Genomic DNA, 144,179 nt, shown 5'->3' with positions numbered 1-144,179 from the left:
TGGTGCTTGCAAAACATGTACAATTTTTAAAGAATCAATATAGGAAAAAAAGCAAGGAGTATGCAAAAATTAGGGAAAGAATATGCATGCATCTGGAAATAGAGGTCTACATCATCTTCCATGGTGATGCTAATCTTCAGAAATCTGCCTCCAAATAGTCGTTAATGCTTCTTCTTCCTAGCAACTTGTTGTGATGTATTCACACATCGCCCCATTGCAAATGGGGGCCCCTACTTTTTTTCTTTCTGGGGTTTGTTTCTAGGTCTTTTAGGGTTTTGTCTTTTAGCCTTTGCATGTTGAGTGTTACCAGGATGATAGGCTTTGCTCGAGCTAGGGTGAGTCAGTGGGTGCTCAGGGTTAGGGTGATCTTTGAAAGTCTTCCTTAGAGTGAAGTTTTGCTTTGGTTGCTAATTGTATCTTGTTTTTGAAGAGGTCAATGAATCTTGGTGAGTGAATATCATTTTTGAAGGTCTGAGTTAGGTAAAACTGGTAAGTGATGAAGTCTTGAGCATTGATTGATGAGTAGTTGACCTATCTGTCCTTTGGAGACACCTTGGACAAATCTAGACATGATGATTTGATGAAATGGTCAAGAAGCCTGAGCTAGACTTGAATTTTGCCCCTGACCCTTCCAAAGGGTCCAGAGAGAAATTTCACCAAGGACACAAGATTTCAGCTAAGTCAAAGAGTGATTGAGCGAATTGGCAAGGATATGGAAGGATATGTACCAAGGGTTGAGTCTAGGGAAAAGTCAAGTTAATTCCAAAGTGAATCAAGCCTAGAATCAGGAATTTCGCTCCTGACCCTTCCAAAAGGTCCAAAGTGAATTTCTTAATAAGACATTTTACCTTGCCCAAACCTATGAACTAATCCTTGTCCCATGCATTTTTGAGATTCAAGCACTTATTTGGATAAGGAAATATGAAAATTAAGTCAAGATTTGAGCCTAAATATGAATTTCGCTCCTGACCCTTCCGAAGGGTCCAAAGCAAAATTCTTGAATGACCTTATTTTCTCACTAAGACCTTGAAATAAATGCCACTTTGAGAGCAATTTGACTGGAGGATGATCAGGAGAGGCCTAATGGGTTATATCCAATCCAAAGAAGGGAGGAAAAAAGTGAAAATGAGCCTAAAATGAGAATTTCGCTCCTGACCCTTCCAAAGGGTCTAGAGCAAAATTCACTTTTCCTCTATTTTTCTCTTTGATATGGCCAAGTTTTGGATTTTTTTTGAGGCATGGTTGAGGAGGCTTTGATGCATATTTTCCTTTGAGAAGAGGTTTGAGGCAATGACATGGTAGAAATCAACCTAAAAGGAGAATTTCGCTCTTGACCCTTCCAAAGGGTCTAGAGCGAAATCCTACATTTGACCTTCCTTTTTGCCTTAAGACCTAGGTTAGCCTTGTTTGTGTTTAGTTTGATGGTGGATTGCCTTGATTAGGGTGGAAGGAAGTTGAATTGATCATGTTTGAGGAAGAATTGGACGAATGAAGTAGAAAATCAAGCCAAGAAGGAGAATTTCGCTCTTAACCCTTCCAAAGGGTCCAGAGCGAAAATCCCCATAACTCTCATTTCCTTCCTAGTTTTGGCCAAGTGTTGGTTTCTAAGGAATGTTGGGAGATGAGAGCCAAGACAAGCCTAGCCAAGCCTAGACCAAGGTGAGAGAAGTTGGGAGATGCCCCTAGGATTGCCCTTGGATGGATTTTGGCCACCAAAAATGAATATTTTAGGCTAGGACAAGAATTTGACTCCTAACCCTTCCAAAGGGTCCAGAGCAAAATCCTAGATAGGTCCTGTCCCTGGCCATATTTTTTAGCGAATTTCTCTTAGCAAGCCATTTTGAGGTCAAAAAAAGTGTTGCATACACGGGAGAAGGATCCAAAGGGAGATTCAAGGTAGACAAAAGTGAGAAGAGTGGAGCCAATTAAGAGAAATCAACCTAAAAGAAGAATTTCACTCCTGAACCTTCCAAAGGGTCCTGAGCAAAATTCCTCAAAGCACCTATTTTCTTCTTGTGTGAAGCCAAAACATTGATTCCTATGGCATACTTGAAGGAAGAGTGAGGAATTCTTGTCTTTTGAAGTAAATTGGAATGAAGAAAATGAGGGATCAAGTCAAAATGAAGAATTTCGCTCGTGACCCTTCCAAAGGGTCCAGAGCGAAATTCTCAATTTCACCTAATTTGCTCATGATTAAGGTCAAGTTGTGGATTCCTAGGCTTTGGTGAAGAGAAGGATAGCATATGCCTGCCTTGGAAGGCATTTTGGAGTAGAGAGATGATGGAATTTATCCTAAAATGCAAATTTCGCTCCTGACCCTTCCAAAGGGTCCAAAGCGAAATCCTTAAAAACTCCATTTTTCTCCAATTTTGCACCAAGCTTGGTGTTAGTTGAGATTGAGGGCATACTTGGACATGTATCTGAGCAAGTATGGTCATAAAGTGAGAAGAATTTTAGCCAAGAATGCAAATCTCTCTCTTGACCATTCCAAAGGGTCCAGAGCGAAATTCCTAAGTGGTCTACTATTTTGCCTAGGTCCTTGAGCAAAACCTTCTCCTTGGGAATTTTGGTGGTGAATGACTTGATCTTGGTGAGGTAATGCTGAAAATGAGTTTTGATTGAGTAACTTTGTCAAAATTAGCTCCTAACCCTTCCAAATGGTCTAGAGTGAAATGTTTATAGGGCCTATCCATGGAGAGGATATTGAGCGAAATTCCATTTTGATGTCTTCTCATTAATGATTTAAGGTGGAAAATGCTATGTTGAAATGAATATGTCATATGTACCGAATCATCTTTTTGTTTGTTTTGGAGATGGGAGGAGACCAGACCAGGACATGGATGACCTATTCCAGTCCATCACCATCAAGGACATTCCAAAGGCATAAAGGTGGACTCAAGGTGTTTTGAAGCATTGAAAGACTACATGTGTTCAGGGAGTCGCCAGCTATCTCCAAAACCTTCACTTCACCACACTAAGGAACCACAAGATGACAAAGAAAGGCTTTGCCAACACTTCAAGGTGAGATATGCTACTGGAGTAGGAAGACTTGACAGTAAGGAGGCCTCATCAAGCATATGGGAGTCAAAGGGGTACACTTTTCATCAAAATACATCAAGGACGAAGGAAGATCAACCAGGTTAGAAGTGTTAGACAAGGTGGCATCCTAGTCATCATTCCTCTAGTCGGATTGGTCCACCTCAACATGACCAGATTCAATGTACCTAATTTATCGGAGGTGGCACAAACTTTGGTGTACCTACCCCTGTTTTCTATTGGTCGTCACTCTGTGAATGTAATTTTCTAATTGGCTAAGGAAGTTTGTTGTAATAAATCCTAATTAGGGTTTCTGTCCTTTAATCCTAGCCATTGATTCTAAGTCAATCAGAGCCGTCAATTTTCAAAGGGCTCCCTCTATAAAGCCTTGACTCCTCATTTGCAAAGGTTAATAGTTAGTTAATAGTTAATAGTCAGAGATTAGTTAATAGTTAGGCGTTAGCAAAAAGAGATAGAGATAGCATTTTAGAGTGGAGTAGGAAGAGAAGGCAAAGATTGCTGCCAAGATGTTGTTGCAAAAGACATGTAAACTTCATTGAAGGAATGGTGAATTCTATGTGTCGATTCTACAATTTGTATGGTCTCTATACTTCTCAAATTTAATTTCATGTTACTAGATGAATGGAATAAATTTGTATGATCAGTGGTGAAATTTGTGTATCCATACCACTAGCAATTTGTTGATTGCAGACTTGCCTTGCATAGTTGACTGGAATCATTCATGTTAAGCTTAACTTCAATTATTGCTTCTTCATTGATATGCATCAACCTGATGGTGTCTATGCTTGTAGCGGTAATTTGAACATCATAAGGCTTTTCTTAGAAGATCGCACTAACCTTGTGGAGATTATCCTAGCATGTCAAAGCAAGACTTAGTTAAAGTTTCATCAAAGGTCATCCATTGCTCCTACATTCTTAGTGCTAGAATTAGATCCTTCTCCAACCCTTATCCTTTTTCCTTTTTTCAAAATCAAGGGTCGGTGAAATTCCACGTTCTAGTCATATCCAAAGCAAATCAGACGCTTGGGCAGTTGAATGCAAGTCCCCTTGTGATTCCAGCAAAATCACATCATACCATGAGAGCTTATCCACATGTAGAGACCCTATATACCAGAATCTTGGAGTTTCCTTGATCGATCCTTAGGTGAAATCTTCAGCGTTTGGGGAAACTTTGCTCAAGAGAGGATAAGATACTTGGGTATTTTATTCTGTGTTCGCATGTGCATAAAAAACACATCAACAGAATTGACGCTAGAAGGAGGGCATGATCGCGATAAACGCTTGAACAACTGATAGAATTAGGAGTGCCTGAAAGCGAATGCGAACTCTTGAATCTAAGGAAGATCAGTGGAAAGCCATCTTCAACACTCGACGAAAGTGGTGCAGAGGAAGGAAGGTGATCGCTGGATCGTTAGTTGGATTCATGAAAGAAGGAAGCAAGGTGGAACCAATTGAGCTTTCAAGTTAAATCTGAGATAGTCAAGATCTCTCTTATTCCAAAAAATCAAGAAAAAAAAAGAGTGAAAAATAGAAAATCCAAAAAAAAAGTGAAAAATAGAAAATCCAAAAAAATAGTGTAAATTAAAAAATCCAAAAAAAGTAAAAAATAGAAAATAAAAAAAAAGTCAAAAAATAAAAAAATGAAAGATTTCTCGATGGAGTGGCAACAGTTTCACGGGGAGCAACAAGTTGATTTTCCTCAACCTTGGTGGAGATTGAATACACAACTTTATCCACGTAGATTGTGTTGGGACTCATTAAAATTGAGTCAAGTTTAGAGGCCCAATTCAAATTTTGCTTTGCATTTCCTGAATGAGTCAATTTGAATGGCCTAGTTTGCGAGAGGGCAAAATGGAGCTTAGTTAATCATAAAGAGTTAAAGATTTGAATCATGTCCTACACCTTTCATTTGGCCTATTCAGTGATATGCAACTTTCAGAATTCAGTTTGGATAAGTTTACCAGGTACCCATTTCGAGGGGTGAGGTGAAAGTGCATTTTAGGCACAAATGCAGATTTTATTGAGTAGCCTACTTTGAGCAAGTATATCTTTTGCCCTGTTGATCTTCATGGATAATTTCAAAATGGATTCAATTGTATGCATAAATGTGAGTCAGCCTAAAAAGTTTCAAGTCTTAACGAATCCATTTGCCCAGTTTTTGAAGATCAATCCATTTGCTGTTTGTGTGTTTTGACTAGTCCTTGTTTTGACAGCTAGTCAGAGCCCTATTTCGCATAAGTGTAAAAGTTGCCTCAGTGAGTGTTATGACACAATGTTTGTTCCAGGCTAGTTTTGGTGTAAATGATGAGCTATGTTTCCAATTTCAGGCTCCTACCATTCCATTTAGTCGGTTTGCAAAAGGGTTCATTGAACTATCATTTTCAGTCTTCTGCACTTTCAGTGTTATATCAGTTAATGTAGCCATTTTCATGAGCGCACCATTTGCATCCTGTCGGTCTTGTGATCGAACCGAGATTTATAAGTTTTAATATGTACTTCAAGGTACCTATGTTTCAAATTTGAGGGCCTACGGAGGTCGTTTGATATTTTTGAGAAAGGCATCATGTGTTGCCAGAACATTGACTTCATCAGGTCCACAGTGTCGACAAAACCAATTAGTCATTTTCGGCGATTAATATCTCTTCACTCGGGACTCATCTTGAGAAACCGTTTGGTAGATTTCATCCTTGTATATCAGAGTACACGCCTATCAGATGGTGAAGTCCAGAAAGGTGTTTTGACCACCTTGAAAATTACGTCTTCGCGATTAAATGCAAAAATGTGGCGTAATTGCCTAAAGGTTGCAAAATTCAGTCTGATGATCCGAAAATGATGCCGATCATTTCCAGAGGTGTGTTTAAGGTTTCTGAGATATTCCATAGGTCAGTTGCATGAAAACGGAATTTCTTTTTAGTCGGACCCACTTTCAGGCCCGACTTGGCCTATGCCTGCGCATCAATTTTTTGGTAAAGTGTTCTTCATGCATGCTAATGCCATTACCACTAGCTCGGTCTACAATATGATCCTTTATGTCTTGTTCCCATGGTGAATTAAGCAAGGTGCAATTCCAATATTCTCCTTGCATGGTTTTTGAGAGGGGTGTTTTAAAACTTCAAGCAAAATGCAATTGCCAGCATATGGAGAGTCACATGGAGGCTGGAGAATAATGTCTTTCTTCATGTCATCAATTTTAACCATTTTTAGTACATATTGGGACCTTGTTATTGATTTGGGACTCTTGAACAACATATGCTCATAACATCCCTGACCATCAAATGAAATTGGAAATGTGTTGACAGAGGTACATGCCAGAAGTCTTCAGCAAATGCTATGTGGCTGGGCACTAAAGCCTTTGGAGTGTGGCATGGGGAGGGCCAGCTATGGTTTTTTCTGAAGCAAATGGCAGTTTGAAACAGTAAAGTCTTCCTTCCACCCACGTAGCAATTGGAAGTGACAACAGTGGAGTTTGAAAGACATTGATTCCTCTCCTCAGGTCACGTGAGCCTTCTGTGAGGTGTTGAAGTTGTAGAAACCTTCAAGCAAACTAAATGGTAGGTGTACTCAGCCATGGTGTTTGGGAGAAGCATAAAAGCTTTCGAATGCATAATGCCCAGCCAGGTCCTCATTGTCTTCAGCGTGGAGTGGTGTTTGGAGTGAAGGTTAAAGTATCAAGTTAATTTAAAGAACCAATGCCTCCTCCCAGTATGGCGTGGTTGAGAGGGCCATTGAATTCCAAGCAAATGAAAAAAGACTTACACGAAAGTCTCAGGCAAAGCTCCAAAGTGCAGTCCCAGTTTAAAGCCTTAGTCCCACATTCACTGGGAGGTGTATGTTTTTGATATTTATCACTAAATGTCCACCCATCTAATATGTCAAAGCCATCAAAGCTTTTGATGAACGGTGCCCGTTGGGTGCCCAAGCAGACCCCATGTGCATGGGCATGCATCCCAAGGTGACCAGGAGGTGACAGATGGCAATAGGTGGACCCCACGTAGGTACGCTTCCCGAGGCAAGAGGGCAAATTTTGCAGAGAAGGGTCAGCTTAACCAGCGAGCAGGTTTGATGAAGATTGACGGTCCGCGTTGCTTCGCAAAGGCGAGATGCTCACCAGTTATGGGCCGCGAAATGGCGAAAGGCTCAGACTGAAAATGAAGTGAAAATGAAGTGGTAAAGATCGAGTAAGTTCAGAGGATCGGATGACCTGTGTGACTTCGTGACCCGAAGATGCAAGATCGTTAGCCATCGCAAAATGGTGAAAGCCAGGTGGCACTCAGGTGGCAGGTCTAGTCAGAGGTCCAGCAGGCAGGCCACATCCCGGTGGCGGTGATGTGGTGCACATGTGGCGTATAGGTGGACAAACAAGCAAGCAGACACGTGGCGGTGATGAGGTGTTAGTTGAGGTGGCGCCCAGTAGACCCTATGAACCAATCAGGTATCGACATGTGGCAAAGTGTCAGAGCACAATAGGAGCCAAAAATCAAAGTTAAATGCAGATTATTATATAGTTGAGACTATATCAAAAAAATGAAAAATTTAAATGATGTGCACACATGAGGAATTAATTCGCCCAGGGCTCAATTTTTGGCCAAAATATGAAGTATTATATGTTTCCAGAAAGCTCTCGGAGTGAGGAATCCAATTATGCAGTCAATTTTAACAAAGATCAAATGTTTTGGGAGTAGTTTGGTTGTGAATGAATTCCAGTTAAAAAGAGGGACACTTGGCATGTTTTGATGAGACTTTTTTTTTTCCCCTCTCCTTATTCCCAATTCTTCTCAGTTGTAGGGGTTCCAGAAATTTGGAGAATGGCTCCATATTTTCATGGCTTCCAATTCTGAGTTCTTTTCAAAATTGTATAGGGCAATGTCCTTTTCCATAGAATAGAGTTCGATTCATGCTATAGGTGTTATTTGTTGCAGGTTCTTGTGTATGTAAGGCATGCACAAATTCGCACAGAATTTGTCTCTGAAGTGTATCTTTATTTTATTCAAATTTGATTCTTAAGGAGGACCAAGTTTGTCATAAACAGTTGTGTCTGTGAGTGTTATGCTTGTTTGTAGGTAATCTTCAAGGAAGATTTTAAACTCTATGAGCAAACATTAATAAAATAGGGTTCATGCTTCTGGATCTGATATTTTCTGTGGATGATCTTAGTAATGTATTTATGCAAGGTATTAATGCATGAATATTTAATAATGAAGATGGATTTGCAAACGAAGCTTCCATTTATAGTTTGATGTATGCCTCTGTTGCCCTTGGATAGGGCACTGATCTTGCAATTAAGGGGGTTCTCAAACCAATTTAAAATCCAATCAGAATATCTTTAGTTTATGTTATGTTTTTAAATGTTTCATCTATCTCATGCTCAAGCATAGTTGAGTTTTATGTGTAGATTTAGCCCATCTACAATAAACTACTTGTTTTAGAGCCCTGGTGAGATCTATCTGTTTATGTTGATGCTGTTATAGGTGTGTAATAGGTTTAATTCTAAGCATCAAAGGTATACCTGCTAGGTTTTGCAGAGCCTAAAGAGTAGAAGGATTCATATCCTTGTCATGTTGTCCAAGCCCTGAGGTTCTTCATAGATCAATTGCAGGTGTTCTTGGGTTATCACTTTTGGTGAACAACAGATTGTTCGAGTTTGTAAGGCCAAGGTAGTGTCGAGTCCATGAGATAGATGAACATGATGAAATACATTACTTGAAATACTTATCAAGGATAGAATCATCAACGCAAAGAAAGATCTTCTTTTGGGATGTTCCTTGATCAGAGATAGAAGAAAGCAGTTTTAGCATCCTAGAAAACAAAGATCATCTTTCAAGCTTCTTATGGATGATCGAGAGTCAACTTATTTTGAATGGTGAAATGCGTTTAGAAGGTATATTGCTACCATTGTGGTGTAGGATTCACAACACATATCTCTTTGAATTTACTTGCTCAGTATGTGAAATGGCCATTAACCAAGTCAGGTATCAGTTTGGAATGCCAGTCTTATCCAAAGAAGAATGCCTTGTGAACAAATCTTGGGGTGCACATCTTGTAGCTGAATTCAGGAGAACCTATGAAAAGGACATTGCTCCAGCACCCGATGGTGAGAAGGACCAGTTGCAGGTTGACGATACAAATACATCTGATGATCAATGCATGGATAGCTCACCATGTCTTGCACCTGAAGAAGAATACCATGAAACGAAAGTTTAAGAAGCAGTTGTGAATGCTCAGGTAGTGATAAAGGAAGATCCAAGAGATGAACAAGCAATTAAAGGAGAAGATGACTCATTCCTTGAAGAATTCTCATTTATGCTACAAAAGGAGATCCTTGAGAGTGAATTGCAAGAGGTCTCAAATGGCATTCTTAAAGAGGACAATCAAGTTGACATATTGAATGAAGAATTACAAATCATTATAAATGAGCCCAGGTATGAAGAACAATTCAAAGGGGCGCTTAAAGATTTCATCACCATCATGCTATTTGAGGGAGCATTGAAGGATCTTATAGAAGACGTACAAATGGAATCACTGCCAATTTTTTTTCAAGATAAGCAAGTTACTGTGAGTGATATGATCCATCATCAACTCCGACCTCCCAAGACCATGCTTGAAGATGAAAAACCACTAGAGATTATATTCGATCAACTAGAAGAGATCTTTGAAAATTAATCCCTAAAGGAGACTCATTTTTGAGGATATGCTAACAGAATTTCATGAAGATGCTCGGTTTATGCAAAATGTTTAAATGAAAACAAAGAATGTTGAGCTATTCCAAGGGGCGCTGAGCTTATTCAAAGAAGAGCTTGTATTTAAAGATCAACATGTTGTGGATGCTCGTGGAATAGTTCATCATCAATGGCGACCTCCTGAAGCAGCCGGTGATCTCGCTTTTGACAATACAGTCCCATCTGAGCCTAAATATCCCAGGTTGTCTTCCTCTATACTTGCCCTCAATTTATCCCAAATGAATTTAGACGGCACCATCTCTCCTGTCATAGGGAATCTCTCCTCTCTTCAATCCCCCGATCTCTCTAACAATGCCCTCACTGGTCACATTCCACCTCAATTAAGTCACCTCAGAAGCCTAAACTATCTTTCCTTCTGAGTAAACAGTCTCACAGGTACCATTCCCCACTGCTTAGGAAATCTCTCCTCCTTAGTTGAATTGTATTTGGGATACAATGATCTCACAGGTACCATTCCCCCTCAATTGGGAAATCTGTACGCCTTAGTTGCTTTGGGATTGGCAAACAATGATCTGAGAGGTACTATTCCACCTGAATTGGGCATGCTCACTCACCTGCAGCTTCTTTACCTTTGGGAAAATAACTTATCAGGCATCATTCCCAGCTCTTTAGGAAATCTCTTTTTATGAAAACCGTCTCCAAGGCACCATTCCTCCTGAATTGGGCATGGTCACTACCCTGCAGCTTCTTTACCTTTATACAAATAACTTAATAGATACCATTCCAACCTCTTTAGGAAATGTCTCGAAATTGAGAGAATTAGACTTGTTCAACAAAATCTCACGGGTATCATTCCCTCTGAATTGGGCATGCTCACTCACCTGCAGGTTCTTCAGCTTTTCACAAATAACTTAACAGGCACCATTCCAAGCTCTTTAGGAAATCTCTTAAAATTAAGAGAATTAGCCTTGTCAGAAAAACAGCTTAGTGGAAAAATACCAGATTCTCTCGGCAGCCTTCAGCAACTAAGACGTCTTTATCTAGATGACAAGAAGTTAACAGGGGAGATCCCTGTTAGTTTAGAAGGATGTCCGATGTTGGAGAGGCTTTACTTATCTTAGAATAAGCTATGGGGAAGGAAACTTCGTTAGGGTTACTGAGTACAACGTTTGCACTCAAAGAATCTATTGGATAGATTGTTCCAGGTAATTTTTGTTGGGTTTTCTTTATATAGGCATTATCATTTCTTTTAATAGTCTTTTAAGAATTCCATGAATAACACTGATTGCAGGGTAGGGATTGGGCGAGTTTTTTTCTATAAAAAAGATGTTTATAGTAATGGAATTCTGTTATTAAGAGGCCAAATAATATGATGTTTGTAGGAGACATGAACTTTAAAAAGTGGGTGAGGTCCGCATTTTCAAATAGACCGGCAGCTATTGTTGATAGTGGGCTATTGACAGATGTGAATGAAAGCTTGGAATACAATAGATGTCTTCTTTCTTTCATTACTGTCGATTTGTTTTGTACCAATTAATCACCAAGAGAACAACCTTCCATGGCAGCCAATGTTATAAGTTTATTAGTCCTTTATGTTTGTAAGTTTCAAGTTTGATTTCCATCACAGGCTAGTGTTCTTTGAGATTGTATGATGTTCCAATTCATGTGTGTGTTATACATTAGTTTGACAAAGTAGTGTTCTCCACATATACTTCTGAAATACTGCAAAATGTGTAACTTCCCCTCATGCTATGCAGAAACTTCAATTTTTGTTTCCCTTTCTTGTTGGTATTCATTAATCCCTGAGCTCAAAACATGGGATAAATCTGGGTGCCACATCAAAGGTGATATATTTGAGTGCAGAGAAGATAAAGCATGGATAAGAATTTAAAAATCATCTAATTCTGTAAGTTTTCTGAAAAATTTGGAATAGTTAAATTTGGAACAGAGTAAATAATTGTATACACTACAAGTAAGCAATACAAATCTGACAAACTATGTCTTACGTTAGATCAATTGCATCAAAGTTGTGTAGCTACTACAAGCTTGCACAACCTTTCGTAGATGTTAGACTTTGGACGTTGTATAGCAGTACTGAAGAGCTGTCTTGATTGCCATGTAATAGAAATCTCAAATTTCTGCAAAATGCCTGATAAAAGAGAATAATTTGACATTATCAATATGGCCTGTGTTGGACTTAAGCTCAGCCTACTCTGAAGATTTTCAAAGTTCTGTAGAGAGTTAGGTTTTCTCTAGCTAATTGCTGCAGAGATTCTCTCTCATGTAAAATTTTTGCTTTAGGATAAAGATTTTAATATTTTTATAATGGATTTGAAATTTGATGAATTGAATCTAATCTCCATGAGAGGAATTTTTTTAAATAGGCTAAGATTCTGGGTTTTGTATAAATCTCAATATTGGAATATATTCATACAAAGATGATACTGGACTGATGTCCTGTACAATGTCATGCTAGCCCCAATGGATATTTATAAAGGACGCAAAATTTCTTTAAAATTGTGATGTAAGATTTCTCTTTATCTGCAACTGTCTATTTATTAACCATTTATATGTTCAGACAGTCTAATTTAATGCGCATGATGCTCATTGTGTAATGTTTAGGTGGAAAGCATAATCCTGCTCGATATATAACAATATGCAAATTTTCTGTGTGAGGTTGTTGACTACATGGATGATGATCAAATTGTTAATTTCTATAACCCAATAATAGATATAACCCAATAATAGATTAATTGATCAATAAATATTATAGAAAAGAAATAAGAATACTGTTTACCTGTCTGATTTGTAACAATTTATACACTGGGTTAATTAACAAAACGAACAAAGGAAGCAAATTCACATGAAACCAATCATACAAACATAATAACATAGATAACACCAATATACCAAGGAAACCCCAATGTGGGGAAAACTCTGTAAATGTTGAATCTTCTATTCAACTTCAAGAGCAAACTTTCCTTTTGAATACAATCATAGTTGCTACAATGATCTTATATATATAGTCCTCTTGATGAAATATCAATCATGCAAGACAAGAGAAACTTTCCTCACACGACATGACCTAAAAGAAACATTCCTTACATGATGCAAGAGAAAGGAAACTTGTCTCACATAACTAAGACTAACTCACACATAAAACTACTCTTGGTGTTAATCTCACAACTCTAGGAAATATTCTATTTACAGAATAGAAAACATTCTCTTGCAGAACATTCAACTTGAGCTACACTTAAGCAACTTCCACATTCCACACCTTTTGAACTACAAAAAACTCAACACTCCCTCTTTGCGAGGAAGGTGTTCTACACAACACCTAGCTGATCCCTAAAGAATCGAAACTTACTCTTCATCAAGGCCTTCGTCGGGATGTCTTCTATATGCTCATCTATTTGAATTTCTCCACACAATCTTTGATGAAGTGGTACTTGATCTCAATATGCTTTGATTTGTCATGAAACAATGGATTTCAAAGAGTTTGATACAACTCTTATTATCACAATAATTGACTGTAGAATTTAGCTCCTGATCAAAGAGCCTAGCTAGAAGTTTCTGAAGCCAAATAGCCTCACATGTAGCCATACTAGTTGCCATATACTCGACCTCTGCAGAACTTAGTGCAATTGACTTCTGTTTCTTACTGAACCAAGAGATTGCTCCTGATCCCAAAATGAAGTAACACCCTGAAGTGCTCTTCTTGTTGGCTATACTAGCTAACCAATCTACATTGGTGAACCCCTCAAGCTTCACTCCATCATGTTGAATATACCTTAGCCCATAACTAGTTGTGCCGCGAAGATACCTCAAAACATGCTTCACAGCTCTATCTAGTGCACACATTTGGGTTCCACCATAAACTAACTAAGTGAATTCACTGCAAAATAAATGTTTGGCCTAGTGTTGACTAGATACATAAGAAAGCCTATCAATTGTCTTTATAAAGTTGGGTCCATTGCCTCTGATTTAGAAGCATCAATCTTGTTCTAGTTGGTCACAAGTGGTGTAAACATTGGCTTACAATTTTCCATCGTAAATCACTTGAAGATATCACTCTCAATAGATTGAATGCTAAGTGAATTGACAATGAATTTGGAAAGTGAAAGTAACCCCTTCTTTAGAATGCAATAGGTTGAAGTATGCAATTTAAGACTAAGTGTAAAAGCGACAAAGAAATGATTATAAGTTGAGATAGAAATGTGGAATGAAGTTGTACACCTGGAATTAGTAGTAAAAGGCCGAGACGAAGCTCCCCTACAAATTTGGGCAAAATTTGTCGGGACCGTGTTGAAAGTGCATACGGTCCTTCAAAAAATCTGCGCACTAAAAAGAGTTTTTTCGCCTCTGAGAATGGAGCCCGAATATGCAAATAGAACTGCTCACTTGCAACCTACACATAGAAAAGAGAGGAAATGTTGTTGAGATTGGGGGGTTGCCTTCAGGTCAAACCTCAATTTTGGAACTAACCAAATGATGAAAAGTACTTGCAAGTAATGAAAGTAAATGACTAAAATGGAATTCACCTCAAGGGAGGATGTAATTGAAATGTTGATAGAGTTTTTTGAAAGGATATGTAGAATTGAATGTCAAGAGAGATCTCCACTTCAATGGTTGAATCCTTGACTTGAATGCAACACCCATCCTTGAAAGGAGATTTCAGATGCTCAATGGATTCTTGAATGGACACTTGAATGCTTGAATGCTTAAATTCTTGAATGTTTGATTTCACTTAGGATTGCAATTTCTTCTTCATGTCTCTCTCTTATCTTATCATATGCAAATAGGAGAGAAGAATGCATCCTATATATTTGTCAATTAGGGTTAATTGACTGGCTTTTCATTATAGGCCGACATAAAGAAACTTTTCTTGCTTCCAAAATGCAAAGCCTAATGCAAAATTTGAATGGAAGGGGTGCAAAATAGGGCAAGGATAGGGGCGCCACTTCCCTATCCTGCCCTAATTTAGGACAGGAAGCACCAACAGGGAGTGCAGGGTGCGAGGAAATGCAAGCTCCAGGTAGTGTGAGGATGTCTTGAGTCTCCAATCAGGCTTAGCGATTCGTTTCGCCAATGTGAAGACCCAAATGTGGTTGAAAATTGCAAGGTCATTTAAATATCTCTACTACAAGCTTGCACAACCTTTCATAAATGTTAGACTTTGGACGTTGTATAGTAGTACTGAAGAGCTATCTTGATTGCCATGTAATAGAAATCTCAAATTTCTGCAAAATGCCTGATAAATGAGAATAATTTGGCATTATCAATATGGCCTATGTTGGACTTAAGCTCAACCTACTTTGAAGATTTTCAAATTTATGTAGAGAGTTAGGATTTCTCTAGCTAATTGCTACAGAGATTCTCTCTCATGTAAAATTTTTGCTTTAGTATAAAGATTTTAATTTTTTTATAATGGATGTGAAATTTGATGAATTGAATCTAATCTCCATGAGGAGAAAGTTTTTAAAAATGCTAAGATTCTGGGTTTTGTATAAATATCAATATTGGAATATATTCATACAAAGATGATATTGGATTGATGTCTTGTACAATGTCATGCTAGCTTCAATGGATATTTATAAAGGAGGCAAAATTTGTTTAAAATTGTGATGTAAGATTTCTCTTTATCTGCAACTGTCTCTTTATTAACCCTTTATATGTTCAGAGAGTCTAATTTAATGCGTAGGATGCTCATTGTGTAATGTTTAGGTGGAAAGCATAATTCTGCTCGATATATAATAATGTGAAAATTTTCTGTGTGAGGTCATTAACTACATGGATGATGATCAGATTGTTAATTTCTATAACCCAACAATAGATTAATTTCTCAATAAATATCATAGAAAAGAAATAAGAATAATGTTTACCTTTCTAATTTGTAATAATTTATACACTGGAATAGTTAACAAAATGAACAGAGGAAGCAAATTCACATGAAACCAATCATACAAACATAATAACATAGATAAAACCAATATACCGAGGAAACCTCAATGTGGGGAAAACCCTATAAATGTTGAATCTTCTATTCAACTTCAAGAGAAAACTTTCCTTTCGAATACAATCATCATTTCTATAACGATCTTATATATATAGACCTCTTGATGAAATATTAATCATGCAAGACAAGAGAAACTTTCCTCACATGACATGACCTAAGATAAATATTCCTTACATGATGCAAGAGAAAGGAAATTTGTCTCACATAACTCAGACTAACTCACACATAAAATTGCTCTTGGTGTTAATCTTAGAACTCTAGGAAATATTCTATTTACATAATAGAAAACACTCTCTTGCTGAACATTCCACTTGAGCTACACTTAAGCAACTTCCACATTCCACACCTTCTGAATTACAAAAAACTCAACACTCCCTCTTAGTGAGGAAGGTGTTCTACACAACACCTAGCTTATCCCTGAAGAATAGAAACTTACTCTTCATCAAGGCCTTTGTCAGGATGTCTGCTATATGCTCATCTATTTGAATTTCTCCACATAATATTTGATGAAGTGGTACTTGATCTCAATATGCTTTTATTTGTCATGAAACAATGGATTTCAAAGAGTTTTATACAACTCTGATTATCATAGTAAATGACTATAGAATTTAGCTCCGAATCAAAGAGCCCAGCTAGAAGTTTCTGAAGCCAGATAGCCTCACATGTAGCCACATTAGTTTCCATATACTTGACCTTTGCAAAACTTAGTGCAATTGACTTTTGTTTCCTACTAAAGCAAGAGACTGCTCCTGATCCCAAAATGAAGTAACACCCTGAAGTGCTCTTCTTGTCGGCTGTACTACCTACCCAATCTGCATTGGTGAACCCCTAAAGCTTCCCTCCATCATGCTGAATATACCTTAGCCCATAACTAGCTGTGGCTTGAAGATACCTCAAAACATGCTTTACAGATCTATCTACTGCACACATTTAGGTTCCACCATAAACTAACTAAGTGAATTCACTACAAAATAAATGTTTGGCCTAGTGTTGACTAGATACATAAGAGAGCCTATCTATTGTCTGTATATAGCTGGGTCCATTGTCTAATTTAAAAGAATCAATCTTATTCCAGTTGGTGACAAGTGGTGTAGACATGGGCTTACATTTTTCCATCCTAAATCATTTCAAGATATCACTCTCAATAGATTGAATGCTAAGTGAATTGACAATGAATTTTGAAAAAGAAAGTAACCCCTCTTTTAGAATGCACTAGGTTGAATTATGCGATTTAAGACTAAGTGTAAAAGGGACAAAGAAATGATTATAAGTTTAGATAGAAATGTGGGATGAAGTTGTGCACCTGGAATTAGCAGTAAAAGGCCGAGATGAAGCTCCCCTACAAATTTGGGCAACATTTGCTGGGACCGTGCTGAAAGTGCATACTTGTCCTCCAAAAAATTCATGCGCTGAAAAAGGTTTTTTCACCTTTGAGAATGGAGTTCGAATATGCAAATACAACTGTGCACTTGCAACCTACACATAAAAAAGAGAGGAAATGTTGTTGGGATTGGGGGTTTTCCTTCAGGTCAAACCTTGGATTTGGAATTAACCAAATGATGAAAAGTACTTGCGAGTAATGAAAGTAAATGACTAAAATGGAATTAACTTGAAGTGATGATGTAATTGAAATGTTGATAGAGTTGTTTGAAAGGATATGTAGAATTGAATATCAAGAGAGATGCCCACTTTAATGGTTGAATTCTTGACTTGAATGCAACCCCCATCCTTGAAAGGAGACTTGAGATGCTCAATGGATGCTTGAATGGACACTTGAATGCTTAAATTCTTGAATGTTTGATTTCACTTAGGATTGCAATTTCCTCTTCATGTCTCTCTCTTATTTTATCCTATGCAAATAGGAGAGAAGAATGCATCTTATATATTTGTCAATTAGGGTTAATTGACTGATTTTTCATTATAGGCTAACATAGGGAAACTTTTCCCGCTTCCAAAATGCAAAGCCCAATGCAAAATTTGAATGGAAGGGTCCCAAAATAGGGAAAGGATAGGGGCACCATGCCCCTATCTTGCCCTAATTTAGGATAGGAAGCAACAACAGGGAGTGCAGGGTGCTAGGAAATGCAAGCTTCGGGTAGTGTGAGCATGTCTTGGGTCTCCAATCAGGCTTAGCGATTTGTTTTGCCAATGTGAAGATACAAATGTGGTTGAAAATTGCAAGGTCACAATTTTATGATGCTACATTTAGCCCCCACTTTAGCGGGAGTATAAGAATACATCAATACTACCAGTAAAGTAGGGAGGGAAATTGAAAATTTGAATTTTAGGCAAGAAGACAAATCTGAAAATAATCCTAAATCTGAAAATTAAATGTGAATTCAACTTTTGCACAAGTTTAAGTTGATTTTTGAAAATTAGGGTTTTAATAATTAACCACTTAGTTTTATAAATTTGATTTGCAATTTGAACAAGACAATGATGAAATTGAAATTGACAATCAATGCAATTTTCATATCTAAAACACTAGATAACAATTTTTACAAGACACAAGTTCAATTCTGATTGTTGAAAACTAGGGTTTTGAGCAATGATTTGAAATGTCAAGCATGTAAGACGTCTGGTTCACCAAAATGTAATGTGGTGAAAAAGGTTGATGGAGAAGTCAAGAGGAAAGCTACTCTCTCAATAGGAGGATTGAAAGTTTCATAAAAGATTTTCTTGAACCTCTCACACAAATACATTTAAAAGAGTGGGGATAATTCACTAGATCCAATTTCATGAGATTGAATGCTAAGTGAATTGATAATGAATTTGGAAAGTGAAAGTAACCCTTCTTTTAGAATGTAATAGGTTGAATTATGTGATTTAAGACTAAGTGTAAAAGCGGCAAAGAAATGATTATAAGTTGAGATAGAAATGCGGGATGAAGCTGTGCACTTGGAATTAGTAGTATAAGACCGAGATGAAGCTCCCCTACAAATTTGGGTGAAAGTTGTCGGGACCATGTTGAAAGTGCACATGGTCCTCTGAAAAATCCATGCATTGAAAAGGGTTTTTTTGCCTTTGAGAATGGAGTCTGAATCTGCAAACATAGCTGTGCACCTGCAACCTACACACAAAAAAGAGAGGAAATGTTGTTGGGATTGTGGGTTTTCCTTCAGGTCAAACCCTGGTTTTGGAATTAACCAAATGATGAAAATTAATTGCAAGTAATGAAAGTAAATGACTGAAATAAAATTCACCTCAAGGGAGGATGTAATTGAAATATTGATAGAGTTGTTTGAAAGGATATGTAGAATTGAATTTCAAGAGAGATCTCCACTTCAATGTTGAAACCTTGACTTGAATGCAACACCTATCCTTGAAAGGAGACTTGAGATGCTCAATAGATGCTTGAATGGACACTTGAATGCTTGAATGCTTAAATGCTTGAATGATTGATTTCACTTAGGATCACAATTTCCTCTTCATGTCTCTCTCTCATCTTATCATATGCAAATAGGAGATAAGAATGAATCTTATATATTCGTCAATTAGGGTTAACTGACATAGGGAAACTTTTCCCGCTTCCAAAATGCAAAGCCCAATACAAAATTTGAATGGAAGGGGCCAAAAATAAGGCAAGGATAGGGGTGTTGTCCTGCCCTAATTTAGGACAAGAAGTAGCAATAGGGAGTGCAAGGTGCAAGGAAACGCAAGCTTCAGGTAGTATGAGCATGTCTCGGGTCTCCAATTAGGCTTAGGGATTCATTTCGCCAATGTAAAGACCCAAATGTGGTTGAAAATTGCAAGGTCATAATTTTATGATGCTACAGACTTATTCATCATAGTTTTGCATATATTTGACTTATGCCCATATTTGTTGCATTTAAAACATTGACCGAAGAAAGATGGACCATTCTAATTCATTTTATTTCTGCATTGACTAGTCATATGACCAAATTTATTGCCAAAAATACCATTGAATCTTTGAGAATTAGGTTGCCTTACCACAGGCCTTTTAGATTTGTTCTTCTGATGTTGAGACTTCTATCTAGATCCAGAGCTTTCACCTTTCTCAAATCCAAGTCCTCGCTTGTCATCTTCACTCTTCTGACTTTTAATAATCTCACCAAGTTTTCCTGAGCTGATCTTGAATTTCTCCTTGTACTCATTTGCAACTTCAAGATCATATCTAAGAAGAAGGATATTCTTTCCAAGATCTTCCTTATGTTGTCTGGATTATTGTAGGTCAAGCTTTAGTTGGCCATTCTCACAATCAAGTTTGTAGCATTCATCATTTTTATCTTTCAATAATTGAGAAAGGTTCTCCTCATTCTTCTTCCTTTCCTCAATCTCCTTTGTCAATTTCATCACAATACATTCCATCCCATTCTTCTAAAATACATTATCTCTAGAAAGTTTCTCACATTCTTCTGTCATCTTCTTCAAGGATTGTTCATCAATGCTTTGGCTTTATTTCAAGCCTTTAGCTTATTAACAAGTTCCTTTCACTTCTCTCTTGACTTGTTCAATTGATCTTTGAATGATTGGATGAAGTTCTCAACATCCCTAATATTTTCTTTTGTTTGTCGGACCTCTGCTTTGAATTGATCAATATCCTCAAGTGCCATAATAAGCTGATGTTGAAGATGTTGGCATTATAACAAACAATAAGAGATTGTTGGCATTTCAATTAGGATATTGAGAAGGTTGTTGATGATTATGGATATAACTGATTAAGGATGTTTACTGTCTTAATATTATTATTTTGTCATTGATGTCAAGAAATTGATTTTCTAATTCAGTATGATGTTGCCATATCTTAAGAAGTATGATTTGGTGAGTATAAAGATGTCGATAAAAGACACAGAAAGAATGTGATGAATAAGGGAGGAGTAAGTTATTCAATGGGAAACTATTACCGAGTTAGACAATGATGAGATCATGATGTTTAGATTGTTTTGATATCCTATATATGTTGTTGATTGTAAGGTTAATACTATACTATGTTACCGAGCAAAGAACCTAGTTGGTAAACCCTAAGGAACCTAGTCGGTAAATCCTAAGGTTATCGCTATCGGTTAATGAAGGCGGAATGTCTACCGAGTGAAGTTTAGTATTTACCGAGTTGCAACCGAGCTGTAACAGAATGCATTAAATGATTAAAAGTGTTATTTGATGAAGGAAGTTGATGAGCTGGAACTGATTAAATGATTGGTATGTCATGCATGAAGTTTGTTAAATAGTCTATGGCAAAGGAAAATTGGCAGAAAGATGTACAACGCAGATTGAACCACAATACCTTAGCACAACTTCCAGGAAATGTATGCAAGTTCCAAGGCGAGGTAAAACATTTTCAGATCAAAGGATACATTGAACTAGGTCAAGTTTGAAGATCTGATGGCTATGATTTATCATGGGATATGTGATCAAGGAGATTAAGTGATTAGCAAATTGTTTATAAATAAGGAACTGTTGATAAACAATGCATGCGAGCAAGTTTAAGCACATGGATGCTATATAGTGATTACCGAGCACAGAAGCTTGAAGACCTGTTTGAATAATAGAGTAGAAAGCCCAGCTGAGGGACAAGATAAGTCCTATGACTAGATTGTATTGAGCAAATAAGAATCTGCTTTAGCATTTTAGATGTGAAGTTGCAGATAGATTTTTACTACTATTATTTTGTAAAGTGACAGAAAATCTCTTAACCGAGTGGACTTAACAATCTTATTTGTAAAACCCTCTAGCAAGGTGACATTCTGATTGAGTGTTTGAAATCCTTTAACAAGGTCACTTCTAAAAAGGTGAAGATCCTAACAGATCTGAGGGAAATCCCTTAACCGGGTCACATCTAGCAATGTGTTTGTAATCTTTAACAGGATTTTCTTTTAACCGAGCATACTCTAGAAGAGTATATTTCTAAGTGGGTTCGAAATCCCATAGTGGTTTTTCCCTATTTGGGTTTCCACGTTAAATCTAGTGTTATGAGTGTTGTGATGTTTATATGCTCATGAGTTTGCATGTTTAGCAGTTTTGGTTATATTTCTGAAGTATATGTTACCGAGGTTGAATCTGTTATTTTTATGGAAGATTAAGTTTGTATGATTCACCCCCCCCTCTCATCTTGTTAGCTTGGCATCTGTACTTACATTAAGTATTAGAACTATCAATTGGTATCAGAGTGTTGGACTCTGGAAGAAAAAGTTTAAAGGTACTTGAGGCAAAGATCCAAAGATGTACAAGAGGGATGCACTGAAGCTGAAAAAGTCAAGTTTCTCTACATGGTAGAAAAGGATGAAGCTGCACCTATCAAGAGTTGGAGAATATGCTATATATCATCCAGAGAATGATTTCATTACACCTAGCACCTATCCATTGACAATGGAAGAGATAAAGGCAAAGCAAGAACATATTCAAGCAATGATTGAAATAACATCTGCATTGACCGACTCAGAGTTTAATGATCTAGAAGGCTGCAATGATGCCAAGGCAATGTGGGACAAGCTCATATATGTGTATGGTGGTGATGAACATGTTTAAATAGCAAAAGTGGATAGTCTAAGAGGACAACTTGAATCTATGAGGATGAATGAAGGTGAGAACATAACCCAATACAATACAAGACAAAAGGAGATTGTCAATCAAATCAAAGGAGCAGGAGGAACCATTAAAAACAAGGATGTCACAAGTAAGTTATTGAGAGCCCTTGTACCTTCTTATGCAATCTGAGTCTCTGTAATCAATGAATTGAGGTATGTACCCAATATGCTAGTTTCTTTGGAAGCTACTATTGTTAAGCTACATGCATTTGAGTTAAGTAATTTTGATAATAGTGGGTCTTCGGTAAATAAAGTTGAATCTGCAATTAGTTCTTTTCATCTTGATGAATTTGATGATTACAATGATATAAAGTATAAGTATTCTAAAGGGAATCACAATGGAGAAAGTGAAAGATTTCGTCAGAACATGGAAGAAGTACACAAACTGTATGAGGAAATCAGAAAACAAGAAGAGTTTGAAGCACTATTAGCCAGAAGGTTACCGAGAGGCAAAGGTAAGTATAAAGGAAAAATACCTTTGAAATGTTTCAATTGTGATAAGATAGGACATATGGCTTCTAACTGTTCGGACAAAGATTCTACTGAAAAGAGAGATTACCGAGATGACAGACAGAAAAATAATCATTACAGAGGACACCGAGACTTCAAAAAGAAAGAGATAGAAAGTCATGCCTAGTAGTTGATGAGCAATCCAATGATGATAAATCAGATGAAACTAATACAAAGGAAGTAGCTTATGTGGCTATCAAAGATGGATCAGATGAAGAAAGGTATGAAGAAAAAGCCCTAATATCTCACATAAATACTAATGATTCGTGGATCATAGATAGTGGATGCTCACATCACATGACAGGTGATAAACACAAGTTTGTTATGTTAGAAGATTATGATGGAGGTTATGTAAGATTTGGTAATGATGCACCATGTCCAGTAAAAGGTAAAGGATCCATAACACTTCTTGACAATGCTAAATGTAATGATGTTTATTGGGTTGAAGGATTGAAATACAATTTGTTGAGTGTAGCACAACTAAACAACATAGGTTACCAAATAGAATTTCAGAAAGGAATTGTCAAAGTTCATGAAAAGCATGGAAAGTTAGCTGCTACTGGGACACAAACAAAAGGTAACACATTTCACCTTGACTCAACTCAGAAAAAGTGTCTGTATGCAAAGATAAATGATACCTGGTTATGGCATACAAGGTTTTGTCATGTAAACTTTGATAATCTGATCAAAATAAGCAAGAAGCATCGAGTAAGAGGTCTATCGAGTTTGGAAAAACCTGGGAATGCTATGTGCCGAGGATGCTAGATGGGTAAAATGACAAGATTAAGCTTTACAAGTAAGTCCTACACTTCTAAGGGAATTTTAGATCTTGTGCACATTGATCTTTGTGGTCCTATGAAAATTCAAAGTTATTATGGTGATAAATATTTCATATTATTTGTGGATGATTATTCAAGGATGATGTTAGTTATGTTTTTAAAAGAAAAATCGGAAGCTTTTCAAATGTTTAAATGGTACAAGGCAAGAGTTGAAAATGAAATAGGAAGACAACTGAAAAGTCTTAGATCAAATAGAGGAGGAGAGTTTACCTCTGATGAATTTAACTTATTCTGCAATGATCATGGTATAAAAAGACAAGTCTCTGCACCGAGAACTCCACAACAAAATGGGATAGCTGAGAGAAGAAATAGATCTATTGTGGATTGTGCTAGAACCCTGATGATTGAAAAGAAAGCATCACAAACATTTTGGAGAGAAGCAATAAGCACAATAGTTTACACCCTGAACCAAGTACAACTGAAGAAAGGAATTTTGAAGACACCATATGAAATCTGGTATGACAAGAAACCTAATGTAAGTTACTTCAAAATCTTTGGAAGTAGATGCTATGTACACAAAGATGATAGAAATGGAAAGTTTGATAAGAAAAGTGAAGAAGGAACATTTCTTGGTTATTCTTCTAGAAGTAAAGCATTTAAATGTCTGATCAAATCATCTAACAAAATAGTAGAAAGTGCAAATGTGAAAATTGATGAATTTGCAGAAAGAAATGATGAAGGAAACTCCAAAGAACTAGAAGATTATGAAGAATTTGTCTATGTTCAACCGACAAGTCCTACCAAGAGAATTACTGAAGGAAATGAAGATAATTTTTAGTTACCAAGTGATGAAGAAGATCATACAGAGCCTACCGAGCCTGTATTAGCCAAGTATGTAAGAATAAATCATGCATCAAGTCAAATTATAGGAGATAAAGATGATCCAGTGATGACAAGAAACAAACTGAGACATAACACATGTCTGATATTCTAATTTGAACTGAGAATAGTGAAAGAGGAATTTCACAATGAAGATTGGATAAATGCTATGACAGAAGAGATTGATCAAATCAAGAAGAATGACACATGGACACTAGTCCCAAGACCGAAGGACAAAAATGTAATCAGTACAAAGTGGATTTTCAGAAACAAGCTGAATGAAAAAGGTGAGGTCATTCGAAAGAAAGCAAGACTAGTTTGCAAAGGATATGCTCAAGAAGAGGGAATTGATTATGGTGAGACTTTTGCACTTGTGGCAAGACTTGAAGGAGTAAGAACATTGTTGGTATACGCTGCTTTCAAAAATTTCAAGGTATATCAAATGGATGTCAAATCTGCATTTCTGAATGGTATATTAGAAGAAGAAGTTTTTATTTAACAACCTGAAGGATTTGTTGAAGACAAGAATAAAGATCAGGTATGTAAATTGATCAAAGCTTTATATGGTCTGAAACAAGCACCTAGAGCATGGTATGAAAGATTGCACTCTTATTTAATCAAGATTGGTTTTATAAGGACAAGTGAAAATAGCAATTTGTACATGAAGAATGATGAAAATGGAATACTGATCTCAGCCATATTTGTCGATGATATTATCTTTTGTGGAAATGACTCTTTATGCAAGAACTTTGGAAATGAAATGAGCAAAGAATTTGAGATGTCATTAATCGGTGAGATAAAGTATTTTATAGGTTTACAAATACTACAAATGAAAGATGAGATTTTCATTACTCAATCCAAGTACATAAAGGAAATCTTGAAGAAATTTGGAATGGAGGATTCAAAACTAGTAAGTACTCTTATGACTACCAACTGTAAATTATCAAAGAATGATGAATCTGCATCTGTTGATGAGATACTTTACCGATCCATGATTGGAAAGCTACAATATGTTGTTCATAGCAGGCCAGACATAGCACATGCAGTAGGTATAGTTGCAAGATTTTCTGCAGATCCTAAGGAAACACACATGACAACAATCAAGAGAATTTTCAGATATTTGAAAGGCACTGAAGATTATGGCTTAGTATATAATAAGAGAAATGACTTTGATTTAAAATTTTATACTGATGCTGGTTGGGCAGGCAACATTGATGACAGAAAAAACACAAGTGGATGAGCTTTCTTTTTAGGAAAAAGTCTAGTGAGTTGGCTTAGCAAGAAAAAAGGATGTGTTTCACAGTCAACATCAGAAGCTGAATATGTTGCTGCAGCATTGAATTGTACCAATATAGCATGGATCAAACAACTGTTGGAAGGTATAAATGAGAAATTTACTGAGCCAGTAACTATATTCTGTGACAATACTAGTGCCATTAACATTTCAAAGAATCCTGTTATGCACTCCAAGACAAAGCACATCTCTATCAAATATCATTATCTTAGAGAAGAAGCTCAAGAGAAGAAAGTGGTGTTGGAGTATGTTAGCACAAAGGAACAAATAGCAGATATCTTCACCAAGCCACTGCTAAGGGACACTTTTGAGTATCTCAGAAGTAAGTTAGGGGTCCTACACCTATCTTCTACTCACTGACCGAGTTCGGTGAAAGCATCAATTCGATGAATCTACATAATATTATGTGTGGATTGATGCTTATTTACACACTTTAGGATGTTTTCTAAAGGTGTGTAGGAAACAAATACAAGGAACAAGAATTGAAGACATAATGCTCTGACCGAGACTAAGTTGACACATAATGGCAAGGATTTCTCTTCTCAACGGAAGAAATCATGTTTTAGTTCTTTACTTTTTGGCATTGTTGTCAAAGGGGGAGAAGACTATTGTATGGGGGAGAAGTCTGATGACAGGGGGAGAGCATTTTAGAATCTCACAGCAATCCGAATCAATTATGTCAAATCAATTGGTTTTGCCATCAATGCCAAAGGGGGAGATTGTTGGCATTATAACAGACAATAAGAGATTGTTGGCATTTCAATTAGGATATTGAGAAGGTTGTTGATGATTATGGATATAACTGATTAAGGATGTTTACTGTCTTAATATTATTATTTTGTCATTGATGTCAAGAAATTGATTTTCTAATTCAGTATGATGTTGCCATATCTTAACAAGTATGATTTGGTGAGTATAAAGATGTCGGTAAAATACACAGAAAGAATGTGATGAATAAGGGGAGGAATAAGTTATTCAATGGGAAACTATTACCGAGTTAGACAATGATGAGATCATGATGTTTAGATTTTTTTGATATCCTATATATGTTGTTGATTGTAAGGTTAATACTATACTATGTTACCGAGCAAAGGACCTAGTCGGTAAACCCTAAGGAACCTAGTCGGTAAACCCTAAGGTTATCGCTATCAGTTAATGAAGGCGGAATGTCTACCGAGTGAAGTTTAGTATTTACCGAGTTGCAACCAAGTTGTAATAGAATGCATTAAATGATTAAAAATGTTATTTAATGAAGGAAGTTGATGAGCTGGAACTGATTAAATGATTGGTATGTCGTGCATGAAGTTTGTTAAATAATCTATGGCAAAGGAAAATTGGCAGAAAGATCTACAACGTAGATTGAACCGCAATACCTTAGAACAAGTTCCAAGAAATGTATGCAAGTTCCAAGGTGAGGTAAAATGTTTTTAGATCGAAGGATACATTGAACTTGGTCAAGTTTGAAGATCTGATGGCTATGATTGATCATGGAATATGTGATCAAGGAGATTAAGTGGTTAGCAAATTGTTTATAAATAAGGAACTGTTGATAAACAATGCATGCGGGCAAGTGTAAGCATAGGGATGCTACATAGCGATTACCGAGCACAAAAGCTTGAAGACCTGTTTGAATAATAGAGTAGAAAGCCCAACTGAGGGACAAGATAAGTCCTATGACTAGATAGTATTGAGCAAATAAGAATCTGCTTTAGCATTTTAGATGTGAAGTTGCAGATAGATTTTTATTACTATTATTTTGTAAAGTGACAGAAAATATCTTAACCGAGTGGACTTAACAGTCTTATTTGTAAAACCCTCTAGCAAGGTGACATTCTGATTGAGTGTTTGAAATCCTTTAACAAGGTCACTTCTAACAAGGTGAAGATCCTAACAGATCTGAAGGAAATCCCTTAATTGGGTCACATCTAAATATGTGTTTGTAATCTTTAACAGGATTTGCTTTTAATCGAGCATACTCTAGAAGAGTATATTTCTCAGTGGGTCCGAAATCCCACAGTGGTTTTTCCCTATTTGGGTTTCCATGTTAAATCTGGTGTTATGAGTGTTGTGATGATTATATGCTTATGAGTTTGCATGTTTAGTAGTTTTGGTTATATTTCTGAAGTATATGTTACCGAGGTTGAATCTGTTGCTTTTATGGAAGATTAAGTTTGTATGATTCACCCCCCCCCCCCCTCTCATCTTGTTAGCTTGGCATTTGTACTTACATTAAGTATCAGAACTATCAGAAGACTATCGAATCCATCGATTCACCTTCATGGATCCTCCTTAAGTTGTTAGGCTTCTTCTGAGGGACTAGGCTCTGATACCAATTGTTGGAATCAAAGAACACTGAAAGGGGGGGGGGGTGAATCAGTGTTCTGCAATTTTTAACCTTATTAACTTGTCCATTTAATCATTTAATGTAAATGAACAAAAGAAAGAGGCAGAAACAAAGAAATCAGCAACAATACCATAACATCAAGATTTTTATGTGGAAACCCGATTAAGGGAAAAAACATGGTGGGGATGAACCCACAATATAAATATTGGTGTAGGAGCACCTAGTTGAGTCAAACTCCCATTTTTGGAAATTTCATTCTTTTATGTTTGTAAAGTCTTGTGTTAGGTTGTTTTTGTTGTTTTAGGTTGTTTTGCATCATGTTTATTGGTTTTGATCTCATTTTGGGCCTAAGAGATCAAATCTTGCATTTCAGGCTTTGAGTTGATAGTTTTTGGCAAAAATGTGGAAAATTGCCAAAAAGGTCTCCTAATGTCTTCAAGAGCATTGAAACATGTTTTTTTAGTGTTTTTAAGAATGTCTAAGTTGTTTAGACAAGTTGATGAGGTTAGATTGTGAAAAATGCATCTTGGAGCAAGAAAAGTTGTCATTTGGCTTAAGAAAGTTGTCAAAATTATCATTTTCTTGCATAATGAGTTATTGAAGCCTCATTTTCATACAAGGGCTTGAAAAACCAACTGGAGAAACTATATAGGGCCTCCATTTTCCTTGGAAAGGTTTGGTTTTTTTTCTGAGCAAGTACTTTTCAATACAAATCATGAGCTTTTGGTTTATTTCACGATTTTTTTGCTTCTTAGTGTAATAGTCCATACTGTAGCATTGGTATGCATATTGTACCTTTTAGAAGTGTGTACATTGGTCATTTAATGCCTTCCAAGTGATTTTTGTACTTTTTTACTTTGGAAATTTGTTTGTGTAAAATTATTTCATAACTGGGAATCTGTTGCCTTGCCAGGGGTTTGGAGTTGTAAAATGTGTCAACTTGGTTGATCCAGGTCTGGGATCCCTCCAATGGATTCTTCCAAGTTGATCTAGGTGTATATAATGTACATTCCTATCTTTTTGTGCCAGAAGAAAGGTTTGAAGATGCAATTGAGTGAATACTAGGCAAGTGTTTGTCATTTGGATAGTAGCTTGATTAAAACTCAAAGTTTGCACTCAAAAGTAATTTGAGTGAGAAAATGAATGTAAAAAGGGTCTGGAGATGTGACCAAGGATTTGAAGTACCATCTTGATGTATTAGAATAGCTTACACCTTGTAATCATTCTTGTTTTGTAGATAAAACAGTGAGTTCATTATTTTTGTGAAATTTGTTGTCATTTTGCTAAATGGAATGCTTCAAAGCATTATTCACGCCTTGGAACACTAAGGGAAATGTAATAGGAGTTCTTCTAGTTCTTCTTAGACCTCTTTGAGGTATTCTCTCTATAGAAATACTCCCTTGTGCAGGTTTTAATGCGAAGACAATAGTTGACTGTCAAAAGACAGTGACAGTGACTGTTTTCCTTCTTGTTTGCCAAGTGTTTGGCATAATGCCTATCCAACAAAGGCAGGAAAAGCTTCAATATGGTGTGGCAGAAGTTTCCAAGCAGCCAGAGATTTTGAAACAAGTTTGAAGGAGTGTAACTATGGTGGAAGCACTCAAAACCCTACAAAACCCTCAAATTATGGCATAAAAAGTAGACGGTCTGAAAACTACACTAATAGTGGGCTAAACCTCAAAAATATTTGATATTTCAACCTTAAAACATCATAAAAAACTTTCTTTGTGGTTAAAAAGGCCATCGTTAACTAGTGGGAGCAAAAAAGGGCCAATTAGGCCTCCACGGGCTAGTAGCCCTACTGCATAACACACAAAGTTGGCAGTTTTTTTAAAATGCAAGAACCCGATGGGAAAATGAAACTTGGAGGCTTATGAAACATAATGAAATCATTCCAAGAAATCCACCAAGTGTAATTTGGAACTCCAAGACTGTGTGCAGCCTCATTTGGGTTAGTTGATCCTTGTTTGTGAATTTGAGCAAGTTAAGGGTCATAGTCCTCAAACAAGGTTATGAGCATGCAAAGGTGTACAAGACCTTACTGCCCCTGCATTTCCATGTGGAAGACCCCTAGTACACATTGAAACTGAAGGTTGAAGGCCCCAAGAGCCAAGCATGAGCAAGCGTAGTTGGAAGGGTTAAGCATTTGGAGTAGTTTTGTGCATGGGAAAGAGTCATCACCAGTAAGGGATTTTGCTAGGCAAGAAAACCATGGAGTATTTGGCATCATGAAAATCAGGAAGATTGAGTAATCATATACAATAGAATCCATAAGTATTTGGAAACAAATTGTTCCTTTTGAACAAATTAACCTTGTGAGCACTTACCTACCAATCTCCCTATCATAGTGGTATCAGAGCCAAAAAAAGATTCAGGGGAAAGACACATTAGGAAAACATGGTGACCAATGCATAATTGGTTAAGAGGGTAGAGGACCAAGAAGAGGAAAATAGGGCACTCAGAGAAAGACTAGATCAACTAGTAATGAAACTAGCTGAAGTAGCAGTCAAAACTGAAGAAGTCCAGGATAAGGTTGGAGATCAGGGTAAAATGATGTCAATAGAGGATGAAGTCCCCATGCCTGACTCTATCATTGAGCAAGAACCATTCTTGAAAGCCTTGAGAGCTATGAGTGGTAAGACCTTAGATGGATTGGCTCTTTTCAGTGGGAAGATGGATCCAGATGCTCTAATAGAGTGGATTGAAGGGTTAGAAAACCATTTTGAGTGTGATGGAGTGACTGAAGCACAAAAGGTCAAGGTGGCAAAATCAAGGCTAAGAGGGGCAGCCCTAACATGGTGGAAATTCATCTAAGAAGAAAGGGTGAAAGTAGGAAAGCAACCACTAGCCACCTGGAAGGCAATGGTAGCCAAAATCAAAGAGACCTATCTTCCTGAAGACTATGAGATACAACTTCACAAGAAAAGACAAAACTTGAGACAAAAAGACCTAGATGTCAGTAGCTACATTGAAGAATTTTAGAAACTAGGCATGAGATCCAGAGTAGTGGAGGATGAAAGTATCAAAAGGGCAAGGTAGTTGAATGGGTTAAGGTGGAACATCTAGGAAGAGATGAGCTTGTTGTGCCCACAAACCATACACAAGTGCTATCAATTGGGACTTAAGGTGGAAGAGAAAGGTAGAAGAAAGAAAGAACAAAACAACAAAGGAAGAGGTATGGGAAGAGATGGTAGAGGCCATAGAGGTAGTTTTGGGGGAAGAAACATAGATCAACGGTCCTAGGGAGAGTCTAAGCTTATTGAGAAAAGTGGGGATTCTCAGAGAAAACCCAACTGTAGGGGTAGGGGATCAAGCAACCTGAGTAGGGGTAGATCTAATGGACCAGGGAGAGGGTCCTACTTCTCAACCATGAAATGCTACAACTGCCAAAAGTTAGGCCACCCTGCCTATAGATGCCCAGAGAAGCCTAGTTCATCCTATGGAGGTGAAAAGAGAGTAAACTATGTTCAAGAAGATGGAGGTAATACCAGAACTTCAGCTATGAACCACCTAGCTTCAGAAGATGGTGAGAGTTTGATGATCAAGAGAGTGTTAATGAAGAAGCCACATAGTGTAGAATCCTCACAGAGAAGAGCATTGTTCAGGATTAAGCATAAAATCATGGGAAAGGTGTGTAAGGTGATCATAGATTCAGGATCCACAGATAACATCATATCAGAAGAAGCAGTAAGAAAATTGAAACTACCTAGGATACAACACAAGGAGCCATACAAAGTCACCTGGTTGAATAAGGGACAACATGTGTTGGTAAATGAGCAAGCTTGGGTAGATTTCCACATTGGGGGATATGTAGATAGGATCCTATGTGACATCCTTCCTATGGATGCTTGCCACTTGCTGTTGGGTAGACCATGGCAGTTTGACCGAAAATCACAACATGATGGGGAAAGGAACTCCTATTCATTTCAAAAAGATGGAGTAGCATATCACATCCAATCCCTCATTGAAGAAGGAGAGAGCAGCAATAAGGTTCTTAACATCTTGTTAGTGAATGAGAAAGAGTTCATAAGAACTCTAGAAGAGGGTGAAGGAGTAGGATTTGCACTCATAGTGAAGCCTAAGGAAGAAAAGGTAGACAAGAAAGTTGAGATACCATATGAAGTGCAACAAATCCTTGATAACTTCAAACAAATAATTAGTGATGGTACACTTGCAGACTTACCACCTCCTAGAGCCATTAGCCATCAAATTGACTTCATTCCTGGAGCCTCTTTGCCCAATAAGGCAGCCTACAAGATTATCCCTGACCAAAACAAAGAGGTAGCAAGACAAATACAAGAACTCTTAGACCAAGGGCTGAATAGGAAAAGCATTAGTCCTTGTGCAGTACCTACAGTGTTGGCACCTAAGAAGGGTGGAACATGGAGACTTTGTATAGATTCTAGAGCCATAAACAAAATCACCATCAGATACAAATTTCCCATACCCAGGATAGAGGATTTGATGGATTGTTTGGGGGGTGTAGGTCCCGAGACAACTAAGAGGGGGGGGGTGAATCAGTTGTCTAATAAATTCAAACCAAAATCTTATTAACCAACTTAATGCTTAATACTGGTAAGACAGTTAAATGTGCCGGTAAATAGTGTTAATAGGAAATGCTGTACCAGTAAGAATTAATGCATGAAACATAAGCACAAAGTCAACCACAACACATGACACAAATATTTGTACATGGAAACCCTGTAAGGGGAAAAACCGCGGTGGGAAACCTTACCCACAGTCAGATGATACTACTACAGATAGTAAGTGTACAAAGAGGGGTCTGCACATGCAGAAAGGCCAACAGCCTAGAGCTCACTACTCAAACACAAATGGGAGTCACACTGACTACAGTTGGATGGTTAAATCCAATGAGAATGTACTGCACAAAATAGCATCTTCATATGCTAGATTCAGTACCGGTGTAATGCTAATATGCTTCCACAAAAACCTAGCTTCACCTTCAAATGATGTCTTCGTGTATAACTCTGCTTAATCTCGCATATACCTTCACACAATCCTTTTTCGCATTCCACACTTGATCTTACAAATAAGATCTTACATTTATACCATACCCTAAGACCAATTTTAGTAGGTTGTCTCTACAAGATATTACAATAAAACATTTTACAAATAATACAATATCCGATGCAATAACTGATTGAACATGTTGGCTTAATGCTTTTATAATAATAATAAATCATCTCCATAGCGTGCCATGCTGATCTGGAAAAGATAAACCTACCGGTGTAACCCTAGATAACCTAGACCTATTTATCGGTAAAAGAAAATATGCAAATAAGAATATACCAATGATATTACTTCAAGGAAAAGTGTCTTCCATGTCATTGCAGGTACCGGTGAACATTATGTCCTGCTGGTTAACCGTATACTAGTGATTGTTTGAATAGTTTACTATTGTCGGTGAATGTTGTTGGATCTCCAAAGTAGGTGTATTTAGCAGGTGTTGACATCAATGACAAAACCATACCAAAATACCAACAATCTCCCCCTTTGGCATTGATGGCAACACAAGATGGAAAAACCATCAAAGTGCCAAAATAGAAATGCCAAGTAAAAAACCAATTCTCCCCCTAGGAGTAATATGTGTTTATACAAAGATTTATTTACAATACCAATCTCTCAAAAAGATAATGCATTTTTCCATATATTTTTCCTTAATGTTTTTCCATATATCTCTCCCCCTTTGACATCAAATGCCAAAGTCACAAAAAGGTCAAGTTCATACAAAATACCAACCAATTCAATATACCAACTACTCCTCCTGAGAAGTAGCTTCCTCATCAAATACCAAAATAAAAGATTTGTCCATTTAATTCTGTCGGTTGATGACAATCATCAACTGTCTAAGTCTCTACCGGTGGAGGTAAGACTCCAAGCTGATCTCTGAGATACTCAAAAGTTTCTTTAGGCAAAGGTTTTGTAAAAATATCTACAAGCTATTCTTTAGTATTCACATAAACCAGTTTTATTTCCTTTTCTTCAACTTTTTCCCTTAGAAAATTCAGTTTGATAGAAACATGTTTTGTTTTAGAATGTTATACTGGACTCTTAGATATATCAATTGCTGCAGTGTTATCACAATATATAGTAATAGGTTCTTTGCATTTTACCTTTATGTCTTTCAACATTTGCTTAAGCCAAAGTACCTGTGTACAGTTTGTTGCTGCTGCAACATATTCTGATTCTGCTGTTGATAAAGATGTACAACTTTGTTTCTTATTTAACCAAGAAACTAATCTCTTTCCAAGAAAGAATTCTCCTCCAGTGGTGCTCTTTCTATCATCCACATCTCTTGCCCAATTTGCATATGTGTATGCATATAGATCAAAATTTTCATCTTTAGGATACCATAATCCAAGATTTGCTGTGCCTTGTAAGTACCGGAAAATCCTTTTTACTGTTGATTCATGATTTTCCTTGGGATTACTCTGAAATCTACAAACTATACATACTACATTCATAATATTAGGTCTGGTTTGTGTCAAATACAGTAAACGTCCTATCATAGATTTGTATCTAGTTGGATTAACAGGTGTAGATTCATCCCTTTGAGATAATTTGTCATTTTTAGTCATAGGTGTGCTTACCGGTTTAGAGTTCTCCATCCCAAATTTCTTGAGTAGTTCTTTCAAGTACTTAGATTGACTCAAAAATATGCCTTTATCAGTCTGTAAAATCTATAATCCTAAAAAGAATTTTATTTCTCCAATCATAGACATTTCAAATTCATGCTACATTTTAAGAGAAAATTCTTTGCATAATCCATCTTCTCCTCCAAAGATTATATCATCAACAAATACTTCCATAATCAAAATGTCATCATTAGTTACTTTGTAATATAAATTGCTATCTCCATTTCCTTTAGTAAAACCAATTTTTAAAAGATACTTATCCAATCTTGCATACCAGGCAGTCCATACAGAGCTTTTCTTAATCTACAAACCATATCATTGTTATCTGTTAAAGAAAATCCATCAGGTTGTTCAATATAGACTTCCTCTTCAAGATCTCCATTAAAAAATGCACATTATAAACTTTGTAATCCTTGTGAGCTGCAAAGGCCAAGAATAATCTAACTGCCTCAATTTTAGATATCGGTGCAAAGGTTTCATTGTAATCAACTCCTTCTTTTTGAGAATATCCCTTACACACTAGTCTTGCTTTATTCTTGACAACCTTACCATCTTCATTGAGTTTGTTTCTAAATACCCATTTGGTTCCAATTACATTTTTATTTTTAGGTTGGGGAACTAATGTCCAAGTATTATTTTTCTCAATTTGTCCTAATTCTTCTTCCATAGCTTTAATCCAAAATTTATCTTCACATGCCTCATTGATAGATACTGGTTCAATTTGAGAAATAAGACATACTTCTTCATTTGCCAATCTTCCTCTTGTCATGACTCCTTTAAATTTGCTTCCAATTATCTGATCTTCAGAATGGTTCAGTCTTACATACCAGGGTGTCTTAGTCTGTTGTTGTTCTTCAATTACTATGGTATCCTCTGATGATACCGGAGTAACTGGATCATCATTCTGTACCAGTGGATTTACTATTGGTTCATTTGTCATAATTTCTGTTACCGGTTCAGAGTCTATATACCTTGAAGTTCCTCTGAATTGTTCATCAATCTTTACATTTGTACTCTCAACAATTTTCTGTAATCTTTTATTAAAGCATCTATAAGCTTTACTCTTAGATGAATAACCAAGAAATATTCCTTCATCACTTCTAGGATCAAACTTGCCAATATACTCATCTCTCCTAATATAACATTTACTTCCAAAAATTCTAAAATACTTAAGAGTAGGAGTATTACCAAACCATAGTTCATGAGGGGTGTTACTGGTTTCACCTTTGATTTGAACTTTGTTGAATGTATAGACAGCAGTGCTTACTGCCTCTCTCCAGTACACATGTGGTAGATTTTCTTCTGATAACATACTTCTTGCTGCATCCAAAATAGTTCTATTTTTCCTTTCAACAACTCCATTCTGTTGTGGTGTCCGAGGTGCTGATAGCTGTCTTTTGATTCCATTTACTTCACAGAATGTATTAAAATCTCTATATGTGAATTCTCCTCCTTGATCTGATCTTAAACATTCAATTTTCTTACCGGTTTCATTTTCAACCATTGCTTTAAATAGTTTGAACTTCCCAAGTGCTTCGGATTTTTCCTTGACAAAAGTAACCCAACACATTCTAGAATAATCATCAATAATTAGCATGAAATATCTATCACCTTGTAAGCTTTTAGTTCTAGCCAGACCACATAAATCAGTGTGAATTAAATCAAGAGCATTATTGGATTTTTCTGGAATACTTTTGAAACTAGTTCTAACTTGTTTTCCAAATTGACATTCATTGCAAATTTTATTCTGAGGTTTCATAATTTTAGGTAGATCTCTAACTGCCTTAGAAGTACTGATTTTTACCATGCAATCAAAATTTACATGACATAGTCTTTTATGCCATAGCCAACTTTCATCTATATGTGCAATTAAGCATGTCTTTTCATTGTTATTCAAATGAAAGATATTACCTCTAGTCTGATTACCGGTTGCAATTTCCAAACCAGTTCTATTCATGATTTTGCATTTTCCATTTTTAAATTGTAACTGAAAACCTTTCTCAACTAATTGACCAACATTTAAAAGATTATGTTTTAATCCTTCAACATAGTAAACATTGTCAGTGTTATGTTTACCATCAAGAGATATTGAACCCTTACCTTTGATTGAATAGGCTTTGTCATCTTTGAATCTTACTAAACCTCCATTGTATTCTTGAAAGTTCAAGAATTTTCCTTTGTCTCCACTCATGTGATGTGAGCATCCCGAGTCAATAATCCATTCATCCTTTGATTCAACTTTAGCTACTATGGCTTGTTCTACCGGTTGAGCAATAGGTACCGGTTGATCTTCTATTATAGCAACAAAGACCCATCCATTGTCTGTTGGATCCTCATCAGAATCATTAGTCACACCTTCATCAGCAATGTAACAAGATTTATCTTTGTTTTTCTTAAATCTGTATCTCTGATAATCAGGATTAGGTGTGTATGTCCTTCTAGCTTCTTCTCTTAGTCTAGCATGTCTATCAGGGCATCTTGAAGCCATATGACCAATCTTATTGCAGTTAAAACATTTAAAGGGTGCTTTACCTTCATACTTACTTCCAATTGGACCTTTTGGCATTTTTCTTGCAAATAGTGCTTCAAGTTCTTCAAGCTCTTCATTCTCCTTCTTGGTTTCTTCAAGTTCTCTTGCATAAAAGGCTCTCCAGTCTGATTTGTCAAAAGATGGAGCAGATGATGTTGATGCTTTGAAGGCCAAATCAGTTTTTATAGTAGCAACAAGACCAAATTCCTCAATTTCAAAAGCTGAAAGTTTTCCAATCAATGTATCCCTAGTTACTGATGTATTAGGCATTGTTCTCAACTCATTAATAGCAGTAACCTTCATTTTATATGCCAGTGGCAAACCTCTTAAGATTTTTGAAACAATCTCATCTTCACTCAAGGTTCCTCCACAACATTTGATACCTAAAACAATTTCATTTACTCTTTCCATAAAAGCAGAAATTCTTTCATCTTCTTCCATTTTCAGATGTTCATACCTGACTTGGAAGCTTTCAAGTTTTGCAATTTTGACTATGGAATCCCCTTCATTCAGTGTTTCCAAATGATCCCAAATAGCTTTTGCAGTAGATCTATCTAATAATCCCATGATTTGTTGATCTGATAATGCGCTCAAAAGTGCTTCTCTTGCTTTGCAATCATTTTCTTCATCTTTAGCTAAAGTAATAGGAATAGGCTGACCAGCTACAGTAGCATCATAACCATTCTTAGTAACTTCCCAGATGTCTTTACCAATGCAATTCAGATATTTCTCCATTCTGATTTTCCATATTCCATAGTTGGTTCCATCAAGTTTAGGACTATCCTTTCTGAAATAATTAGTAGACATTGGATCTCCTCAAGTTGTTAGACTTCTGCAAAAAAGAGAGGACTAGGCTCTGATACCAATTGTAGGTCCTGGGGACAACTAAGAGGTGGGGGGGGGTGAATCAGTTGTCTAATAAATTCAAACCAAAATCTTATTAACCAGCTTAATGCTTAATACTAGTAAGACAGTTAAATGTGCCGGTAAACAGTGTTAACAGGAAATACTGTACCAGTAAGAATTAATGCATGAAACATAAGCACAAAGTCAACCACAACACATGACACAAATATTTGTACGTGGAAACCCTGTAAGGGAAAAAACCATAGTGGGAAACCTTACCCACAATCAGATGATACTACTGCAGATAGTAAGTGTACAAAGAGGGGTCTGCACATGCAGAAAGGCCAACAGCCTAGAGCTCACTGCTCAAACACAAATGGGAGTCACATTGACTATAGTTGGATGGTGAAATCCAATGAGAATGTACTGCACAAAATAGCATCTTCATATGCTGGATTCAATACTAGTGTAATGCTGATATGCTTCTACAAAAACCTAGCTTCACCTTCAAATGATGTCTTCATGTATAACTCTACTTAATCTCACATATACCTTCACACAATCCTTTTTCGCATTCCACACTTGATCTTACAAATAAGATCTTACATTTATACCATACCCTAAGACCAATTTTAGTAGGTTGGCTCTACAAGATATTGCAATAAATTTTTTTACAAATAATACAATATTCGATGCAATAACCAATTGAACATGTCGGTTTAATGCTTTTATAATAATAATAAATCATCTCCATAGCCTGCCATGCTGATCTGGAAAAGATAAACCTGCCGGTGTAACCCTAGATAACCTGGACCTATTTGCCGGTAAAAGCAAATATGCAAATAAGAATATACTAATGATATTACTTCAAGGAAAAGTGTCCACATGATACCTTCGACATTACCAAGTGTCTTCCATGTCATTGCAGGTACCAGTGAACATTATATCCTGCTAGTTAACTTTATACCGGTGATTGTTTGAACAGTTTACTGATTGTTGGTGAATGTTGCTGGATCTCCAAAGTAGGTGTATTTAGCAGGTGTTGACATCAATGACAAAACCATACCAAAATACCAATAGGGGGTGCATAGTATTTTAGTAAGATTGATTTGAAGAGTGGCTACCATCAGATAAGGATCAAAGAGGGGGATGAGCAAAAGATAGCTTTCAAAACGAAAGAGGGTCTCTATGAATGGCTAGTCATGCCTTTTGGACTCTCCAATGCTCCCAGCACATTCATGAGACTCATGAATGAAGTTTTACATGATTTCGTTGGCAAATTTGTTGTAGTGTATTTAGATGACATTCTTATTTTCAGCAAGACTAAGGAGGAGCACTTACAACATTTAGCTAATGTTTTGAAACAGTTATCTGATGAACAACTAACCATTAATCTTGAGAAATGTGATTTTATGAAGCAAGAATTGGTATATCTTGGTTTTGTTGTATCAGGAGGCAATCTAAAAATGGATCACTCAAAAGTTGCAGCAATAACTAGTTGGCCAACTCCTAAGACAACCAGTGATGTCAGAAGCTTCCATGGTTTGGCTCAGTTTTACAGGAAATTCATCAGGGGATTTAGTGAGATTTGTGCTCCAATGTTGGACACCATCAAAGGGGGTGTCAAGGTAAAGTTTCAATGGACAAGTGCAGAAAATAAGGGGTTTGAATTACTGAAAACTAAAGTAGCTACTCAACCAGTGCTCATTTTGCCTAGTTCTGATAAGCTTTTTACAATTGAATGTGATGCTAGTAATATTGCAATAGGAGCTATGTTAAGTCAAGAAAATAGACTAGTTGCATTCTTTAGTCAAAAGTTAAATGACGCAAAGAAAAAGTACTCATCCTATGATTTAGAACTTTATGCGTTAGTACAAGCACTTAGGAAATGGAGATACTATCTTCTTCCTAAAGAGTTTGTTGTATACACAGATAATCAGACACTTAGTTTCTTGAACTCATAGGATAAACTGAATCATAGGCATGTTAAATGGGTAGAATATATACAAGCTTACACTTTTACTCTTAAGCATAAGAAGGGTCAGTTGAATAAAGTAGCAGATGCTTTGAGTAGAAGATTGTTAACTATTCATGAGATTCAAGTTCAGAGCACTGGTATTGATAGTTTCAGGGAGATGTATCCTACTGATAATAGTTTTGCTGAAGCTTATAAAGTTTGTAAAGATTTTGAGAATAAATTCCATGGTGCATATGATGATTTCACTTTATAGGATGGTTTGTTATTTAGGGGTGGATAGTTGTGTGTTCCACAAGGTTCTATGAGAGAGAACTTCATTCAAGAGAAGTAGAATGGGTGCTTAAGTGGACATTTCGGTCTTAATAAGACCTTAGAGCTGGTTCAAAGGTTCTATTATTGGCCTAAGATGCAGAGAGACATTAGGAGGTATGTTGAGTAGTGCTTGGTATGCCAAAAAGAAAAAGGTAATTCCACATAGGCCTTGGGATTGCATTAGCATGGATTTTGTAGTAGGACTACCTAGAACTCACGCAAGATTTGATATCATCTTTGTAGTAGTTGATAGATTCAGTAAGATGGATCACTTCATTCCTTGCAAAACAACACATGATGCAAGTCATATTGCCTATTTTTTTTCAAAGAAGTTGTTAGAATTCATGGTTTGCCTACTAGCATTATTTTAGATAGGGATGTGAAGTTTCTTGGTCATTTCTGGAAAACATTGTGGAAGAGATTGGGTACTAATCTCTCTTTTGGTTTATCTTATCACCCACAAACTGATGGCCAAAGTGAAGTTGTGAACAGGTCTCTTGGAAACATGCTTAGGTGCTTGACAAAGGACTATGGGCAGAGTTGGGATCAACTCATTCATCAAGCAAAATATGCCTACAATGATAGTGTTAACCGGTCTACAAGTAAAAGTCCATTTGAAGTTGTTTATGGTATGCATCCAAGGGGTATAATGGAGTTGATGGATATCACTAACTTGTAGTATAAGAGTGGGACAACAGATGACATGGCTCATTCCATGAAGGAGGTTCATGAGCAAGTGAGACAAGCTCTCCAAGACACCTCAAAAAAAATCAAGGCAAGAGTGGATGCTACAAGGAGGGATGTTCAGTTTGCCATAGGTGATTATGTAATGGTTCATTTGAATAAGGAAAGGATACAAAAGGGAGTCCCAAGCAAGATTCAGATGAAGAGGATAGGCCCTTGCAAGATCTTGGCTAAGTATGGGTCTAAAGCTTATAAAGTTGATTTGCCTACTAATGTTTCTTTGTCCCCCATTTTTAATGTTGTAGATCTGATTGCTTTCAAAGGGAAGCCAATTGAGGAGATTCAAAGAGTTTCAGATGTCTCTCAATCCCTTTCTGATCTATCTCTCTCTTCTCTTTCTTTTCCCCATGCTGAACAGGTTCTAGACTATAGAGTTCTAAAAAAGACAAGGAATCATACCTACATGGAGCATCTCATCAAGTGGAAGGATTAGCCTATCTCAGAAGCCACTTGGATACCTAAAGCTAACTTTCAAAAATTTGACATTCCTTCTTCTTTGCTGCCTCAAGGAGTCACATGACTTCTTTGTTTTTGGGGGAGTATGGTGCAGGAGCACCTAGTTGAGTCAAACTCCCATTTTTGGGTATTTCATGCTTTTATGTTTGTAAAGTCTTGTGTTAGGTTGTTTTTGTTTTTTTATGTTTTTTTGGATCATGTTTAGTGGTTTTGATCTCATTTTGGGCCTAAGAGATCAAATCTTGCATTTTAGGCTTTGAGTTGACAGTTTTTGGCAAAAATGTGGAAAATTGCCAAAAAGTTCTCCTAATATCTTCAAGAGAATTAAAACATGTTTGTTTAGTGTTTTAAAGAATTTATAGGTTTTTTAGACAAGTTTATGAGGTTAGATTGTGAAAAATGCATCTTGGAGCAAGAAAAGTTGTCATTTGGCTTAAGAAAGTTGTCAAAATTGTCATTTTCTTGCATAATGAGTTATTGAAGCCTCATGTCCATACAAGGGCTTGAAAAAAAAATTGGAGAAACTATATAAGGCCTCCATTTTCCTTGGAAATGGTTTTTTTTTTTTTTTTTTGAGCAAGTACTTTTCAATACAAATCATGAACTTTTGGTTTATTTCATTGGTTTTTTGCTTCTTAGTGTAACAGTCCATACTGTAGCATTGGTATATGTAATGTACCTTTTGGAAGTGTGTAAATTGGTCATTTAATGCCTTCCAAGTGATTGTTGTACTATTTTACTTTGGAAATTGGTTTGTGTAAAATTATTTTATAATTGGGAATCTACTGCCCTACCAGGGGTTTGGAGTTGTAAAATGTGTCAACTTGGTTGATCCAGGTCTGGGATCCCTCCAATGGATTCTTCCAAGTTGATCCAAGTGTATATAATGTACATTCCTCTCTTTTTGTGCCAGGAGAACGGTTTGAAGATGCAATTGAGTGAATACTAGGCAAGTGTTTGTCATTTGGCTAATAGCTTGATTAAAACTCAAATTTTGCACTCAAAAGTAATTTGAGTGAGAAAATGAATGTAACAAGGGTTTGTAAATGTGACCAAGGATTTTAAGTACCATCTTGATGTATTATAATATCTTACACCTTGTAATCATTCTCATTTTGTAGACAAAATAGTGAGTTCACTGTTTTTGTGAAATTTGTTGTCATTTTGCTATATGGAATGCTTCAAAGCATTATCCACGCCTTGGAACACTAAGAAAAATGTAATAGGAGTTCTTATAATGCTTCTTAGACCTCTTTAAGGTATTATCTCTATACAAATACTCCCTTTTGCAGGTTTTAAAGTGAAGACAACAGTTGACTGTCGAAAGACAGTGAAAAGACAATGACAGTGACTATTTTCCTTCTTGTTTGCCAAGTGTTTGGTATATTGCTTGTCCAACAAAGGAAGGGAAATCTTCAATATGGTGTGGCAGAAGTGTCCAATAAGATAGGGAGTTTGAAACAAGTTTGAAGGAGTGTAACTATGGTGGAAGCACTCAAAACCCTACAAAACCCTCAAATTATGCCATAAAAAGTGGACGGTCTGAAAACTACACTAACAGTGGGCTAAACCTCAAAAATCCTTGAGAATTCAACCTTAAAACATCATAAAAAACTTTCTTTGTGGTTAAAAAGGCCATCGTTAACTAGTGGGAGCAAAAAAGGGCCAATTAGGCCTCCACGGGCTAGTAGCCCTATTGCATAACACACAAAATTGGCAGTTTTTGTAAAATGCAAGAACCTGATGGGAAAATGAAACTTGGAGGCTTATGAAACATAATTAAATCATTCCAAGAAATCCACCAAGTGTAATTTGGAACTCCAAGATAGTTTGCAGCCTCATTTGGGTTAGTTGATCCTTGTTTGTGAATTTGAGCAAGTTAAGGGTCATAGTCCTCAAACAAGGTTATGAGCATGCAAAGGTGTACAAGACCTTACTGCCCCTACATTTCCATGTGGAAGACCCCTAGTACACATTGAAACTGAAGGTTGAAGGCCCCAAGAGCCAAGCATGAGCAAGTGTAGTTGGAAGGGTTAAGCATTTTGAGTAGTTTTGTGCATGGGAAAGAGTCATCACCAGGAAGGGATTTTGCTAGGCAAGAAAACCATGGAGTATTTGGCATCATGAAAATCAGGAAGAATGAGTAATCATATACAATAGAATCCATAAGTATTTGGAAACAAATTATTTCTTTTGAACAAATTAACCTTGTGAGCACTTACCTACCAAGCTCCCTATCAAATATACTCTGCAAAAGTATAAAAATATTACATAGGGGAATGCAAATTCATTTAGGAACATCGCCTAGAGCTCACTGCTCAAAGAAAGAAAAGAAACAACCCCAGAAGGTTCACTACCTTACAAAATATTTTACAAAAGATAATTGGAATGTCTGAACTAAAAAATAGCATCTTTAAATACTAGGGTACATTTTTGGTTAAGCACAAAACTCTTAATCTTTTGTTGCCCTACCACACTGCTTTATTTTATAGTTCTTCAATATTTTGGAGCATAAATATTTCGCTTGCGCAAAATCGATCACAAACACTTTTCACACATACAACGATACACAAAATGATCATATCCATCGGTCTTTTATATCTGCAACATAAAATTAGGTCTTCTACATGTCGTCTTCAAGCACACTATCCAAATAATGAAACGTGCATACAAAGTCGGCTCAATCCGAACTCCAATGCATATGTGGACCAAAAATAATTTTCCACACCCTACCAAAATTATCTAGAAACACACCATGATCACAATCTGAGAACCAAAATTAATGCACACAACGATTATTTACACAATACTGCTAAATTGCTCTGTCAAACTGAGAACCGGCACAATGGATCATCTAACTCAACCACGAGTCAACACCATATGCCACAAACCTCGAATATGATAGATAACACATCCACAATACTTCGCTAAGATCCACAAGACAATATATAAACCTATATTGAAGTACATATCGATCAACCTATTCAAATAATCTGATTTCTAGTCTGTTGAACTTAACCAAAATCAATCACTCTTTTGGTATGAATAAAATGAGTTATGCGGATGGATGCATTAGCATTAGTTGTCATTAATTGTCCAACATTGGTTCATCTATGCAGGGTCTCTTGCCAACAAATATTATGCTATCAAATTACTATAAAAGGGATACATGACTATTAATGTGCTTCATTTTGAGTTTAAGTCTCTTTTGGATGGACTTTTACTCAAAAGAGTTTCTACATGTATAACTAATATTTATATAGTTTGAATATTTTATGATAACACTTCTCCATTATTTCATTAATTTGATTGGCTTAATCATATGCCTCTAAAGATTAAATCACTAATTAATTAATAATTTCATTATTTCATTCACCCTATTATATTTAACATTTGGAATTAGAGCTACAAATTTATTGTAGAAGGAGACACCTTTCTTGTAGCATTCTTTGGTTTTATTTGTTTTAATGGAAGTATTTTTTAGTGGTTTTCTATTTGAGTGTGTTTAAGAAGCACAGGAAATTATATCTCATAAATAGAGATTGAGAAACTCAATGGGCTTAGGTATGAGATGCTAGAGAAATAATGAAATGGGAGACAAATTGAAAATTTTCCACAAGATGAGTATGCACAATGAAAATATTACAAGTGTGGTTGTCATTGCACCAAAAGATAGACCTGTTAATGCCCAATACAACCACTAGACTTATTGAATCTACATGAGCTGGTTAAGCCATTCCAAAAACCAGAGTGTTGTGTTGCATAGCACAAGGAGACCAAGGGTGCACAACTTGCAACAATCCCCCCTAGTGTCAACAAGGGGTTTGACCCTATGACCAATCTTTGATACCACTTGTTACAAGTGCAATTGTCATTGCACCAAAAGATCGACTTGTTAATGCCCAATACAACCACTAGACTTATACAATCCATAGGAGGCGGTTAAGCCATGTCACAAACCTAAGAGCTGCACAACACAACACAAGGAGACCAAGGGTGAACACCTTGCAATAGGAAACTTGTAGTGTCATAAATTATAACCTCTTACAATTTCATACTTATTTTCGGGCCCTTTCCTTGGTGTATCTTCTCCCAGTTCTTTTCCAAGCATATTTATTACCTCGTTACTAAAAAAATATTGTCATATGCTAATATGGTGATCAAAATCTCTATTGTGAGCTTGTGTACACAAAATATTCCATTGTCCCACCCCTTTCTCAGAGGACTATGGTCATAGGTACCATATTTCTAGTATTCAAGGGCACTAGGTACCATAGTCCCCCCACATTTGGCTCAATTTTGAATATGCTGGTGTGCTAGTTCTTGCAAGTTTATTTGTGATCCTGGTATTTAAATATGACCTTTGGAGGTCAACCTAATTTATGAAATGCCTTGGGAACCCTATATAAGAACATCTTTCATAATTCATTTTCATATAAATCAACATTCAAGAACTTCCTATAGCAAGTATTATGAGTAATTTATTTAGTTCTGAGCATTATGGAGCAACAAGGTGCAACAATCTTCATGCAAGTGAAATTTTATTATTGATATTGTCTTGTCATGTTATGTTATTGCATCAACACTTGAGGGTCTTATCCAAAGAGAATTGCATCGTCATTAACAACATCAAACCTAAGGTATAATATTGTGAATTCAACATTTTACTTCAAATTTAGCCTCTACTCTACAAGGGTAAGATCTCTTTTCTATTTATCATCATTATAGGGTTGATTCCAAACCGTTGTGTGACCTTTTCTCAAAGAAAAGATAAAGTTATGAAAAAAAACCTTTTAGAATTAAAAATAGAGATAAAAATAAAGGATATTATAATCCTTTGGTTTAAATAAATATTAATGAATAATGTTAATGAAAATGAGGGAGAAGAAGTTAGCACTGATCCCAGAAGGAATTCATCAATGGAGGCTTCTGATATGGGAATATTGGAATTGTTTCCTTCGTGGTCTGACAAAGGAAGCTCTTAGACTTCGAGGCAGTGATAAATAATGCTTATCAATTCGACACATGAGCACTTTGCAAGATAGTCTCTTATGTTATAAGATGTTAGTCCCAAATTTTATTTATTTTAATCAAAGCTTTTAGGCTTGATGGATATGGAATAGTTTGTTAAATTGCTTAAACAACAAGTAAACTTTCAAGTTTTTTCTGTCATTTTGACTGTCACGCTGTATTTACCAATAACTTAGATAAATGCATATTTTTTATTTATTTTGGTTTCTATTTTAGGAAGGTTTTCATAGAATGTTGTATTTTTGGTTGACCATCATATGTTTAAATTCTTTTTGATGACTAAAATTTCAATTGAAATATGGATTAGATTAGGCTTAACTTCAGAATCAGTTTAATGGTCTTCTTAAGATTATATAAGTACACTGAATTGGGTTGATGATCATATGTTATAACTTCTTTAGTGATAACTAAAACTTTGGATGAAATATAGAGTGAGACTCAACTTTAGATTTAATCTTAAGCTTGTTGGGTTCTCTTTACATTTAATAAATACATTGAATTGGCAATGGATAAATGATATTTAGAGATGCATGAAAAATGATAAGTTTAGTTGAGCAAAATATTTGTTCCAATTCTGATGATATATGATACTTGGCCTATTTCAACTCTTATCATATATGCCCTCAAACTGTTTAAAACACCATAGCCAAGTTAATTCAAGTGGCTGTTATGTATCGGTTCCGTTTGAATTGAATATCCGAGAGCCTGTAGATTGCAAGGCTTCTTCTAAAGAAAGTTTGTTTCCTATCATATTTGAATTGCCAAAATATATGGAAAAGGAATACCTTATTATATAGCCAAAATACATAGAAAAGGAACACCTTATTATGCTTATTATGAAATTCTTTGTCTTTTTAACATGATAATATGATAATGATGTCATTTAGAACCATATTGAACAATGTTTACTAGTTAATATTATGGACTGACATTTTCAAAATATTCATATTATCTTGCCCCCCAAAAAATCATGAATTATTTATTAATCATATCAAAACTTACATTTGATTGATTATCAATTAAACAAGTTTTAAATATTAGAGATTGGTGGCAAAACATTGTTTGAAACTAAGTATTTTTTGTCTAGTTAATTGATCATCTTTCTCAAGATTATGTTCTTGAGAAAAGGTAAGAAATTTCAACCTCAAGATTTAAGACCCGTTGATGTGTTTTTTATGCACATGCAAACATAGAATAAAATACCAAAGTATCTTATCCTCTCTTGAAGAAAGTTTCCTTGAATGTTGAATATTTCGCCTAATGATCAATCGAGGCAACTCCAAGGTTCTTATATGTAGGGTCTCTATGTGTGGATAAGCTTTTGTGGTGTGGTGTGATTATGCCGAAATCACAAGGGGACTTACGTTTGATGGCCTGAGTATTTAATGTGTTGGAACTTGAATCCTATCTACTGGCTAGAAGATAAAGAAACATCAAAAGATACAGGGCTCAGAAAGTCTACTCTAAGACCTAGAATGTGAGAAGATAGAAGAATGACTTGTTGGAGTCCTACTGGGTTGGGTCTCACTATTAGGCTGAACAATTCCACACCAACTCAGTGCGATCTTTTAAGGGATGCTTCAAATATGTTCAAAACGTACACCATCAGACTCTGATCACCATTCAAGACAATGTATGAATGATAGACATGTAACGACTCGAGATTAAGCTCATTCTATGCTAGTTGACCACACAGGACGCACTTACAGTCAGCAAGAGGCTAGTGGTTTGGAGTAGGCGGATTCCATGCGGGTGCATTCAATAACTTCCTTCATTCAATCTAATTATTTACCATCTAAGAAAGAAGATTCAATAAGAGACCATGCATATTGAAAATAAACAACACACTTCACCACAACTTCAATGAAAAATGGAGTTCATTTACAATTAAGGCAACAATTCCTTGCCTTCCCTTCCTAATATACTCTAATTGCTATTCTATTCACTATTCTGTTTTACTGATTATTCACTATTGAATATTCTCTAACTATTATTAGCTAACTCTTAGCTATTAACTCCTACAAATGAAGAGCCAGAGCTTTATATAGGGAGCTCTTTACAATTCAACAACTCTGATTGACTTACAATCAGTAGCTAGGGTTACAAGATGGAAACCTTAATTAGGGTTTGTTACAACAAACTCCTTTAGAAAATGAGAAAATTACATTCCATGAGTGTGGACCAATAGAGGGGTATGTGCCTTGAAGTTTGTGCCATCACTGGTGAGTCAGGTACATTGAATCTAGACATGTTGAGGTGGAGCTATCTGACTAGAGGAATAGTGACTGGGATGCCACCTTGTCTTGCATGTGTGCCTTGGTTGATCCTACTCTATCTTTTATGTGATGATTGATGTATCTCCTTGACTCCCATGTGTTTGTTGAAGCCTCCTCACTGTCAAGTTTTCTTTCTCTGGTAGCTCACCTCGCCTTGACGTGTTAATAATATCTTTCTTCTTAACATCCTTTGGTTTCTTCATGTGGTAGAATGAGGTCTTGAGGATAGCTTGCAACTCCTTGAACACTTGAAGTCTTCCAATGCTTTAGAAGCACCTTGAGTCCTCCTCCATGCCTTTGAAGTGTCCTTGATAATGATGAAACTTGAAGAGGTCGCCCTTGTCCTGGCCTGGTCTCCCTCGAACTTGATTTTGTTGATCTGCAAAACAAACAAAAGATGTTTAAGTATACATAATATATTTATCCTAAAATAGAATTTCTTACCTTAAATCATCAACAAGAAGGAATTAGAATGAAGTACGCTCAAGATCCTCTCCAGGGACAGGACCTATAGTGAAATTCACTCTCGACCTATAGGAATTTTGCTCTGGACCCTTTGGAAGGGTCAGTAGCAAAATTGGTATTTTAGCTCAAATTTCATCATTTATTTGCCTCAAATTTCTTCTCAAGGAAAGAACACATTAATACCTTCCCAACCATGCCATAGGAAAACAAATCTTGGTTTCAAACATAGAGCAAAATAGAGGTTTTAAGAATTTCGCTCTCGACCCTTTGGAAGGGTGAAGAGTGAAATTTGCATTTTAGGACAAATTATTCACATTTTGTGACCACAACTTACTCAAATGCATGCCTAAGGATGCCTCTAATCTCAATCAACACTAGGCTTGATGCAAACTTGGGAGCAAAATAAAGGTTTTAAGAATTTCTCTCTAAACCCTTTGGAAGGGTCAGGAGCGAAATTTGCCATTTAGTCTTGATTCTGTCATTTCCTTTGCTCCAATCCACCTTGCAAGGCAAATACACATCAATCTTCCCTCAAATATGCCATAGGGATAAGGTTCTTGGTCTCAAACAAGGAGCAGATAGAGGTTTTAAGAAATTTCGCTCTGGACCCTTTGGAAGGGTCAGGAGTGAAATGTTGGGAAAAATGGTGTCTCAACCTTGCATTTATGTGAGGTTACTATTTATAGTAAGTTTTCATTTGAGCACGAAATGGTGCGAAACTCTCCCTGAAGCTTCTGGTTGGCTAGATAAGCATTCCGGTAAAGTTGCGTCGCAAGGTCACAGCTAGTTTTGAAGATATTAAAGTTTTCATCTTGGAGGGGTGCAATAAAATGTTTAAACTTAATTTTGGGGACTTTAGAGGCTCCGAAACGCCCTGAAAAGTGGCTGTAACCGGCGAAGCGGGTTACAAGGTGATAGAGCACTTCGCGAGCTTTCTGACGCTTCAAACGGTTCGTCAATCGGACACCCGGTTCTCAAGTTATGGCCTCCGGAAGTTTGTACTCCTGAAATAGGAAAAATATTTTGTATCGAATACATAAATGAGCGGTAAAAGGGAGCGACATGTGTTGATGTGTGCTTTAACATGTCATAGGGAATCTAGAAGGGAGATAAGGTCGGCTACACCTTATTGGGTGGTTTTAGCCCATGGTTTTGTAATACCGTTTGACGGTTTCTTGTATTGTATCTCCTATTTATGAGGTGTGTGAGATAGAGGTTGGGTGTAAGAGTCTTATGGCTATTGAGTTGCCTCTGAATCTCTGATTAGTGATACTCCTGCGAAGAGCTTGCTCTGCAAGTATGTTGTAATCTGTTTTTGATTGCTGAATAAAATATTGAGCTGCTTTTGGAGGGTGGGGTTTTTCTCCCGAAAGGGTTTTCCCCACGTAAATCATTGTGTTGTGGTATGAATGCTATTATATCTATTTCTATTTTCTGTAACTGTTGTAATGATCTGAAAAAGTTTTGCATTACCCTCCTCTCAAGGTTAGTGTAGGAAGTTGTTTCCGCTACTTAACTTCCTTACATGAAATTCTTCCTTAGGCTCAATTCACACTTCTTTTCTCCTTTCTTTGCCTTGTATTTAACTTGTCAAACCTCCTTCTACCACCATCAAGTCAACTTGCCATCAATTTAGCTTAAAATAAGGTTCTTTTAGTGCATTAGGCAAAATTGGGGAGTCCTTCTAGGAATTTCGCTTTGGACCCTTTGGAAGGGTGAGGAGAAAAATTTGCAATTATGCTTAAATCCTTCACTTTCCATCAGTTTTCTTCGTTTCACACATCAATAATCTCTCAATCACACAATGGGGATAAGATATATGAGGCAAATTATGACCAAGAAGGGAGATATAAGGAAATTTACTCTGGACCCTTTGGAAGGGTCAGGAGCGAAATTTGTCATGTTAGTCTCTCCATCAGGATTCATATATGAAATATAACATTTAAGTATAAGTGACATTTCCTTATATCTTTCTTCTTTCTTATACTTTAAGTTATATTCCATATATATTATTAGGATGTTTGAGAGTGGTTTCGGACCTTGCAGGAGTTATAATGCAAAATCTAGTTGTTGGAAGATTCTTCAATTTTCCAGACCTAGTCAAATTTTAGGATCAGGATGACATTCCAGACAGCCAAATTTCAAGATCAAGATGACATTCCACACTTAGCCAAATTTCAGGACATTTAAGGATCATGATGACATTCCAAACTTCTCAAGGAGAATTCGCTTTGTCCTTGATGTAAGGGATGGGACCTAGGAGGACATTATGCATTCAACCAAGGTTTGATTTAGCAACTTGAAGTGCGATCAAATAGTACACCAAAAACACCCTAGGAATGATCTAAATAACCCCTAATCACTCAATTGACTTGACCTCTTGAGGAGATCCACTTGACTCAAGCAGAGCTTGCTATCCTAATGAGCCCCCTAGTGACCCTTCGATGCAAAGACAAATAGACAAGACTAGGCAACCAAGCAAACTAACCTAACCCTAGAAAGCAAAAAAGGTAGGGGTCCTCATTTGCAATGGGGCGATGTGTGAATACGTCACAACAAGACCCTATATGAGAATTTCTACAGCCATAACCTTATTGCATTTCATTGCTAAGTAGTTGTAAGGTCCTGTTTAATTCAAAATGATCTGATACTTAATTTAAGTTAGTTGATAGTGACAGAGCCTTGTAGTACTCTTTCTGTTGGGCTCTTTGCTTGTTTCTAAATCTGTGTTGTTTGAATAAATTTTTACCTTTCTTTTTAATGAAATTGATCTTTCTAATTAATTTTGGGTAGTATATATATTTATGGTTTGTCATTTAGTTGTTAGATAATTATTAAATTTTATTTTGTAAATTAATCTTTTTCTATTAATAAATGATTTTTTTCATTAATTTAGATATTCATCTAATCTGAAAGGATGAATCAATTAAAATATTTAAATTTTTGAGAGTTAAGTATCTTTATTTATTATTTTAATTTAAACATTTATTTGAATAGTCAATCCCAAATCTTAATCATAAATGCCAGCTTTTGGACTAAAACTATGTGTACTATGTAGATACAAGCTTTTGGATTAAAATTGTGTCCATATTGTATACATGCAAGCTTTTAGATTAAAATTGTGTGTATATTATGTATATGCAAGCTTTTGGATTAAAATTGTATGTATTTTGTGTAGATACAAACTTTTTGAATTAAAACTGTGTATTGAATGCACTTTTCATTCAGCGTTTCAAATCATTCTCAATAATAAACAAAAATAATAATATTATATTAATACTAAAATATCTATTGTCAAAAGACATACGAAAAGATACATTGTCAAGGTGTCTACTCAACTTCAATAAAAATGCAATAGAAATAGAAAACAGGTACCAAGATAATGATATCTCTTGATAAGAGTATACAAGAGTTTTTCATAGGAGTGTAAAATACTGTGTCCAGAGATTCACCTTTCAGTCCTTCAAGAATTTCAAGGTCCATAGTGGACTTGTGAAGAATTTGAGTGAATTTGTAGTCTCTGAAGTTTTTGTTTCTCAGTTGGAAAGATCCAGCCAATAAAGATGCCTGCATTAGGGTTTGCAACCCCAGTGGGTGCTCGAGGAGAGGAGTTCGAAGCGCGAATAACACCATATGTGATCATAGCACATATAATGGTAGCAAGTGGAGGACTAATGTTTGGCTACAATGTTGGAATTTCAGGAGTGACGTCCATGAATGATTTCCTGGAGAAATTTTTCCCTGTAGTGTATAGGAAAAAGAATGAGATCCAAGACAATAATAATCCTTATTGTAAATATGACAATCAGGGGCTTCAGTTGTTTACTTCATCTCTCTATCTGGCCGGTCTGATAGCAACATTCTTTGCCTCGTATACAACCAGAGTATGGGGCCGGAAGCCAACCATGCTAATTGCAGACATATCTTTTGTGATTGGAGTAGTGTTAAACGCGGCAGCTCAAGATCTGGACATGCTTATCATTGGTAGAATTATTCTTGGATGTGCAGTTGGATTTTCTAATCAGGCGGTTCCTCTTTTCCTCTTAGAGATTGCACCCACCAGAATCAGAGGGGGTCTTAATATTCTCTTCCATTTGAATGTTACAATAGGCATTCTGTTTGCTAACTTGGTGAACTATGGAACTGAAAAAATCAGGCCTTGGGGATGGAGGCTTTCACTGGGTATAGCAGGAATTCCTGCTCTTCTTCTTACAGTGGGTTCCATATTTATAGTAGAAACACCTATAAAGCTCTGATGCCAATAGTTAATAAGATGAGAGAGAAGGGGGGGTGAATCATACAAACTTAATCTTCAATATATTCTACAGATTCAACCTTGGTAGCTTATACTTCAGAATATATAGCCAAAATTGTAAAACATTCAAACTCATGAACAGATAACATCACAACACATATAACACCAGATTTAACATGGAAACCCAAATAGGGAAAAACCACTGTGGGATTTCGGACCCACTAAGAAATATACCCTTCTAGAGTATGCTTGGTTAAAAGCAAATCCTGTTAAAGATTACAAACACATTGCTAGATGTGACCCGGTTAAGGGATTTCCCTTAGACTTGTTAGAGTATTGCACTTTGTTAGAAGTGACCTTGTCAAAGGATTTCAAACACTCATTTAGAATGTTACCTTGCTAGAGGGTTTACAAATAAGACTGTTAAGTCCACTCGGTTAAGAGATTTCTTGTCACTTACAAAATAAATAACAGTAATAAAATATATCTGCAACTTCACATCTGAAATGCTAAAGCAGATTCTATATGCTCAAAATAATCTTGTCATAAGACTTATCTCATCCCTTGTTGGGCTTTCTAGGCTTCTCAATCTGTTCTACAATCAAATCTTCAAGCTTCTGTGCTTGGTAAACATTACTGTAGCATCATTGTGCATACATTTGCCCGCATGCATTGTTCATCAATAATTCCTTATTTATAAACAATTTATAACTACTTAATCTCCTTGATCACATTTCCCATGATCAATCTTAGCCATCAGATCATGAAACTTGACTAGGTTCAATGTATCCTTTGAACTGACAAACGTTTTACCTCGCCTTGGAACTTGCATTCCTTCCTTGGAACTTGTGCTAGGTTATTGCGATTCAATCTGTGCTGTAGATCTTCCTCTTGATTTTCCATTGCCATAGATCCTTAACAAACTTCTTGCATGACATACCAATCATTTATTCATCTCCAGCTCATCAACATCCTTCATTAAATAATGTTTTTATTCATCCAATGTGAGCTATTATAACTCGGTTGTTACTCGGTTAATACTGAAATTCACTCGGTAGACATTCTACCTTCTTTAACCGATATCGATAACCTTAGGGTTTACCGACTAGGTTCTTTGCTCAGTGACATAGTACAGTATTGAACTTATAATCAACAACATATGTAGGATATCAAAATACTCAAAACAACATGATCTCATCATTGTCTAACTCGATAATAGTTGCCCATTGAATAATTTATTTCTCCCCTTCATTATCACATTCTTTCTGTGTCACTTACCAACCTCTTAATACTCATCAAAACATACTTCTCAAGATATGGCAACATCATACTGAATCAAAAAATCAATTTTTTGACATCAATGACAAAATAATATTATTAAGACAGTAATCATCCTTCTTCAGTTATATCAATAATCTCCAACAACCTTCTCAATATCCTTATTGAAATGCCAACAATCTCCCCCTTTGGCATTGATAGCAATACCAAATTTAAATGGCAATACCAACTTGACTTATTCCAACTGATTAAGATTCAGATTGTTGTTTAGACTTTTCCTGTTATCCTTGAGCTGTTTAAACCTTCTCTTGAAGTCTTCTCCCCTTGTCATTAGTCTTCTGTTATCTTCTCTATTTAGTCTATCTTCTCCATTTAGTCTTCTCCCCCTTTGACAACAATGCCAAAAAGAAAAAGAACTAATTCATGGTTTCTTCCCCTGTGAAGTGATTGCCTTGTTGTGTTACACATGTATCATCTCAGTCTTGGTCCGAGCAACTTATACTATTCATTATTTCTTGCATATCTTTAGAAAACCTCCTAAAGTGCGTAAATCAACATCAATCCACAAATAATATTCTATAGAGTCATCAAATTGATGCTTTCACTAAACTCTGTCAGTGAGTAGAAGATAGGGGTAGGTCCCCTAACTTGCTTCTGAGATACTCAAAAGTGTCCCTTGGCAGTGGCTTTGTGAAGATGTCTGCTATTTGCTCCTTTGAGCTGATATATTCCAGCACAACTTTCTTCTCTTGAACTTCTTCTCTGAGATAATGATACTTTATAGAGATATGCTTTGTCTTAGAGTACATTATCAGATTCTTTGAAATGTTAATGGCACTAGTATTGTCACAGAATATAGTTACTGGCTCGGTAACATTTTCATTTATACCTTCCAACAGTTGCTTGATCCATGCTATGTTGGTACAATTCAATGCTGCAGTGACATATTCAGCTTCAACTGTTGACTGTGAAATGGATCCTTGTTTCTTGCTAAGCCAACTTACTAGTCTTTCTCCCAAAAAGAAAGCTCCACCACTTGTGGTTTTCCTGTCATCAATGTTTCCTGCCCAATCGGCATCAGTATAAACTTTTAAATCAAAATCATTCCTCTTTTCATATACTAAGCCATAATCTTCTGTGCTTCTCAGGTATCTGAAAATTCTCTTGATTGCTGTCATATGGGTTTCTTTGGGATCTGCAGAAAATCTTGCAACTATTCCTACTGCATGTGCTATATCTGGCCTGTTGTGAACAACATATTACAACTTTCCAATCATGGATCGGTAAAGTTTCTCATCAACAGATGCAGATTCATCATTCTTTGATAGTTTACAGTTAGTAGTCATAGGAGTACTTACAGGTTTAGAATCCTCCATTCCAAATTTCTTCAAGATTTCCTTTATGTACTTGGATTGAGTAATGAAAATCTCATCTTTCATTTGCAGTATTTGTAAACCTATAAAATACTTTATCTCACTGATTAATGACATCTCAAATTCTTTGCACATTTCATTTCCAAAGTTGTTGCATAGAGAATCATTTCCACAAAAAATAATATCATCAACAAATATGGCTGAGATTAGTATTCCATTGTCCTCATCATTCTTCATGTACATATTCCTATTTTAACTTGTTCTTATAAAACCAATCTTGATTAAGGTAGAGTGCAGTCTCTCATACCATGCTCTAGGTGCTTCTTTCAGACCATATAAAGCTTTGTTGAATTTACATACCTGATCTTTATTCTTGTCTTCAACAAATCCTTCAAGTTGTTCAATATAAACTTCTTCTTCTAGTATACCATTCAAAAATGTAGATTTAACATCCATTTGATATACCTTGAAATTTTTGAAAGCAGCATATGCCAACAATGTTCTTACTCCCTCAAGTCTAACCATAGGTGCAAAAGTCTCACCATAATCTATTCCTTCTTCTTGAGCATAACCTTTGCAAACTAGTCTTGCTTTGTTCCGAATGACCTCACCTTTTTCATTTAGCTTGTTCCTGAAAATCCACTTTCTACCGATTGCATTTTTATCCTTCGGTCTTGGGACTGATGTCCATGTTTCATTCTTCTTGATTTGATCAATCTCTTCTGTCATAGTATTTACCCAATCTTCATTGTTAAATGCCTCTTTTACTATTCTCGGTTCAAATTCAGTTATCAGATATGTGTTCTATCTCAGTTTGTTCCTTGTCATCACTAGATCATCCTTATCTTCTATAATCTTACTTGATGCATGATTTCTTCTGACATATTTGACTAATATGGGCTCGGCATGCTCTATTTGATCTTCTTCATCAATCAGTAATTGAGTATTTTCTTCATTTTATTCATCAACTTTCTCGGTAGGATTTCTCGGTTGAACATAAACAAATTCTTCATAATTCTCTAGTTCTTTGGAAATTCCTTCATCATTTCTTTCTGAAAATTCATCAATTTTCACATTTGCACTTTCCACTATTTTGTTAGATGATTTGATCAGACATTTAAATACTTTACTTCTAGAAGAATAACCAAGAAATGGTCCTTCCTCGCTTTTCTGATCAAACTTTCCATTTCTGTCATCTTTGTGAATATAGCATCTACTTCCAAAGATTTTAAAATAACTTACATTAGGTTTCTTGTCATACCAGATTTCATATGGTGTCTTCATAGTTCCTTTCTTCAGTTGTACTTGGTTCAGGGTGTAAACTGTAGTGCTTATTACTTCTCTCCAAAATGTTTGAGGTACCCTCTTTTCAATCATCAGGGTTCTGACACAATCTACAATATATCTATTTCTTCTTTTAGTTATCCCATTTTGCTATGGAGTTCTCGGTGTAGATACTTGCCTTTTTATACCATGATCATTGCAGAATAAGTTAAATTCATTAGAAGTGAACTCTCCTCCTCTATCAGATCTAAGACATTTCAGCTGTCTTCCTGTTTCATTTTCAACTCTTGCCTTGTACCATTTAAACATTTGAAAAGCTTTCTTCAGTTGTACTCGGTTCAGGGTGTAAACTGTAGTGCTTATTACTTCTCTCCAAAATGTTTGAGGTACCCTCTTTTCAATCATCAGGGTTCTGACACAATCTACAATATATCTATTTCTTCTTTTAGTTATCCCATTTTGCTATGGAGTTCTCGGTGTAGATACTTGCCTTTTTATACCATGATCATTGCAGAATAAGTTAAATTCATTAGAAGTGAACTCTCCTCCTCTATCAGATCTAAGACATTTCAGCTGTCTTCCTGTTTCATTTTCAACTCTTGCCTTGTACCATTTAAACATTTGAAAAGCTTTCTTCAGTTGTACTCGGTTCAGGGTGTAAACTGTAGTGCTTATTACTTCTCTCCAAAATGTTTGAGGTACCCTCTTTTCAATCATCAGGGTTCTGACACAATCTACAATATATCTATTTCTTCTTTTAGTTATCCCATTTTGCTATGGAGTTCTCGGTGTAGATACTTGCCTTTTTATACCATGATCATTGCAGAATAAGTTAAATTCATTAGAAGTGAACTCTCCTCCTCTATCAGATCTAAGACATTTCAGCTGTCTTCCTGTTTCATTTTCAACTCTTGCCTTGTACCATTTAAACATTTGAAAAGCTTCTGATTTTTCTTTTAAAAACATAACTGACATCATTCTTTAGTAATCATCCACAAATAATATGAAGTATTTATCTCCATAATAACTTTGAACTTTCATTGGACCACAAAGATTAGTGTGCACTAGATCTAAAATTCCTTTAGAAGTGTAGGACTTACTTGTAAAGCTTGATCTTGTCATGTTACCCATTTGGCATCCTCGACACATAGCATTCTCAGGTTTTTCCAAGCTCGGTAGACCTCTTACTCAGTGCTTCTTACTTATTTTGATCAGATTATCAAAATTTACATGACAAAACCTTTTATGCCATAACTAGGTATCTTCTATTTTTGCATATAGACATTTGTTCTGAGTTGAGTCAAGATGAATTGTATTACCTCTTGTTTGAGTCCCAGTAGCAGCTAGCTTTCCATGCTTGTCATGAACTTTGAGAATTCCCTTCTGAAATTCTATTCGATATCCTGTATTGTTTAGCTGTGCTACACTCAACAAATTGTATTTCAAACCTTCAACCCAGTATACATCATAACATTTAGCATTGTCAAGAAGTGTGATAGAACCTTTACCTTTCACCGGACATGGTGCATCATTGCCAAATCTTACATAACCTCCATCATAATTTTATAATTTAACAAGCTTGTGTTTATCACCTGTCATGTGATGAGAGCATCCAATGTCTATGATCCAAGAATCATTAGTATTTATGTGAGATATTAGGGCTTTTTCTTCATACCTTTCTTCATTTGATCCATCTTTGATAGCCACATAAACAACTTCCTTTGTATCAGTTCCATCAGATTTATCAACGTTGGATTCCTCATCAGCTACTAGGCATGTCTTTCTATCTTTCCTTCTGAAGTCTCGGTATCCTCTGTATTGGTTGTCTTTCTGTATGTCATCTTGGTATTCTCTCTTTTCACTAGATTCTTTGTCAGGACAGTTAGAAGCCATATGTCCTATTCTATCATAGTTAAAACATTTCAAAGGTAACTTTCCTTTATACTTACCTTTGCCTCTCGGTAACCTTTTGGCTAATAATGCTTCAAACTCTTCTTGCTTTTTGATTTCTTCATATAGTTTGTGTACCTCTTCCATGTTTTTATGAAATCTCTCACTTGCTCGACTATTATTTCCTTCAGAATACTTATTCATTCAATCATTATAGTCATTAGATTCACCAAGATGAAAAGAACTAAATGTAGATTCAACTTTATTTACCGAAGACCCACTATTATCAAAATTAGTTAACTCAAATACATGTAGCTTACCGATAGTGGCATCCAAAGAGATTGACATGTTTGGTACAAGCCTTAATTCATTGATTGTAGAGACTCAAATGCATAAGCAGGTAGAGGGGTTCTCAACAACTTACTTGTTACATCATTTTCTTCAATAGTTCCTCCTGCTCCTTTAATTTGATTGGCAATTTCCTTTAACCTTGTATTGTATTGTGTTATGTTCTCACCCTCATTCATTCTCATGGATTCAAGTTTTCCTCTTAGACTATCTACTTTTTCTCTTTGAACATGTTCATCACCACCATACACAGATATAAGCTTGGTCCACATCGCTTTAGCATCATTGCAGCCTTCTAGATCATTAAACTCTAAGTCGGTTAATGCAGATGTTATTTCAATCATAGCTTGAATATGTTCTTGCTTTGCCTTTATCTCTTTCATTGTCATTGGGTTGGTTCTAGGTGCTATGTAATCATTCTCCATATAATATGTTGCGTATTCTCCAATTCCTGATAAATGCAGCTTCATCCTTTTCTACCATGTGGAGAAACTTGACTTGTTCAGCTTTGGTGCATCTCTTTTATACATCTTCGGATCTTTGCCTCAAGTACCTTTAAACTTTTCTTATAGAGTCCAAATCTTTGATGCCAATTGTAAAGCTCTGATGCCAATAGTTAATAAGATGAGAGAGAGGGGGGGGTGTGAATCATACAAACTTAATCTTCAATATATTCAACAGATTCAACCTCGGTAGCTTATACTTCACAATATATAGCCAAAACTGTAAAACATTCAAACTCATGAACATATAACATCACAACACATATAACACCAGATTTAACATGGAAACTCAAATAGGAAAAAACTACTGTGGGATTTCGGACCCACTAAGAAATATAGCCTTCTAGAGTATGCTCGGTTAAAAGCAAATCCTGTTAAAGATTACAAACACATTGCTAGATGTGACCCAGTTAAGGGATTTCCCTTAGACTTGTTAGAGTCTTGCACTTTGTTAGAAGTGACCTAGTCAAAGGATTTCAAACACTCATTTAGAATGTTACCTTGCTATAGGGTTTACAAATAAGACTGTTAAGTCCACTCGGTTAAGAGATTTCCTGTCACTTACAAAATAAATAATAGTAATAAAATATATCTGCAACTTTACATCTGAAATGCTAAAGAAGGTTCTATATGCTCAAAATAATCTTGTCATAAGACTTATCTTGTCCCTTGTTGGGCTTGCTGGGCTTCTCAATCTGTTCTAGAATCAAATCTTCAAGCTTCTGTGCTCGGTAAACATTACTGTAGCATCATTGTGCATACGTTTGCCCGCATGCATTGTTCATCAACAATTCCTTATTTATGAACAATTTCTAACCGCTTAATCTCCTTGATCACATTTCCCACAATCAATCTTAGCCATCAGATCATCAAACTTGACTAGGTTCAATGTATCCTTCTATTTGAAAAATGTTTTACCTCACCTTGGAACTTGCATTCCTTCCTTAGAACTTGTGCTATGTTATTGTGGTTCAATTTGTGCTATAGATCTTCCTCTTGATTTTCCATTACCATAGATCCTTAACAAACTTCTTGCACGTCATACCAATCATTTCTTCATCTCCAGCTCATCAGCATCCTTCATTAAATAATGATTTTATTCATCCAATGCGATCTATTATAACTCGGTTGTTACTCAGTTAATACTGAAATTCACTCGGTAGACATTCTACCTTCTTTAACTGATATCAATAACCTTAGGGTTTACCAACTAGGTACCTTAGGGTTTACTGACAAGGATCTTTGCTTGGTGACATAGTACAGTATTGAACTTATAAGCAACAACATATGTAGGATATCAAAATACTCAAAACAACATGATCGCATCATTGTCTAACTCGGTAATAGTTGCCCATTGAATAACTTATTTCTCCCTTTCATTATCACATTCTTTCTGTGTCACTTACCGACCTCTTAATACTCATCAAAACATACTTTTCAAGATATTGCAACATCATACTGAATCAGAAAATCAATTTCTTGACATCAATGAGAAAATAATATTATTAAGACAGTAATCATCCTTCTTCAGGTATATCAATAATCTCCAGCAACCTTCTCAATATCCTTATTGAAATGCCAACAACACCCAATAATTTGATTGAAAGGGGATTCCTGGAAGAGGGTAAGGTTGTATTGAGAAAAATTAGAGGAACCAACAATGTGGATCCAAAATTCAATGAATTAGTAGAGGTTAGTAGAATAGCTGCATCAGTTAAACATCCATTCAGAAATCTTCTGAAGCGCAGAAACAGGCCTCAGTTAATCATAACATTGTGCCTGCAATTGTTTCAGCAGTTTAAAGAACTATCTTGGATGCTACTAGAACAATGATGATGGAAGCTAATCTACCTCATATCTATTGGAGAGAAGCAGTTAGTACAATGGTTTAGACATTCAACAAAGTACATATAAAAGGAGAAACTGGTAAGACACCTTATGAATTATGGTTGGCAATACATCTACAGTTAAGTATTTCAGAATTTTTGTTAGTAAATGTTACATTAGGAGAGATGAAACTATTAAGAAATTTGATCCTAGAAGTGATGAAGGCATATTTCTTGGTTATTCTAATGAAAGAAAAGCATATAGATGTTATAACAAGAGATTGCAGAGAATAGTGGAGAGTACTAATGTCAAAGTAAATGAGCCGAGTAAAAGTCAAATCAGAACTTATGAGAAGGAACCAGTAGTGGAAATAATTATATCTGAACCAGTAGCACCTCTATCGGAATAGAGAGTTGAACCAGTTACTCCACATTAGAGAATTCTATAGTAATTGAAGAATAGGGAAGAGGAATAGAGAGTCAGAAGACTCCTAGGTATGTGAGATTGAATCATTCTAAAGATCAAATCATTGGGGATAAGAGAAACAAAGTGATGACAAGAAGAAGAATGAAAACTAATGAGGTATGCTTAATTTCACAAGTTGAACCGGTATCAGTAATTGAAGCATGTAAAGATGAATTTTGGTCAAAAGCTATGGAAGAAGAATTAGATCAGATTGAGAAAAATAGCACATGGACTTTGGTTCCTCAGCCTAAAAATAAAAATGTTATTGGAACTAAATGGGTTTTTAGGAATAAATTGAATGAGGATGGTAAAGTTATAAAGAATAAGGATAGACTAGTTTGTAAAGGATATTTTCGGAAGGAAGAAATTGATTATGGAGAAACTTTTGCACCAGTAGCTAGGATTGAAGCTGTAAGATTATTTTTTGCCTATGCTGCTTACAAAAACTACAAGGTTTATTAGATGGATGTTAAATGTGCATTATTGAATGGGGATCTTGATGAGGAAGTTTATATTGAGCAACCTAATGGTTTTTTACTATCAGATGATACTAATATGGTTAGTGGGTTAAGGAAATCTTTATATGGATTGAAACAAGCACCTAGAGCTTGGTATGCAAGGTTGGCTAAATATCTTTTCAAGCTTGGTTTTACTAGGGCAGTGCTGACAATAATCTATATTATAAAATCAATGATGATGACATACTAATTGTTGAAGTATTTGTTGATGATATTATTGTTGGTATTATGGATGACTTCATCATGTGTTGCATTGGTTTTGTCATTGATGTCAACAATTATCTTTCCAGAGGTCTACATTGTTGATTTGGCACTCTGGTTATATTGGTTTGTTGATGAACCGACACATTGTGGTCCCGGTATAGATATTGGCTTATGCACAGTTACTAGCATATGTTTCATCAACAGCTCAGGAAGTTGATGATGACTTGCTATCATTTGGAGATCATTTGGTTATGGCAAAGATATGGATCAATTGGATGTTTGCATTCAACATTTTGCATATTGGACTGATCGGGTTCACATATTTTCCTTGACCTGTAGATAGGTCCAGGTTATGAACCAACATAAGAAACCATGTTCTAGATTAGCATGACTCATTTTGGAAATGATTTATTGATTGGATAATGTGTAAATGTATTGAGGCCGACATATTGTATTACACCAATACTTATTTTTGTTGGCATTTTGGCACTAAGTTGTCATTGATATCAACTAGCATGATGAATATTCATATAAGGGTGAGAATAAAGATTGAAGGCCTACTGGTATAGTATGCTCTACCGGGTAAATAAAAGAAGAAAGCTCTACTAGTGAAGGGATGTACTGGTATGTGTTTGTTAGACCGGCTATGTGTTAGTGGGCTATGTCTTGATCATTGTAATGTCATGTGGAGCAGAGGTGGCAAATGTGTTGTGGTTGGTAAAGCCTCATCAACAGGGTCGTTGAAATAAATAATCACCATTAATGAAGGAGCCACAAATCATAGGATTGAATTTGACTGATTGCGGCTCGAGGAAGAAGGAATGACAGAGGAAGATTAGGGAGTAGTTGGTGCCTGAATCAATGCAAAGGAAATCTGATTCAGGAAGTCTTCAAAAAGGAAACTACTGAAACACTTTATGTGTCGACTGATTTCGTGATAGAAGATCTGATTCAAGATTGCCACTTCCAAAAAATATGTGTTGGATAATGGAAACTATGTACACGTGCATCCTTGAAATACAGGTGATCAATCCAAGATAGGTGGGATTTGGATTTCATGAAGATTGTGTTAGAAAGAGGAAACCCTTACCGCTCAGGTTTTTGAATTATGTTCTGGTAGGAAAACATGGGATAAGAAATAAGAGTTGAAGACAAGACATGTGGAGTGGGAGTAGAAGGAGAAGAAAAGAGAGAGTGAGCAAGTATATGGATTCTGAGCCATAAAGAGAGTTATCAAAAAATTGCAGTGTGCATGAGCAAGCGTACCGGTGAGAGGATTCTACTGACAAAACTATAATCCTGCAGTTGAGCCTAACCAGCAAGGTGTGGCAGATCAGGAGGCATCCAAGTGTGACAAAGTATGTTGAGAGACTGTGTGTGAAAGGGAGAGAAAGATAATAGAGGTCGAGAATCAGAGAGAGTAATCTCACAACCGATGGTGTGAGATTCAGTGAAGGAGAAAAGACTGTCAACCAGCAAAGATTTATTTGATTAAAGAGTTGTAGAATTCATTTGCAACAAGAAGCCTTAATTGTATTTAAATAGTATTTCAATATACATCACTAAGTGGAAGCTTGGTGCAGGGGTTGGTTCTCCTTGGGTTGGTGCCCTAAAAGTGCAGGGGTTGGTGCCCAAAATCTTTGTAAGTCAGTGTTTTACCTATGAGGCTGGATTGGAGCAGTAGACTCCAGCAACTTTTCTCATCGGGGTTTTTCCCATATTGGGTTTTCCTTGTAAATCTGGTGTTGTGAAGTTAATTGTGTGTGAATTATTTCTTTGGCCTTCTTTCTTGTATTATCGGTATGACTGTTTGGTAGTTAAGTGAATAACTGATATTCTGAGGTTAGATCTAAAAAGAAAAAAGGTTAGGAACCACTGATTCACCCCTCCTCTTAGTGGTATTCTGTGTTGAACAATTGGTATTAGAGCCTAGGTTCTTGATTATCTGTAAACCTTGGGTAGATTATGGACTTTGAACACAATGGCAAGAAGTGAGTCTGCTTCCTCAAAAGAACCCATGTTTGATGGATCCAACTATGCCTTCTGGAGCAGAAGAATGGATACCTATATTTCATCTTGGTTTTGATAAGTGGATGTCGGTCAAGAATCGGTATGTCATTCCTAATACTCCTCCCTTTGATCCGTATGCAAAAAAGGAGTATGAGGATAATGCAAAGGCAAAACATGCTATCTTGAGTGGATTGTCCGATAATGAATTTGTCAAAGTCATGCACTGTGTTTCAGCAAAGGAAACATGGGACATTTTGTAGAGGTTGTTTGAGGGAGATGCAAAAGTCAAAGAAGCTAAGCTGCAAACACTAAAGGGCCAACTTGAAAGCATCAAAATGAAGGATGATGAAAGGATTGCAGACTTTCTTCATAGATTTGATGAAACTGTGAATACTATTAGAGGACTTGGAGAAGAGATTGCATATGAGATTCTTGTCAAGAAGATACGTAGATCTCTCACTCCTAAATATTATACTAAGGTGTCAGCCATAGAAGAAGCCAAGGATCTTAGGACTTTTACAATGGATGAGTTATTTGGCTCTCTGACAGCCTATGAGATGAGAACAACCGACGATACTTCCTCAAGGAAAGACGAAGCATTCAACATCACCAAAAAGGGCAAAGAATCCACTACTCATAAAGAATCTAGTGAAGACTTTGATGTAGAAGTAGCAAAATTTATCAAGAAGCTCAAAAGAGGATCCGACTGGTACAAAGGAAAGATACCACTTAAATGCTTCAACTGTGGAAAGGTAGGACACTTTGCTGCAAATTGTTCTCACAAAGAAACCGGTGGAGATGAGTAAAGAGAGTTCGGAAGATTTGCCGACAAAGATAGAGAAAGGAATGACTACTAGCAGGGAAGGAGAGGTTACCAGAACCAGAACAGTCTATATACCATTATAGATGACACAACATATGACAAAGATACATCAGAAAATGATTACCATGAGAACGATAGAAAAGTCAATCTCTTCATGGCACTTGATAGACCAGCTGGTGAAGATGAGGAAGAAGAGGATATTGAAGCTGAAGTGGATTTGGAGAGAAAACTTATCAGTGCACTTGAAGAATTGAGTAAAACAAGAAGAGAACTCAAGAGGGTTAATCTTGTTGCAGTAGATGAACAAGATCTCTTGAAGTAGTCTCTAGATGAGTCCAGTCAAGTCATATTTGACTTGAAATTGTAGCTGGAAGAAACTAAGTGGATTTGTGAAGCTACAACCTCTGATCTGACAAAGAAAGAAAAGGAGCATCAAGAGCTAGAAGCAGAGATATTAAAGCTTAGAAAGGAGCTTGAAGAAAGTAAGGAAGAAATAAAAGTAAGGAGCAAGTATGAAGCCAATACTGAGGCCTTAGATAAGATGTTGAGCAAAAAAAAACAATCCAAAGACACCAGTGGCTTAGGCTTTGAAGAAGGTCAAAGTTCAACCCACAAAGATAGATCCGGAAAAGAAATAATGTTCACCTTTTCAGTTAAAGGTGAAGAAAAGAAGGCATTCACTGTAAGCAAGGATATCCGCAAAAAGACATATGCAGATGCTATTGGAAATCGCCACTCAAATTGGAGTGCAGCAATGAACCGGAGGACACACTTCTCGCACCAATATGCAAACCCAAGGAGAAAAGAAAGAATTGACCATGAAGGATTCACTAAATTTAACAACACGAGGGGAAGACCCCCAATGAGGCAGTTCCATTAAGGACCAAGACAACCTAACCGGTATGTTTTAAACTTTAATGGTTATTGTTAACAGTGTAACAAATTTGGGCACATAATAGATGACTGTAGGTTAATCAATAGGCCCTCTATGAGTTATGAAAGTAGAAATTCATTTAATCACCTCCAAAATATGAATGTTGTCTGCTATCAGTGCAATGGATATGGTCATAAGAGTTTTGATTGTAGGAAGAATAAACTAGTACCCTACAATAATTTTAAGGAAGTCCTCTTAAATGAAAATGTAAAATGCTATAACTGTCAAGAATTTGGACACATAGCAAAATTATGCAAAAATTGGAAGATCAAGGAGATGAAGGAAAATCCGGATCATGAGCTGGTAACTGAACTTGAGCTCAATATAGAAGCAGACAAGAAGAAGTAAATCAAACCAGTTTGGGTTGAGAAAGAAAAAGAAAAGGCAGAATCAAGTCTCATAGTACAAATTGTCTTGCATGATGAAAGGAAAAATATATGGGTGGTAGATAGTGGTTGTTCAAACCATATGACTGGTGAAAAAAAGAATTTTTTTAAACTTGAAGATTGGAATGGTAGATCAGTAAGATTTGGAGACAATTCCTCCATCAAAATAAAGGGAAAAGGAACTCTAAGCATTGATGAAAAACTGAAGGCATGTGATGTATATTATGTGGAAGGCTTAAAGAATAATCTACTAAGTGTGAGTCAGATGTGTGACAAAACGTTTATTGTATATGGTGAAAATGGATACAATAATAACAATATTGAAAGGCTAAATGAATTCAACCACAAAAACCCTAGCCTAACAACAACAAAGATCCACCATAACATATGAAGATTACCTAAGGCAATGCAAATCAAATGAAATCACAAAGATTATACCATCACATGTCCAATAGGGTTTGAATCTCCATTCTTCCTATCTCCATTGATCTTGCTTGATATATTTGCTCTAAGATTTTATGTGCACAAGAGCTCAACAAAGAACAGAATGTGGTTGCTAGTAGGATCATAGTGTAGTCAACTTGCATAAATTGATTAGAATGAATCATTAGGGTTTGATAATGAAGGAAGCATCTCCTTATATAGAAGACACTATATGAAATGGAGGGATAAGATTGAGAGGTGTAAAAGGAGGTCGGCTATGATTAGCGGGTAGGTAAAATAAATAATAAAATAATGAAAGAGGTAGGTAGTATATGAATTAAGAGATAAATGACATGTGTCATGGGTAGAAAAGGTTAATGAATTAATTAAATAAATAAATATTTATTTCATTAATAGAGGAAGTGGGATAATTAAATAAATAAGATATTTATTTAATTTAGGAAAAGGGTAATTTAAATAAATAAATGTATTTATTTAAATGAGAAATAAGGCTAGAAGAGGATAAATGAATTAATTAAATAAATAAAGATTTATTTAATTAATAGAAGAATTAAGCTAAGATAATTAAATAAATAAAATATTTATTTAATTAGATTGGACAATTTTGGGTGTCTACATTTTGCCCCTCTTTGAGACAATGTGGCTTGTCGCGTTGTTTCAAAGAAGATAAGATGAACTGATACAGAGTTGCCCCAAGATGGGAATGATATGCCCCCTCGAGAGATTGGATGAAAATGTCTGAAAAGATTGCAGACAATCTCTCGATCAGAAAGAAAGGCTAGAATGGACTAACCGGATAAAGTGACAGAGTCATGGGATAATGAAGATTGACTCGAGAAATGAAGGTGAGGGCTAGGGTAGGCTATAAGATAGACCACGGGGGAAAATAAATCCTCATTGTCATTTACACATCCATGAGAGCATATTGCAGAGTAAAAATTGAGCAGCAACAGTCAGCAGCGATGGCTTTCACTCACAGATTCGACTGCGTTCATCGATTCCAGAGGCCAGCAGAGGCAGGAGAGCTAGTAAGTACCACCAAACCTCCTTGTACTTTGATGCATTTAGTTTTGTCATTAATGCATGCCAGATAGGGTAATAAATGTGCTTAGACTAGGGTCCAAAAAGTGTCAAAAAATGTCTAGGCGCATCTACGTTGGTGCCAGGCACGTTTGTGCTCATGAGGTGCGTCTGTGTTTGTGCCAGGCGCGTCTATGTCTGGACCCGCGTCTATGTCAATTGCAGCTGCGTCTATGCTGTGCAGGCGCGTGTGTGCCAAGAAGGCACGTCAATGTCACCCAGGCGCATCTGTGCAGAGCATAGGCACGTTTGTGTCAATCAGGTGCATTTGTGTTTTTCAGGCACGTTTGTGCAGTCTTTGAGCGCGTTTATGTCATGTAAGCATGTTTGCATTTGAAAAAGTGTGAATTTGCATCTTCTAGGTCAAATCGACAATTCTATGATGAACATACGTTGTCAATTGGATAAGCTGCTGAGAGGATACACTCAGGTAGGTCCTCTTGGAAGACTAGGATAGATCAAGGCACTTTGTGATGAATAGTGAATACCAAGATAGAGTACTTTGTGATGAATAGGGAGTACTAGAATATGAGCAACACTTTGTGATGAACAGTGAGTACAATGTGAGCAACACTTTGTGATGAACAGTGAGTGTCACACATGTAGTACTTTGTGATGAACAGGGAGTACCACTAGGATAAAAGCAACACTTTGTGATGAACAGTGAGTGTCACTAGGATAGATAGCCATATGCATTTAGATAAAAATTAGCATTTTGTGATGAACAGTGAATGCCACTATGACTGACATGAGTGATTTGCTTGATTGCAGGAGTATTTGCCGATGCTAGAGTCATGGGAGAGATTCCCGTCGACGCAGAGGTTGCGACCTGAGTTGTCTTTCGAGGATAGAGCTGCTATTGAGGAGATGGGATTGAGACATGTGTTGTATGTGCCCGAGTTTCGAGCAAACATGGGTTTGCTGACTGCATTAGCTGAGAGATGGCACTCTGAGACGTGCACTTTCCATTTGCCGATGGGTGAGATGACAGTCACCCTAGAGGATGTGTACAGGATTTTACGGATACCGATCGATGGGGAGCTGATCCCATAAAATCAAGATGGAGACAGAGAAGCCTTGAGATGGGTATTCCAAGACCCTAGACTGGAGATGAGGGTAGGACACGTGGCATGGGATACCATGATAGCCACAGGATTAGCATTGCCGGCAGTGATAGGCGGAGCGATTAGTGGGTTCCTATGTCCAGATAGGGCCACACAGGGGTTGGCTGTGGGCTGGGGAGGAGCGCTAGAGACACTGGTGACACAACACACCAGATTTGCCTGGGGACCATGTGTGCTAGCCCACTTGTATTATGAGCTTCATCAGTTTGTATATCATGGATCCGTAGGATTGGGCTGTGGAGTGACATTGCTGCAGGTATGGGCCTATGAGCATCTGTCGATTACCCGACCGATACACTTCAGGGGCAGGGGTCATGGACGTAGTTTTGTTCATTTGTATGATATGATCACATCATAGCCACGGATTGGCAGGCTAGAGCATTGGTGGTGAGTGATAGACGATATTGATGTGGTCATATGGAGACCATATTTGGGCTGCAAGCAGTGGGAAGATGACGCAGTTGAGCTTCCCTACACCTTTTGGAGCAGGTACCTGATTGGGCAGATGCCCTATGTGCTAGAGAGATAACTTGTGGATAGGGTTGGCTGATAGTTTGGCAGGATTCAGAAGATGCCCCGGGGCTCAAGCATGTATGCCCATACGGTCAGAGATCAGGCATAGTTTGGGCCTTTGCTGTCATATGATCAAGTAGTGACATAGCTGGTAGAGATGATGCCCCTACCCTGGGACATGTGGCCAAAGATCGAGGACGTTGGCATGGATGTCGAGTACACAATATACTGGGCAGAGCATACCTTCCCACACTTGATAGATCCGGGAGAGGCATTGGATGGAGATGGGGGGGGTGATGATGATGATGGTGGAGGTGATGGGGGCAGAGGCCGATGGAGGAGGAGGGGAGTAGTTGGAGAGAGGAGGGTTGCACCTCGGAGGGAGGGTGGTGAGGAGAGGTAGGCTCGGGTGGTGAGGGGTCGCGGTGGAGTTCCGCTACAGGTGCCAGCAGCACAGGGTCCCAGGTAGGTATAGATATAGGGACAGGGACAAAGATAGTTACCAGTACAGGTACAAGTATAGGCACAGGGGTAGGCACCCGTATAGGGGGAGCCACAGGCAGAGGCAAAGGGGGCTGACCCAGTGGAGGATGAGCTGCTAGAGCTGAGGGAGATCTGCCAGGGCTAGGCAGATGAGATCCAGGAGCTGGAGAGGGAGAGGGATCGGCTCAAGATGAGGCTCAGAGATATTTAGCGGGAGCGGGATCAGGCTATCCAGCGCTATACAGAGGCTGAGACAACATTGAGGGATGGGAGATAGGCAGCGGAGGATACAGGGGCATGATATGCTTATGTCCTGCGGGCAGGGGAGGAGATTGCCTACTGGAGAGATCTTTACTATGGTGCAGTGCCAGCAGATCAGTGGGCGAGGAGCTTCCATAGACCATCGCGTATAGCGATAGCTACGGGAGGGAGCCGGAGGAGACAGGCATCGAGTGGTGGGGTTATGGGCCCTCCACCACCACTAGATAGAGGAGACAAAAGGGATGATCCTGGGGCAGGTCCTTCAGGGGCTCAGATTCCGTCGAGGCTAGGCGGCTCCGAGGGAGGGAGTTCATCATAGCCGTAGAGGGCTTCCCTTTGTATCAGTATTGTACCATTTTTTGTATTGTAGACACCTGTGGGTGCTTTTGTAGCCATATGATTTTGACATCATTGTATCATGACACTTATGATTTTATATATGAGATGATTCATTTGTGCATCTGCTATATGCATGTGTACCTATGTGATGAGATGTTCTTATGTGATGTATGTTTTATGCTATGGATGCAAATATTTATATGATGCAATTCCATATTTTTGTTCTTTTATGTTTTTAATGTGTATGCATGATGCAAATGTGAATGTATGTAATGCAAACTAATATGATATTGCAAATGTAAATTGTGCTAACAGGTGTTGTGTGCAGGATGTGATATCTATATGTATGTATGAAATGCTTATATGTGGTAATGCAAGTGCAACTATATGAAATGCAAATGTTTTTGGTGTGTCATTATACTCAATCATGTGATAGCAGGCTACGCGGACTCAAGAAGGACGATGGAAGTCAATCAAGAAAGGGGGATGGAAGACAGAAGATATGAAAGTGAAAGAGCTTCTTGTGCATTATCATCATTGAGCTTTATTATGGCAAGTAGGTTATGACAATTGAGACATATGTTTGACCCAGAAAGTCATTGTACCCATTTGCATGGAGATAAGATAGTCACAAACAAGGAATGCCCCAGTTCACACTAGACTCACAGTGTCCTCATATCCTTGGACAAGTCATAGCATTACTAAGAGACAATCCACAGATAGAAAATATAAATAGGTGACGATATCCCATCCTTGCCTTTCTAGTCAAAGACATCCTGGAGATAGAATCTCTAGTCAGAGACATCTCGGAAAAGCTAAAAGACATGTCACCAAAAGATAAAATCAAAAGAAAACCAAGACTTGACACCAACATCCACTGTAGTCCTCAAGTTTAGTGTCTCTTGTCACTTGTATAAGTCTTATTTGATTGTGGTCACAATGTTTACTTTCACAAAATGGATAGATAGCACTGAACCATAATGTTGTCTGAGTCTGTTGAAAGATTTGATTTGTTGAAGCCCATTGTTGCTGCTGTGTCTCATCTAAAACTGATTGAATCCATGAAACTGATACTTTATTGCGGAGAAGATGAAACTTTATTGCGGATTTGTGATGCAAATTTTGCTTTATTGCGGATTGTGCACGGATAGACTGAAGGAAGCTGGAAGAAACTATACTCCTCAAAACATGTGATGCTCTTAGTTCCACACCCATCACTAGACACAGGATTTGCCTTAGCCACAGATAAGATCTGATTTATTATGGATGGAAAGGGAGGTGAAAAGGGAGGTTTATTATGAATGGCTAACCAATCTTAGGTAGATCAATAACAAGCCATGATGGGAATGGGTAATTTTATTATGAACGAATAGGTTGTGAGTGTGTGCAAAGTGAAAGGATGAAAGTGGATCCTGAAGGAGGGAGGAGCAATGTCTCTACGCATGGCGCTGGTGACCCAGTTTTCACCATGGTACTTGCCCAGGGCGCCACCAAAGTGGTTTTCACCGTTGGCCGAAATTATTTCTCTTTACTTTTTTTGATTTTTCAATGTTTTTTGTGTCACAAGGCGCTTGTTTGCCAAGTTTTCACCAAGTAACGATTTTTTATGTTTTATAATTTTTTTGTTTGTTTTTTGAAATTTTTGATTTTTTTGTATTTTTGAATTTTTTGATTTTTTTGTATTTTTGAATTAGGATACTCTGAAGAGCTATGTGTAAAACCTACGAAGGTGCATGCTGTTGATAGGATCCTCCAAAGGTTCACCTTCTATAGTTGAGAGTTGATATGCACCAGATCCATATGCTGCTGTAATAATGTAGGGACCGAGCCAGTTTGGTTCAAACTTGCCCTTATTCTCTCTGTCTTGTTGATTTTTAGGATTTTCTCTGAGAACTAAATCCCCTACCTTGAATGTGCGAGGCTTGACCTTGTGATTGTAGCTACAATTCATTTGTTGTTGATAAGCCTTGAGATGATTAAAAGCAGTTTGTCTTCATTCATCCAGTAGTTCTAGCTCTTGTAAGCGAGAGACCCTATAGTCTTCATCACTGATGATGTTTTGCAAAGAAACCTGTAAAGAGGGTAGCTCGATCTCAATAGGCAAGATGGCTTCAGTACCATAGACAAGTGAATAGGGTGTAGCTCCTATAGGTGTGTGGACACTTGTGCGGTAGGCCCAAAGTGCAGGATTAAGTTGGATATGCCAATTACGACCAGCATTGTCGACTGTCTTCTTTAGGATTTTAAGGATTGTTTTGTTAGACGCCTCAGCCTGGACATTACCTTGGGGGTAATATGGTGTGGAGAAATGATGAGAGATATGGAAATGGTCTCAGAGTTCATGAACATCCTAATTTTTGAAGGGACGCCCGTTATCAGTGATAATGGAAACAGGAATGCCGTATCGGCAAATGATATAGTTAAGGATGAATGTAGCAATTTGTTTTCCCGTAACTTGTGTGAGAGGCATGACTTCAATCCATTTTGTAAAATACTCTATGGTAGTGATAATGAATTTATGACCATTGGAAGAAGGAGGGTGAATCTTGCCTATGAGATCGAGTCCCCACTGACAAAAGGGCCAAGGAGACGCAAGTGGTTGAAGTTCTTGTGCTGGTGCATGTATTAGGTCTCCATGAATTTGGCATTGCTTACATTTCTTGACAAATTGATATGAGTCTTTCTCCATATTGGGCCAGTAATATCCAGTCCTGATGAGTTTCTTGGCCAAGGCAGGACCACTAGCATGCGGACCACATATCCCTTCATGCACTTCCCGTAACGCAATCTGAGCTTCGTCACTTTCTAAACATCTAAGAAGAGTGCCATCTATACCTTTCCGGTATAGGATATCAGCTAAAATGACATATCAAGAGGATTGGCGAATGAAAGTGCGACATTGGTTATTTGATAGATTAGGAGGTAAAGTATTGTCACGTAGGTATGTGAAAATGGAACCGTATAACTAGGACTCGGGACCGACAATGCATATTTTCTCAGTAGGCATGATCTCATATGAAGGGACCAAAAGGTTATCCACCAAGAACTCATAGCGGGTCTCGTTTGGAGGTAAATCAATCAGGGAAGTAATTGTAGCCATGGCATCTGCGACGTGATTCTATTCTCTTGGTATCTGCTCAAAGTCTATCTTTGTGAAGTGTTGTTTCAGGTCATCCACCATTTGTTTATAAGGCATTAATTTTTCATCTTTTGTTTGGTAATCATTAGTTGCTTGACGGATGACAAGTTGGGAGTCCCCAAAAACATGAAGTTCCTGGATCTTCCATTGAACTGCAATTCGTAATCCTGTTGTTAATGCCTCATATTCCGCTATATTGTTAGTGCAAGGAAATGATAAGCGATATGATTTTGGTATAGAATCCCCTTAAGGAGTTATAAAGAGGATGCCAGCTCCTGCCCCATGCTGTGTGTAGGAGCCGTCGAAGTACAGTTGCCATGGCTTTGCATGTGACATTGTCAAAATGGATTCATCTGGAAATTCAGAACTTAGAGGAAGATCATCTATCATGGGAGCATCTGCTAATTGATCTGCGATGGCTTGTCCTTTTATTGCTTTTCTGTCCATATACTCGATGTCGAATTCACTCAGGATCATTACCCATTTGGCCAGTTGCCCAGTAAGTGTTGCTTTATTGAGAAGGTATTTCAATGGGTCTATCCTTGCAACTAACTTAGTCTTATGAGTGAGCATGTAATGTCGTAATTTATGCGAAGCAAAGACCACGGTGAGACATGCACGCTCAATTGGTGTGTAGTTTAGCTCTTATCCCACCAACGTGCGACTGATGTAGTATACTACTTTTTCCTTGCCCTTAGCAATTTGTTGTGCTAAGAGTGCTCCCAGTGTTGTTGGAGTAGCTGATATGTATAGTAACAGAGGCTAATCTGGAACTGGCAGCATCAGAACTAGCGGATTTAGAAGATAATCTTTGAGTGTTTGGAAAGCCTGTTGACAGTTATCATCCCATTTGAATTTGATGTTTTTATGTAGCAGGTGCTGAAAAGGATTACACTTATCTGCTAGTTGTGCTATGAATCTTTAGATGGACTGGAGTCTGCCTTGTAAGGATCGAAGTTGATTGATATTTCTTGGTGGTTGCATTTCCAAGATGGCCTTGACTTTTTTTGGATCAGCTTCAATTCCTCTTTTGGATACAATGAATCCTAGGAGCTTCACAGAGGTTACTCCAAAGACACATTTCTTGGGGTTTAATCTTACTTTGTATTTTTCTAACTGATCAAAGACGACTGAAAGTATGTCCAAATGTGTATTTCTGTCTATGGATTTTCCCAAGAGGTCATCAACATAATCTTCCATGGTTACATGCATGAGATCATGAAAGATAGTAGTCATGGCTCTTTGATATGTAGCACCTGCATTCTTTAGCCCGAAAGGCATGACATTCCAACAAAAAGTTCCCCACGGACAAGTAAATGATGTTTTGTGTTGATCCTCGGGTGCGATCCTTATTTGATTATAACTAGAGAATCCATCCATTAATGATAACATTTCATGACCTGCTGTGAGATCAACGATCAAGTCAATGTTTGGCAATGGGAAGTCATCCTTTGGACAAGCTTTGTTGATGTCTTTGAAATCTGTACATATTTTGATGCTGCGATCTGGTTTGCTAACAAGTACCAAGTTGGAGATCCATTTGGGATAATCAATTGGGTGTATGAATCCAACATCCGATAACTTCTCAAGTTCTGCTTTGACTAGTAATGCCACTTATGGATGCATTTTTCTCAATTTTTGTTTCACTGGTTTTGCCCCTGGTTTAACTATCAAATGATGCATTACCAAATCCGGATCCAATCCAGGCATATCAGCATATGACTAGGCAAAGTTGATTTGTCGTTCTTTGAAGAAACCTATGAATTTTGACCTTTCAGACTCTGTCAATGATTGAGCTAGGAATATATTGTGTGGAACCTCTTCTATACCAATGTTTGTTTTTATAGTCTCCTCTACCCACATGGATGACTTTTCCTCATATGATGTTGGGAGAATGTCGAGCCTTCCATCTTCAAGTGCCTCAGAGAGGTTTTCGCCCTCAGATACGTCCTTTCTTTTTACTTTTTTGGGGTCAGACAGCGCCACAGTGTGGTTTTCGCCATAAGACCCTTGATTTGTTCTTATTTTCACATTTTTGCGACTTGAAGGTTTGACACCCTCACCAAAATATGCCACACTATTGAGCTCTATAGTGTATCCCGCTTTATGGTCTCCAGGGGGAAGATCATCTCGTATGCCCAAATAGTCAATAAAAGCTTCATCGTTTTGGAATGTATTAGACTGTGTAGGTCCTTCATGATCCCAGTCAATGAGTTGGTGGTGGACAAGGGGAAGGCCGTTAATGTCTTCGAAGTTAGGGGAGCTAAGAGTGAAGATGGAGTTATATTCGGGTATGTCAAGGTAATTATCGAGGTCATCGATGGCACTCTCCTCATCAGTCTCGATCACAAGCGAATCCAAATTATCATCACTAGTAGCGCATTCCGGGATAGGTGTTCTCATCCTATGTGATTTCAACCTAGAACCTTGAGACAAGGATTGTGTGGAATCCTCATGGGTTGTTTCTTGACTGACTCTGAACTTGTTATAAAATTCCTCTTCTTCTGTGCGTTCATCTGGCTCTCTGAATATCTTGTTGAGCTCGTAGTCACTGGAAGACTTGTCTGAACCCCATTCCCATTCGTTAGAATCTGTGGAATAGTGATCCTCTTGTTGCATTTTGGCAGCTTTGATTTGTAAAGCTTCTTCTGTCCTTTGGGTGTGGACCTTGGAAGTTAAGAAACCAAGTCCTTTCGAGTGTTCCTTTTTGAAGGTCAATTTGGGTGGTAAAGGTTCCATGATGCCTTCCTTTCGTAACCCCAGAGGACTTTTTCCATCATAACCGAATTTTTGTAGAATTTTGAAGCCTTTGCCATATTTCTCACATGGTAGATTGATGTGGTCTTGTGTTTCCTCTTCATTGTCCCTGAAAAGCATTTTGTATAAATCTTCCTCTTCTAGTTCACCCCATCCTTGAAAGGTAGTAGGGTCCCATTGGAGCATCATGATAGAGATTTGTTTGTTAGGATGTGGTCTTCCATATTCTTTTGGGGAACTCATGACTTGTCGTAAGTACATGGTCTGATTTAAAGTATATTCCCCCATGCCTTTGTCCTAAAACTTGCCTTTAAGCTCACCTTGTTTTGATGTCGAAGGTTTTAATGACTTAGGATCAATGTATGCTGACGAAGGAACAACCTCACGATTACTGGGAATGATGGTCTCAGTCTTTGATTTCAGATTATTGCAATATATGAATGGATTAGGATCACCGTTAACTGTTACTTCCACTCCATTATGAGGAAACTTAATGCATTGGTGATATGTGGATGGGACTGCCCTCATTTCATGAATCCAAGGACGCCCTAGCAATATGTTATAAGTGAGATTTAAATCCAGGACTTGACAAACCACATCCTTTGTAACTGGCCCAACTCTGAGAGGTAAGGTGACTGTGCCCTTGGATGAACGCTCTTTGTCATCATATGCCTTAATGGTGATTTGATTTGTGGAATTCACAACTTTATCAAAATATCCCAATTGTGTAATAGTGCTTAATGTGCAAATGTTTAGACCTGCTCCTCCATCTATCAGGACTCCTTTTATTCGATGTTTGTGTAGGAAGGCCTCAATGTGTAATGGTGCATTATGTGGCTGACTTATGGAGGCGTCATCAGCTTCTGTGAAAGTAAGGGAGTGTGGAACGGAAAGGTATCCCACCATGGCTTGAAATTGGTCCACATTTAGATCAGTAGGAACAACAGTATCTCTCAAGATTTTGTCAAGAATGGCTTTATGTGTGGGAGCTATGCGTAATAGCTCAAGGATTGAAATGAGCACGAGTGTCTTCCCTAACTATTCTACAAGGTCATACTTAGGTTTGGTTAATGAAGAAGCAGTGTTTTTGGTTGGAGCACCTTGCAAAGTGATTTTACCTTGGTAGGTTGTAACATGACATTCAGAGGTAAAATCAGAAGAAGATCCAACACCGTTTAGGATAATCCTGGGTCTCTGGGTATAATTCTCAGACGCTTTGTCCTTGATGATAATAGTAGAGACGTAATTGTCCATCGAGATGTGATTGATAGTTGAATCATAGTTGTAAGATGCTCTGGTATAGTTGGTTTGATCCTCTATGGCTTTAGCTTTTCCCTTGTCATGTTTTGGGAATGGTTCCTTAAACATCTCATGTTCTTGATTAGATGAATGTCCCTCAATCTCAATGTCACCTCTATAAATGAGATCTTGTATGATGTTCTTCAGTCGATGACAATTTCCTATCTTATGACCCTTGCTCTTATGAAATTCACAATACTCATCATCATTCCACCAATTTGGTTTAACCTTTGGTTCATATGGAGGAAAATCTGGGACTGTGATTACCTTGTTTGCCACTAGCTTCTTGAAGACCGACTCAAGTGGTTCTCCCAATGGGGTGTATTTCCTTCGTGATCTGGAAGTTGTTTGAGTATTCATTTGATTGTTTGTAGAACTTGATCCCGAAAAGGTGAATTTGGGTCGCACTGTGTTGGCATCAACAACACAATCATTGACTGTTTTCTTGTTTTTATTCCAAAATCTTGGCTTGTCTTTTCCTTTAAAGTCATCCTTGTTTTCCTTGAATATCTTAATAACTCCTTGTTCAATTAGGACCTTTTCTATTGCTAAGCCTTTTTCAATGACATCCTTGAAGGTTGACAAACAAGCTTTCCTTAGATCATAGCCAATGTCTTTGTTAACATTTTGTGTGAACATTTCTACCATTTGTTTTTGTGGAATTTCACAAGAGAATCTGCTGGCTAGATTCCTCCATCTTTGTAAAAATGATGCAAAAGACTCTCCCTCTTTTTGCTTGGTGTTGCACAAAGTAGTGACTGATATGTCTGTCTCTATGTTGTAGGAGAAGTGTTGGATAAATGCCTCTGCTAAGTCACCCCATGACTTAATTCCAGGTGGAAGTTGGGAGAACCATTCCATAGCTTGATCGCCTAGGCTCTGTGGGAATAATCTCATCAAATATGTCTCTTCTGCTGCTACCTCAATGCAAGCTATGAAAAACTATCTTATGTGTGCCTTAGGATCCCCTTTTCTTCTATACTTATCAAATTTAGGTGTCACAAAGTGTGTAGGAAATGGAGGCATTGGAATGCTCTTGTCAAATGGATAAGGACATATGTCTCTCATTGTGTATGTTGGCTTTGGTGTATTTATGTCCTCCATTTTCTTTTGTAAGTCCCTGATTTGTTGCTCCAAATTGTTCTTAGGTGGAGATCAGCTTCTTGGACCATACCCCATGCTTGAGGCACCAATTGGAGGAGGAGCATGTTGCATATATGGATGATATTGATCATACACATGTTCATATGGAGGAGGTCTATAGTAATGCTGTGTATATGGACCACTTGGTATAGATTCATGTTGAGGGACACCATATCTATTTTGTGCATGTATACCATACTCTATAGGCATGTCATGTTCTAATGTGTTGCCCCCAAATTTGACATGAGGTTTCCTTGTGTCCAAATTTTGAGCATGCCTTTGAATATCCAATTGCTTTGGTGGTTGATCCTTAGCATTAGTATGTGATTGAGCATAAGACTTCCATAATGGTCTACGAAGGTGAGTATCATATACTTGACCATGTGTATGTGGGACCTCTGGTTTTTGAAGCAAAGCTGATGGTGATTCAGGTACCATGTGTGGTCCTCTATTTCCTCCACTATTAGGTCTTCTTTGATCCATGTTGGAGTGAGGTTGTTGCAAAGGTCGATTTTCCATTATTTGAGACATGTCAAAATCATGAGGTATCTTGGCTCCACTTTGTGCCATCATTTGTAAGAAGTATTATCTATCCCTCCTCATTATTTCCTCAACCAATCGATTGAAATGGGGATTCATAATGGATTCGTCCACATCTGCTGAATGTACTGAAAAGTTGTCCATATTGTCATTGTGTGTAGCATTGTTATTTGTTGTGTCCATGTTCTCAGCATTTGGAATGTTTCTATAAGCATCCATGTCAGGTAATGTAGTATGATCAGAATTGAAAAAGATATCATTGTCATACTCATAAGAACTCATGTTTGCGGACTCTTGAGCCTCTTTAGTTTCTCTCCTAGATTTTTGAAGGCAGGTTTCAACCATGAACTAGGTATTGACCAAGATGTGTGAGACTAGATGAAAAATGGAAAGAGTATGGAAGACTAAGAGTTGGATGGAATGTAAATGAATCTGAGGTGTACTTGAAATGTCCAAAGTATAAGACCAAGTATGTATGTAGTAGAGTAGGTGTGACTTCCAAAGAGAGGATAGTTTCTCTTGATGAGGTAAGTTGACCTTGACTCTAAGTAAGACCAAATGAGACCAAAAGGTAAGAAACCTTGATGAGGGACCACTTACCAAAGTGTTGTTGTATGTAGTGTGTTGACAAAGTATGATGAGGACAAGCAAGTGACCTTTTGACTCAAGTTTAGACAATTGTGAATGTAATGAGAGATGTAAAGCAATGATGGACTGTGTGAGACCCAAGGACAGGTTGAATGCTAAATGAAACCCTAGAGAAATGACCTAAGAAGCTCAAGAATTCTGAAACTGACCGTGTTTGTTTGCTGGACTGTAATAGTTTTTTTCAATTCTGGACACAGACGTGCCTGTATACTTCACAGGCGCGGTTTCCTGACACAGACACTGCTCTGTTTAACACAGATGCGTTTCTGAGACTTTTTGCAAAGTGTAATGTTTACTGTTGGAACACAGACGTGATTCTGCCCTTCACAGAGGCGGCTAAACAACACAGACGCTATTATGCCCGACACAGATGCATTTCTGCAAATTTTGTACAATTTTTCCAATCTATGAAGTTGTTTTGTTGTGACCAAATCTGACTGTTTGACTATTTTTCATGACAAGAGGACACAATGTTGATGAGGACTCAATGTTTGCAAGTGTCTAGACTCAAAATGACTCCAAGAAAAGTGTGTTGTTTGATGTAAAAATGTTTTGCATACACTTGAAGACACAAAAGACACAATGTTTTGTTGTTTGGTCTTGAATGTTTTGAATGTTTAACATAAGTCAAGCACAATTCTTATGGCTGGCCAAGACAATAGTTGTTGATCCCACATGGGGTTTTACCCCCAAGGCTACACTATTTAGAGCGGATACTTAGATGCTTGACCTCACTAGCTCCACCCTCGACACTCACTTCTCGGGTCAGCCAAGCATCAGTCCCCACGAAAACTCCCCATGGCAAACTTTGTATCTCTACTAAGAACCGTATGTGTGTGGGCCGCTACCAGAGGTCCGACCTCCTGCCCCAACAACTAGAAGGATTTGGGCTTCTAAAATAAAAAGGTGCTAGTAAGGGCATCCGCTCATGTGGCCATACATGCGGCACTTTTAGTTCTGTAAATACAGAAGGCTCCCAGCCGGTAGGGGTTACGCCCTACAACTGATCAAATAAATTTGATCAAACGGGTTTATGGGGAGACATAGTGTCGGTATGAACTAATCAACACACGTTATTCATAGTTTTCACCATGAATACAGTTATTTATAGTGGTTTGGAAGAAGATGGCTTTTCTTTTGCTACCACTTGGGTCGTTCTCTTCTCACTAGTAGTCCTAATGACCACACAGGAAGACAGGCCCTCTAAAGATTAAACAAAAAGAGCCTATTGCTCAAGACACAAAAGACAATGATTCAATTTTAGTGCACCAATTGAAGTGTTTGTTAGTCTTATGAAAACAAGGCACACAATAAAAATAAAAATAAAAACCCTTGCCAAGGTCCTGTAACAAAGATTTGTTAGTAGCTTGGATTGTTTCAAATGATCACCCCTTCCTGCAAGCACACAAGTTAGGTAAATTTTAAACCCAAAAGACTTTGTGAAAATAGGGGCCTTCAACCAAATGATTTTTCTTTCAAGACAAGCTGCACCAATTTCGTTAGCTAGATCTGAAAATGTTAGTTCAAAATAAACCAGATCTAAAACCCTAAATGCAAAATCCGAAAACTGAATCAATAAAAAAAATCCAAAATTTGAAACTAGTAAACATAGACATGGGTACCCTCAACACAGACACCCCTTCGTGACACAGATGTGGTTCTATGGAACACAGATGCGACTACAGAACTCAGATGCATCTTTCAAACACAGACGCGGATAAAAACATCATAGACGCAGCTTTAAAACACAAACACGCTTTCCTGGAACCTGCAAAATAAAATATCGCCAATAACATAGATGTGGCTCCAGATGTCACAGACGCACCAGAAAATCAAAAACGCGATCCGAAATTGCGCAAACGCGAAAATTTCAAAAATATTGTTGAAAATGTCAGATCTGCAACTTCAAAATACAAAATCTGCAACAAGATGTTAGATGCAAAAAGGGACAAGAGTCCCACCGGGCGTGCCAAAATGTATATGGTGAAAATGGATACAATAATAACAATATTGAAAGGCTAAATGAATTCAACCACAAAAACCCTAGCCTAACAACAACAAAGATCCACCATAACATGTGAAGATTACCTAAGACAATGCAAATCAAATGAAATCACAAAGATTATACCATCACATGTCCAATAGGGTTTGAATCTCCATTCTTCCTATCTCCATTGATCTTGCTTGATATATTTGCTATGAGATTTTATGTGCACAAGAGCTCAACAAAGAACGGAATGTGGTTGCTAGTAGGATCATAGTGTAGTCAACTTGCATAAATTGATTAGAATGAATCATTAGGGTTTGATAATGAAGGAAGCATCTCCTTATATTGAAGACACTATATGAAATGGAGGGATAAGATTGAGAGGTGTAAAAGGAGGTTGGCTATGATTAGCGGGTAGGTAAAATAAATAATAAAATAGTGAAAGAGGTAGGTAGTATATGAATTAAGAGATAAATGACGTGTCATGGGTAGAAAAGGTTAATGAATTAATTAAATAAATAAATATTTATTTAATTAATAGAGGAAGTGGGATAATTAAATAAATAAGATATTTATTTAATTTAAGAAAAGGGTAATTTAAATAAATAAATGTATTTATTTAAATGAGAAATAAGGCTAGAAGAGGATAAATGAATTAATTAAATAAATAAAGATTTATTTAATTAATAGAAGAATTAAGCTAAGATAATTAAATAAATAAAATATTTATTTAATTAGACTGGACAATTTTGGGTGTCTACATTTATAATCTGAAGGAATGCTATGAGTCCCAATGTATGTTAGGATAATTAGATGAAAGTTGGTTGTGGCACAGAAGATTAGGACTCATAAATTTTGAAAACTTAGTTGCAGTAAGCAAGAAGGGGTGTGTGAGGAATATTCCACCCATCATCAAGTTGGTAAACACATTTTGTGATGAATGTATAAAAGGTAAGAAAACTAAAGTGAGTTTCAGGACAAAGGAACACAACACCTCAAGACCACTTGAAATTGTGCATACAAATCTGTGTGGTCCAAATCGGATAAGAGAACTTGCAGGTGAAAGATACTTTATGCTCTTCATTAATGACTACTCAAGAATGACATGGGTCACCTTTTTGCAAAATAAATCACAAGCTTTTGAAAGATTCAAGATCTTTTAGAAGATGATGGAAAAGGAAAGTGGGTATAGATTAAATTGCCTAAGATCAGACAGGACTGGAGGGTTCACATCAAATGAATTTGAAGATTGTTGTGAAAAACATGGAATTAGAAGGCAATACTCTGCTCCTAGGACACCATAGCAAAATGGTGTGGTAGAAAGGAAGAACAAGACAGTCAAGGAGATGGCCAGAACCATGTTAAATGAGGCCAGTCTACGGAACACATGTTGGAAAGAAGTTGTTCAAATTGTTGCATATACTTTGAACTGGGTTCAATTAAGAACAACCAACAAAATGACACCTTATGAGTTGTGGTATGACTGAAAGCCATCAGTCAAATACTTCAAATTATTTGGAAGCAAGTGCTTTATCAAGAAAGATATGGATGGTCTAGGAAGTTTTGACTGCAGGAGTGATGAAGGAATCTTCATTGGTTACTCATCTAATAGCAAAGCCTACAAATGCTACAATAAAAGAGTAAGAAGAGTAGTTGAGAGTGTGCATGTAAAAGTTGATGAAGATATGCACAAAGGATGTCAACAATAGGTTAACCGGTATGATGACTCTGGTGATGAACATGATGAAGTCCAGTAAGATACTAAACTTGAGGTAGCATCCAAGAAGGTCCCTGACCGATATGTACAGTTGAATCACCCAGAAGAGCAATTTTTGGGAAATATGAGTGATGGTGTGCAGACTAGAAGAAGACTTTCCTGAAATGATGAACAAGTCAATCTATGCCTCATGACTAAAGTTGAACACAAAACATTCAATGAGGCCAGTAAAAGACAAGAATGGATGGATGCCATGCAAGAAGAACTGCACTAGATTGAGAAGAACAAGACTTGGGAATTAGTCCCTAGACCGGAAGACAAGAACATCATTGGCACAAAATGGGTATATCAGAATAATATGAATGAAGAAGGTAACATTGTTTGGCATAAAGCTAGACTAGTGTGCAAGGGATACCCTCAGGTAGAGGGAATTGGCTTTGAAGAAACATTTGCACCAGTAGCTAGATTAGAAGAAATTTGAATGTTTCTAGCCTTCTCTACCTACAAAGTTTATAAAGTATACCAAATGGATGTAAAATCTTCCTTTCTAAATGAAAATTTGGAAGAAGTGTACATGGAGAAACTAGAAGGGTTTCTGCTACATGATGATGAGTCATTTGTGTGCAGGTTGAAGAAGGCCTTGTATGGTTTAAAGCAAGCTCCTAGAGCATGGTATTCAAGATTAGATTAGTACCTAAAGGAGAAGGGATTCAAAAAGGGGAGTGCAAATAGCAATTTGTACATAAAGAAAGATGGGAACCACATGATCATTGTGATTGTGTATGTAGATGACATTATCTTTGGAGGCAAAAAGGAAACTCTGCAAAGAATTTGCTGATCAAATGCAGTTAGAATTTGAGATGTCAATGTTTGGTGAATTGACATACTTCCTTGGTCTGAATATATTATAGCAAGATAAAGGAATATTTATCTCACAAGTCAAGTATGCAAAGGAGATGCTGAAGAAATTCCAACTGGAAGATTGCAAACCGGTAAGTACCCCATGGTGATCAGAAGCAGATTGCGTAAGAATGATGCATCATTGATGGTGGATTAGACTCTGTATAGATCCATGATAAGCAGTCTACTGTATCTAACTACTTCAAGATCAGATATAGTTTAGGTAGTGTGCATAGTGGCCAGATTCCAAGCTGCACCAAAACAGTCACACATGAATGTTGTTAGCAGAATTTTTAGATATCTACAAGGAACGATCAACTATGTCTTGTGGTATCCTAAACAAGAAAATTTTATCTTGGAAGCATGCACTGATGCTGATTGGGAAGGATGCATTGATGATAGAAAGAGCACAAGTGGTGGTGCATTCTTTCTAGGTGACCTGTTGGTCTCATGGCATAGCAAGAAGAAGGACTCAGTCTATCTACTGTTGAAGCTAAGTACATTGTTGCTACTACATGTTGCTCTCAGACGCTTTGGATGAATCAGGCTCTCAAAGACATACAGGTGGATATCACTAATCCTATTCTCATCCGGTGTGACAATTCGAGTGCAATCAACATAGCAAAGAATCCAGTCATGCATTCCAAAACAAAGCACATTGCTATAAAGTATCATTTTCTCAGAGAAAAGGTTGAAGGACAGGAGGTAAGGATGGATTATGTTCCTACTAATGAACAAGTAGTAGACATCTTCACCAAACCATTACGGGTAAGACCTTTTAAGTATCTCTGACACAAGTTGCAAGTTCTGTCATTTGTTTATGTAGGTTTTATGTGGCTCAGGGGGAGCTGGTAATGGTCAAAGTGGCAGTGCACAGTACCCTTTGTCATTGTGTGAAAGGGGGAGAAATGTACTGGTATAGAGTAAATCGTGAGAAGTTGACATCAATACCAAAGGGGGAGATTGTTGGCATTTTCACACTAAGTTGTCATTGATGTCAACCGGTATGATGAATATTCATATAAGGGTGAGCATAAAGATTGAAGGGCTACCAGTATAGTGTTCTCTACTGGCTAAACAAAAGAAGAAATCTCTACCAGAAAAAGGGATGTACCGGTATGTGTTTTCTGGACCGACTGTGTGCTGGTGGACCATGTCTTGATCGTTGTAATGTCATGTGGAGCAGAGGTGGCAAATGTGTTGTGGTTGGTAAAGCCTCATTGCCATGGTCATTGAAATAAATAATCGCCATTAATTAAGGAGCCACAAATCATGAGATTGCATTTGACTGATTGCAGCTCGAGGAAGAAGGAATGAAAGAGGAAGATCAGGGAGTAGTTGGTGCTTGAATCAATGCAAAGGAAATCCGATTCAGGAAGTCCTCGAAAATAAAACTATTGAAACACTTTATGTGTCGACTGATTTCATGATAGAAGATCTGATTCGAGATTGCCACTTCTAGAAAATATGTGTTGGATAATGGAAATAGTGTACAGGTGCATCCTTGAAGGATAAGTGATCGATCCAAGATAGGTGGGATTTGGGTCTCATGAAGATTGTGTTGGAAAGAGGAAACCCTTACCGCTCAAGTTTTTGAATTGTGTTCTGGTGAGAAAACATGGGATAAGAAATAAGAGCTGAAGATAGAACGTGTGGAGTGGGAGTAGAAGGTAAGAAAAGAGAGAGTGAGAAAGTAGATGTATTCTGAGCCATAAAGAGATTTTTGAGAAAATTGTAGTGTGCGCGAGCAAGTGTACTGGTGAGAGGATTCTACTGGCAGAACTATAATCCTGTAGTTGAGCCTAACCAACAAGGTGTGGCAGATCGGGCATCATCCAAGTGTGACATAGTATGTTGAGAGATTGTGTGTGAGAGGGAGAGAAAGATAACAAAGGTTGAGAATTAGAGAGAGTAATCTCACAACCGGCGGTGTGAGATTTAGTGAAGGAGAAAAGAGTGTCAATCGGCAGAGAGTTATTTGATTAAAGAGTTGCAAAATTTATTTGCAACAAGAAGCCTTAATTGTATTCAAATAGTATTTCAATATACATCACCAAGTTGAATCTTGGTGTAGGGGTTGGTGCTCCTTGAATTGGTTCCCTAAAAGTGCAGGGGTTGGTGCTCCTTGGGTTGGTACCCAAAATCTTTGTAAGTTAGTGTTTTACTTGTGAGGCTGGATTGGAGCAGTAGAATCCAACAACTTTTCTCACCGGGGTTTTTCCCATATTGGGTTTTCCTCATAAATCTGGTGTTGTGAAGTTACTTGTGTGTGAATGATCTCTTTGGCCTTCTTTCTTATATTACTGGTATGACTGTTTGGTAGTTAAGTGAATAACTAATATTCTGAGGTTAGATCTGTAAAACAAAAAGGTTAGGAACCACTGATTCACCCACCCTCTCAATGGTATTTTGTGTTCAACAATCAACACGTCTCATTTTGGAAATGATTTATTGATTGGATAATGTGTAAATGTATTGAGGCCGACATATCGTATTACACCAAGACTTATTTTGTAATTAATTTAAATGTAATATCTTTTGGAAGCCGACCTAATGGTTAGGTCTTTGGTTTTGTATAAATAATTATAAGATCTTATTTGGAAGATGTGTGTGTATGTGTTGAGATTATTGTGAAGAGAGAAAACAAGCAGATCCTTGTGTGAATCATGTAGATATCATCTTAAGGTTGAAGGAAAGAATGTTAAAGGTCATGAAGGTGTTTAGTCCTCATGTGCAAAGCTTAAATTGGTACTAAACCCGACATTGAAGATGCTAAATTGAAGAAGTACATTGATTATTGGATTTAACCATCCAACTATGTAGTCAGTGAAACTCCTAATTTTGTGATTGAGCAATAGCATTCACATACTATCTGCAGTAGTATCATCTGATTGTGGGTAAGGTGTCCCACCACAGTTTGTCCCCCTACAGGGTTTCCACGTCAAAATCTCTATGTCATGTGTTGTGGATGTTGTATTTATTTTTGTTTCATGCATTAAGTTGCTTTTTTTTTCATGCTAATAATTGATGATTATTCTATAATGTGTTGGGTTACTTTTCTTAAGAAGAAATCAGAAGCTTTTGAGAGATTCAAGATATACAAGGCAATGGTATAGAATGAAACCGACAAGAAAACAAATGTTTGAGATCTGATCAAGGAGGATAATTCACATCTAGGGAATTCAATGCATATTGTGAAGAGAATGAAATCAAAAGACAGCTATCAGCACCCCAAACAACCCAGCAACATGGAGTTGTGGAAAGGAAGAGCAAAACTATACTGGATGCAGCAATAACCATTTTAATGGAAGCAAATCTACCTCAAATGTACTAGAGAGAAGCAATAAATACAACAGTTTATACTTTCAATAAAGTTCACATCAAAGGTGAAACCAGTAAGACCCCTTATGAACTATGGTTTGGTCATATTCCTACTCTTAAATATTTCAAAATATTTGGAAGCAAATGCTATATTAGGATAGATGAGTCTATTGGCAAATTTGATCCTAGAAGTGATAAAGGAATATTTCTTGGTTTTTCAACTAGAAGCAAGGCATATAGATGTTATAATAAATGATTGCAGAAAATCATTGAAAGTACTAATGTGAAGATAGATGAACACTTTAGAGGAGAATCAAGATCTGAACCAGCAATAGAATTGATTATAAATCAACCAACACAGATTGCAACATAACATAATGAAAAACCAGTCACACCGGCATCATCAAAGAACTCAACTGTGACTGAAGAACATCCTGTGAATGGAAATCAGAAAAAAGACAGGTATGTAAGATTGAATCATTCAAAAAATCAGATAATTGGAAATAAAAATCAAGGTGTTATGACAAGAGGAAGATTGACAAATGAAGAGGTATGTTTAATCTCTCAAGTTGAACCAACATCAGTTGTTGAAGCATGTAAAGATAAACATTGGATTAAAGCAATGAAAGAAGAATTATAACAGATTGAAAAGAATAATACTTGGACATTAGTTCCCCGACCTAAAGACAAAAATGTAGTTGGAACTAAACGGGTATTTAAAAAATAAACCAAATGAAGACGGTGAAGTAATCGGAAACAATCAAGATTAGTTTGTAAAGGTTATTCTCAGAAAGAAGGAATTGATAATAGTGAAACCTTTGCACCGGTAGCCAAAATTGAAGCAGTAAGACTATTTCTTGCATTTGCAGCTCACAAGAACTGCAAGGTTTATCAGATGGATGTAAAATGTGCATTTTTTAATGGAGATCTTGAAGAAGAAGTTTACATTGAGCAGCCTGATGGATTTTCATTAACAGATGATAAGGATATGATTTGTAGATTAAGAAAAACTTTATATGGATTGAAGCAAGCTCCTAGAGAACGGTATGCTAGACTAGATAAATATCTTTTAAAGCTAGGATACACAAAAGGTAATGCTAACAATAATTTGTATTACAAAATTACCAATGATAACATTTTGATTATTGAATTATTTGTGGATGATATCATTTTTGGAGGAGAAGAAGAGTTATGCAAAGATTTTGCTAATAAGATGAAGGAAGAATTTGAAATGTCTATGATTGGAGAGATGAAATTTTTTCTAGGTTTGCAGATTTCTCAAACAGATAAAGGTATATTCATTTGTCAAACAAAATACTTGAAGAAAATTTTGTAGAAATTTGGAATGGAAAACTCCAAATCGGTAAGCACTCCTAGACTACAACTGATAAATTGGCATCAAAGGATGATTCAACACCTATAAATCTGACAAGGTACAAATCTATGATTGGAGGGTTACTGTATTTGACACAAACCAGACCTGATATAATGAATCCAGTATGTATTGTTTCAAGATTTCAAAGCAATCCTAAAGAAAATCATGAAACTGCATTAAAAAGGATTTTTTGGTACCTGCAAGGCATAACAAATCTTGGTTTATGGTATCCGAAGGATGATAATTTTTAGTTATCTACATATACAAATGCAAATTAGGAAGGAGATGTGGATGACAGAAAGAGTACCACTAGTGGTGCATTCTTTCTTGGCAGAAGCTTAGTTTCATGGATCAACAAGAAGTAGACTTGCACATCATTATCTACAACAAAAGCAGAATATGTTGCAACAACAACTAATTGCACTTAGGTATTATGAATTAAGAAAATGCTGAAAGATATAAAGGTAAAATATAATGAACCAGTAGTTATTTACTATGATAACTCAACAGCAATAGATATATCAAAGAATCCAGTATTTCACTCTAAAACAAAGCATATTTCTATTAAGTATAATTTTCTAAAAGAAAACGTTGAAGCAAATGAAGTGAGATTGGTTTATGTGAACACTAAAGAGAAAATTGCAGATATTTTTACAAAGCCTTTGCCTAAGGAAACATTTGAATATCTCAGATTGAAGCTTGGGGTAATCACCCCACTGATAGAGACTTAAATGATGCAAATTGGCATCAAACCGGAAGGGACTAACAAAAAAATCTTTTTCTGGTTTGATGAAGGACAACTACTGCTTAGGGGGAGTAGTTAGCTGTATGTTATGTTCTGATTTTGATTTTTAACTGCTTTGGTATTTGATGCCAAAGGGGGAGAGATGTCTATGGGAAAACATTGTACTTTGAATATTGGGGAGAGATGTATTTTAGTTTTGGTTATATTGTTTATGTTTTTTCTACAAAACATTGTGTTGATCTATTTAGGGGGAGATTGTTGGCATTCTATTTTTGGCACTTAGATGTTTTTCCATCTAGTGTTGCCATCAATGCCAAAGGGGGAGATTGTTGGTATTATGGATGACTTCATCATGTGTTGCATTGGTTTTGTCATTGATGTCAACACTTATCTTTCTGGAGGTCTACATTGTTGATGTGGTGCTCTGGTTATATTGGTTTGTTGATGAACCGACACATTGTGGTCCCGGTATGGATATTGGCTTGTGCATAGTTACCAATATATGTTTCACCGGTAGCTCTGGAAGTTGATGATGACTTGCTATCATTTGGAGATCATTTGGCTATGTCGAAGACATGGATTTTATGTTTGCATTCGGTGTTTTGCATATTGGACTGATCGGGTTCACATATTTGCCTTGACCGATAGATAGGTCCAGGTTATGAACCGGCATAAGAAAACATGTTCTAGATCAGCACAAATCATTTTGGAAATGATTTATTGATTGGATAATGTGTAAATGTATTGAGACCGACATATTGTATTTCACCAATACTTATTTTGTAATTGATTTAAATGTAATATCTTTTGGAAGCCGACCTAATGGTTAAGTCTTAGGTTCTGTATAAATAATTGTAAGATCTTATTTGGAAGAAGTGTGCGTATGTGTTGAGATTATTGTGAAGAGAGAAAACAAATAGATCCTTGTGCGAATCATGCAGATATTATCTGAAGGTTGAAGGAAAGAATGTTAAAGGTCATGAAGGTGCTGTCCTCATGCACAGAGCTTAAACTGGTACTGAATCTGAAATTGAAGATGCTAAATTGAAGTAGTACATTGATTATTGGATTTAACCATCCAATTGTGTAGTCATTGAGACTCCTAATTTTGTGATTGAGTAGTGAGCTCTAGGCGGTTGGCCTTTTTTTATGTGTAGATCCTATTATTGTATTCACATACTATCTGCAGTAGTATCATCTGATTGTGGGTAAGGTTTCCCATTGTGGTTTTTCCCTCTACAGGGTTTCCACATCAAAATCTTTGTGTCATATGTTGTGGATGTTGTTTTTCTTTCTATTTCATGCATTAAGTTGTACTAGTATTATTATAACTGTTAATCTATTTTACCAGCACTGATTTTTAAGTTGGAGTAATTTGTTTTGGGTGGCAATTTATTGACAATTGATTCACCCCCTCATCTCCTCTCAGTTGTCCTTCCCGGTTTCTAACAATTATTTTTGGAGGTGAAGATAAATTATGCATAGAATTTTCTAGGAACATGGAGAAAGAATTTGAGATGTTTATGATTGGTGAGATGAAATTTTTCTTGGTTTGCAGATTACTCATATTGACAAAGGTATTTTTATCTGTCAAACTAAGTATGCTAAGGAATTATTGAACAAATTTGGTAGGAGAGATTATAAACTGGAAAGTATGCCTAAGGTTACAAGTGATAAATTGACAAGGAAAGATCTTTATACACTGATAAATCCTACAAGATACAAATCTATGATTGGAGGTCTACTTTATTTGACTCAAACTAGGTCTGACATTATGAATGATGTTTGTATTGTTTCAAGATTTTAGAGTGATCCTAGAGAAAATCATGAGATGGCAGTGAAAACGAGTTTTAGATACTTGCAAGGTACATCAGAATATGGTTTGTGGTATCCTAAGGATGATAACTTTCTTTTATGTGCATGTATAGATGTTGATTGGGCTGTAGATGTTGATGATCAGAAAAGTACTTCCGGTTGAGCTTTCTTTCTTGAAAAGAAGTTGGTTTCATGGATCAGCAAGAAATAATCATTTACTTCTTTATCTACTACGGAAACTTAGTATGTTGCCGCTTCTATCAATTGTACACAAGTTTTATGGATGAAGCAAATGTTGAAGGATATAAAGATGAATTGTAATGCACCGATAGTTATTCATTGTGATAACTCTGCTGCTATTGATATATCAAAGAATCCGATATTTCACTCTAAGACAAAGCACATATCTATCAAATACAACTTTTTAAAGCAGAAGGTGGAAGCAAATGAAGTAAAACTGGTTTATGTAAACACTAAAGAACAGATTGCACATATTTTCACTAAACCTTTATCCAAGGAATCATTTGAGTACTTGAGAGACAGATTGGGGGTTTCTGCCCCTCTGGCAAAGACTTGATTGATGCGGTTTGGCATCAATCCGATATGCATTCTTAGAGATACTATTCATTCCAAAATTGATTTGGGGTGCTACTGCTCAGGAGGAGTAGTCATCTTTGAGATTTAGAGGCTTATACTTTGATATTTTGTCAGATTTCTAGCATTGATGTCAAAGGCGGAAAGATAGTGACGTGAAAAAGAATTTCAGAACTTTACAGAGATATTATTCACAGAGGGAGAGTTATTGATATTTAGAGCTACATGCAGGAGAATTTTGGTTTTCTTCCATAGGGGGAGACTTGTTTGGCATTTATTGGTACTTAGATGTTTTTCACCTCTAGTGTTGCCATCATTTCTTGGTAGGTTGAGTAGTTTTTGGTTCACTTGGATCCGACATGATCTGGTTGACTCCAGTACAATCTTGTGATAGAATTGACTTGTTCATGATGCATATACTCATATTGGATTAGTTGGTTTTGGTCTGGTGATTTAATGCTATCCTACTTACTTAGAAGATTGGTTTCTAGTTTTGGCGAGGGTTTCACCGATAGAGCTTTTTGGTGGAGATATTTGATGCATTGCATAATTAGTGTTGGTACAGGTTTTGGTGGATTTTTAGGATGCTATTTGTGATCATGTTCAAGAATTGGCGTTTGGTGATCATTGCTAAAGCATGTGGACCTAAACTTGGTCCCAGTTGTTCTAGGTTATAGACCAACATTGATGAAACGTGTGGATATGACCTATTGTTGTATTTATGGGATGTCTTATGTGTGGATATTATTTGTTTTGGTCTAAATCCAAAATGGTTTGTAATTATGTAATTGGTTTATTGTTTGGTGGCTGACCTGATTGTTTATGGTCTAGGGTTTGTATAAATAATATGTAAGATCTCATGGCAGATCATCATGGTTAATGTAAGAGGTGATGGTCAAGGAATGTAATATGTGAATAATTTAATATCATTCTGGTAGAGGAGTTGGTCGATCATTGGAGATCGAATTGGGTTTTTAAGAGGATTTAGTCCTCCGATATTGAGCCTAACTGAAACTGTACTCAAGCATAGGAGATGCTATCTTTTGTAGTTCAACACTTCTCCGAGTTGTAGTCCATATTTATATGTATAAGTCATAGGAGATGCTACCTTATTACGCTTATTATGAAGTTCTTTGTCTTTTTAACATGCTAATATGATAATGATGTCAATTAGAACCATATTGAACAGTGTTTACTAATTAATATTGTGCACTATCATTTTCAAAATATTCATATTATCTTCCCCCGAAAAAAATCATGAATTGTTTATTAATCACATCAAAACTTACATTTGATTGATTATCAATTAAAAGAGTTTTAAATATTAGAGATTGGTGGCAAAACATTGTCTAAAACTAAGTATTTTTGTTCTAGTTCATCGACCATCTTTCTCAAGATTATGTTCTTGAGTAAAGTTAAGAAATTTCAACCTCAAGATTTAAGACCCTATATGGGAATTTCTATAGCCATAACCTTATTGCATTTCATTGTGACTAGTTGTAAGGTCCTGTTTAATTTAAAATGATCTGATTTCTAAATGCTACATAGTGCAGTATTAGATTGATAATATTTAACTGAAGTAATCAGTTAAATTGATTAGTTAGTTGACAGTGACAGCTAGTTCTGTAGTACTCTTTTTGTTGACCTCTTTGCTTTGTTTTTTGAATAAATTTTTACCCTTCTTTTAATGAAATTGATCTTTTTAATTAATTTTGGGTAGTATATATATTTATGGTTTGTCATTTAGTTGTTAGATAATTATTAGATTTTATTTTGTAAATCAATATTTTTCTATTAATAAATGATTTTTTTCATTAATGGAGATATTCATCTAATATGAAAGGATGAATCAATTAAAATATTTAAATTTTTGAGAGTTAAGTATCTTTATTTACTATTTTAATTTAAACATTTATTTCAATAGTCAATCCCAAATCTTAATCATAAATGCCAGCTTTTGGACTAAAACTATGTGTATTGTGTGTAGATACAAGCTTCTGGATTAAAATCGTGTGTATATTGTGTAGATGCAAGCTTCTGGATTAAAATTGTGTATATATTATGTAGATGCAAGCTTTTAGATTAAAATTGTGTGTATATTATGTAGATGCAAGCTCAATACTTTTCATTCAGCATTTCAAATCACACTCAATGATTAGAAAAAACAAAAATAATATTATATTAATACTAAAATATCTATTTTAAAAAGAGATACGAAAAGATGCATTTGTCAAGCTGTCCACTCAACTTCAATAAAAATGGAATAGAAATAGAAAACAGGAACCACGATAATGATATCTCTCGAGTATCAAGAGTTTTTCATAGGAGTGTAAACAACTGTGTCCAGAGATTCACCTTTCAGTCCTCCAAGAATTTCAAGGTCCGTAGTGGACTTGTGAAGAATTTGAGTGAATTTGCAGTCTGTGAAGTTTTAGTGTGTGCAACTTTTGTTTGTCAGTTAGAAAGATCCAGCCAATAAAGATGCCTGCATTAGGGTTTGCAGCCCCAGTGGGTGCTGGAGGAGAGGAGTTCGAAGCGCGAATAACACCATATGTGATCATAACATGTATAATGGCAGCAAGTGGAGGACTGATGTTTGGCTACGATGTTGGAATTTCAGGAGGAGTGACGTCCATGAACGATTTCCTGAAGAAATTTTTCCCTTTAGTGTATAGGAAAAAGAATGAGATCCAAGACAATAATAATCCCTACTGTAAATATGACAATCAGGGGCTTCAGTTGTTTACTTCATCTCTCTATCTGGCCGGTCTGATAGCAACATTCTTTGCTTCCTATACAACCAGAGTATGGGGCCGGAAGCCAACAATGCTAATTGCAGGAATATTTTTCGTGATTGGAGTAGTGTTAAACGCTGCAGCTCAAGATCTGGGCATGCTTATCATTGGTAGAATTATGTTGGGATGTGGAGTTGGATTTGCTAATCAGGCGGTTCCTCTTTTCCTCTCAGAGATTGCACCCACCAGAATCAGAGGGGGTCTTAATATTCTCTTCCAGTTGAATGTTACAATAGGCATTCTGTTTGCTAACTTGGTGAACTATGGGACTGAAAAAATCAGGCCTTGGGGATGGAGGCTTTCACTGGGTATAGCAGGAATTCCTGCTCTTCTTCTTACAGTGGGTTCCATATTTATAGTAGAAACACCCAATAGTTTGATTGAAAGGGGACTCCTGGAAGAGGGTAAGGTTGTATTGAGAAAAATTAGAGGAACCAACAATGTGGACCTACAATTCAATGAATTAGTAGAGGCCAGCAGAATAGCTGCATCAGTTAAACATCCATTCAGAAATCTTCTGAAGCGCAGAAACAGGCCTCAGTTAATCATAACAGTGTGCCTGCAATTCTTTCAGCAGTTTACTGGTATCAATGCCATTATGTTTTATGCTCCTGTGCTCTTTCAGACTTTGGGGTTCAAAAACGATGCCTCACTCTACTCCTCTGTTATTACCGGTGCTGTAAATGTTTTGTCCACTATAGTTTCAATCTATTCAGTTGATAAAGTTGGGCGAAGAGTGCTTTTGCTCGAAGCTGGATTGCAAATGTTTGTTTCACAGGTAAATCTTTGTAGCCATCAGTTTTCTGCTGTAAATTGTAATCAGATGTAACCATTGTTTTCAATATTTTTGTCACAAATTGTAATGATTTTGTTTTGGAATTGCAGGTGATCATTGCAATTTTGTTGGGAACTGGGATGAAGGAGGATGAAGAGCTTTCCAAGGGCATAGCAATTGTGATAGTGCTTACGGTATGCACATTCGTTTCAGCCTTTGCTTGGTCATGGGGGCCTCTTGGATGGTTGATTCCCAGTGAAACATTTCCATTAGAAACCAGATCTGCTGGACAAAGTGTGACTGTGTGTGTCAACCTTGTGTTCACATTCGTCATTGCACAGGCATTCCTCTCAATGCTTTGCCATTTCAAGTATGGGATTTTCCTGTTTTTCGCTGCCTGGGTTTTAATCATGTCCACATTCGTCCTGTTTCTGCTTCCTGAGACAAAGAATGTGCCTATTGAAGAAATGACAGAGAAAGTGTGGAAACAGCACTGGCTGTGGAAGAACTATGTCAGAGACTCTGATCTGACTGATGATGAGGATGGTGATACCTATGCCAATCAAGATAATGGAAAACATGTTTGACAAGGTATAGAGCTTGAAATTAACCAAGCCCAACCTTAAGTCAATTCTGTTCCACTTTCTCTTCAAAGATACTGAACCTGTGAGAAAAGAAACAAGTTGTATATTTAAAATATACAATTTTAAAATATCTAATAAAAATAATATTTCCAATAATGTTTGTCAAATATTTTTTATATCAATCCTAATATTATTAACCTTAATAAAAAAATTTCAATGAAATAGTATTTCCCATAATTTTTGTTCAAAATTTATTTGAAAAGTTTATAAACTTTACCAATCTTTTTTATGTTCTCGCCACAATGAAGGCCATGTCCCTTTTTGTTTTGGCACTTTTTTTAGGTCATAGTTTAGAAATGAGTTGTTGGGCCAAACACTAAACATAATAAAACATATTTAAATTTAAAATTTAAAACCTATCACATAAAATATTTAATTTCTTATTTAAGTTCTTCCATATGTAAACCACTTCACATTCCATATGATTTGTCTCACCACCTTAATTTTGGAGTCTTATATTTTGTTTATTTCAACCTTCCATGCTTATCTCCTCCTAAACGCTCCTTATATGGAACATTTCACTCATTTAAATATTGTTTTAACATACAATATCAATTAACTTTAAAATATTTAATAAAGTATTATTTTCAATAACTTTTGTCCTTTTTTTTTTGTCAATTCCCAAAAAATTACCTTCTATTTTTTAATTAAATATTAAATATCTAATCAAAAGAATTTCCAATAACATTTTTCCAATATTTTTTATGTCAATCCTAAAATTATTAACATTAATAAGAAAAATTCAATGAAATACTATTTTCCATAACTTTTGTTGAAAATTTATTTGAAAATTATATAAACTTTACCAATCTTTTTTATGTTATCATCACAATGAAGGCCCCATTCCTCCCCTTTTATCAACTTGGAAACCAATTGTTGATCCCAATACTAATCATCATAAAACACATTTAGTAAATTTAAAATCTAAAATTTTAAGGGAAAGGTTACCATTGACTTTCTATATCAAATAATATATTTAATTTCTTACTCAGGTTCTTCTACATGTAATCCATGTCATATTTCATATGATTTGTCTCATCACCTTAATTTTGGAGTCCTACATTTTGATTATTTCAGCTCTCCATCCTTATCTCCTCCTAAACGCTCCCTATACCTAACATTTCACTCATTTAAACATCCTTTGACCACTCATTTCACACTGAAGAGTTGAAAAGCCTTCAAAATTTGAAAACATAGCCAAATTTTTCTATCAAGTATTTCAATTCAAGGTGAAGGAAGGTGTAGTGTTGTCAGAGCTCAAAATAACATATGGATCAAGGAAAGTCACAAGGTATGTGGATGATTTCTTCTTACACTTTTTATTGATAATGGTTTAATTTTTCTTTATTAATTGTATTTCATTTTTATTTCAACAATTCAGATTTAAGAATAATATGGGAGATCTTAATTTTTTTAGGGTTTTCAATTTCAATTAAATATAAATATAATAAAATCTATGGTAGATTTATGGTATTTTTTGAGCAAGATGACATATTTTTCAAATTTTGGATGTTGGATGATCTCTAACAAATTCTTTAGAATAGGTTCTTTTTTATTCCCAAAATCTCTAAAAAATTTAAAATTTTGGATTTTGGATGATCTCTAACAAAATCTTTAGAATAGGATTTTTTGGATGATCTTTGACAAAATCTGGGACTTTAGGGTTTTAGGGATTTTGCACAATCCTTTGTTAATGTTTATTTTAAAATTTTATATTAATATAAAGCATTCTAGGCTTGGGCTTTCATCCATAAAAAATAAAGAAAATCTATGTCAATTAAGTCTTTTTAAAGATTCTATGATAATGATTAGGGTTTTAACCTCTTCGCCTAAGAGCCAAGTGTTGTATCCATTCCACCAAATTTGCACTCAGCAAGACTTGATCCCTGGTGAACTCATTTCAAATCATTCAACTTCACCTTAATTTTGTAGCCCTATATTTTGACTATTTCAATCCTCCATCCTTATCTTCTCTAAACCCTCATTGTATTTATCGTTTCACTCATTTAAATATCCTTTCACCTCTATTTTCACACTCAAGAGTTGAAAAGCCTTCTAAATTTACAAATATAGACAAATTTTTCTATCAAACATTTCAATTCAAAATAAAGGAAGGTGTAATGTTGTATATGAATCAAGGGAAGTCAAGTAGATGAATTCTTTCTTACACTTTTTACTAATAATAGTTTGATTTTTTTAATTTTTTTTATTAATTTTACTGTAAGAGATCCATTTCTATATCAGTTATTTAGATTTAAGAATAATATGGGAGATCGCTATTTTCTTAAGATTTTTTATTTCAATTAAATATAATAAGATCTATTTGAATTTAAGGTTTTTTAATAGATTCTATAGTAATGTTTAAGGTTTTATTGATTGTAAATTATATAAAAAATTATGTAAATCTAAGATTTATTAAAGAAACAATATAATAGATTTTAGGGGAAATGAAGAGTTTTTGTGACAGTGTTTAAACTTTCAATTGAGTTTTATTATTTTTAGAGAGAAAAAATATTTCATGCTTTTAAATTTTTCATAAATAGATGAATTATCAAAACTGAGCATGATTGATAATTGATAAAAAAATAGTACAAACTGGTAAAATTATAGAAGATGAATATTTATCTACTGTTAGATCCTTGTTCCTAAATCAATTTAGTTTCATGTCTATGGATAGTCTCTCTTCTTTCAATTTTTATTGATTTCACAAACTAGATTATCCCAAAATACTTTCAAATTTCTTTTTTAATTTTTTGTTTTTTTGTATTAAAAAATGGAACTCAGTACCATCTAGATGCCTGCAGCTGACACTGTCATTAGACAAGCCCTTAAAACTATATTTTATAATATCTTATTATAAAACATATATATATTTTTTTATATTAAATATAAGAAAAAACTATTACATCCAATTCTCAAAATAACTCAAAAGAGTATGAAGGTGGAAATATCCCAGTTACAAAAGCAGCAGATAAAGGATAAGTGAGTACAACATATACAAAAAAATTACCCCCGAATAGTCATATACATTTTCAGTAGATAATATCCCCCATAGGAGACTCAGTAATGGATCTGCGTCTGCCACTGAAAAGATTATCATTCCTGGAAGTCCTGAAAGTCCAAATAAGCCATAAAATTTCAAGAGAAAAGATAGACCAAAATAAGTTAACAATTTTTGAGAGGCTTTGGACACTACCAGTAACAACCTCTGAAATCATAACATTAGAGCCCAATGAGCTGTTAAAAGGATTCCAAACTTCCCTAGCAAATAGACAATACAAAAAGATGTGCTTGGCAGACTCAGGAAGCTTACAACAACAATCAACAGAAAGATTCCAAACTTCCCTAGCAAATAGACAATAAAAAAAGATGTTCTTGACAGACTCAGGAAGATAGCAATGTCACCCTCCTGCTTCCTGATGGGAAGCTTGTGCAGCCAAAACAATCAACAGAAAGATTTTTTTTGGGCTCATTCGGTCTCTTCCACAGATTAATAAACACCTTCTACCAGGACACAGTGTCAAGGCCCAAACCCCAGCAAGACTCAGCAAGACTCGACATGAGAAAGGATGGGACCATCATTTGTAAGTACAGAATAGACAGACATAGCTTTGACATTATGTAGGTAGGAGCCATCGGACCATTTTAACAAAAGGAATCTGGAAGCATCCGAAAGACAAGGCTTAGGGAGGTTGAGGGAGGAGAAAGCCTCTTTCAAGATGGTGTAATGTTCATTGTCAAGGATGTATGCCATAATGTTGATACCTTTTGCTGCCCACACCTTCACAGAACATCCTTGCACCAAAGCAAGAGGTTTGTCTTTGTAACTCAGATTCCACCAGATTGAGTGGTCTCCACTTATCTCTCCATTCATACCACAGAGATTATTATTAGAGATGTGCTTCCTCACGACCTCCCAGGCCTTCCGTATGGATCGAAATACTTTGGAACGTGCCGACCTAATTTCAAAGTGGCCTGCAACAATGTCACAGAGAGGAAGCCCCTTCCATACCGAGCCTTTCTTGGGAGTGGATCGAGCAAGGTTGTGTCTAACTAGCACCTTCCAGAGCTCCTCCCATTGTAGAGACTTAAAGATCCATTTTGAGGCCAAAGAGATGCCGTGCCACCTAAGGTCTCTGAGACCTAAGCACCCCAAATCCTTACTTAGAATACACCACTGCCACTTCAGAACATGCTTCTTTTTTCCTCCTTTACCATGCGACCACAAGAAATTTCTGTTCTGCTTCTGTAAGTGACAAAATTGATAATTGCAGAAAAGCCAGGCAAACGTGAAGTAAATATTGTAGGAAGAGAGAATCTTTTGACAGACCTGCACTCTCCTAGCAAGAGAGAGAATGTTTATTCCATTTGCCCAATTTCTTATTTATCTTCTCCCTAATCCATTCCCACATTGCTTTAAGATTAGGTTCAATGGCAAAAGGAATCCCTAAGCACCTCACCATATAGTTAGGGCCACTCCAAGTGATATAATATTTGCTACACCATTGAGGAGGATGAGCATCCCACCCAAGGATGATTGATTTAGGTAGGGAGATTTTTCTCCCAGAAGCTTCACAGAAGATATTCAACTTTGACATGAGGGAGTCCATATTATTCTGATCCAGTTTAGTGAGAATGGTTGTGTCATCAACAAATTGAATGTTGGAGAGTCGTCCCCATTAGGAAGAATGAGACCTTGCACCTTATTAGATGATCTACCATCTCTCATCAAATAATACAGATTACAAATAGGGCAGGAGCAAGGGGACACCCTTGCCTTATAGATCAGGAGAGATCAAAATACTCAGATTTCTTGCCATTAACCTTGTTGTGACCATTTCACACATCACCCCATCAAAATGGGGACCCCCTCTTTTTCTTAGGGTTTTGCTTTCCCTTAGTTAGATTTTTCTCTTTGCTTGCTGGGTTTTGAGTGAGTGAGTGGTTGCCTGGGCTGGCTAGATTAGGGTTTATCTTTGAAAACTCATTTTAGGGTTTCTTTCAAGCTGAGTTTGGCCTAGTTTTTGGAGGTCGTTCGTTGTCTGCATGGAACCTTAAGTTTGCCTTTACAAAGCATTTCTTTCAGGAAGATCAAGCTGGTTAGACCAAAGAAGAGGGTGAATAGGTCTTAGGTCAGGTTAGGTCTAGTTTGATGGTTTTCTTGTCAAAATCCTATTTTCTTCTAGGTTTGAGTCGATTGAGCATAGTTAGTGATCAGAAGGAGATCGAAATGGTGATTTCAGAAATTGATGAGCAAATGCACTTGATGATGATTGAAAGAGTTTTGGAAGAATATGACCAAGATTGTTGACTTTTGAGGCATAATTGAGAAAGTTGATACATTTTTGCCTTGAAGGAGAGTTTTTAGGCTTTGAAATGATGAAAGCCAGTCTTGGAGGAGAGTTTTGCTCCTGACCCTTCCAAAGGGTCCAGAGTGAAATCTCCCTTTCCTGCCTTCCTTTGGCCCTGAAAAACCAGTACGACCTTACCTACACCAAATTGGATGGAGATTTGTGTTGATTGTGAAGCGAGGGAGTTGATTTGGTCAAATTTGATGGAGAATGAAGTGAAACAAGGTAAAGAACTAGCTAGGAATATAATTTTCGCTCCTGACCCTTCCAAAGGGTCCAGAGCGAAATTCTTGAAAGCTCTCATTTTTACTTGGCTAAAGGTAGGATATTGATGGGGATGCGTGAAGGAAGGTCTATGTTTTCCTCTTGAAGAAAATTGGAGTTCAAAAGGTCAAGGATCAAACCCAAAACATGATTTTCGCTCCTGACCCTTCCAAAGGGTCCAGAGCGAAAATCCTTGTTGCTTTCATTTTCTTCTCAGTTTTGGCTAAGTTTTGTTTTCTAAGGCATGTTTGAGGATGAATTGAAATGTTTTTTCCTAGAGATGGAGTTGATTGATATTCAAGAACAAGATTTTAGGCCTAAAGGAGAATTTCGCTCCTGACCCTTCCAAAGGGTCTAGAGCAAAATTCATCATACGCCTTGTTTGTTGCCTTGAATGGGCTAGAAGCCTTGTTCCTAATGTTGGAAAATGATTCAATCTTGCCTCTTGAAGTGGTTTGAAGCTTGAAAAATGAGCAATCTAGCCTGGAATGAGATTTTCGCTCCTGACCCTTCCAAAGGGTCCAGAGCGAAAATCTTCTTGAAGCTCATTTCCTCCTGAGTTTGGCTAAGTTTTGTTTTGCAGGGTATCTTGGAAGGAAGGTTAGACATCCTTGTTGCCTTTGAAGGTTTGAAAGCATATAAAAATGAAGGATTTTGGACCAAAAGGGAAATTTCCCTCCTGACCCTTCCAAAGGGTCCAGAGCGAAATTCCAAAAGCTCTTATTTTTGCAATGAAGAAGGTTAAGTTTTTGATTTGTTATGACGTGGATTGAAGTGAAATAACTTGTCTTTGCCTCTTGAGGTCATTTTGAAAGGGAGAAATGAAGATTCTAGTCCAAGTAAAGATTTTCGCTCCTGACCCTTCCAAAGGGTCTAGAGCGAAAATCTCTCTAAGAGACATTTCTTGCCTTATTTGGCCAAAACTTGATGTCGAAGGCATGATGAGATGAATAATAAACATGATCTAGCCTTTGGGGATGTTTAGAAGTTGTAAAAATGAAGGATTTTGGACCAAAAGGGAAATTTTGCTCCTGACCCTTCCAAAGGGTCTAGAGTGAAATTCCTAAAGCTCTTATTTTTGCAATGAAGAAGGTTAAGTTTTTGATTTTTTGTGACGTGGATGGAAGTGAAATAACTTGTCTTTGCCTCTTGAGGTCGTTTTGAAAGGGAGAAATGAAGAATCTAGCCCAAGTAAAGATTTTCGCTCCTGACCCTTCCAAAGGGTCTAGAGCGAAAATCTCTCTAAGAGACATTTATTGCCTTATTTGGCCAAAACTTGATGTCAAAGGCATGATGAGATGAAGAATAAACATGATCTAGCCTTTGGGGATGTTTAGAAGTTGTAAAAATGAAGGGTTTTGGACCAAAAGGGAAATTTCGCTCCTGACCCTTCCAAAGGGTCTAGAGCGAAATTCCAAAAGCTCTTATTTTTGCAATGAAGAAGGTTAAGTTTTTGATTTGTTATGACGTGGATGGAAGTGAAATAACTTGTCTTTGCCTCTTGAGGTCGTTTTGAAAGGGAGAAATGAAGAATCTAGCCCAAGTAAAGATTTTCGCTCTTGACCCTTCCAAAGGGTCTAGAGCGAAAATCTCTCTAAGAGACATTTCTTGCCTTATTTGGCCAAAACTTGATGTCCAAGGCATGATGAGATGAATAATGAACATGATATAGCCTTTGGGGATGTTTAGGAGTTGTGAAAATGAAGGATTCTAGCTAGGAAAGGAAATTTCGCCCCTGACCCTTCCAAAGGGTCCAGAGTGAAATTCCTTATAAACCTACCTTTTGACCTTTCTTGGACATGAAACCTTATTTCTATGGTAATGAAGGATGAAATACTACCTTGCAAAGAAGTTTCAAGTTTAAAAATGATGATTTTGGGTCAAAAATGAAAATTTCACTCCTGACCCTTCCAAAGGGTCCATAGAGATTTTTCTCAAAAATTCTTTTTTCTATCAAGTTTTTGCTAGATCAAGTGTGGGATAAGGCAAAATCAAGAGGAAGTTTCCCTTAAGAGTGACCTTAAGTTGCTAGAGACCATGAAAGATGAAAGAATTGAGCCTAGAAGTGATTTTCGCTCCTGGCCCTTCCAAAGGGTCCAGAGCAAAAATCCTTAAAAACATCTTTTCTTCCAAATTTTGAGCAAAAACAAGCTTGGACAAGGGTGTGAGAAGGAAATTGGATTGCCTTATAGTGGATTTTGGTTTCCAAGAATGCAAATTTTAAAGCCTAATGAAAATTTCGCTCCCGACCCTTCCAAAGGGTCCAAAGCAAAATTTCTAAGATTCACCTTTTTCCTTGCAATTCAAGACAAGATTTTGGTTTTTATACCCCGGAGAGGAGTGAGACAAGATTTTATATGCCTTGGAGGTGATTTGAAGTTGAAAGGATGGCAAAATAGCCCTAAAACAAGATTTTTTCTCCTGACCCTTCCAAAGGGTCCAGAGCGAAAATCCTAAAACCTACTTATTCCTTTCAAATTTATGCTAAGACACGACTAGACTAAGGTAAAAAAAAAGCCCTTGAGACTACCTTTGAGTTGATGTTTGTTTCCAAAAGTTATGATTTTAGGCCAAAGGAGGAAATTCGCTCCTGAACCTTCAAAAGGGTCCAGAGCGAAAATCCTAAAATCTCCTATTTTGCCTTGCAAAAACAAATCAAACTTGGATTGGGTGAAAGAAGAGAACTATTTCCTATCCTTGTGAGGTGGATTGAAGTTGGAATGATGAAAAATGAGCTACAAGCAAAGAAATTCTCTTTTGACCCTTCTAAAGGGTCTAGAGTGAAAAACCCTAAAGTCAACTTTTCCTTCAAGATTTAAGTTAAACCAGGCCTAAACAAAGGTGAAAGAGACTATTTAGAATGCCTTGAAAGAATTATGACCTTCAAAAAATGTGAATTTTGAGCTCAAGTGAGAATTTCACTCCTAACCCTTCCAAAGGGTCCAGAGCGAAATTCTGGATGGGTCTTGTCCCTGGCTAGGTTTTGAGCAAATTTGACCTTTTGGCCTTGTGAAGATCAAACCAATGTTGCCAAGTTGGGAAGTGGATTCAATGTGGGGGAGACTAGATGAATTGAAGTGAAGGAAGTGTAAAATGAAGCCTAAAGAAGGAATTTCGCTCCTGACCCTTTTAGAGGGTCCAAAGTGAAATTCCCAAAATCACCTAGTTTGCCCATGAGGAAGGTCAGGTTGTAGATTCCTAGCCTTTGGTGAGGAGAAGGATAGCATATTCTTACCTTGGAAGACATTTTGGAGTAGAGACATGATGGAATTTGTCCAAAAATGCAAAATTCGCTCCTGACCCTTCCAGAGGGTCCAGGGCGAAATTCTTATAGGGCCTGTCCCTGGAAAGACTCTTGAACAAACTTAATTTTGATGTCTTCTTGTTGATGATTTAAGGTATAAAATTCTATGTTGAAATGAATTTATTATGTGTCCTTAATCATCTTTTTGTTTGTCTTGTAGTTAAAAGGCGACCTTCTCCAGTCCGACATCAACAAGGACGACCTTCTCCAACCTAGCATCATCAAGGATGACCTTCTTTGGTCTAGCATCATCAGGAATGACCTCTTCCAGTCCAACATTTGAAGGAAAGGTACACCATCCATCCTGCACATCAAAGAAAAAGGAAGTTAAAGAAAGGGTTCATTGAATAAGCAGATAGTTTTAGAAGAGTAATTAAAGCTAGCTTCTCAGCAACATCAAATTGAATATCTACCAAGTTACAAGTGCCAGACAAGGTGGCATCCTAGTCATCACTCCTCTAGTCAGATTGGTCCACCTCAGCATGTCCAGATTAAATGTACCTGACTCATGGGAGATGGCACAAACTTTGATGTACCTACCCTAGTTCTCCATTGGTCGAATATTCCAGAGAAGACGTGTGTCCAAATAATGCAATTATTTCATTGGCTATAATTCAATTTGTTGTAACAAACCCTAATTAGGGTTTTCATTGTAAAATCTTGGCCATTGATCTCAAATTGATCTACACCATTGAATTGTATTGAGGGCGCTATATATGCCCTCACTCATTTCATTTTGAAAAGTTAGAGACAGAGAGAAAGAAAAGTAGAAAGTTGGAGAGAAATAAGTTTAATTTTGTTAGTAGCAAATTTGAGTAGTGAAGAGAGAAAGTTGAACAATTGTTGTTTATTTGGCTATGAGATCAATGAAATATTGAAGTTATGGTGTTTTGTTGCAATCCTTGTGGCGATCTTCATGGTTGTTTATCTTCTTGAATCACTCTTAGTAGAAATATCATTTAGATTTTAAGTTTGAAGGATGAATGTTGTGCCTGATCTTTGATAAGACTCACATTCCAAACTACTAGCTTCTTACTGATTGTAAGAACACCTTGTGTGGTCAACTGGAAACATTGAAATTGATTAAGAGTTCAATTATCATTGGAAGTATTGGCACGTATCTCCCTGATAGTATCTATCTCCTTGGTGATTTGAAAATCGTTGAATACCCTTAGAAGATTGCACCAATTCCAGTGGAGTTGTAATCCTTTGGCGATACTAAAATTGGTAGAATCTTATCAAGACTAGTCTTCATTAAGTCATTCTTAGGATTAGTTTAAGTATCTCTTCCTCGAAACCCTCATCTTTTGATCTTTTTTGAAAATCTGTTAGTATTAGGAAAATCCTATTTCCTCATTTGGAAAGATAGTAGCACGGACAAACTTTCTTTGAAAGTATGTAAGGCCCCCTTGAAGAAATAGAAAACACAACGACCACTGGTGCTTATCCGCGAGTAGAGATCCTACAAAGCATAACCTTGAAGTCCTTCCGATTGATCCTTTTTTGCGATATCTTCAGCATTCAGAGACTTTACTCAAGAGAGGATAAGATACCTTTGGGTATTTTATTCTGTGTTTGGTTGTGTACAAAATACACATCAACAAACCTCCACATAGGCTTTAGCATCTTTCATCAGAACCTTAACCATATTGCATAAACTACTAAGGAAGCCAAAACTTTCTATCATCATACTTACAAAGGTCCACTCTATTCTATCATATGTCAAAGTCCAGGAGCAATAGAGCAGTCTTTTGGTTAGATTCCTTGGTCCACTACATAGCCTCCCATCATGATAACATATTCTCAAGAATATATCTATCCTTAACAAAACCAGTCTGAGTGGGGTTGATAACCTTAGGTAAAATATCTTTAAGCCTCTTGGCCAGAATTTTGGCTAATATCTTGTAAGAAACATTCAACAGAGTAATTGGTCTCCAGTTTTTAATATGAGTTCAATCTTCTTCCTTTGGAATTAACTTGATGAGCCCTTTATTAATCTCCTCCCCTAGTGACCCTTTGAAGATAGCCCAATACACTCTCAACAAATCCTTCACAATCCAATTTATGCATCCTTTGTAGAACTCCACAGTCAATCCATCCAACCCAGGGAATTTCCCATTGCTAAGGGATTAGATAACCTCCTTAACCTCACCCAAAGAGATCTCCTTGTTCAATCTCCTAGCATCTTCTTCATTGATCTTCTTGGGGATGATACCCTTGATATAATCCCTAGCTCTAGCTTTCTCTTGGAGATTATCCTTCGAAGAGAACAATTTTTTGTAAAAAATTGCAAAATCTCTCAGAATATTGCCCCATTCATTCAAGATGGTGCCCTCCTCACAAATTCTATCTATTCCCATTTTGGTCTCTTTGGCTTTGAGTAGATGAAAGAAGTATTTGGATCCTTTATCCCCTTGATCCACCCAATTAATTCTAGCTCTAGTCTTGGCCATTGGATGCTTTTGTTTTGTATTTTCCTCAAGGAATCCTTAGCTAAGCTAATAGCCTATTGTGCCTCCATATTACAAGGATCCAATTGGACTATCATGTCAGCTCTCTGTACGGCCCTAATGAGCGAGGGTCTCCTCCGTCCTACCATATTTAGCCAATTTCTTCCCAACTAATGGAAAGAGGTTTTTCCAACTTTGAATATTATGGGACCATTCAAGGATGGGGCTAAGGGCCCTAATGAGCTAGGGTCTCCTCTGCCCTACCATATTTAGCCAATTTCTTCCCAGCTATTGGAAGGAGGTTTTTCCAACTTTGAATATTATGGGACCATTCAAGGATGGGGCTATTGCATTTATTGACATATTTATTGAATTGACTGATGATTAAAGCAACCCGAATAACCTCCTCCTCCTCCAAGGCTAGAGTTGAGAGCAAGATTATTCAAGGGACAAATTCTCCTAGGAGGGAGGTTGGTATAGGAGAACACAACTTGAATAGGATGATGGTCTGAGAGGGTATACGGAGTAGCTTTCACTAAAGTACCATCTTGGTTTTTGATAATCCTGAAAAAGTCCTTGTTAAAGTAAAACCTATCAAGTCTGCAATATATCCTAATGTTACCTCTTTGAAAGTTACACCACGTAAACCAAATGCTATGATCCTCTCTAGGACACTTGGCAAGGGGGTTCAACCTGACAACCATCAGAATTATCTCTCTAATTTTCCACCATATTAAAATTACCCCCAAATAGCCAGGGTAGGTCTTCCATCTCAGATATTCAGCTCCACATCTCAGTCCTCTCCTTGTAGTCATTAGATGCATATACAGAGAAGATGCCAAACTCCACATCCTTGAATCTCAACACCACCCAAACCAACCTATTGCAGGGGGGACACCCCATCTTGTAACACATTTCGACATTTAGAACTCAACAATATAACAGCTCCCTCTTTACCACAGGTATGCTTACTTGCAAAAAAAAATCTGCTTTTCTCCAAATACATTTCAAGTTGATATCAAGCAAAAAAATCCATAACCTTATAACCTTAATCTCTTGAATAAGAAGAATGTCTATGTTCTTATAGAGTTTAAGAAATCTCTTAACTACATATTTTCTATTTGGGGACTCCAAACCCCTCACATTCCAAGATGCAATGTGCATATCCATAGAATAACTTAGGGGGTGGAGTCCACATAGATCTAAAACTGTTCAAACATTTGGGAAGCTACCGTGCAGAGGCAGTGCTGGAGGATTGCATTTCTATAGCTTTATTAGGTCTCCCTCTTTTTCTTTTGAATTCAAAGGGTTGATGTGCTCTCAAGGTGAGGATCCCCTTCAAGTTTTTTTAGCTTTTTTTGTGTTTAAATGGTTTTATATTGACAGTCTTGTTGATCTCAATTTTTTCCATAACTTCATCCATGAGATTTTATCAAACATATTTAAAAAATTATATAATAGAAAACAATATTTATTTTATAAATATAAATCTAAAAGTACATTATCTTTTATTTAAAAAATATTTGTACAATTTTTTTAATCTTAATGATAGGTCACTAAATGTGATTAAAAACTAATACAGCTCTTTTACATATTTCAATACAATTTCATAAACTACCAAAATATTATTCATAATACATTTTGAGCTTAAAACTTATTTAATCCACAAATTCATCATTATTATAAATAATCAAAATTACATACACATATAATCTAATTTAATTTTTAATTCTAACCATGGGGCTATATGTACCTTCACTTAAAATATCTATAAAATTGAATAGACCACCATTCTTATATATCATTATATTATTATTATTTTTTTGTTGGCGTGCTTTAGAGTAAAATTTGGTTCTATAGTAAGATAATTTTTTTGGAGTTCAATTGTGTCTTTGATGATTATGAGGAAATGGGTATTAATTTTAACTGAATAGGCATCCATTGAAGATATTAGGTTTCCACAAGCCATGTCATTGAATTTGAGAGCTTATGAATTTGACTGTATGTTTTTTCAATCAACATTGCTATTCATACTCTATAATTCATCATCAAAATGGTAGATAGAAAAGAGAAAAAAATTAAAATGGAATGAGTATCCATCATTTTAAATGAAATTAAAACCTATCAGTTCTTGATTATAAGAAGTATCAACATAAACTGATGTACTTGAACAATTAATAGATCAAAGAAAACACACCCTCTTTTTTTCCTGCAGGGCTTGGCCTATATAGGTCAAACAGTGTGGTTGATAGTAGCAGTAGGAGCAGTTTATCAAGATCCACCAGTGTAGCAGAGGCTAGAGGGTTTGCCAAGGTTGCAGCCAGATGGAAACCAAACTCTCAACAAAAGCAAATATTAGAAAACATTTACAACAATGGAACACAAAATCTTTCTTTGGAATATGTTAATGAGATTACTATCCATCTCAGACAATATGGCAGAGTAGAAGGAAAGAATGTTTTCTATTGGTTTCAAAACCACCAAGCTCGAGAAAAAAGAAAGAAGGAATCAGGTGAACCCTAAGGTTTTATAGCCCTAATTTGTAGATTATTTCTGTTTTATCTGATTACTCAGAGATAGTTACTTTTTAAATGTTCACAACTTCCAAGTGACCTGCAATGTTCCATTCAAAGAAATGGACTCCATTCTTTTCTTCAAAGAAGCCATCTAACATTGATGTAATTACAATACCCAAAGCACAAATTTCTTTTTTGGAATGTTCACTTTGTATTGTATGTGATGTAGATATACATATACAAAATTTTCTTTAAAAAGTTTGATAAATCTATTTGAATCTTTTGAAAAATTAATTTTTAATGATAGATCATGAAATATAATCAGAAATATTGGTAGAAAAAATTAAGATCATGAAATATAATTTGAAATATTGATACAAAATATTACTTAATCAAATCTATAAACATTCAAATTTGAATATTATGAACTGTAAAAATTTATTATTTTTAAATTTAATCCTACTAAAATATAAACATTGTATAAATTAGTTCATAATTATGTTCTTTACTATACAGGAAGAAGAAGATGAAACAATTGTTACGAGTGATCCTAGAAGGAACTCATCAATGGTGGCTTTTGATGCAAGAACCTTAAAACTGTTTCCTTTGCATTCTGATAAAGAAATCTCTCAGACTTCCAGGCAATAACAATGCTCATCACTTTGACATGTGCACTGTGCATAATAGTCTGCCATGTTATTATAAGATGTCAATTCTAAATTGTATTTACATTGATAAAAGCTTTTAGACTTGAAGGATATGGAACAGTTTGTTGAATTATTTATTTTGTAGTTGTAAACAATAACATTATTTTCAATTTTTTTGTTTCTGACATATTGACTGTCACAATGCATTTACCAATTACTTAGATGAATGCATCTTTTTCTTGATTTTGGTTGCTATTCGACGAATGTTTTCATAGAGTGTTGTAATTATGTTTGACCATCATAACCTTGCAAGAGCAAAGAGAGTTTCAACACCATTTATCTAATTGCTAGGAATCAAGAAGTCCATAGAATCATAATAGTACATGATTTTTTGTGTTTTCTAGCATTGTGAGTGCATCTGCAACATTATTCAAAGTGTCAACTTTTCTAGCATCACCCTCCTAGCCAAACATTTGAATAGAATATAGTAATCTAGATGACTTCCTTACAAGCATGAGTTGTTGCCATGCACTTGGCTTCTAAGTAGATAAAGGAAACATAATCTATCACTTACTCATCCAATTGATTGTACCACCAAATATAGTGAAAGAATATCCACTAGTAAATATTCTGTTATCAATATCTCTAGCCCAATCTAAATTTGCAAATCCATGAATAAAAATAGGATGTCTATCGCATGTAGGTTTACCAAATACTCAACAAATACTTGAATCTACCCTCTTCACTACACCCTAATGTACTCATCTAAGATTAGCCATAAATAAACTAAAGACTCTCTTTGGATAATGTCAAGTCTTGTATAGACCATAACATACGTCAGAATGCCAACTACACTAGCATAAGCTTCATATATTAGGAGAAATTAGACACTACTCAATAGATAAATGTGTTCTTAATGACCTACAATCTATCATTTTAAACCTCTAATTGACAAGATATCCCCATGTGGAAATAAGAGATTAAAAGAGGGTCGAGGGTCTTAAGTGGTCAATTTTTTTTTAAAATTAGTAAAAAATTCTCTTAAATGATAAATTGAAGATAGTCACACTTAAAATTTGGAAATATGACAAGGAAAAGAGTTGCTGCTCTAAATTTACTTTTTAAACTATTTTTTTAAATGGTGGATATTAAAGAGTTCAAATTAAGGAATTAAGTATTTTATTATTTAGCATTGAAGAATAGATAAATATGAAATAATAAAAATATTAACTGATCAACAATTTAGATTATTGACAAGTGGCCCAAAAACCATTGAGCAACTTTTAGCCCTTCACCTTTTCCATTAGTTCAAATCTGTAATTTTTTAACATATTTTTTTTCTTCATAGGACCTTGTGCTCCTTTAAAATAGATCTTAAAGCCTTCTTGGAATCACAGCGTTAAAAATTATCCCACTAACTTTCCAATTTTTTTGGACACCTCTCAATCATCTAAATTTCAGACTAGATATAGAAAAAAGAAAGAAAAATAATCTTCATTAAATTTGAAAGAAATGTAAGCTTTAAATTTTTAGACTGCACCAAAAGACATTTGATTTAATGACAAAATTTATGTTGTAGACATCTAAATGATACTAAGTTTAAATCTTCTACAACACAAAAATAAATAAAATTTAAACTACTAGTAAACCACTCTTTCAATTTTTCTTAAAATATCTCATCACCTACATAAATCTATTTAGATAAACCTGATCTACAAAGAAATTTGTATGTATATGAATTCTCACTTCAATTCCCGATATAATAGTTATAGAATGACAAAGTTGAATAATAAATGCGGACGTCCACTCCTTTACGATCAATGTGAAAAGATGGAAAGAAATTTTTGTAACACCATCTATTTATTCTTTCATCCCCATACATTTTTGTTCTGGAAAGAAAGTAGTGTGTTGTTTCCCACTCCTTTAGTCTACTCTACCATGGCTCGTCTTTTATTCTTCACTATGATGATTCTTTCCATCTCCATCTTTTCAGTCTTCGCTCTTCTTCACTCTTTCAATCATGAACATAAACAACAACAATTGCTCTTGTGATTGAAAGATGTTATTTCCTGTTAAACTTTCTACATAGCAAAAATACAGATCTAGCTAGAAAGCAAGAAACAAACTTGCAAAAAAATAGAGATAAAAAGAGCTCTCAAAATAGATCTGAATGAAATTCTCTTGTATTTTTAATTACACTGATTGCAAGAAGCTAAATACAATTATTAAACTCCCGTAAGAGCTGAAATTATAGAGGAGAGCAGAGTAATTTCTGAAGGAGGCAGAGTTAAAACTTAAACCCTTCGTTGTTAGCTTAGATCTATGCAATGCATGAGTGCCTATTACAGTGGAACAATAGTTTCCCGTAAATCATGGACACCAAACACACATGAGACACAATTGCATGCACTAACACCCCCCTTAAGCCTAACTAAGGAGAGATATGTGTCCCAACAATAGGAACCCAATTACATAGAAGAAAGGATAAAAACCAATTGAGAAAATCTCCTAACCATTTATTCAAACTAAAGAAGAAAGCTGCAATTGCTGATGAAGAAGAATTGTAAATGAATCCACACTGCAATAGGATTGTATCAGAGTTGTAGAAACCACTGCATGAGTACCTCTGGGATACTGTGAAAAAGTAGTTGTACATATTCCACATTGCTCAAATGGATGAATACAAAAATTGATCATCTGAAGACAGGAAGATATGAATATGCAGAAATGTTCTCCAAGATGAAGAATTACAAAATGTCCTCCGATTAGGATGAGTTATTGTTTATCCATTGTTCAATAATGTCCCACTAGAAAGAAACTCTGGAAGCACTCGAGGATGCAACTGTGGAATCTCATGTAGTTAGGAACCCTGCTAGAAAGAATCTTTGGGAGAAAACAAAGTTGCAACATTGGAATCTCATGTAGACGAGAATTTAGAACAAAATAATACTTTTGACTATCAATTGAAGGAAGAGTACATAGCAACTTAATCTTCTATTTTATTCAGGAAACTTATTAAACGAAATTTGTACTAAATGCCTTAAGCAAAAACCCCATATAAACTTTCTAAAAGTTTAATTTTTACAAATCCCCAAATTTCCTAGATCTTCATCATGTGGTGCTTGCAAAACACGTACAATTTTTAAAGAATCAATATAGGAAAAAACAAGGAGTATGCAAAAATTAGGGAAAGAATATGCATGCATCTAGAAATAGAGGTCTACATCATCTTCCATGGTGATGCTAATCTCCAGAAATCTGCCTCCAAATAGTTGTTAATGCTTCTTCTTCCTAGCAACCTGTTGTGATGTATTCACACATCGCCCCATTGCAAATGGGGATCCCTACTTTTTTTCTTTCTGGTGTTTGTTTCTAGGTCTTTTAGGGTTTTGTCTTTTAGCCTTTGCATGTTGAGTGTTACCAGGATGACAGGCTCTGCTTTAGCTAGGGTGAGTCAGTGGGTTCTCAGGGTTAGGGTCATCTTTGAAATTCTTCCTTAGAGTGAAGTTTTGCTCTGGTTGCTAATTGTGTCTTGTTTTTGAAGAGGTCAATGAAGCTTGGTGAGTGAATATCATTTTTGAAGGTCTGAGTTAGGTGAAAACTGGTAATTGATGAAGTCTTGAGCATTTATTGATGAGTAGTTCACCTATCTGTCCTTTGGAGACACCTTGGACAAATCTAGACATGATGATTTGATGAAATGGTCAAGAAGCCTGAGCTAGACTTGAATTTTGCCCCTGACCCTTCCAAAGGGTCCAAAGAGAAATTTCACCAAGGACACAAGATTTCACCTAAGTCAAAGAGTGGTTGAGCGAATTGGCAAGGATATAGAAGGATATGTACCAAGGGTTTATTCTATGGAAAAGTCAAGTTAATTCCAAAGTGAATAAAGCCTAGAATCAGGTATTTTGCTCCTAACCCCTCCAAAGGGTCCAGAGTGAATTTCTTGATAAGACATTTTACCTTGACCAAACCTATGAACTAATCCTTGTTCCATGCATTTTTGAGAGCCAAGCACTTATTTGGATAATGAAATATGAAAATTAAGTCAAGATTTGAGCCTAAATATGAATTTCGCTCCTGCCCTTCCAAAGGGTCTAGAGCAAAATTCTTGAATGACCTTATTTTCTCACTAAGACCTTGAAATAAATGCCACTTTGAGAGCAATTTGACTTGAGGATGATCAGGAGAGGCCTAATGAGTTATATCCAATCCAAAGAAGGGAGGAAAAAAGTGAAAATGAGCCTAAAATGAGAATTTCGCTCCTGATGACCCTTCCAAAGGGTCTAGAGCAAAATTCACTTTTCCTCTATTTTGCTCTTTGATATGGCCAAGTTTTGGATTTTTTTTGAGGCATGGTTGAGGAGGCTTTGATGCATATTTGCCTTTGAGAAGAGGTTTGAGGCAATGAAGTGGTCAAAATCAACCTAAAAGGAGAATTTCGCTCCTGACCCTTCCAAAGGGTGCAGAGCGAAATCCTCCATTTGACCTTCCGTTTTGCCTTAAGTCCTAGGTTAGCCTTGTTTGTAGCTAGATTGATGGTGGATTGCCTTGATTAGGGTGGAAGGAAGGTGAATTGATCATGTTTGAGGAAGAATTGTACGAATGAAGTAGAAAATCAAGCCAAGAAGGAGAATTTCACTCCTAACCCTTCCAAAGGGTCCAGAGCGAAAATCCCCATAACTCTCATCTCCTTCCTAGTTTTGCCCAAGTGTTGGTTTCTAAAGAATGTTGGAGGGTGGATTGATATGTTTTTTCCTTAGGGAGTGACTCAAAGTGAAGGAGTGAAGGATTTTATCCTAAAATGGAAATTTCACTCTTGACCCTTCCGAAGGGTCCAGAGTGAAATTCTTAGAAAGTCCTATTTTCTTTTTGGATGAGGTCAAAATAGTGGTTCCTATGGCATAGGTGCAAGTAGAGTGGTGTATTTTTTCCTTGCAAGGAAGATTGGAGTTGAAAAGATCAAGAGTCAAGCCTAGAATGTGGATTTGGCTCCTGACCCTTCCAAAGGGTCTAGAGCGAAATTCCACAAAATCACTCTTTTCTCCCAATTTTGTGCCAAGTCAAGTGTGGGCCAGGGTGAGATAGGATTGGATTTGTAATTAGGAATGACTTTGAGTTTCTAGTGATCAATAAATGTGAAGGAATTGACCAAAAACTAAAATTTCGCTCCTGACCGTTCCAAAGGGTCTAGAGCAAAATTCCTAAGATCACCTATTTCGCTTGCAAATCAATTCAGGCTTTTAGTTTTTATGGCCTAGATAGGAATGGAATAACATTTTCTTGGCCATTGAGGTGAATTGAAATGGAAAAATTAAGGAATAATCTCAAGGACAAGGATTTCGCTCCTGACCCTTCTAAACGGTCCAAAGCGAAAATCCTAAAACCTATTCTATCTTCCAAACTTTGTGCCAAGCCAAGCCTAGTACAAGGTGAGAGAAGTTGGGAGTTTCCCCTAGGGTTTCCCTTGGATGCATTTTGGCCACCAAAAATGAATATTTTAGGCTAGGACAAAAATTTCGCTCCTGACCCTTCTGAAGGGTCTAGAGCGAAATCCTAGATAGGTCTTGTCCCTGGCCATGTTTTTTAGCGAATTTCTCCTAGCAAGCCATTTTGATTTCAAACAAAGTGTTGCACACATGGGAGAAGGATCCAAATGGAGAGTCAAGGTAGAACAAAGTGAGAAGAGTGGAGCCAAGTAAGAGAAATCAACCTAAAAGAAGAATTTCACTCCTGACCCTTCCAAAGGGTCCAGAGCAAAATTCCTCAAAGAACCGATTTTCTCCTTTTGTGAAGCCAAAACATTGATTCCTATGGCATACTTGAAGGAGGAGTGAGTTATTCTTGTCTTTTGAAGTAAATTGGAATGAAGAAAATGAGGGATCAAGTCAAAATGAATAATTTCGCTCTTGACCCTTCTAAAGGGTCTAGAGCAAAATTCTCAATTTCACCTAATTTGCTCATGATGAAGGTCAAGTTGTGGATTCCTAGGCTTTGGTGAAGAGAAGGATAGCATATTATTTCCTTGGAAGGTATTTTGGTGTAGAGACATGATGGAATTTGTCCTAAAATGCAAATTTAACTCCTAACCCTTCCAAAGGGTCTAGAGCGAAATCCTTAAAAACTCCATTTTGCTCCAATTTTGCATCAAGCTTGGTGTTGGTTGAGATTGAGGGCATACCTAGAAATGTATCTAAGCAAGTATGGTCACAAAGTGAGAAGAATTTGAGCCAAGAATGCAAATTTCACTCCTGACCCTTCCAAATGGTCCAGAGCGAAATTCCTAAGTGGTCTACTATTTTACCTAGGTCCTTGAGAAAACCTTGTCCTTGGCGATTTTGGTGGTGAATGACTTGATCTTGGTGAGGTAATGTTGAAAATGAGTTCTCATTGAGCAATGTTGTCAAAATTCGCTCTTGACCCTTCCAAAGAGTTGAGAGCAAAATTTTTGTAGGGCCTGTCCTTGGAGAGGATTTTGAGAGAAATTCCATTTTGATGTCTTCTCATTAATGATTTAAGGTGGAAAATGCTATGTTGAAATGAATATGTCATATGTGCTTAATCATCTTTTTGTTTGTTTTGTAGATAGGAGGAGACCAAGCCAAGACAAGGATGACCTATTCTAGTCCATCACCATCAAGGACATTCCAAAGGCATAAAGGTGGACTCAAGGTGTTTTGAAGCATTGAAAGACTACATGTGTTCAAGGAGTTGCTAGCTATCTCCAGAACCTTCACTTCGCCACACTAAGGAACCACAAGATGACAAAGAAAGGCTTAGCCATCACTTCAACATGAGATATGCTATTGGAGTAGGAATACTTGATAGTAAGGAGGCCTCGTCAAGCATATGGGAGTCAAGGGGGTACACTTTTCATCAAAATACATCAAGGACAAAGGAAGATCAACCAGGTCAAAAGCGTTAGACAAGGTGGCATCCTAGTCATCATTCCTCCATTCGGATTGGTCCACCTCAACATGACCAGATTCAATGTACCTAATTTATCAGAGACAGTACAAACTTTGGTGTACCTACCCCTTCTTCCTATTGGTCGTCACTTTGGGAATGTAATTTTATAATTGGCTAAGGAAGTTTGTTGTAACAAACCCTAATTAGGGTTTATGTCCTTTAATCCTAGCCATTGATTCTAAGTCAATCAAAGTCGTCAATTTGTAAAGGGCTCCCTATATAAAGCCTTGGCTCCTCATTTCTAAAGGTTAATAGTTAGTTAATAGTTAATAGTCAGAGATTAGTTAATAGTTAGGCATTAGCAAAAGGAGATAGAGATAACATTTTAGAGTAGAGTAGATAAAGATTTCTTGATAGAGCGGCAACAATTTCACGAGGAGCAACAAGTTGATTTTCCTCAACTTTGGTGGAGATTGAATACACAACTTTATCCACGTAGATTGTTCGAGTTTGCAAGGCCAAGGCGGTCGAGTCCATGAGACAGATGAACATGATGAAATGCATTACTTGAAATACTTATCAAGGATAGAATCGACAACGCAAGGAAAGATCTTCTTTTGGGATTTTCCTAGACCAGAGGCAAAACAATGCAGTTTTAGTATCCCAGAAAGCAAAGATACTTTTGCAAGCTTCTTATGGATGATCGAGAGTCAACTTATTTTGAATGGTGAAATGCGTTTATAAGGTATATTTCTACCATTGTGGTGTAGGATTCACAACACATCACACTCTGAATTTACTTGCCCAGTATGTGAAATGACCATCAACCAAGTTAGGTATTAGTTTGGAATGCCAGTCTTATCCAAAGAAGAATGCCTTGTGAACAGATATTTGGGTGCACATCTTGCAGCTGAATTCAGGAGAACCTATGAAAAGGACATTTCTCCAGCACCTGATGGTAAGAAGGACCAGTTGCAAGTTGACGATACAAATACACCTGATGATCAATGCATGGATAGCTCACAATGTCTTGCACCTAAAGAAGAATACAATGAAATGAAAGTTGAAGAAGTATTTGAGAATGTTCAAGTAGTGATAAAGGAAGATCTAAGAGATGAATAAGCAAATAAAGGAGAAGATGAATCATTCCTTGAAGAATTCTCATTTATGCTACAAAAGGAGATCCTTGAGAGTGAATTACAAGAGGTCTCAAATGGCATTCTTAAAGAGGACAATCAAGTTGACATATTGAATGAAGAATTATAGATTATCATAAGTGAGCCTAGGTATGAAGAACAATTCAAAGGGGCGCTTAAATATTTCATCACCATCATGCTTTTTGAGGGAGCGTTGAAGGATCTTATAGAAGAAGTACAAATGGAATCACTGCCAAATTTTTTTTAAGATAAGCAAGTTACTATGAGTGATATGATCCATCACCAACTCCGACCTCCCGAGACCATGATTGAAGATGAAAAGCCACTAGACATTATATTCGACCAACTAGAAGAGATCTTTTAAAATCAATCCCTCAAGGAGACTCTCATTTTTGAGGATATGCTAACAAAATTTCATGAAGATGCTTGGTTTACACAAGATGTTTCAATGAAAAAAAAAGAATGTTGAGCTATTCCAAGGGGCACTAAGCTTATTCATAGAAGAGCTTGTATGTAAAGATCAACATGTTGTGGATGCTCGTGGAATAGTTCATCATCAATGGCGACCTCCTAAAGCAGTTGGTGATCTTGCTTGTGACAATACAGTCCCATCTGAGCCTGAAATATCCCAGGTTGTCTATTTCCTTAATCCTAGCCTTGAAAGTTATTATGATTTTGATTATGGGGATTCTGAGAAAACCACTTACATCTGGATTGATCGTGGTACTAATGAATTACCCCAATTGATCATTTTAAGTGAAAACTTGCCTGAATAGTAGATATGCATGGTGAGAGCTTTCTTTTTTGTGTTTAAGGATGAATTTGCCCGACTGAGAACCATCAGGTTTGCCATGCTCCTATTTCACTATCTGAGAAACCATGTAAAGACATGTACATATTTCGCTTCCTTGAGTCGTGTTGAGTCTGGGAGTCTTGTATATAGGCTTACAGTAGGTTTTACTTTCGTGTGATTTAGATTAGAGGTCTTTTGAGCCTTGTTCTTAATTTGCTTTGAGTCATTTGACTCATGATCCTAAGTGGCTCACGTAGTTCAGTTGTTTGCTTTCTTTAGATAGTTTTCTTTTTGGTGTGCACTTTATCTTAGTTTGCTTTTGGGTAAGTCGTTTACTTTAGTTTAGGTGTCTTGAGTGGGAGCCTCCATTTGTGAGAAAGGTGTCTGTGTTGTTGCTCACACACTGGCAACATCTTAGATCTTATGTAAGACTCATTTCTTAGATATCTAATCATGAAATGCTCGGAATCTGAGGTTGTTCCTCTCCAACTTTATCATCTGATCAGGACCTGTATTTGACTTGGAAGGGAATCATTTTCTTTATCTTGATGCTGACATTTGTTGATTACTATATCTTTACACATTAATAGACTCTGAGTTATTATGGTTTTCAGGCAAAGATGTAATTATTAAAAAATCTAAAATCTGACTTCATTGCCACCGCAATCCTTAAACCCTAGTAAGCTTCATTGCTTACGAGCCAAAGGAATTGATGGAATGAAAAAGAAATATCAAAAAGAAAAAATGAGAAAATGAAAGAGAAAAATCAAGAAAAAATGAAATGAAATATCAAAATTGGCTAATGGGAATATGCGAGTATCTCCATTGAGGCTATGGACACCTGACTGGCAATGGAGCAATGTTTGTGAGATTGTGGTGATAACCTCGTCGGGACTATAGACGTTTGACTGGAACCGACGCTCTATCCAGGATGCTTATGAAGTTTAGATATACTACATAGCCAATCACAGGGGAACCTGAAAGTCATAGTTGTCTTGTCGAGAGGAATGAATACACTTGCACACACCTGGGTAATCAAAGACTAAGTGTCTGGATCTAGTTAAGGATTTTCCTTCCACTTTGAGTGCATTTTCTAATCTCTTGATAAGTTAGGTTGAATTTTTCGGAGGTTCTAAGTGTCAATTGAATCTTTATCTCTGAAATGTTCAAGAACATTTATTCAAGGTGGCGCTAGATGTTGTGACATATTCACACATCTCCCCATTGCAAATGGGGACCCCTACTTTTTTTTTTCCTTTTGGCGTTTGTTTCTAGGTCTTTTAGGGTTTTGTCTATTAGCCTTTGCATGCTGAGTGTTACCAGGATGGCAGGCTCTTCTTTAGCTAGGGTGAGTCAGTGGATGCTCAGGGTTAGGGTCATCTTTGAAAGTCTTATTTAGAGCGAAGTTTTGATTTGGTTGCTAATTGTGTCTTCTTTTTGAAGAGGTCAATGAAGCTTGGTGAGTGAATATCATTTTTGAAGGTCTGAGTTAGGTCAAAATGGTAAGTGATGAAGTCTTGAGCATTGATTGATGTGTAGTTGACCTATCTGTCCTTTGGAGACGCTTTGGCCAAATCTAGACATGATGATTTGATGAAATGGTCAAGAAGCTGGAGCTAGACTTGAATTTCATCCGTGACCCTTCCAAAGGGTCCAGAGCGAAATTTCACCAAGGACCCAAGATTTCACCTAAGTCAAAGAGTGGTTGAGTGAATTGGAAAGGATATGGAAGGATATGTACCAAGGGTTGATTCTAGGGCAAAGTCAAGTTAATTCTAAAGTGAATCAAGCCTAGAATCAAGAATTTCGCTCTTGACCCTTCCAAAGGGTCCAAAGAAAATTTATTCATAAGACATTTTACCTTGCCCAAACCTATGAACTAATCCTTGTCCCATGCATTTTTGAGAGCCAAGCACTTATTTGGATAAGGAAATATGAAAATTAAGTCAAGATTTGAGCCTAAATATGAATTTCACTCCTGACCCTTCCAAAGGGTCCAGAGCAAAATTCTTGAATGACCTTATTTTCTCACTAAGACCTTGAAATAAATGCCACTTTGAGAGAAATTTGATTGGAGGATGATCAAGAGAGGCCTAATGAGTTATATCCAATCCAAAGAAGGGAGGAAAAAAGTGCAAATGAGCCTAAACTGAGAATTTTGCTCCTGACCCTTCCAAAGGGTCTAGAGCGAAATTCACTTTTCCTCTATTTTGCTCTTTGATATGGCCAAGTTTTGGATTTTTTTTGAGACATGGTTGAGGAGGCTTTGATGCATATTTGCCTTCGAGAAGAGGTTTGAGGCAATGAAGTGGTAGAAATCAACCTAAATGGAGAATTTCGCTCCTGACCCTTTTGAAGGGTCCAGAGCGAAATCCTCCATTTGACCTTGCTTTTTGCCTTAAGACCTAGGTTAGCCTTGTTTGTAGCTATTTTGATGGTGGATTGCCTTGATTAGGGTGGAAGGAAGTTGAATTGATCATGTTTGAGGAATAATTGGAGGAATGGAGTAGAGAATCAAGCCAAGAAGGAGAATTTCGCTTCTAACCCTTCCAAAGTGTCCAGAGCAAAAATCTCCATAACTCTCATTTCCTTCCTAGTTTTGGCCTAGTGTTGGTTTCTAAGGAATGTTGGGAGATGAGAGCCAAGCCAAGCCAAGCCAAGCCTAGACCAAGGTGAGAGAAGTTGGGAGATGCCCCTAGGATTGGTGTTGGATGGATTTTGGCCACCAAAAATGAATATTTTAGGCTAGGACAAGAATTTCACTCCTGACCCTTCCAAAGGGTCCAGAGCGAAATCCTAGATAGGTCCTGTCCCTGGCCATATTTTTTAGCGAATTTCTCCTAGCAAGCCATTTTGAGGTCAAACAAAGTGTTGCATACACGAGAGAAGGATCCAAAGGGAGATTCAAGGTAGAAGAAAGTGAGAAGAGTGGAGCCAACTAAGAGAAATCAACCTAAAAGAAGAATTTCGCTCCTGAACCTTCCAAAGGGTCTTGAACGAAATTCCTCAACGCACGTATTTTCTCCTTGTGTGAAGCCAAAATATTGATTCCTATGGCATACTTGAAGGAGGAGTGAGGAATTCTTGTCTTTTGAAGTAAATTGGAATGAAGAAAATGAGGGATCAAGTCAAAATGAAGAATTTCGCTCTTGACCCTTCCAAAGGGTCCAGAGTGAAATTATCAATTTCACCTAATTTTCTGATGATTAAGGTCAAGTTGTGGATTCCTAGGCTTTGGTGAAGAGAAGGATGGTGTATGCTTGCCTTGGAAGGCATTTTGGAGTAGAGACATGATGGAATTTGTTCTAAAATACAAATTTTGCTCCTAACCCTTCCAAAGGGTCTAGAGCAAAATCCTTAAAAACTCCATTTTGTTCCAATTTTGCACCAAGCTTGGTGTTGGTTAAGATTGAGGGAATACTTAGACATGTATCCAAGAAAGTATGGTCATAAAGTGAGAAGAATTTTAGCCAAGAATGCAAATTTTGCTCTTGACCCTTCCAAAGGGTCTAGAGCAAAATTCCTAAGTGGTCTACTATTTTGCCTAGGTCCTTGAGCAAAACCTTGTCCTTGGGAATTTTGGTGGTGAATGACTTGATTTTGGTTAGGTAATGTTGAAAATGAGTTCTCATTGAGCAAATTTGTCAAAATTCACTCCTAACCCATCCAAATGGTCTAGAGCAAAATTTTTATAGGGCTTGTCCATGGAGAGGATATTGAGTGAAATTCCATTTTGATGTCTTTACATTAATGATTTAAGGTGGAAAATGCTATGTTGAAATGAATACGTCATATGTACTTAATCATCTTTTTGTTTGTTTTGGAGATGGGAGGAGACCAGGCCAGGACATGGATGACCTATTCCAGTCCATCACCATCAAGGACATTCCAAAGGCATAAAGGTGGACTCAAGGTGTTTTGAAGCATTGAAAGACTACATGTGTTCAGGGAGTTGCCAGCTATCTCCAAAACCTTCACTTCACCACACTAAGCAACCACAAGATGACAAAGAAAGGCTTTGCCAGCACTTCAAGGCGAGATATGCTACTAGAGTAGGAAGACTTGACAGTAAGGAGGCCTCATCAAGCATATGGGAGTCAAGGGGGTACACTTTTCATCAAAATACATCAAGGACGAAGGAAGATCAACCAGGTCAGAAGCGTTAGACAAGGTGGTATCCTAGTCATCATTCCTCCAGTCAGATTGGTCCATCTCAGCATGACCAAATTCAATGTACCTAATTTATCAGAGGTGGCACAAAATTTGGTGTACCTACCTCTGCTTTCTATTGGTCGTCACTCTGGGAATGTAATTTTCTAATTGTCTAAGGAAGTTCGTTGTAACAAATCCTAATTAGGGTTTCTATCCTTTAATCCTAGCCATTGATTCTAAGTCAATCAAAGCCGTCAATTTTTAAAGGGCTCCCTCTATAAAGCCTTGACTCCTCATTTCCGAAGGTTAATAGTTAGTTAATAGTTAATAGTCAGTGATTAGTTAATAGTTAGGCATTAGCAAAAAGAGATAGAGATAGCATTTTAGAGTAGAGTAGGAAGAGAAGGCAAAGATTGTTGCCAAGATGTTGTTGCAAAAGACATGTAAACTTTATTGAAGGAATGGTGAATTCTATGTGTCGATTCTACAATTTGTATGGTCTCTATACTTCTCAAATTTAATTTCATGTTACTAGATGAATGGAAGAAATTTGTATGATCAATGGTGAAATTTGTGTATCCATACCACTAGCAGTTTGTCGATTGCAGACTTGCCTTGCGTAGTTGACTGGAATCATTCATGTTAAGCTTAACTTCAATTATTGCTTCTTCATTGATATGCATCAACCTGACAGTGTTTATGCTTGTAGCGGTAATCTAAACATCATAAGGCTTTTCTTAGAAGATCACACTAACCTTGTGGAGATGATCCTAGCATGTCAAAGCAAGACTTAGTTAAAGTTTCATCAAAGGTCATCCATTGCTCCTACATTCTTAGTGCTAGAATTAGATCCTTCTCCAACCCTTATCCTTTTTCCTTTTTTCAAAATCAAGGGTTGGTGAAATTCCACGTTCTAGTAATATCCAAAGCAAATCAGACGCTTAGGCAGTCAAATGTAAGCCCCCTTGTGATTCCAGCAAAATCACATCATACCATGAGAGCTTATCCACACGTAGAGAGCCTACATACCATAACCTTCGAGTTGCCTTGATCAATCCTTAGGTGAAATCTTTAGCGTTTGGGGAAACTTTGTTCAAGAGAGGATAAGATACTTGGGTATTTTATTCTATGTTCGCATGTGCATAAAAAACACATCAACAGAATTGATGCTAGAAGGAAGGCATGATCGCGATAAACACCTGAACAATTGATAGAATTATGAGTGCCTGAAAGTGAATGTGAACTCTTGTATCCAAGGAGGATAAGTGGAAAGCCATCTTCAACGCTCGATGAAAGTGGTGCAGAGGAAGGAAGGTGATCGTTGGATCATCAGTTGGATTCACGAAAGAAGGAAGCAAGGTGGAACCAATTGAGCTTTCAAGTTGAATCTGAGATAGTCAAGATCTCTCTTATTCCAAAAAATCAAGAAAAAAAAAGAGTGAAAAATAGCAAATCCAAAAAAAAAAGTGAAAAATAGAAAATCCAAAAAAATAATGTAAATTAAAAAATCCAAAAAAAGTAAAAAATAGAAATAAAAAAAAAGTAAAAAAATAAAAAAATGAAAGATTTCTCGATGGAGTGGCAACAGTTTCATGAGGAGCAACAAGTTGATTTTCTTCAACCTTGGTGGAGATTGAATACACAACTTTATGCATGCAGATTGTTCAAGTTTGCAAGGCCAAGGCAGTGTTGAGTCCATGAGACAGATGAACATGATGAAATGCATTACTTGAAATACTTATCAAGGATAGAATTGGCAGCGTAAGGAGAGATCTTCTTTTGGGATGTTCCTTGACCAGAGGTAGAAGAAAGCAGTTTCAGCGTCCTAGAAAGCAAAGATCATCTTTCAAGCTTCTTATGGATGTTCGAGAGTCAGCTTATTTTGAATGGTGAAATGCATTAAGAAGGTATATTTCTACCCTTGTGGTGTAGGATTCACAACACATCTCACTCTGAATTTACTTGCTCAGTATGTGAAATGGTCATTAACCAAGTCAGGTATCAATTTGGAATGCCAATCTTAGCCAAAGAAGAATGCCTCGTGAACAAATCTTGGGGTGCACATCTTGCAGCTGAATTCAGGAGAACCTATGAAAAGGACATTGCTCCAGCACCCGATGGTGAGAAGGACCAGTTGCAGGTTGACGATACAAATACACCTGATGATCAATGCATGGATAGCTCATTCCTTGAAGAATTCTCATTTATGCTACAAAAGGAGATCCTTGAGAGTGAATTGCAAGAGGTCTCAAATGGCATTCTTAAAGAGGACAATCAAGTTGACATATTGAATGAAGAATTACAGATCATCATAAGTGAGCTCAGGTATGAAGAACAATTCAAAGGGGCACTTAAAGATTTCATCACCATCATGCTATTTGAGGGAGCATTGAAGGATCTTATAGAAGAAGTACAAATGGAATCACTGCCAAATTGTTTTCAAGATAAGCAAGTTACTATGAGTGATATGATCCATCATCAACTCCGACCTCCTGAGAACATGCTTGAAGATGAAAAACCACCAGAGATTATATTCGATCAACTAGAAGAGATCTTTGAAAATCAATCCCAAAAGGAGACTCTCATTTTTGAGGATATGCTAACAGAATTTCATGAAGATGCTCGGTTTATGCAAAATGTTTAAATGAAAACAAAGAATGTTGAGCTATTCCAAGGGGCGCTGAGCTTATTCAAAGAAGAGCTTGTATGTAAAGATCAACATGTTGTGGATGCTCGTGGAATAGTTCATCATCAATGACGACCTCCTGAAGCAGCCGGTGATATCGCTTTTGACAATACAGTCCCATCTGAGCCTAAATATCCCAGGTTGTCTTCCTCTATACTTGCCCTCAATTTATCCCAAATGAATTTAGACGGCACCATCTCTCCTGTCATAGGGAATCTCTCCTCTCTTCAATCCCTCGATCTCTCTAACAATGCCCTCACTGGTCACATTCCACCTCAACTTAGTCACCTCAGAAGCCTAAACTATCTTTTCTTCTGAGTAAACAGTCTCACAGGTACCATTCCCCACTGCTTAGGAAATCTCTCCTCCTTAGTTGAATTGTATTTGGGATACAATGATCTCACAGGTACCATTCCCCCTCAATTGGGAAATCTGTACGCCTTAGTTGCTTTGGGATTGGCAAACAATGATCTCAGAGGTACTAATCCACCTGAATTGGGCATGCTCACTCACCTGCAGCTTCTTTACCTTTGGGAAAATAACTTATCAGGCACCATTCCCAGCTCTTTAGGAAATCTCTTTTTATGAAAACCATCTCCAAGGCACCATTCCTCCTGAATTGGGCATGCTCACTCCCCTGCAGCTTCTTTACCTTTATACAAATAACTTAATAGATACCATTCCAGCCTCTTTAGGAAATGTCTCAAAATCGAGAGAATTAGACTTGTTCAACAAAAATCTCACGGGTACCATTCCCTCTGAATTGGGCATGCTCACTCACCTGCAGGTTCTTCAGGTTTTCATAAATAACTTAACAGGCACCATTCCAAGCTCTTTAGTAAATCTCTTAAAATTAAGAGAATTAGCCTTGTCAGAAAACCAGCTTAGTGGAAAAATACCAGATTCTCTCGGCAGCCTTCAGCAACTAAGACGTCTTTATCTAGATGACAACAAGTTAACAGGGGAGATCCCTGTTAGTTTAGAAGGATGTCCGATGTTGGAGAGGCTTTAATTATCTTAGAATAAGCTATGGGGAAGGAAACTTCGTTAGGGTTACTGAGTACAACGTTTGCACTCAAACAATCTATTGGATAGATTGCTCCAGGTAATTTTTGTTGGGTTTTCTTTATATAGGCATTATCATTTCTTTTAATAGTCTTTTAAGAATTCCATGAATAACATTGATTGCAGGGTAGGGATTGGGCGAGTTTATTTCTATAAAAAAGATGTTTATAGTAATGGAATTCTATTATTAAGAGGCCAAATAATATGATGTTTGTAGGAGACATAAACTTTAAAAAGTGGGTGAGGTCCGCATTTTCAAATAGACCGGCAGCTATTGTTGATAGTGAGCTATTGACAGATGTGAATGAAAGCATGGAATACAATAGATGTCTTCTTTCTTTCATTATTGTCGATTTGTTTTGTACCAATTAATCACCAAGAGAACAGCCTTCCATGGCAGCCAATGTTATAAGTTTATTAGTCCTTTATGTTTGTAAGTTTCAAGTTTGATTTCTATCACAGGCTAGTGTTCTTTGAGATTGTATGATGTGTGTTATACATTAGTTTGAAAAAGTAGTGTTCTCCACATATACTTCTGAAATACTGCAAAATGTGTAACTTCCTCTCATGCTATGCAGAAACTTCAATTTTTGTTTCCCTTTCTCGTTGGTATTCATCTAATTCTGTAAGTTTTCTGAAAAATTTGGAACAGTTAAATTTGGAAGAGAGTAAATAATTGTATACACTACAAGTAAGCAATACAAATCTGACAAACTATGTCTTACGTTAGATCAATTGCATCAAAGTTGTGTAGCTACTACAAGCTTGCACAACCTTTCGTAAATGTTAGACTTTGGACGTTGTATAGCAGTACTGAAGAGCTGTCTTGAAATTTCTGCAAAATGCCTGATAAAAGAGAATAATTTGGCATTATCAATATGGCCTGTGTTGGACTTAAGCTCAGCCTACTCTGAAGATTTTCTCTAGCTAATTGCTGCAGAGATTCTCTCTCATGTAAAATTTTTGCTTTAGGATAAAGATTTTAATTTTTTTATAATGGATTTGAAATTTGATGAATTGAATCTAATCTCCATGAGAGGAATTTTTTTAAATAGGCTAAGATTCTGGGTTTTGTATAAATCTCAATATTGGAATATATTCATACAAAGATGATACTGGACTGATGTCCTGTACAATGTCATGCTAGCCCCAATGTATATTTATAAAGGAGGCAAAATTTCTTTAAAATTGTGATGTAAGATTTCTCTTTATCTGCAACTGTCTCTTTATTAACCATTTATATGTTCAGACGGTCTAATTTAATGCGCAGGATGCTCAGTGTGTAATGTTTAGGTGGAAAGCATAATCCTGCTCGATATATAACAGTGTACAAATTTTCTGTGTGAGGTTGTTGACTACATGGATGATGATCAAATTGTTAATTTCTATAACCCAACAATAGATTAATTGATCAATAAATATCATAGAAAAGAAATAAGAATACTGTTTACCTATCTGATTTGTAACAATTTATACACTGGGTTAATTAACAAAACGAATAAAGGAAGCAAATTCACATGAAACCAATCATACAAACAGAATAACACAGATAACACCAATATACCGAGGAAACCCCAATGTGAGGAAAACCCTGTAAATGTTGAATCTTCTATTCAACTTCAAGAGCAAACTTTCATTTCGAATACAATCATAGTTTCTACAACAGTCTTATATATATATAGTCCTCTTGGTGAAATATCAATCATGCAAGACAAGAGAAACTTTCCTCACACGACATGACCTAAGAGAAAACTTGTCTCACATAACTCAGACTAACTCACACATAAAACTGCTCTTGGTGTTAATCTCACAACTCTAGGAAATATTCTATTTACAAAATAGAAAACATTCTCTTGCAGAACATTCAACTTGAGCTACACTTAAGCAACTTCCACATTCGACACCTTCTAAACTACAGAAAACACAACACTCCCTCTTAGCAAGGAAGGTGTTCTACACAACACCTAGCTGATCCTTGAAGAATAGAAACTTACTCTTCATCAAGGCCTTCGTCGGGATGTCTACTATATGCTCATCTATATGAATTTCTCTACACAATCTTTGATGAAGTGGTACTTGATCTCAATATGCTTTGATTTGTCATGAAACAATAGATTTCAAAGAGTTTGATACAACTCTTATTATCACAGTAAATGATTGTAGAATTTAGCTCCTAATCAAAGAGCCCAACTAGAAGTTTCCGAAGCCAAATAGCCTCACATGTAGCCATACTAGTTGCCATATACTCGACCTCTACAAAACATAGTGCAATTGACTTTTGTTTCCTACTGAACCAAGAGACTGCTTCTGATCCCAAAATGAAGTAACACCCTGAAGTGCTCTTCTTGTTGGCTATACTACCTGCCCAATCTACATTGGTGAACCCCTCAAACTTCACTCTATCATGCTGAATATACCTTAGCCCATAATCAGTTGTGCTGCGAAGATACCTCAAAACATGCTTCACAGATCTATCTAGTGCACACATTTGGGTTCCACCATAAACTAACTAAGTGAATTCACTGCAAAATAGATGTTTGGCCTAGTGTTGACCAAATACATAAGAGAGCCTATCAATTGTCTGTATAAAGTTGGGTCCATTGCCTCTGATTTAGAAGCATCAATCTTCTTCTAGTTGGTCACAAGTGGCGTAGACATGGGCTTATAAATTTCCATCCTAAATCACTTCAAGATATCACTCTCAATAGATTGAATGCTAAGTGAATTGACAATGAATTTGGAAAGTGAAAGTAACCCCTCTTTTAGAATGCAATAGATTGAATTATGCAATTTAAGACTAAGTGTAAAAGTGACAAAGAAATGATTATAAGTTGAGATAGAAATGCAAGATGAAGTTGTGCACCTGGAATTAGAAGTAAAAGGCTGAGATGAAGCTCCCCGACAAATTTGGGCAAAATTTGTTGGGACCATGTTGAAAGTGCATACGGTCCTTTGAAAAATACGAGTGCTGAAAAGAGTTTTTTCTCCTCTGAGAATAGAGCCCAAATCTGCAAATAGAACTGCGCACCTGCAACCTACACATAAAAAAGAGAGGAAATGTTGTTGGGAATTTTGGAACTAACCAGATCATGAAAAGTACTTGCAAGTAATGAAAGTAAATGACTAAAATAGAATTCACCTCAAGGGAGGATGTAATTGAAATGTTGATAGAGTTTTTTGGAAGGATATGTAGAATTGAATGTCAAGAGAGATCTCCACTTCAATGGTTGAATCCTTGACTTGAATGCAACACCCATCCTTGAAAGGAGACTTCAGATGCTCAATGGATGCTTGAATGAACACTTGAATGCTTAAATTCTTGAATGTTTGATTTCACTTAGGATTGCAATTTCATCTTCAAGTCTCTCTCTTATCTTATCATATGTAAATAGGAGAGAAGAATGCATCTTATATATTTGTCAATTAGGGTTAATTGACTGACTTTTCATTATAGGCCGACATAGGCAAACTTTTGTTGCTTCCAAAATGCAAAGCCCAATACAAAATTTGAATGGAAGGGGCGCAAAATAGGGCAAGGATAGGGGTGCCACGCCCCTATCTTAAACTAATTTAGGACAAGAAGTAGCAACAGGGAGCGCAAGGTGCGAGGAAATGAAAGCTTCAAGTAGTGTGAGGATGTCTCGGGTCTCCAATCAGGCTTAGTGATTCATTTCGCCAATGTGAAGACCCGAACGTGGTTGAAAATTGCAAGGTCATTTAAATATATCTACTACAAGCTTGCACAACCTTCCGTAAATGTTAGACTTTGGACATTGTATAGTAGTATTGAAGAGCTATCTTGATTGCCATGTAATAGAATCTCAAATTTCTTCAAAATGCCTGATAAAAGAGAATAATTTGGCATTATCAATATGGTCTGTGTTGGACTTGAGCTCAGCCTACTTTGAAGATTTTCAAATTTATGTAGAGTTAGGCTTTCTCTAGCTAATTGCTGCAGAGATTCTCTCTCATGTAAAATTTTTGCTTTAGTATAAAGATTTTAATTTTTTTATAATGGATTTGTAATTTGATGAATTGAATCTAATCTCCATGAGGAGAAATTTTTTAAATATGCTAAGATTCTGGGTTTGTATAAATCTCAATGTTGGAATATATTCATACAAAGATGATACTAGATTGATGTCTTGTACAATGTCATGCTAGCTTCAATGGATATTTATAAAGAAGGCAAAATTTGTTTAAAATTGTGATGTAAGATTTCTCTTTATCTGCAACTGTCTCTTTATTAACCATTTATATGTTCAAAGAGTCTAATTTAATGTGCAGGATGCTCATTGTATAACATTTAGGTGGAAAGCATAATCTTGCTCGATATATAACTATGTGAAAATTTTCTGTGTGAGGTCATTAACTACATGGATGATGATCAGATTGGTAATTTCTATAACCCAACAATAGATTAATTTCTCAATAAATATCATAGAAAAGAAACAAGAATAATATTTACCTTTCTGGTTTGTAATAATTTATACACTGGGTTAATTAACAAAACGAACAAAGGAAGCAAATTCACACGAAACCAATCATACAAACAGAATAACATAGATAAAACCAATATACCGAGGAAACCCCATTGTGGGGAAAACCCTATAAATTTTGAATCTTCTATTCAACTTCAAGAGAAAACTTTCCTTTCGAATACAATCATCGTTTCTATAACGATCTTATATATATAGACCTCTTGATGAAATATCAATCATGCATGACAAGAGAAACTTTCCTCACACGACATGACCTAAGAGAAATATTCCTTACATGATGGAAGAGAAAGGAAACGTGTCTCACATAACTCAGACTAAATCACACATAAAACTGCTCTTGGTGTTAATCTCACAACTCTAGGAAATATTCTATTTACATAATAGAAAACATTCTCTTGCTGAACATTTCACTTGAGCTACACTTAAGCAACTTCCACATTCCACACCTTTTGAATTACAGAAAACTCAACACTCCCTCTTAGTGAGGAAGGTGTTCTACACAACACCTAGCTTATCCCTAAAGAATAGAAACTTACTCTTCATCAAGGCCTTTGTCAGTATGTCTCCTATATGCTCATCTATTTGAATTTCTCTACACAATATTTGATGAAGTTGTACTTGATCTCAGTATGCTTTGACTTGTCATGAAACAATGGATTTCGAAGAGTTAGATACAACTCTGATTATCACAGTAAATGACTATAGAATTTAGCTCCAGGTCAAAGAGCCTAGCTAGAAGTTTCTAAAGCCAGATAGCCTCACATGTAGCCATACTAGTTGCCATATACTTGACCTCTGCAGAACTTAGTGCAATTGAATTTTGTTTCCTACTGAAGCAAGAGACTGATTGTGATCCCAAAATGAAGTAAAACCCTGAAGTGCTCTTCTTGTCGGTTGTACTACCTCCCCAATCTGCATTGGTGAACCCCTCAAGCTTCACTCCATCATGCTGAATATACCTTAGCCCATAACCAGCTGTGGCTCAAAGATACATCAAAAGATGCTTTACAGATCTATCTATTGCACACATTTAGGTTCCACCATAAACTAACTAAGTGAATTCACTACAAAATAAATGTTTGGCCTAGTGTTGACTAGATACATAAGAGAGCCTATCAATTGTCTGTATATAGTTGGGTCCATTGTCTCTGATTTAGAAGCATCAATCTTCTTCCAGTTGGTCACAAGTGGCGTAGACATGGGCTTATAGTTTTCCATCCTAAATCATTTCAAGATATCACTCTCAATAGTTTGAATGCTAAGTGAATTGACAATGAATTTGGAAAAAGAAAGTAACCCCTCTTTTAGAATGCAATAGGTTGAATTATGCGATTTAAGACTAAGTATAAAAGTGACAAAGAAATTATTATAAGTTTAGATAGAAATGTGGGATGAAGCTATGCACCTGGAATTAGCAATAAAAGGCTAAGACAAAGCTCCCCTGCAAATTTGGGCAAAATTTGTTAGGACCGTGTTGAAAGTGGGTACTGTCCTCTGAAAAATTCGCATGCCAAAAAGGGTTTTTTCACCTCTAAGAATGGAGTCCGATAATGCAAATACAACTACGCACTTGCAACCTACACATAAAAAAGAGAGGAAATGTTGTTGGGATTGGGGGTTTGCCTTCAGGTCAAACCTTGGATTTGGAGTTAACCAAATGATGAAAAGTACTTGCAAGTAATGAAAGTAAATGACTGAAATGGAATTTACCTGAATTGATGATGTAATTGAAATGTTGATAGAGTTGTTTGAAAGGATATGTAGAATTGAATGTCAATAGAGATTCCCACTTCAATGGCTGAAGCGTTGACTTGATTTCAACCCCCATCCTTGAAAGGAGACTTGAGATGCTCAATGGATGCTTGAATGGACACTTGAATGCTTGAATGCTTAGATTCTTGAATGTTTGATTTCACTTAGGATTGCAATTTCCTCTTCATGTCTTTGTCTTATCTTATCATATGCAAATAGGAGAGAATAATGCATCTTATATATTTGTCAATTAGGGTTAATTGACTGATTTTTCATTATAGGCCGACATAGGGAAACTTTTCCCGCTTCCAAAATGCAAAGCCCAATGCAAAATTTTAATGGAAGGGGCCCAAAATAGGGCAAGGTTAGGGGCACCACGCCCCTGTCCTACCCTAATTTAGGATAGAAAGCAACAATAGGGAGTGCAGGGTGCTAGGAAATGCAAACTTCAGGCAGTGTGAGCATGTCTTGGGTCTCCAATCAGGCTTAGCGATTCATTTCGCCAATGTGAAGACCCAAATGTGGTTGAAAATTGCATGGTCACAATTTTATGATGCTACATTTAGCCCCCACTTTAGCGGGAGTATAAGAATACACCAATACTACCAGTAAAGTAGGGAGGGAAATTGAAAATTTGAATTATAGGCAAGAAGACAAATCTAAAAATAATCCTAAATCTGTAAATTAAATGTGAATTCAACTTTTGCACAAGTTTAAGTTGATTTTTGAAAATTAGGGTTTTAATAATTAACTACTTAAGTTTATAAATTTGATTTGCAATTTGAACAAGACAATTATGAAATTGAAATTGACAAACAATGCAATTTTTAGATCTAAAACAATAGATAACAATTTTTACAAGACACAAGTTCAATTCTAATTGTTGAAAACTAGGGTTTTGGTTGGATTAACCACTAAGTGTTGTAAATTTGCAATAAAATTAAACTTATAAATGAAAAATATGCAATCATTTTAAATGTCAAGCATGTAAGACGTATGGTTCACCAAAATGTAATGTGGTGAAAAAGAGTGATGGAGAAGTCAAGAGGAAAACATTTCTCTCAAGAGGAGGATTGAAAGTTTGATAAAAGATTTTCTTGAACCTCTCACACAAATACATTTAAAAGAGGGGGGATAATTCACTAGATCCAATCTCAAGAGATTGAATGCTAAGTGAATTGATAATGAATTTCCTCTTCACGTCTCTCTCTTATCTTATCATATGCAAATAGGAGATAAGAATGCATCTTATATATTCATCAATTAGGGTTAATTGACATAGGGAAACTTTTCCCGCTTCCAAAATGCAAAGCCCAATGCAAAATTTGAATGGAAGGGGCCCAAAATAAGGAAAGGATAGGGGTGTTGTCCTGCCCTAATTTAGGATAGGAAGTAGCAATAGGGAGTGCAGGGTGCAAGGAAATGCAAGCTTCGGGCAGTATGAGCATGTCTTGGGTCTCCAATTAGGCTTAGGGATTCATTTCACCAATGTGAAGACCCAAATGTGGTTGAAAATTGCAAGGTCGTAATTTTATGATGCTACAAACTTATTCATCATAGTTTTGCATACATTTAACTTATGCCCATATTTGTTGCATTTAAAACATTGACCGAAGAAAGATGGACCATTTTGATTCATTTTATTTCTACATTGACTAGTCATATGACCAAATTTATTGCCAAAAACAAATACCATTGAATCTTTGAGCATTAGGTTGCCTTACCATAGGCCTTTTAGCTTTGTTCTTCTAATTTTGAGACTTCTATCTAGATCCAGAGCTTTCACCTTTCTCAAATCCAAGTCCTCGGTTGTCATCTTCACTCTTCTGACTTTTAAGAATCTCATCAAGTTTTCTTTAGCTAATCTTGAATTTCCCCTTGTACTCATTTGAAACTTCAAGATCATATCTAAGGAGAAGGATATTCTTTCCAAGATCTTCCTTATGTTGTTTGGATTCTTGTAGGTCAAGCTTCAGTTGGCCATTCTCACAATCAAGTTTGTAGAATTCATCATATTTATCTTTCAATAATTGAGCAAGGTTCTCCTCATTCTTCTTCCTTTCCTCAATCTCCTTTGTCAATTTCATCGCAATAAATTCCATCCTATTCTTCTAAACTGCATTATCTCTGGAAAGTTTATCACATTCTTCTGTCATATTCTTCAAGGATTGTTCATCAATGCTTTGGCATTCTTTCGAGCCTTTAGCTTATCAACAAGTTCCTTTCACTTCTCTCTTGACTTGTTCAATTGATCTTTGAATGATTGAATGAAGTTCTCAACATCCTTAATATTTTCTTTCATTTGTTGGACCTCTTCTTTGAATTGATCAAGATCCTCAAGTGCCATAATAAGCTGATGTTGAAGTCTACCGAATGCATCAATTCACCTTCACAGATCCTCCTCAAGCTGTTAGGCTTCTTCTGAGGGACTAGGCTCTGATACCAATTGTTGGAATCAATGAACGTTGAAGGGGGGGGGGGGTGAATCAGTGTTCTGCAATTTTTAACCTTATTAACTTGTCCTTTTAATCATTTAATGTAAATGAACAAAAGAAAGATGTGGACACAAAGAAATCAACAACAATACCATAACACCAAGATTTTTATGTGGAAACCTGATTAAGGGAAAAAACATGGTGGGGATGAACCCACAATATAAATATACTCTGCAAAAGTATAAAAATATTACATAAGGGAATGCACATACATTTAGGAACACTGCCTAGAGCTCACTGCTGAAAGAAAGAAAAGCAACAACCCCAGAAGGTTCACTACTTTAAAAAATCTTTTAGGAAAGATAATTGAAATGTATGAACTGAAAAATAGCATCTTTAAATACTAGGGTACATTTTCGGTTAAGCACAAAACTCTTAATCATTCACTTCCCTACCACACTGCTTTATTATGTAGTTCTTCAATATTTTGGAGCATAAATCTTTCACTTGTGCACAATCAATCAAAAACACTTTTCACACATACAATGATACACAAAATGATCATATCCATCGGTCTTTTATATCCGCAACATAAAATTAGGTCTTCTACATGTCGTCTTCAAGCACACTATCCAAATAATGAAACGTGCATACAAAGTCAGCTCAATCCAAACTCCAATGCATACATGGACCAAAAATAATCCACACAACAATTATTTACGCAATATTGCTAAATTGCTCTATCAAACTAAGAACCGACACAATGGATCATCTAACTCAACCATGAGTCAACACCATATGCCACAAACCTTGAATATGATAGATAACACATCCATAATACTTCCTTGAGATCCACAAGACAAGATATAAACCTATATTGAAGTACATATCGATCAACCTATTCAAATACTCTAATTTCCAGTCTGCCAAACTTAACCAAAATCAATCACTGTTCCGGTATGAATAAAATGAGCTATGCGGATGAATGCATTAGCATTAGTTGTCATTAATTGTCCAACATTGGTTCATCTATGCAGTGTCTCTTGCCAACAAATATTATGCTATCAAATTACTATAAAAGGGATAAATGACTCTATTAATGTGCTTCATTTTGAGTTTAAGTCTCTTTTGGATGGACTTTTACTCAAAAGAGCTTCTACATGTATAACTAATATTTATATAGTTTGAATATTTTATGATAACACTTCTCCATTATTTCATTAATTTGATTGGCTTAATCATATGCCTCTAAAGATTAAATCACTAATTAATTAATAGTTTCATTGTGTCATTCACCCTATTATATTTAACATTTGGAATTAGAGATACAAATTTATTGTAGAAGAAGACACCTTTCTTGTAGCATTCTTTGGTTTTATTTGTTTTAATGGAAGTATTTTTTAGTGGTTTTCTATTTGAGTGTTTTTAAGAAGCAAAGGAAATTATATCTCATAAATAGAGATTGAGAAACTCAATGGGCTTAGGTATGAGATGCTAGAGAAATAATGAAATAGGAGACAAATTGAATATTTTCCACAAGATGAGTATGTACAATGAAAATATTACAAGTGTGGTTGTCGTTGCATCGAAAGATCGACTTGTTAATGCCCGATACAACCACTAGACTTATAGAATCTACAAGAGCTGGTTAAGCCATGCCACAAACCAGAGTGCTGCATTGCATAGCACAAGGAGACTAAGGGTGCATAGCTTGCAACAATCCCCCCTAGTGTCAACAAGGGGTTTGAACCTATGGCCAATTTTTTATACCACTTGTTACAAGTGCAATTGTCATTGCACCAAAAGATCAACTTGTTAATGCCCGATACAACCACTAGACTTATACAATCCACAGGAGGCGGTTAAGCCATGTCACAAACCCAAGCGCTACACTACACAACACAAGGAGACCAAGGGAAAACACCTTGCAATAGGAAACCTGTAGTGTCATAAATTATAACCTCCTACAATTTCATACTTATTTTCAGCCCTTTCCTTGGTGTATATTCTCCCAATTCTTTTCCAAGCATATTTATTGCCTCATTACTAAAAAAATATTGTCATATGCTAATATGGTGATCAAAATCTCTATTGTGAGCTTGTGTACACAAAATATTCCATTGTACCACCCCTTTCTAAGTGGACTATGGTCATAGGTGCCATATTTTTAGTATTCTAGGGCACTAGGTACCATAGTCCCCCCACATTTGGCTCAATTTTGAATATGCTAGTGTGCTAGTTCTTGCGAGTTGATTTGTAATCCTGATATTTGAATATGACCTTTGGAGGTCAACCTAATTTATGAAATACTTTGGGAACCCTATATAAGAAAATCTTTTATAATTCATATTCATATAAATCCACATTCAAGAACTTCCTATAGCAAGTATTATGAGTAAATTTATTTAGTTCTGAGCATTATGGAGTAACAAGGTGCAACAATCTTCATGCAAGTGAGATTTTATTATTGATATTGTCTTGTCATGTTATGTTATTGCATCAATACTTGAGGGTCTTATCCAAAGAGAATTGCATCATCATCAACAACATCAAACCTAAGATATAATATTGTGAATTCAACATTTTACTTCAAATTTAGCCTCTACTCTACAAGGGTAAGATCTCTTTTCTATTTAACATCATTATAGGGTTGATTCCAAACTGTTGTGTGACCTTTTCTTGAAGAAAAGATAAAGTTATGGAAAAAACCTTTTAGAATTAAAAATGGAGATAAAAATAAAAGATATTATAATCCTTTCATTTAAATAAATATTAATGAAGAATGTTAATGAAAATGAGGGCGAAGAAGTTAGCATTGATCCCAGAAGGAATTCATCAATGGAGGCTTCTGATATGAGAACATTGGAATTGTTTCCTTTGCGGTTTGACAAAGGAAGCTCTTAGACTTCGAGGCAGTGATGAATAATGCTTATCAATTCGACACATGAGCACTTTGCAAGATAGTCTCTTATGTTATAAGATGTCAGTCCCCAATTTTATTTACTTTGATCAAAGCTTTTAGGCTTGATGGATATGGAACAGTTTGTTGAATTGCTTAAACAACAACTAAAATTTCAAGTTTTCTCTATCATTTTGACTGTCACGCTATATTTACCAATAACTTAGATGAATACATCTTTTTTCTTTATTTTGGTTTCTATTTTAGGAAGGTTTTCATAGAATGTTGTGTTTTTGGTTGACCATCATATGTTTAAATTCTTTTTGATGACTAAAATTTCAATTGAAATATGGATTAGATTAGACTTAACTTCAGAATCAGTTTTATGGTCTTCTTAAGATTACATAAATATACTGAATTGGGTTGATGATCATATGTTATAACTTCTTCAGTGATAACTAAAACTTTGGATGAAATGTAGAGTGAGACTCAACTTTAAATTTAATCTTAAGCTTGTTGGGTTCTCTTTACATTTAATAAATACACTGAATTGGCAATGGATAAATGATAGCTAGAGATGCATGAAAAATGATAAGGTTAGTTGAGCAAAATATTTGTTCCAATTCTGATGATATATGTTACTGGGCCTGTTTCAACTCTTATCATATATGTCCTCAAACTGTTTAAAACACCATAGCCAGGTTAATTCAAGTGGTTGTTATGTATCGGTTCCATTTGAATTGAATATCTGAGAGCCTATAGATTGCAAGGCTTCTTCTAAAGAAAGTTGGTTTCCTATCATATTTGAATTCCCAAAATACATGGAAAAGGAATACCTTATTATATAGCCAAAATACATGGAAAAGGAACACCTTATTATGCTTATTATGAAGTTCTTTGTCTTTTTAACACGATAATATGATAATGATGTCAATTAGAACCATATTGAACAATGTTTACTAGTTAATTTTATGGATTGACATTTTCAAAATATTCACAATATCTTGCCCCCCAAAAAATCATGAATTATTTATTAATCATATCAAAACTTACATTTGATTGATTATCAATTAAACGAGTTTTAAATATTAGAGATTGGTGGCAAAACATTGTTTGAAACTAAGTATTTTTTGTCTAGTTCATTGATCATCTTTCTCAAGATTATGTTCTTGAGAAAAGTTAAGAAATTTCAACCTCAAGATTTAAGACTTGTTGATGTGTTTTTTATGCACATGCAAACATAGAATAAAATACCAAAGTATCTTATCCTCTCTTGAAGAAAATTTCCCTGAATGCTGAAGATTTTGCCTAAGGATCAATCGAGGCAACTCCAAGGTTCTTATATGTAGGGTCTCTACGTGTGGATAACCTTTTGTGGTGTGATGTGATAATGTTGGAATCACAAGGGGACTTACGTTTGATGGCCTGAGTGTTTAATATGCTAGAACTTGAATCCTATCTACTGGCTAGAAGATAAAGAAACATCAAAAGATACAAGGCTCAGAAAGTCTACTCTAAGACCTAGAATGCGAGAATATGGAAGAATGACTAGTTGGAGTCCTACTGGGTTGGGTCTCACCATTAGGCTGAATAATTCCACACCAACTCAGTGTGATCTTTTAAGGGATTCTTCGAATATGTTCAAATAGTACACCATCATACACTGATCACCATTCAAGATAATGTATGAATGATAGACATGTAATGACTCGAGATTAAACTCATTCTATGCTAGTTGACCATGCAGGATGCACTTACAGTCAGCAAGAGGCTAGTGGTTTGGACTAGGTGGATTCCATGCGGGTGCATTCAATAACTTCCTTCATTCAATCTAATTATTTACCATCTAAGAATGAAGATTCAACAAGAGACCATGCATATTGCAAAGAAACAACACAATTCACCATAACTTCAATAAAAAATGGAGTTCATTTACAATTAAGGTAACAATTGCTTGCCTTCTCTTCCTAATCTACTCTAATTGCTATTCTATTCACTATTCGGTTTTACTAATTATTCACTATTGAATATTCTCTAACTATTATTAGCTAACTCTTAGCTATTAACCCCTACAAATGAAGAGCCAGAGCTTTATATAGGGAGCTCTTTACAATTCAACGACTCTGATTGACTTAAAATCAATGGCTAGGGTTACAAGATGGAAACCTTAATTAGGGTTTGTTACAACAAACTCCTTTAGCCAATGAGAAAATTACATTCCATGAGTATGGACCAATAGAGGGGTAGGTTCCTTGAAGTTTGTGTCATCACTGATGAGTCAGGTACATTGAATCTGGACATGTTGAGGTGGAGCTATCTGACTGGAGGAATAGTGACTAGGATGCCACCTTGTCTTGCATGTGTGCCTTGGTTGATCCTCCTCTATCTTTTATGTGATGAATGATGTATCTCCTTGACTCCCATGTCTTTGTTGAAGCCTCCTCACTATCAAGTTTTATTTCTCTAGTAGCTCACCTCGCCTTGACGTGTTAATAATATCTTTCTTCTTAACATCCTTTGGTTTCTTCATGTGGTAGAATTAGGTCTTGAGGATAGCTTGTAACTCCTTGAACACTTGAAGTATTCCAACACTTTAGAAGCACCTTGAGTCCTCCTCCACACCTTTGAAGTGTCCTCGATAATAATGAAACTTGAAGAGGTCGCCCTTGTCCTGACCTGGTCTCCCTCAAACTTGATTTTGTTGATCTGCAAAACAAAAAAAATATGATTAAGTATACATAATATATTTATTCTAACATAGCATTTCTTACCTTAAATCATTAACAAGAAGGAATTAGAATGAAATTCGCTCAAGATCCTCTCTAGGGACATGACCTATAGTGAAATTCACTCTGGACATATAGGAATTTCGCTCTGGACCCTTTGGAAGGGTCAGGAGCGAAATTGGTATTTTAGCTCAAATTTCATCATTTATTTGCATCAAATCTCTTCTCAAGGAAACAACACATTAATCCCTTCCCAACCATGCCATAGGAAAATAAATCTTAGTTTCAAACATAGAGCAAAATAGAGGTTTTAAGAATTTCGCTCTCGACCCTTTGGAAGGGTTAGGAGCGGAATTTGCATTTTAGGACAAATTATTCACATTTTGTGACCACAACTTACTCAAATGCATGCCTAAGGATGCCTTTAATCTCAATCAACACTAGGCTTGATGCAGAATTGGGAGCAAAATAGAGGTTTTAAGAGTTTCTCTCTGGACCCTTTGGAAGGGTTAGGAGCGAAATTTGCCATTTAGTCTTGATTCCATCATTTCCTTTGCTCAAATCCACCTTGCAAGGGAAATACACATCAATCTTCCTTCAAATATGCCATAGGGATAAGGTTCTTGGTCTCAAACAAGGA

General features: G+C 36.5%; 2 protein-coding genes across 2 annotated transcripts; both read left to right on the top strand.

Annotated features, from left to right (window-relative positions):
* The first annotated feature begins 52,958 nt into the window (after nucleotides 1-52,958).
* Nucleotides 52,959-95,723, top strand: LOC131037294 (sugar transport protein MST4-like). The gene is made up of 3 exons (XM_059217734.1): nucleotides 52,959-53,632; nucleotides 61,910-62,143; nucleotides 95,705-95,723. The coding sequence occupies exons 1-3, from the start codon at nucleotides 52,959-52,961 to the stop codon at nucleotides 95,721-95,723; spliced, it is 927 nt and encodes a 308-aa protein (XP_059073717.1).
* Nucleotides 95,724-96,198: 475 nt separating this feature from the next.
* LOC131037293 (sugar transport protein MST4-like) lies at nucleotides 96,199-112,464 on the top strand. Its single transcript, XM_059217733.1, has 3 exons — nucleotides 96,199-97,290; nucleotides 97,398-97,868; nucleotides 112,333-112,464. Exons 1-3 carry the CDS (start codon nucleotides 96,199-96,201, stop codon nucleotides 112,462-112,464), a joined length of 1,695 nt encoding a protein of 564 aa, XP_059073716.1.
* Nucleotides 112,465-144,179: the final 31,715 nt, after the last annotated feature.

Source organism: Cryptomeria japonica, chromosome 3, assembly GCF_030272615.1.
Source record: "Cryptomeria japonica chromosome 3, Sugi_1.0, whole genome shotgun sequence".
Classification (NCBI taxonomy): domain Eukaryota; kingdom Viridiplantae; phylum Streptophyta; class Pinopsida; order Cupressales; family Cupressaceae; genus Cryptomeria; species Cryptomeria japonica.
Note: the sequence above shows the minus strand (reverse complement) of the source record. Positions and strands in the feature narration are given on the sequence as shown.

Coding starts and splice junctions, on each gene's coding strand:
- LOC131037293 (XM_059217733.1), top strand. CDS start 96,199: ATGCCTGCATTAGGGTTTGCAGCCCCAGTGGGTGCTGGAGGAGAGGAG. Junction 97,291..97,397: donor TGCAAATGTTTGTTTCACAG/GTAAATCTTTGT, acceptor TTGGAATTGCAG/GTGATCATTGCAATTTTGTT. Junction 97,869..112,332: donor ATCAAGATAATGGAAAACAT/GTTTGACAAGGT, acceptor TTTACTATACAG/GAAGAAGAAGATGAAACAAT.
- LOC131037294 (XM_059217734.1), top strand. CDS start 52,959: ATGCCTGCATTAGGGTTTGCAACCCCAGTGGGTGCTCGAGGAGAGGAG. Junction 53,633..61,909: donor GGTTCCATATTTATAGTAGA/AACACCTATAAA, acceptor TGAAATGCCAAC/AACACCCAATAATTTGATTG.